This window comes from Ascaphus truei, chromosome 11 (assembly GCF_040206685.1).
Source record: "Ascaphus truei isolate aAscTru1 chromosome 11, aAscTru1.hap1, whole genome shotgun sequence".
NCBI classification, from domain to species: domain Eukaryota; kingdom Metazoa; phylum Chordata; class Amphibia; order Anura; family Ascaphidae; genus Ascaphus; species Ascaphus truei.
In genome coordinates, this window is record NC_134493.1 from 15,083,251 (window position 1) to 15,227,429 (window position 144,179).

The following is a 144,179-nucleotide window of genomic DNA, read 5'->3' on the forward strand; positions in this document are numbered from 1 at the left end:
ACCGCATCACTACCGATAAATAATGCAATGTCAAAACCTAAATAAATCAGAAAAATATATCTGAAAAAGTTGTAGCAGAAAAAATGTAAGCTGTAGGTGGTGCTAGAGGAAAGAAATGAATATGAAAACACAGAAAAAGAAAACCTCTAAAGTAGCACTCAGACAAATGTTTGCAAAAATAGAAAAGGTACTTTAATTAAATCCAGAAAATAACAGACATACAAACAACTGACTGAAGAGCCTGCCTGACTAAAAATAAGGAAAATAAGTGGACAGAAAAAAAACAAAAAAATAAAGTAAAACACAATATAATAGACCCAAAAATATGGAAGATGATGCCCTTAAAAAACTCGCTCACTGAGGGAACAAAAATTCCCGCAATGAAGCAATACAGACCGGCCGGTCACCATATGTATTGAAGACTGAAAGACATCATAGGTCTAAAGAAATAAACATAGAAAAATACACATAAATAACATGAGTGCTGTACTAATAGCAGTAAGAATGTCAATAGCACAATATGAACCTATTGCAACTCAGGTAATGCTAGAGCAAGGGAGACCTATAAATGAGTTCATTTAGTGACCCAAATACATAAATAAAAGCAAATGGGAAAAAAAAGGGGAGGGATGAGATAAACAAAGATACTCAGCTCCTTGATATTGAGGTACTGCAATCATAAATCAGCACAGCACAGTCCACTAATAAAGTCCAGGCATGTAGGACATTATGATGGTCCAAAATAAGGCAAAGGCAGGCAGGGTCAGCAGCAGCAAAGATTAAAATTAGCCCACTAACGCGTTTCGCCCACAAAGGCTTCCTCACGAGTGGTGCTAAGGCTGTGTAGCAGGAGCACTTAAATAGGTTGCAGACAATTACAAAATTCGTGCCAAAACGCCACATTTAACAGATGCAATCAATTACTTTGGTGATTAATGCTGGCGATTAGTGTCACAGGGGTCTGACAGCTGTGTGTAGATGTTTTTGGATCGGGAGTTTAATTCACGTTCTCAGTATCTACTTCCTTAAACAATGTGTCTTCACAAATTTCCGCGAGAGTTGTGCATGATGCCCCGCACATGCGCATTGCAATGTGACTGTTGCGCCCGCCATCTTTGTTATGGTTTTTTCATTTGCCCTTAGTGACGTCATATTCTTGTAGCGAACAGATGGAGGATCACACGAGAGTTGTCCCTGGCTTCCCGCACATGCGCAATATATATTGCTTATTGCGGCGGCCATCTTTGAGAAGGTAAATAGCCCTCAGAAGGATTCTGATCGTTTCCGGACAAGATTGTAGAGACAAGTCCTCGCACATGGGCAGTAAATGTTTAAATGCCCAGACACCTCATACAGGGATTCACAGCAGAACAATAGACCCACTTTCGATAATAGAAGCAGCATCCTTAATTTCTTCGTAAGACCATTTGATCCCAACGTAATAACCACTCATTAAAGCAGATTTGGGTGCATCTGTAATGGGAACTTCCTCCTTAAAGATATCCTTTTTAATCGATTGGTATCCTGGTCTTTTGTAGGTAGATACCCATACATATAGGGAGAATAGTGCCATATCAAGACAATAGTGTGGCATCCCAAGCAGGTACAGAGCTAACCTGCATATATATAAGATAGAGGCTGATCTATGATGATGAAAGAAGAGAAGATACAGGGATTAAAGCAAATCTTCCAAAACATCTCATATCCTATATGGAACAAATCATTAATACTGCAGTTTGGAAACAATAAAGTAATAAAAATAATTAAATGAAAATATCTGCACACATAAATAAAATGAGGACGGTATGTGGGGAAAACTGTCTAGACTGTTAATAAATTAATCATAAAAAACAATCAAAACCTAATTCCTGTAAACCAGAGACCCCCATAAATTTTTTTATTATATATATATATAAAAGTCAGATATAAACTGTTACTTAGTTGTTTCCATGAGGACTCTGCAGTATCACCTGTAGTTGGAAAACAAGATAGTGTTTTAATATGCAGTAAAACAAAAACAGTAGATGATGGAATAAACAGGTCATATTATAGGAACATAGAGAAACCCAAATAGTCGTTAAGACAATTTGGGAGCATTGAACCTAACGTGACAATCCACCTGCATTCATGTTGTAAGAGTGTTCTCTCAAAATCTCCCCCGCGTATCCCCAGGGAGACACGCTCTATAGCAAATGCAGAAAGGAGCGAATTGTCCGCTTTATGTTCCTTCAAGAAGTGTTTGGCTACCATTGTGATTTTCTTAAATGATTCTAGGTCCCTTTTAGCTGTTTTGATATTCCTACTATGCTCCATTATCCTAAAGCGTACTTCCCTAGTTGTCATACCTACGTATATCTTATTGCAGGGACACATTAGGCAGTAGATAACTCCTTTTGATCTACAATTCAGAAATTGCTTAATCTTAAACTCATTTGTGCCCTTACTATCCTTAAAAGTGGATGTTGGTTTAGCAAATTTGCAAGCAGGACAGCCACCACATTTAAAAAAAACCTTCTTGTCAAAAGTAGACAAAAATGTTGTAGTACTTGGTATAGTGTAGTGGCTGTGGACCAATTTATCCCTTAAATTTGGTGATCTTCTGCTTGTAAGTTCCACTTTGGGGCCGAGTTTATGTTTAAGATCTGAATCAATCATAAGAACGGGCCAATGTTTTTGAAGGATTTCCCGCACCTGATTCCATTGTTGATTGTAGGTGCCTATAAATCTTATTTTATTGGAATCTAGTTGTTTTAATTTGGGTTTCAAAAGGGATACCCGGCTCATACATTTGCTACGTTCGTATCCTTTCTTGATAATTGATTGGCTATATCCTCGATTGCTGAATCTGTGTTTCATTTCTACTGCTCTTGATTCATAGATAAGGGGATCAGAGCAATTACGCTTTAGGCGAATAAATTCACCAGTCGGGACTCCAGCAATTTGGTGGGAAGGGTGGGAGCTTGAGGCGTGCAGGATAGCGTTGGTGGCAGTCTCCTTCCTGAAAATGTCAGTACTAAGATGCCCATTACTCTCAATCTTAATACAGAGATCTAAAAAATCGATTGAGGTGGGACTAAATTTAGATGTTAACTTGATGTTGAGACTGTTGTGGTTGAGTACAGCGACAAATCGTTCAAAATCCTCTGCACTACCCTGCCAGAGGATCAAGACATCATCGATGTATCTCAACCACAACAGTACCCGATCGGTCATAGCACTGTTTGCCTCTGAGAAAACCACTTCTCGTTCCCACCAGCCTAAAAAGAGATTTGCATATGAGGGGGCACATGCCGCCCCCATTGCTGTTCCCCTTAGCTGCAAGTAAAACTTGTTCTTGAATAGAAAATAGTTATGCGTCAGGGTGAATGACAACAGCTGCAACAAAAATTCTATCAGCGGTTTTGTCAAAGTTGTCATAGTAAGGAATTTATGAGATGCTTCCATTCCATCTTTGTGATGAATAGAGGTATACAATGCCTCAACATCACAAGTTGCTAAAATCACACCGTCATCTACAACAATCTCGTCCAATCTGGATAACACATCCATAGTGTCACGCAGGAATGTAGGCAAAGTCTCAACTATAGGATACAGGAAGGTGTCAATAAAGCGGCTAATTGGTTCACTCATACCACCAATCCCTGCTACAATGGGCCTGCCAGGTGGATTTTGGGGATGTTTATGAACCTTCGGTAGCATATAGAAGGTGAGTGATACTGGAAATTTGGTCTTCAGACCTTGACAGATGGATGCTGTGATTGTACCCTGTGAGCAAGCACTCTCCAGAATACAATCCAACTCCAACTTAAATTTATCTGTTGGGTCACAGTCAAGTAAAGAATAACACTTGATATCCCTCAACTGTCTGAAGACCTCCATTACACTGGCGACACACTTTATTCAAGCTCTGCTAGTCCCACGAATTCGGGTATACCCGGGTGTATTGAGGTTTGTGACTGTTTTCTGCCCGAGTGCATTGGGTTATTTTCCAGGCAGGGATTGAAGCATTTTATTCCCGCTGGCTGCAATACTGCACAGTATATATATATATATATACTGCATTACAATTCATGAATTTATGCCATCTGGTAGACACGCAAAGCATTGCAGCCTATTAAATCCTAATCATTATCATTTAACAGATCAGCCGCCCGTCAGCCAGGCATGAACCCAGGCTGGGAAGGCAAACACAACGGGGCTTGTCAGAGGTGAGGAGCGGCACATTCCAGGTATCTGCCAGGTACATACTGGGTATTTGCTCGAATAAAGTGTGTCAGTGCAGTACATATTGTAATTTTGGCCAGATCACCACATTGCCACCTTTGTCTGCAGGTTTAATTTCCACATTTGACATGCCACATAGATCTTGGAGGGCTCTCCATTGTGTACCAGATAGATTATTTGACCCTGTCTTTTTAGGTAGGTTAAGTATATCCTCTGTGACAAGATTCGCAAAAATCTCTATACACGAATTTGTTTGAATAGGAGGACAGAAGGTAGATTTTGGTTTAAAGTTAGACACCAAACTTACAGTAACTCATTACCTGTCCCAATATTGGGCAATGATGGAGAAACCAAATCCTGTATTAATTCACGCTCTTGTGTGTTGAGAACCTCTTCACTATCATGACTACTTGTCTCGTTGCCCGAAACTTTATTGAAATGCTTTGTAAGAAGCAACTTTCGGCAGAAAAGATTCAAATCTTTAATCCAATCGAATTTATTGATGTGATATGTGGGAGAAAAGATAGTCCTTTCCTAAGAACAAATGATTGTTCTTCGGTAAGGACCACATCAGAAAGATTAATAATAGTAAGTTCATCATTCACCACTTGGCATGATTGCCCCTTCTCTTTTTGCCTCTGTATCCATATCGAATTCTGTCTCTTAATTGACGATTTCCCACGTCTCGTCCTCCTTGCGCTTGATCTTGTCCGTGGCTTTGTCATAAAAAAGAGGATGAAGGACCGGCATCGCCTTCCACTGACTGCCTTGATTCATAATCCGACGAGTCGATATCTGTTGATGTTGCACCAGATACAACAGACGGATTGATTACATTCCGGGGTCTTGATTTCTTTGTTGTTCTCTTACCGTGTTGCCAGTTGTATACTTTGTCTGTTTGATAATCAACAGAGTCACGGTTAAATTTAACTTTCTTAATATCTGTAATTTCAATCTCGTATTTAACAATATCCTCCTCAATAGTTTTGACAAGTTGCAAGTCATTTGGGTCAAGACTCTTATAAATCTCCTCTATTTCTAGAGAGACCTCTTTGAAGGTGTTGGAGTCATGTTCAATTAGAATGGACATCAATTCAAATGAACATTGGTTGAGTACTCCCTCCCATCTGACTTTATGATTTGGATCACTAAATTGAAATGCAGGGAAAGTCTTAATTCTTAGACCCCTAGGTATGAGTTTATGGTCTAAATATCTCTCTAGGGCAGTCTTATTCCACCAGACTCTTGACCGTTTGCGCATTAAAGCATTAAGGAGCTTGATATTATCCTTCCCCACAGCTGTTACCAATTGTGAAGCCTGAATATGGCTGACATCGGCCATAAAGAATATTTCATCTGCGTTTTTTAAACGCTCCTGCTCTCTTGCATTAAAATCCATTATTTAAATTCAACAAAAGAAAACCCCTCTTCAAATAAAAATGTATTGGTGGAGCAGGTATTCTGGGAACACTGTTAGACAGTAACTAAATATAACATACACAGAAAAGCGAATACCGCATCACTACCGATAAATAATGCAATGTCAAAACCTAAATAAATCAGAAAAATATATCTGAAAAAGTTGTAGCAGAAAAAATGTAAGCTGTAGGTGGTGCTAGAGGAAAGAAATGAATATGAAAACACAGAAAAAGAAAACCTCTAAAGTAGCACTCAGACAAATGTTTGCAAAAATAGAAAAGGTACTTTAATTAAATCCAGAAAATAACAGACATACAAACAACTGACTGAAGAGCCTGCCTGACTAAAAATAAGGAAAATAAGTGGACAGAAAAAAAACAAAAAAATAAAGTAAAACACAATATAATAGACCCAAAAATATGGAAGATGATGCCCTTAAAAAACTCGCTCACTGAGGGAACAAAAATTCCCGCAATGAAGCAATACAGACCGGCCGGTCACCATATGTATTGAAGACTGAAAGACATCATAGGTCTAAAGAAATAAACATAGAAAAATACACATAAATAACATGAGTGCTGTACTAATAGCAGTAAGAATGTCAATAGCACAATATGAACCTATTGCAACTCAGGTAATGCTAGAGCAAGGGAGACCTATAAATGAGTTCATTTAGTGACCCAAATACATAAATAAAAGCAAATGGGAAAAAAAAGGGGAGGGATGAGATAAACAAAGATACTCAGCTCCTTGATATTGAGGTACTGCAATCATAAATCAGCACAGCACAGTCCACTAATAAAGTCCAGGCATGTAGGACATTATGATGGTCCAAAATAAGGCAAAGGCAGGCAGGGTCAGCAGCAGCAAAGATTAAAATTAGCCCACTAACGCGTTTCGCCCACAAAGGCTTCCTCACGAGTGGTGCTAAGGCTGTGTAGCAGGAGCACTTAAATAGGTTGCAGACAATTACAAAATTCGTGCCAAAACGCCACATTTAACAGATGCAATCAATTACTTTGGTGATTAATGCTGGCGATTAGTGTCACAGGGGTCTGACAGCTGTGTGTAGATGTTTTTGGATCGGGAGTTTAATTCACGTTCTCAGTATCTACTTCCTTAAACAATGTGTCTTCACAAATTTCCGCGAGAGTTGTGCATGATGCCCCGCACATGCGCATTGCAATGTGACTGTTGCGCCCGCCATCTTTGTTATGGTTTTTTCATTTGCCCTTAGTGACGTCATATTCTTGTAGCGAACAGATGGAGGATCACACGAGAGTTGTCCCTGGCTTCCCGCACATGCGCAATATATATTGCTTATTGCGGCGGCCATCATTGAGAAGGTAAATAGCCCTCAGAAGGATTCTGATCGTTTCCGGACAAAATTGTAGAGACAAGTCCTCGCGCATGGGCAGTAAATGTTTAAATGCCCAGACACCTCATTCAGGGATTCACAGCAGAACAATAGACCCACTTTCGATAATAGAAGCAGCATCCTTAATTTCTTCGTAAGACCATTTGATCCCAACGTAATAACCACTCATTAAAGCAGATTTGGGTGCATCTGTAATGGGAACTTCATCCTTAAAGATATCCTTTTTAATCGATTGGTATCCTGGTCTTTTGTAGGTAGATACCCATACATATAGGGAGAATAGTGCCATATCAAGACAATAGTGTGGCATCCCAAGCAGGTACAGAGCTAACCTGCATATATATAAGATAGAGGCTGATCTATGATGATGAAAGCAGAGAAGAGACAGGAATTAAAGCAAATCTTCCAAAACATCTCATATCCTATATGGAACAAATCATTAATACTGCAGTTTGGAAACAATAAAGTAATAAAAATAATTAAACGAAAATATCTGCACACATAAATAAAATGAGGACGGTATGTGAGGAAAACTGTCTAGACTGTTAATAAATTAATCATAAAAAACAATCAAAACCTAATTCCTGTAAACCAGAGACCCCCATAAAAATTTTTTTATTATATATATATAAAAAAGTCAGATATAAACTGTTACTTAGTTGTTTCCATGAGGACTCTGCAGTATCACCTGTAGTTGGAAAACAAGATAGTGTTTTAACATGCAGTAAAACAAAAACAGTAGATGATAGAATAAACAGGTCACATTATAGGAACATAGAAAAAATCAAATAGTCGTTAAGACCATTTGGGAGCATTGAACCTAACGTGACAATCCACCTGCATTCGTGTTGTAAGAGTGTTCTCTCAAAATCTCCCCCGCGTATCCCCAGGGAGACACGCTCTATAGCAAATGCAGAAAGGAGCGAATTGTCCGCTTTATGTTCCTGCAAGAAGTGTTTGGCTACCATTGTGATTTTCTTAAATGATTCTAGGTCCCTCTTAGCTGTTTTGATATTCCTACTATGCTCCATTATCCTAAAGCGTACTTCCCTAGTTGTCATACCTACGTATATCTTATTGCAGGGACACATTAGGCAGTAGATAACTCCTTTTGATCTACAATTCAGAAATTGCTTAATCTTAAACTCATTTGTGCCCTTACTATCCTTAAAAGTGGATGTTGGTTTAGCAAATTTGTAAGCAGGACAGCCACCACATTTAAAAAAAACCCTTCTTGTCAAAAGTAGACAAAAATGTTGTAGTACTTGGTATAGTGTAGTGGCTGTGGACCAATTTATCCCTTAAATTTGGTGATCTTCTGCTTGTAAGTTCCACTTTGGGGCCGAGTTTATATTTAATATCTGAATCAATCATATGAATGGGCTAATGTTTGAAGGATTTCCCGCACCTGATTCCATTGTTGATTGTACGTGCCTATAAATCTTATTTTATTGGAATCTAGTTGTTTTAATTTGGGTTTCAAAAGGGATACCCGGCTCATACATTTGCTACGTTCGTATCCTTTCTTGATAATTGATTGGCTATATCCTCGATTGCTGAATCTGTGTTTCATTTCTACTGCTCTTGATTCATAGATAAGGGGATCAGAGCAATTACACTTTAGGCGAATAAATTCACCAGTCGGGACTCCAGCAATTTGGTGGGAAGGGTGGGAGCTTGAGGCGTGCAGGATAGCGTTGGTGGCAGTCTCCTTCCTGAAAATGTCAGTACTAAGATGCCCATTACTCTCAATCTTAATACAGAGATCTAAAAAATCGATTGAGGTGGGACTAAATTTAGATGTTAACTTGATGTTGAGACTGTTGTGGTTGAGTACAGAGACAAATCGTTCAAAATCCTCTGCACTACCCTGCCAGAGGATCAAGACATCATCGATGTATCTCAACCACAACAGTATATATATATATATATATATATGTATATATATATATATATATATATATATATATATATATATATATATATATATATATATATATATATATATATATAATCAAAAAATAAATAGATGATACCGTTCTGTGGTTAACGAAATGCTTTTATTTGTGCGAGCTTTCGAGATACACTGATCTCTTCTTCCGGCGATGTTACAATGAATGAAGCAAGCAAAAGCTATACTGTAAACAGTGTCTATTGCTATATATATAACGATCAATTGTGAGCACATTCAAATGTCTTAGGCAGGTCTGCAACCCTGCCTTTCACCATTATCCCCAGCATACAGTGCTTCCACTACAGCAAGGGATTCTGGGAAATTACATTTAAATAAGCACACAATGTGTCACCTTTTGTCTGAAAAACCATTGTTACATGGAGCCCATATAAGCTAATTCTCACTGTTAACACAGCTTTAAAAGCACAGCGTGGGAATCAGATGCAAAGCCAGAGAAACCATTCATAGACATGTTTCAGCATTAATGGGGATCATCAGTGTGAAGTTGGTTGTACTGCTGGCTTTGCATTTTCAAGACTGTAGGGTTTACCATCACATTTTAAGTTATGGTGTGTGAAAAAGGCAACAAGAATACGGTGGAGGTTTCCGGTGGAGGATATATATATAGGTTTCCTTCCTTAACTGCATTTTCCCTATTAAATGATAAACATTGATTTCTTAAATCACATACTGTATAGAACTTTAAAAATAGCACAGAATGGTCCAGTGCTGTATGAATCAAATAGCAGTGCATTATCGATCTAACTGGTGTAACCCCTAAATCTAAATAATAATGCAGTCTCTGAGAAACTAGGTGAACCTTTTTCTTTCTCTCAAAGTTAACCCTCAATGATCTGAAAGCTTTTATGATCAGAGTAAGTCTAACTCACAGCAAGTGGCCGCCCGCACGGCGTTGCGGCCTGGTTAATGGTGTGCTTGAGTTCTTGGTTCTTCTTGCAGTGGGCTGGTGAAGGCCCGAGCAGAATTATAATGTGTGATCTCTGAACTAGGAGGTTGGCAACGCTCTGACAATAACTGTCGCATGTCTTGTCTATTTCAGCTGGTATCTCCGTTATCCCCTCTTTGTTTTTTTTGCAGCTGGGGTGGCCTGCTTAATACTCAGGCGTATTAACACAACCTTAGTGCTGCCTTTAGACCAGTCTTTGCTCCTGCAAGCGCACATCGCAGCATAGTTATATAAATACACGCACAGTTCAGAGAGCTTCTTCCCAGACCAGTGATGGCGCTAGCGTCGATAGTCGAGCAGTTTAGTCTGCTTATAGTTGAGGCGGTGAACAATGACGAGGAGCGGTTAGACCGGCGGCTGAGTGCAGTGTTTATGAACAGTATGGTACATGGTAGCGGACAAGGCCATTGCATCTCTGCACTGTCGCGTGCTAGACAGGTGTCAGGCGTTAAGGCCACCCGCTTCCGGGGCGGTGGAGGAGGTCCGGCCGCAAAAGTTGCGGCAGCACAATGCACCAGGTGCTAGTCAGGGGCTGCACGCAGGGCGGCAGCCTACAGCCATGGTGCCGTAAGGCAGGGTGTCACGGTACGCAGGTCAGCCCCCCATTGCGAAGTGGCAGCCTCTGGCCACTGTGATGCAGGGCTGATCGGTACACAGGTCAGCCCTTGTGGTGGGACGCTGGCCTCCGGCCACTGTGACACATGGCTGGGCATCACAGTACGTAGGTGTAGTGGTAGGATTACCACCTGCCATATCGCTGGGTGCAAGGAAACCAGGACAGCTGCGCACACCGTGGCAGCCTACTGCCACGGTGCCGCAAGGCAGGGCGACATGGTATGCAGGTTGGCCCCCTGTTTTAGGGCTGCAGCCTCTGGCCACTGTGACGCAGGGCAGGGCAGATCGGTACACAGGTCGGCCCCCTGTGGTGTGGTGCCAGCCTCTGACCACTGTGATCCAAGGCATGGCGTCACAGTATGCAGGTGTAGCAGTAGGATTACCACCCGCCAAATCGGTGGGTGCAAGGAAACCAGGACAGCCACACACATCTACCAGCGGCTGCAACGCTTTTTGGCCGCTTGCTGCGGTCGCAGGCGGTGAGAAAACACGACGGCTGCCTGCAATAGCTGTGGGCGGTGGACAGAAGGCCGCATGCAGCAATTGCAAGCATGTACATCCCAGAAAGCGGGCGAAGTCTCCGGTGTGGTTCGACGATGTGGAGCTAGCAATAGATGAGGCAAGGCCCAATTCGCCACCCAGGTTACATACCTCTGCGTTGCTAAGGATGGGTGAGAAACCTGCAGTAGTGAAAAGGGGTCAGTTGCGAGACAGGATAAGCGCATTTAAAAGTTGGATAGTGTCTCAGGAGGACCGTGCAGCTCGCAATGCCCAGCGCGCAGATGAGTAGGCAGGGAAAGAAAGGGGGTGGCGCAGCCTGCTTATGGCCTGCAGTTCCAGAGTCGATGCAGGCCCTTGAGCCAGCGACATATAGCACAGTGAGGAAAGCGAATTTCACTGCAGTGTTGATAGGCATGCTGAAGGCTTTAGAGCCTCAAGCGTCGGTCTCTTTCAGGACAATGTCGGGAATAGGGGCTACTGAAGTTGCGGCTGCTTGGGGGGCGCACAGCATAGCCACAGGGATCCCCTCCCAAATCGGGGCAGGGTCAGTCATACAAAGCGCCCCTAGAGGTTTTGAGGCAGCAGCACCAGAGAAAACCGTAGCCCAGGCAGTCATCAGCCCTCCCCCGAAGATCCCATCCCCGCCCTGGCAGCCACCGGCCCAACCCTGGTGATTCTCAACCAAGCTTCAACAATGGCCGGGGTCGTTGGCCCTGCAGGTGCTTCGTCATCGGCAGCAGGGGGAGGTCTCAGATGAGGCTTTTGCAGAGGTGAACTTATGAATTGTCAGCGTGTTAGGCGCGCATTTGACTAAGGAAGAGAGGGAAAAATTTTGAGCAGGACAGCTGCTGCAGATAAGTAAACCTGGGAGAAATCTTTATCTAGGAACTTAGGGGTGCAAATTTTACTAAAATGTGTCCCTTGTAATAGTAAGACGTCCGCATGTTTTCTCTTGTAATCAGTGAAAGCTAATTTTCATTTGCTTGGGCTGTTAAAGCCCGTTACATTGTGAGATATTAGCGTTAACGCCATCTTTTAGTATGTGTATAAAGCTGCAGCTTGATATTTATCAGCTTACCAGAGTCGCCCTCTTTCGGTCTCGTCAGATCCGCTGCCACGAAATGTTCTTGCTCAACAGCTCTCATGCCCTGCCAGCCAGGGTGGATGATTCTCCCCAGGAGGGGAGGAGGGGAGGGAGGGGTGACGGCTAGGGGGAATTGGCAAGCAAAAAGAACACAGGTAAAAACGAGAGGGATAAAACTAAAAACAGAAAATAAATGAAACACAGACACAAAATTGGAAAAAAATAACGAAGACAAGAGCCCATCTCTGGAGCCCCCGAGTATGGCTCTTGCGCCCATGGGGTTTGTCCCTTGGCCCAGTCTTATGAAGGGATCTCTCCTTCCTGCTGGTACCCGACTCCCTTGTGATTTGTCTGCGATCCCTTCTTTTCAGGGACCGAAACTGAGAACGCATGCACGCCGCCATGGGTAATCCCAACGGCGCGTTTCCGTTAATCATCTTGCATATTCACCTCTGCAGAAATTTAGAACTTCTTATCACTGGAAACTGTAACAAAAACTACATGACTTAATCTTAGCAACAATCTCAACACTGCAGAAAACTACATCTAACTACCCTAACTCTAAACTGCATCTTGATAACAATTTACCAATACCCTAATAATTAACCCTATCTTTAACGCTAGCTGTGATCTATAAGGCCTTATATATGGCCGTAGTATAATACCTATACTATATGCTATATATATATATATATATAAATTTACACATATTACCCCCTCCCATGTATCCCAAAACCCTTATACAACTGCAACTATCAATTATCAAACTATTATCTAGCTATTAATCAATTCTATGGTTACTCCTGGTTCATTATTTGTTAGTGATTGATTGCCCATCGACCAGGTTGTCTAATCTAAACTATTGATTGAACTAGTCACCTGCATAATACTTAACGCTTTTTAACTCTTGACTTATTCAACTTATTAATCCCTCTATTCATTTAACTGTTTATAGTACTGTGACTAACTGTGCCTAACTGTATTATTTAGCCATGTCTCGTTGTTTACTTTTGCTATCGTGTGTTTATTAGTTGTCATTATCGTTGGCTAATACTCATTAAACCTGTGGATATATTAGCAACCGAGTATTGCAAGAATAGATAGATACAAGGCCTCTGAGCTAGTGTATAGTATAGTGTATAGTGAGGTATAGTATAGTGTATAGTGAGGTATAGTGAGGCTTAGTGTATACGCTAACATAAAGATCAAAAACGGCTAATATCTGCTTATTGAGCAGTTTGTGGCAGGCCAGCTCCTCCTATTCTAGGTATATTGCAGCACTCATCACCTGAGATCAGACTCCAAAAGACTATTCATGGTCCCAAGGCTCAACAATGTATCCGGACATTCCTCCTTCTCCTTCCGTGACCCCAAAACTGGAACAACCTACCAGAGACTCTCACATCCACCACCAGTTTAAGTTCTTTCAAATCTAAGGCTGTCTCACATTTTAACCTGGTCTGTAACTGTTTCATATGCTCATAATATATATTTTCTTTAACTGTGCACGCAATGTCTTGTACATAATGTATACCCTGTTCATTTATGTAACTGTACTTGTAACCATGTATTATTTGTTTTAATCTGTGCCCAGGACATACTTGAAAACGAGAGGTAACTCTCAATGTATTACTTCCTGGTAAAATATTTTATAAATAAAATAATATAATCCCAAAGCAAGGTCCCATTATTTCACTTCACTTGCAGACATGTGAGTATCTGTACTGGTATATACCAGTTTTTAACTGCACTAGGTTACATAAGCATATGCTTTGATATTTTAATCCCTTCTGGGCTTATTTCACATAACACTAGTATGTATTTAGCGTAGGGACCTGCTATTGAGACTTACCTTGACGTGGATAGCAGGCTTGGCATTATTTGATCAAAGGATGTATACCAAAAGTCTCCTTTTTTCTTATAGGCATTTACACCATACATATATATATTTGCTCCCGTGAAGTCTTCTCTTTATGGTAGACTTGGATAATGATATATATATATATATATATATATATATATATATATATATATATATATACACATTCCCTATTGATTGCTATCCCAAAGGGAGAAGTGCACGGATTCTCTTTCTGTTTTGCACAAGAATAGATTATGGTATATATTATACCAAGGCCTCTGAGCTAGTGTATAGTGAGGTACTGTATAGTGAGGCTTAGTGTATACGCTAACATAAACATCAACAGCTGCTAATATCTACTATATACCTACACTCCCTATTCAATACACAATTCACGTTATATACACAGCATATATATACTACCCAACACATATTATAAATACCTTATTCAGTACATAATATATACACATTACCGCTTACACAATATATATCCAAGGCTTAATACGTACACTGTAGGTATTACATCTACTTAACTTGCCATTTACCTATCTTTATATATACAGTTAGGTCCGGAAATAATTGGACACTGATACAAGTTTTGTTATTTCGGCTGTATACCAAACTAAATTAAAGTTACAGTTAAATAATGAGAATAAAACAGACAATGCGCTCATTAGTGGTAAATATAGGTTAAGTGATATTGTGAACAGATTAATATACAACCTTAATAGGGAGGTTTTATGCTGCAGTTTCTGGGGGATGGCTCAGCTGTCCAACTAATACAGAAAAAAGAGAAAAACAGCGCAAAAAAACCTCATGGTGTAGTATTTAAAGAATATTTATAGAATAAAAAAAGGTGATTATTGCACGTACATCAGGATAAAGCATATAACAACAGGACATGTTTTGGACATGTTACCACTCTAGGAAACTGCTCCGTGTAGGCTCACTGTCTCTCTGGATGGTCCTCTTATCTTCAATAACCGTCCCAGCAAGGGGTGCGCACCTCATTAGGAATTCACCCCACAGTGTGAGTCTCTGGTCTCCAGCGGGTCACTCGGCGGGAAGTTCAAACCTCTGTGAGGGATCTCCCGTCAGCTGTGATTGCAACAAGCGCTGTGTTCACACAGGCCGTTCCGGGTTGAGCCGCAGTCGTCCTGACGTCATCAGACGGCGTCCTGGTATCACTCCCGCCTGCTCGCGGATGGTGTAAGCGATGTAAGCGGTGAAAGTCCAAAAACATGTGCAGGAAATATGCTCAGTTAAATAATGAATATGGGCTTAAAGTGCAGTCTATCAGCTTTAATTTGAGGGTATTCACATCCAAATTGGAGAAAGGGTTTAGGAATTACATCTCTTTAATATGTAGCCCCCTCTTTTTCAAGGGACCAAAAGTAATTGGACAATTGACTCAAAAGCTGTTTCATGGACAGGCTGTGAGCTATTCCTTCGTTATTTAATCATCAATTAAGCAGGTAAAAGGTCTGGAGTTGATTCCAGGTGTGGCATTCGGATTTGGAAGATGTTGCTCTGAACCCACAACATGCGGTCAAAGGAGCTCTCAATGCAAGGGAAACAGGGCATCCTTAGGCTGCAAATAAAAAGATAATCCATCAGAGAGATAGCAGGAACATTAGAAGTGGCCAAATCAACAGTTTAGTACATTCCGAGAAAAAAAGGACACACTGGTGAGCTCTGCAATACAAAAAGGCCTCGACATCCACGGAAGACAACAGTGGTGGATGATCGTAGGATCCTTTCCATGGTAAAGAAAAACCCCTTCACAACATCCAGGACATACTTGAAAACGAGAGGTAACTCTCAATGTATTACTTCCTGGTAAAATATTTTATAAATAAATAAATAAATCCAGCCAAGTGAAGAACACTCTCCAGGAGGTAGGCATATCATTATCCAAGTCTACCATAAAGAGAAGACTTCACGGGAGCAAATACAGAGGGTTCACCACAAGGTGCAAACCATTCATAAGCCTCAAGAATAGAAAGGCCAGATTAGACTTTGCCAAACAATATCTAAAATAGCCAGACCAGTTCTGGAACAGCATTTTTGAAAAGATGAAACTAAGATCAACCTGTACCAGAATGATGGGAAGAAAAAAGTATGGAGAAGGCTTGGAACGGCTCATGATTTGAAGCATACCATATCATCTGTAAAACACGGTGGAGGTAGTGTGATGGAATGGGCATGCATGGCTTACAATGGCACTGGGTCACTTGTGTTTATTGATAATGTGACAGAAGACAGAAGCAGCCGGATGAAATCTGACATGTATAGAGATATATTGTCTGCTCAGATTCAGCCAAATTCAGCGAAGTTGATTGGACGGCGCTTCACTTTACAGATGGACAATGACCCAAAACATACTGCAGAAGCAACCCAGGAGTTTTTTAAGGCAAAGAAGTGGAATATTCTGCAATGGCCGAGTCAATCACCTGATCTCCACCGGATCGAGCATGCATTTCACTTGCTGAAGACAAAACTTAAGGCAGAAAGACCCACGAACGAACAACAACTGAAGACAGCTGCAGTAAAGGCCTGGCAAAACATCACAAAGGAGGAAACCCAGCATTTGGTGATGTCATGCGTTCCAGACTTCAAGCAGTCATTGCCTGCAAAGGATTCTTGACAAAGTATTAAAATGAATATTTGATTTATGATTGTGTTAATTTGTTCAATTACATTTGAGCCCCTGAAATAAGGGGACTGTGTATGAAAATGGTTGCAATTCCTAAACGTTTCATACTATATTTTTGTTCACCCCCTTGAATTAATGCAGAAAGTCTGCACTTCTATTGAAGCCCGGTTATTTCATTTCAAATCTATTGTGGTGGCGTACAGAGCCAAAATTATGAAAATTGTGTTAGTGTCCAATAATTTCCGGACCTAACTGTACATTACATAATATTATATATTATAACTATATAATATAACTGGGTAGCTCACCCTTTTCTCACTTCGTTATATCTATTGATACTTCCTTATAGTGCATAAGCATACTTTTGTTTATGTACAGTATATGGGATTATTTACTGTATCATGAATTTGTTTGCGTCAGCTTTCTTTATCTATCCGACCCACTTATCCTACCATTCCCCTCCCCCTCCCTCACCCGGCTTCTTCCAATTATTTAATAATTATTGTGAACTAAAAATTATTAGGGGAATTTCGTTCGAGCCTAGCCCACATGTAATCAATCCTCTTTTGGGGTGGTCCGGCCGACATAGCTGCCGGTCTCCGTCTGCTGGCTTTCTGAGAGTCTCTGGCCTCCCCTGCTTCTCTGGGGTCAATGTTTGTGGAAACCCTTGGACCGGACCCCCTCTGTGGCCATTTTACACTGTGGTTGCATCATCTCCCAGTGCCGCTGCCTCTCGTCCGCCATGCGGAGGCATCAGAGTCCAAATCTCGCGATGGGCTGACTCTGCTCAGTGACGTCACAGAGTAAGGCCGCGAAAGCCATAGATGTTCCCGTTCGCCCCAGGGAAGGAGCAAGGTAAGATGGCCGCTGCTCGAAAATTGTAAGTGGGTCTGCTCACGGTGTGGAACTTGGATGCCATATCCTGGGGTCGGGAGAGGTTCCAAGAGAAGTCTATTGCGGCCGAATTTTCTGGTGATCTTTTTGATCTAATCTAGGAGAGGAGTCACATGTATCCGGGAACGGTTGTAGCGGAAGGCAGCCTAGATGGAGCTTGTCGTTTCCTCCACAGATCTTTCCTCTGGTCGGTTGGCCCCCACTTTACTCCATGAAGGCGCGGGAGCTCCATCTTTAGCCGCCACCGGGCAAGGGGGACTATGCGGAGATCCCGAGACTCGCTTGAGGAAACCCTCGCCATCCTCCGCATTCTTTAGAGTATGTGTCACACCGTTTTTTAGCACTAAGAGCACACACGGGAACAGCCAGCGGTATCGTATACTTTGATCCCTTGGTGCTCTTGTAATGGGGGCCAAAGCTCTTCTCTTTGCAAGCGTAGCTGGGGACAGGTCTTGGTACACCTGAAATTTGATTTGTTCATATTCCATGACCTTTGTTTCTCTGGAAATTCTACACACTTCCTCCTTGGTGTGGTAACAGTGAAATCGGAGCACTATGTCTCTGGAGGGTCTCCTTGCTTAGGTCTCCCCCTTAGTGCATGGTGGCACCTGTCTAAAAGGAGATCTCTGTCCGCCATATCTGGGAAGAGGTGCTCTAGCCATTTTGTGGAGAACTCCTCTAGGTCAGTAATAGATTTTGGTACTCCTCTTAGCCTGATGTTACACCACCGGTCCCTGTTTTTGGCATCTTCTATTGTGTCCTCCAGGGATCTGACCTGATCTTTTAGGGTGGCCATTTGGTTTTGCGTTTGGGTTAGGGCAACCACAGTGTCGTCCGATTTGGATTCTAGTGTGTCTGTTCGCTACCCCTATGCGTCCACATTCTTTCTGAGAGCCCATAATTCCGATTTGAAGATTTTTTTCATTTGTGCGCAAAATTCCTTCATATCTTTGCGCCGCACCTCTTCTAAGTCATCTGATTCCTCGGTTGGGGTATCCATTTCTGGGTCTGAAATGGACAGTTGTGCTGGGGTCTCCGATTTGTCTGCCCTTGGTGCGTCTTTACTTTTGAAATAATTGGACACCGGTTTAGTTTTTCTACGCAGTGTTTTACTCGATGCCATCTCTGTATGTTTATACACACTCTGCAGGTTTGAATTGCTGCTTTGTTCGCGCGTCTGCTGTAGATAAATCAATTATAAGCGCCGGAGGGAATGCAGCCTAATCTCTAAGCATCCATTCACCTTCCCGTCGCTCATGCGCCTCCACAATTATGTATTTTAATTAATCTAGGCTTGTACCAAATTTTTTAATTCAGTGACAAAGGTCATATGTTTTAATACATTTCTTTTATTTACTGTTGTTCTTTATATCTCGATATAAGTCAAGGCCAAGAGAAACAGCGCTTGTGGGGCTCTGTAAGAAATCGGGGAACACGTCCTTTGTGACTTGTTCCCTCCTTACTTGCCGCACAGACCTCCGCTCTAACAAGAGCCCGTGCGTGCACCCCAACTCTGCTTACAGAGCACGCACACATGCGCAGCTCTTCTAGGCTGCCACAGAGTTTAGCTCCACCCCCTCGGACGCACCGCACTTCTCTCACACGCGGCGAACTCGTGTGACACTGTGCACCGCTCCCCAGCTGCGTGGCAAGAATTCCTAATGCCCACTTGTCTCCTGCAGCCTATCCTAGCCTCCGCAGAGGCCGGGTATCTGCTCCGCATTCCTTACAATTGTTTCCTGTCTCCTACTTATACCCTGCTCTCACTCCAAGTCATTGCTGTGCATAACTGGTTCTAGCCTTCAGCTCCTGCGTTTGTTGTGCCTTGCTCCTGTCTTGTCTCTATTGCAGTTTGGATTCTACGTGTACTGACCCGGCTTGACTTCTTTTCTTTCTTTGAGGAGGTAAGTAGGAATTTAGACCAGGGTAAAGCAGTTGATGTGGTCTACTTAGATTTTGCTAAGGCTTTTGATACGGTTTCACACAATAGGTTGGTGTACAATATAAAGAAACTTGGACTCAGTAATAATATATGCACCTGGATAGAAAACTGGTTAAAGGACAGACAACAGAGGGTTCTCATAAATTGAACTTTTTAAGGTTGGGCTAAAGTCATGAGTAGAGTACCTCAGGGATCGGTACTTGGACCCCTGCTTTTTAACTTGTTTATTAATGACCTTGAGGTTGGCATTGAGAGCAAAGTCTCCATCTTGGCTGATGATACTAAATTGTCTAAGGTAGTAGAATCAGAGCAGGATGTAATTTCTCTTCAGAAGGACTTGGAGAGACTGGAAACGTGGGCAGGTAAATGGCAGATGAGGTTTAATACAGATAATTGTAAGATTATGCATTTGGGATGCAAGAACAAAAAGGCGACACAAACTAAATGGGGATAAATTGGGGGAATCCTTGATGGAGAAGAATTTGCATGACTTTGGGCACTATTGCTAAGCCTGCTTGTAGACAGCAGGCTTAGCAATAGTGCCCAAAGTCATGCAGTAGCTGCAAAGGCAAACAAGATCTTATCTTGCATTGAACGGGCAATGGATGGAAGGGAAGTAAACATAATTATGCCCTTTTACAAAGCATTAGTAAGAACCCACCTTGAATATGGAGTACAATTTTGGGCACCAATCCTAAGAAAAGACATTATGGAACTAGAGATTGCAGAGAAGAGCCTCCAAATTAATAAAGGGGATGGACAATCTAATTTAAGAGGAGAGGCTAGCTAAATTAGATTTATTTACATTAGAAAAGAGGCATCTAAGAGGGGATATGATAACTATATACAAATATATTCAAGGACAATACAAGGAGCTTTCAAAAGAACTATTCATCCCACAGGCAGTACAAAGGACTCGGGGCCATCCCTTAAGGTTGGAGGAAAGGAAATTTCACCAGCAACAAAGGAATGGGTTCTTTACAGTAAGGGCAGTTAAAATGTGGACTTCATTACCCATAGAGACTGTGATGGCAGATACAATAGATTTGTTCACAAAATGGTTGGACATCTTTTTAGAAAGGAAAGGTATAAAGGGATATACCAAATAAGTATACATGGGAAGGATGTTGATCCAGGGATTAATCCGATTGCCAAGTCTTGGAGTCAGGAAGCAATTTAATTTTCCCCTTATGAGATATAATTGGATGATAGGACCTCAGGGTTTTTTTGTTTGCCTTCCTCTTGATCAATAAGTAAGTATAGCTATAGGATAAAGTATCTGTTGTCTAAATTTTGCATAGGTTGAACTTGATGGACATACGCCTTTTTTCAACCTCATCTACTATGTAACTATGACTTCTGAACTCCTCTGGACATCGATTCCGGCTTACCCTCGACTCTGCGTACCATTCCAACCCAGACCACGGCTATACAGACATTTACGATTCTGACCTCTCCAACCCCAGACTACGGCTTAACGGACTTTGAAAATTCTGACCTCTCCATCCCAAGACCTTGGCAAGCATCAGGACTAACCCTCTCTCTCCAACCAAGACCTGGCTATGTTGACAATCCACCTACCAGGCATGCTTCTGCTGATGTGGGTGCATGGTTCTATACTTCCCCACCTCAGTACCCGGTCCTGTACTAGGATTTAAGCAGCCATTTTGTTTGTCAGCCACCATTTTGTCTGTTTTTGTCCCTGTCTGTGTCATCCATTTTGTGTTCTGTCTGCATGAAAGTATAGCAGCTCAGGTTAAAAGATGTTTTGCTCTCAGTAATTATTGTTGATATCAGCTTTGGTCAGCTACAAAGGAAAGACGCATGCAACAATTAGTTGAGATTACAGTAGAAACAATTTCTCACATTTGAGTGAGATCTGAATACAAACCATTTTTAACATATACCCCCATTGAATAATGCACAAACATAGCAGGCCCCAGCGTATGTAGGGGACAAGGTTACTGAGCTTGCATACATTTTTTAGCTGATTTTCATAATAATTTATTTCTCATATAATGTTTTGTTATTTTAAATGACGTACAAGTCACCCCATAAAAGAGGCGTGATCTTTAGTATAAGGGTATAAATATGTTGTGTACTGTATTTTTTGTCAGCCAGCTTATGCCTAAGCCGTCTCCATCCAAGTGTGCACCTGAATGCTTAATTAACTAATTTTGAATACAGAATCTCTGTTGTAATATTTTTACAGCTTTAGATCCTTAACTATTAAACAGCTTCTTCTTCGATTGTTGTAATTAGTTCTTCTTATTAGGAATTTAAGCCATTTAAAAAAAAAACATTGGTGGGTGGGGCTGGGTGGGGCTGGGTGAGGGTCAGGATTGCGGGGCCAGGGGCAAGTAGCTTTTTTGGTCGGGCAAGTAGTTTTTTTTATAATTCCTCAAGCCCTGATGATAATACAAATGACAAACCGTATGGCAGGAACATGCCAAACCCTCCTAGATAGCAGAAAACGCATCGAAGCTACAAAAATAGGACCCTAAACGTGAAAATAAAGTTTTTTTATTCAGTTGTAAAATGGTCATCGGGATGATTGATTAAAAGGGGTGGGTTGAGAATATGCCCCAAAAAGAGGGACATAAGTTGTTTTCAATTAAATTAAATGGTTTTAGTATATAAGTCATGCATTTCAATTATGAATAAGAATTCAACAGAGGTGTATTTTGGGATCAGACATGTGAGTTGTCATATTTCATTCTCCAATGACCTCTGGGTAGAATACATATTCTGTGATAACATATAGGAATTCTTTGTTTATCCTTTTTATTTGAAGAAACTGTCTGCTTTTTATACTGTATGAATAAATGTATTCTTGTAATAAGTTTTTCTGTAACCTAAGAACTGTACCTTTTGTATATTATACAATACCCTGAACTGTTGATGCTTCGAAGATTAATTTACATTTTGCAGACATATTTTGCTATAACAGAGTTTTGTGTGTTAAATACATAGTTTTCTTCATAAACATGGACCCAAGTTTCTGCAAATTAATAATTTTGATATTAATTTGGTGGTGGTGGCAGTGGCGGATTAAAGATAGATATTGTGACAGAGTGAGAATAGACATTATTCATTTGAGGGAACCCTGCAGGGGTGAAGGTGTTGGCTAGTTTAACTGTGTGTATTAACCCTTGTCACATAAATGTCACATGCTACAGTAACAAGTGTTATAATGGGACAAATTGAGGAGAGATATTATTCATTTTAGGTACCTGTACACAGGTGAAAAGTGGGTCAGGTAGAGGGCTGTGTGTATTAACCATTTTCCCATATACAAGTTATGTGTTCACAGGTGAGCCGTACATGACACAGCCCTCCCTACAGTTGGTCAAACCCCCCATCCTGTAGCTCTCCAACAATGCTAAGACAACAAACACACCAAGAGCAGGACCATACTATGGGTTTCCCTTCCCTGGCGTACAATTCAGGCTCAGAATAGAATTACCCAGTGATTATTACCACTTCAACCGAGACAATCCCTATTAACTCCTGAATGTCCACTGTCATGGGAGACTTTAACACTTTAACACTTTTTACCATTCAGGACCAATTCACTAGGCAGAACAAGGTAGTGGATTAAAATGAGGTTTATTCGGGTAAACCTGCAGACATACAAATGATACACAAAATACTGGTAAACCACACTTAACTGGGGCTCTAGGGTGAATATCTAGCCTCAACTAGGTGCAGGCCGCCAGCATTGGGAAGGCTTTCCCTGTCCGCCTCACGTCCAGGAATACGCAGTACTCTATTAGGGAGAGCCGCATTGCTTTCTCCACTTCGTTCTCCGCTCAGAACTTGGCCGCGACTTTAAAACTTGGTCTCAGCTAGGCAGGGTTCTCCGGCTAAAAACGAGGGCGGTTGCTCTGCTATTCACAACAGAGCAACTTTGAAAAGCCCGCCAGTGCCTCACCGACTAAAGCTCAAGATAGTCTGGTTCTCTGATTGGCCAGTCCACTTACATAGACCTCGATGTTCTATGTTTAACATTGAGCAGGGGCTGGTGACCAATCAGAGAATAGATTGTAACTCTGCCAGCCAATCAGAATAGGGGCTCGTCTGGCTGCTTACATCAGAGGGGGGGGGGTGTTGAGCAAGCTCGAAAAGCCGGGCGAGCGGAAAATTAATTGGCCAATGGGAATCATGCCTATGAGCACCGGCTTCCCCCAACCGGCCCATTGACTCCCGCTGGGCAGGCTCCACCATGTCTCACAGACCAAGTGTATCACCCAAGGATAGCCCTTATTCTCCAGACCTAGTACTCTGCCCTTCCCGCTCACCAAACGGTTCAACATCTCTTGACTTCCCTTCTCCTCTTTGATCTCATATACATATGGGAACATAATACATGTGGGGGAAGGGGACTGGGATACTTGGGACAGAAAACCAGGGTTTCAGGAGAAACTGTGTAGCTGCGGTATAATTCACTTTGCGTACCCACCGCAGAGCCTACCTGCTCGTAGAGTAGAATTAGGGAACTACTGATAACTTTTTTCCCCGACCCCTGCACAAGTTCTGAATGCATTCTCACCGAAATAGCCCCCTTGAAACTCCCACTTCCGAAATCCCACATTTATTACATAATAGGAAATATTTTATTTCACATACAGAGTGTCCCTGGTTAATGGTGCTTCTAAGCTACTAGGGAATGTGACAGGGTGAATGAACGTCACCAGCCATATACCTGGTAAACCTATGTTTAGGTTTGCAGTGCAGCAGTGAGGAGGTTAAGTTTCAGTTGAGAAGGGCTGCTTAATTAGTCTGACCCCAGCTGCATAATCAAGGTGTTTTAAAAACCCCAGGCTGTACACACATGCAGGCTAGCTGGTCAGGAGACAGGAGTGAAATACTGAAGAGATTACTGCTATATGGTCTGTTTTTCAAAGTACATATGTGATGAACTGTCTGTGTCCTGCATGCTGAAGAGAAGCTGCCTTGTTTTCTATGCTGAAGAGAAGCTATTTTGTTTTTGTCTGCTGAAGAGAAGCTATTTAGTTTTTGTGTGCTGTATGTTTTTAAGGCTCAATAAATAAGCCTTATCAAGAGAACCCGCGTGTGTGGTTGCATGTACCCTGCAACATATGGTGTCAGAAGTGCTGGGAATTTCAGAGGCCCCTGCAGTTGAAGGGCCACACACACACACACAAATGAGAAAAATTGAAGAATTTTTAAAAGAGTTTCTGTGCGAGCAGACCAGACATCAGGGACTGTTAATGCAGGAGCAGACCAAACAGCAGGGACTGTTAATGCAGGAGCAGGCCCAACTACTATTGCAGCAGCAAACCCAGCTCCTAACCCAGCAGCAGGCAGCACAGGATGAGCGGATGGCCAAGCTGCTGACCCAATTCCAGGGTTCTGCCAGTCCAGAACTTGCGAACAAACCCCCGGTCCTCCTTAAGAAAATGGCTCCAATTGAGGATCCAGAGGCTTTTCTACTGACATTTGAAAGGGTTGCCGAAGCTCAGGGCTGGGCTGCAGATCGTTGGGCAATTGCTTTGGCCTCGCTTCTCATAGGAGAAGCCCAGGCCTTATATCAGGGCCTCCCAGCAGATCAGGCAATGTGCAAGAAAAAAATAAAAACCGGGCGCTTCTCAAAGTGAATAATTAAATAACTATATAATATACGTGACAGTGATGTATAATTAATAATCAGTGCACAAAATTGTGTTTAGTGACCTTCACCAGTGTATGAAAAATTATATAAATATTAAAGTGCAATACAATGAATAAAAAAGCAGCTCTACACCCTTAGGATGGACTGTTCAGGTCCAGATGGTTCTTGTGTAGATTTTCAAATTGGAGCGGAGCGCTGGGTGACTCAGGATTATGAAAAAAAATAAATAAATACAATAGTGCAGATGGTAATGATATAAAAATATAATAAAATGTTCTCTGTAGTAGTGGTACTCACAGATTGCACTATCAAATATAAGCGTATCAGAGACCCTTCTCTCTCTGATGGGAGCCCTTTAATGGAAATCCCTCAGAGTGGTATGCTGATACTGGAAGCTTGTATTATGGTGGTTCAGTTATCCTCCCAGGGGTATGTAAAAGTGAAAGAGAGAACACACAATAGAGTAGTATAGTCTAAAATTGTATTGGCAGCAATCAATAATCATATGTATAATACACTCACATTTTGTAATAAAATTTGGTTCGTGGGAGAGGACAGCTGTGAATGGAGAACGCCGGTTGTTCCTGGAGCGGAGGAGCCCTTCCGCATACGTCACTGGTACCTTCGTCACGTCCTGTGGTGTCGTAAGTCAGGGCGGAAGAGGCTGCCTGGTGTGTCCGTCTCCTACTGGTTTGCCAGCAGTTGTCTCCCGGTTTCCTCAGCACAATCACCTCCCACAGCGGATCGATTCAACGCGTTTCGCTGTGGCTTCTTCAGGAATCGAATAGGTTAACCCCATAGGTCCTCCCTTATATATATAGTCCATCATAGAGCTAATTGGGGGGTCCTATCAGCTGATTACAATATTACATATAATTGGTAATGACGGTGTGTGTCAGTTATTTTAAACAGTGCAAGCAATATAAAAAGTTCATATCCTCCAATACAATTAATACAATTTCTATTACAACAGATAAAACAATAAGATTTTAATTCATAATATTTAAAACAAAAGATGATGTAAAAAGAAGTATATAAAAAGATATATGAAAAATATATGGAAAACGACGCAATGAGTGACGGAGTTCTAAAATGGATGAGGAAGATAAACAAAATTAGAAGCAAATACTTTCTATAATATTATTAAAATACAAACATCACATTCTCTTAATGAAATTATATTAAGAACTTTGATATTAAAATTACCATAATAAAAACACCATAATGTAGTTAAAAACACATATTATATAAGAACAATATTATAAAAGACAATATTTTAAGAATGATGATGTTAATTAAGAACGTGTGTGCAAACTATTATATTAAGAAGGCACCAATGTCTATGTCAACATTCAGACCCTTTGGACTGAGGGTCTGTAACTTATGAATCCAAAAGGTTTCCCTTTTTGCTAAAGTGTTTAATCTATTGCCCCCCCTCCAATGTACTGGGACATGTTCAATACCTTTAAAAGTTGCAAAATTGGGATTTGATTGATGACACATATAAAAATGTTTGGAGACATTGTGTGTTAAAATACCCTTCTTAATATTTAAAATATGCTCTAAAATCCGTACTTTTAGAGGCCTTGAGGTACGTCCTATGTATTGGAGACCACAAGGACACTCTAAAAGGTAGATGACAAAGTCAGTTTTACAATTGATGTACCCCTCAATTTTAAAAATTTCACTAGTAGTGTGAGATTTAAAATTGAATTTGTCCTTGTGTTTATGCGTGCATGCTTTGCATGCATAACAACCATAGAAACCTTTTGGTTTATCTAGCCATGTACTGGGTTCTTCATTTTTTTTCCCCTTCAGGAAGGTGGTTGGTGCTAATTTGCTCTTAAGATTTGGAGCTTTTTTAAAAATGACAACAGGTTTGTCAGGTATATGATCTTTTAAAATCACATCATTTTGAAGGATATGCCAATGTTTACGTATTATATTTTTGATCTGTGATGCTTCTCTATTGTACTGAGTAAGAAAAGCCATATTAAAATTGACATTTTTGCTTGTATTCTTATCTTTTTTACTTAATATTTCTTTGCGGTCTACAGTGTCTGCTCTAGTGACAGCTTTATCGATAGTATTTGAGTTATATCTCCTTTCCTTGAATTTATTCAACAGGACCTTAGATTGATCGTGATATATCTGTTCATCAGTACAGTTTCTTTTGATTCGTCTTAACTGACCATACGGGATATTACGAATCCACTCTGGATTATGGCAGCTGCTTTCTAATATGAAGTTGTTGCTATCCACTTTTTTAAAAAATGTTTTCGTTTTTATCAAATTATTTTCAACATAAATGGTTAAGTCCAAGAATTCTACCTCTTTTTTACTCCAATTGGTAGTAAATTTTAGATTCAAATTGTTCTCTCCCATATGTGTGAAAAAAGCTTCAAGTTCTTCTACACTGCCTCTCCATATGAACAGGATATCATCTATAAAACGACTCCATGAGACGAGGTTCGCACCAAATTCCTGGTTGGACCATATATAATCGTCCTCCCAGATTCCCATAAATAGATTCGCGTAACTTGGTGCGAACCTCGTCCCCATTGCGGTACCTTTTAAATGAAGGAGAATTTAAATATCTCTGGAGAGAAAATGCAAAGCTCCCGCTCTTTTACCTTCTCCCAAAAATTCATAAAGATCCAGTAAACCCACCAGGTAGACCTATTATATCAGGTATTGAGTCTTTAACAAGTAATTTATCACATTATATCGATTGCCATTTACAAAAACATGTCAGTTTACTCAAATCTTATATTAAAGACACTACTGATGTAATTAATATTCTAGAAAACATTTCATGGAGAGAAGAATACATTTTAGTAACAGCAGATGTTACTTCTCTATATACTTCTATTGTACACAATGACGGACTTAGGGCCATTGACAGAATATTGAGAGCTGACATCGAAATGGAAGATGAACAGATTAATTTCCTTCTTGAATCTATTGCATTTATTCTGGAAAAAAACTATTTTTGGTTTAATGACACATATTATTTGCAACAACAAGGTACCGCAATGGGGACGATGTTCGCACCAAGTTACGCGAATCTATTTATGGGAATCTGGGAGGACGATTATATATGGTCCAACCAGGAATTTGGTGCGAACCTCGTCTCATGGAGTCGTTTTATAGATGATATCCTGTTCATATGGAGAGGCAGTGTAGAAGAACTTGAAGCTTTTTTCACACATATGGGAGAGAACAATTTGAATCTAAAATTTACTACCAATTGGAGTAAAAAAGAGGTAGAATTCTTGGACTTAACCATTTATGTTGAAAATAATTTGATAAAAACGAAAACATTTTTTAAAAAAGTGGATAGCAACAACTTCATATTAGAAAGCAGCTGCCATAATCCAGAGTGGATTCGTAATATCCCGTATGGTCAGTTAAGACGAATCAAAAGAAACTGTACTGATGAACAGATATATCACGATCAATCTAAGGTCCTGTTGAATAAATTCAAGGAAAGGAGATATAACTCAAATACTATCGATAAAGCTGTCACTAGAGCAGACACTGTAGACCGCAAAGAAATATTAAGTAAAAAAGATAAGAATACAAGCAAAAATGTCAATTTTAATATGGCTTTTCTTACTCAGTACAATAGAGAAGCATCACAGATCAAAAATATAATACGTAAACATTGGCATATCCTTCAAAATGATGTGATTTTAAAAGATCATATACCTGACAAACCTGTTGTCATTTTTAAAAAAGCTCCAAATCTTAAGAGCAAATTAGCACCAACCACCTTCCTGAAGGGGAAAAAAAATGAAGAACCCAGTACATGGCTAGATAAACCAAAAGGTTTCTATGGTTGTTATGCATGCAAAGCATGCACGCATAAACACAAGGACAAATTCAATTTTAAATCTCACACTACTAGTGAAATTTTTAAAATTGAGGGGTACATCAATTGTAAAACTGACTTTGTCATCTACCTTTTAGAGTGTCCTTGTGGTCTCCAATACATAGGACGTACCTCAAGGCCTCTAAAAGTACGGATTTTAGAGCATATTTTAAATATTAAGAAGGGTATTTTAACACACAATGTCTCCAAACATTTTTATATGTGTCATCAATCAAATCCCAATTTTGCAACTTTTAAAGGTATTGAACATGTCCCAGTACATTGGAGGGGGGGCAATAGATTAAACACTTTAGCAAAAAGGGAAACCTTTTGGATTCATAAGTTACAGACCCTCAGTCCAAAGGGTCTGAATGTTGACATAGACATTGGTGCCTTCTTAATATAATAGTTTGCACACACGTTCTTAATTAACATCATCATTCTTAAAATATTGTCTTTTATAATATTGTTCTTATATAATATGTGTTTTTAACTACATTATGGTGTTTTTATTATGGTAATTTTAATATCAAAGTTCTTAATATAATTTCATTAAGAGAATGTGATGTTTGTATTTTAATAATATTATAGAAAGTATTTGCTTCTAATTTTGTTTATCTTCCTCATCCATTTTAGAACTCCGTCACTCATTGCGTCGTTTTCCATATATTTTTCATATATCTTTTTATATACTTCTTTTTACATCATCTTTTGTTTTAAATATTATGAATTAAAATCTTATTGTTTTATCTGTTGTAATAGAAATTGTATTAATTGTATTGGAGGATATGAACTTTTTATATTGCTTGCACTGTTTAAAATAACTGACACACACCGTCATTACCAATTATATGTAATATTGTAATCAGCTGATAGGACCCCCCAATTAGCTCTATGATGGACTATATATATAAGGGAGGACCTATGGGGTTAACCTATTCGATTCCTGAAGAAGCCACAGCGAAACGCGTTGAATCGATCCGCTGTGGGAGGTGATTGTGCTGAGGAAACCGGGAGACAACTGCTGGCAAACCAGTAGGAGACGGACACACCAGGCAGCCTCTTCCGCCCTGACTTACGACACCACAGGACGTGACGAAGGTACCAGTGACGTATGCGGAAGGGCTCCTCCGCTCCAGGAACAACCGGCGTTCTCCATTCATAGCTGTCCTCTCCCACGAACCAAATTTTATTACAAAATGTGAGTGTATTATACATATGATTATCGATTGCTGCCAATACAATTTTAGACTATACTACTCTATTGTGTGTTCTCTCTTTCACTTTTACATACCCCTGGGAGGATAACTGAACCACCATAATACAAGCTTCCAGTATCAGCATACCACTCTGAGGGATTTCCATTAAAGGGCTCCCATCAGAGAGAGAAGGGTCTCTGATACGCTTATATTTGATAGTGCAATCTGTGAGTACCACTACTACAGAGAACATTTTATTATATTTTTATATCATTACCATCTGCACTATTGTATTTTTTTTTTTTTTTTTTCATAATCCTGAGTCACCCAGCGCTCCGCTCCAATTTGAAAATCTACACAAGATCAGGCAATGGTCTACCAACAAGTAAAAGCCTCCATACTGGATCGCTTTGGGCTGACCCCAGAGACCTACCGGCAGCAGTTCCGGAACCTGAAGTACACCGCTAGGATGAGACCCCGGGTCTTCGCTCAGCGGTTATTGGACTTGTGTACTCGCTGGATACAACCCGAGGAGCGCACTAAGGAGGCAAATCTTGAGCAAGTGGTTTTGGAACAATTCCTACAGATAATACCCCCTTCCGCATGCTCATGGGTAAAACGCCATGCTGCTGAAACCCTACCTTTGGCGGTCCGACTCGTTGAGAACTTCCATGGGGCCGAGGATCAGGAGAGTGCCTTGGACCCGATGGATCCAACTTCACCAGCACTTGCGAATACCCAAAGAGGGAGATTGGAACAACAGGGAAACAACGGCCCCTCCATACGCAACCGCCAGGTGCCACGAAAGGAGCAGTCCTTCCAACAAGGAAGAAGTCAAAACGCCGGGCACCACCGAGACGCTCATCCCCTTCCTGATGTCGGCTTGTCACCAAATGAGAGGAACTTCCGAGGACGTCGCCCACAGGACCCACCAGATGCCTGGTCTCCAGTATCCAGTCCAGCAGAGCGCTATCCGCGGCACTCTCCTGCGAGGGAACCCTCCCCATGTTCCGCTTGCAGAGAACAAGGCCACCGGCATGTGGACTGTCCACATATGGATTGTTCCTTCAGCAGGACCATCGCCTCGGCCTTCACTGGAGAAAGTTACAAGCCCTGGCTACTTCCAGCCCAGGTTGGGGGAAAAACCGTCCAGGCCCTTGTAGATTAAGGCTCAGGGAAAGCTCTGTTCTTTGAGGAACTGTTACCGCCTAACGTGTGTTCTTTTGACTCCCCATGGAGTATACAATGTATACACGCTGATGTAAAACAGTATCCGACGGCCAAAATCCGGCTACAGGTAAAAGGTCAGGAGGCCTACCTCGAAGTAGGAGTCGCTCCTTGGCTCCCTGCGCCACGTTGTGCTCTGCCGGGACTGGCATTTCTTTTCGGACTTAATTACTCCAGTCTCTCCCGAGGAGCCTTTTTCTATGGCTCATGAGAACCCTGGCAAACTGTTCCCCTTCTCGGCAGCCCTTTTTCCCATTAGACACCGGGTTCAAAAGACTTGGAAGCAAAGACGCTCTGACAAACAGGACTGGTTGCAGAAATCTGGGTCTTAAGGTGACCATTCTAGTAGCTTGAAGTCACAAGTGATGACTGGGGATGGCCAGAGGGAGGGGGATATGGGCCCTGGAGATTTACCAGACCTATACCTCCCTGATTTTCGCCAGAGGCAAAGAGAAGACCTAGTCCTTGCTAGACAGTATGATAAAGTAGTAAAAGTTGATGAGCAGATATTGAATGCACAGGGGGTGATAGTATTCCCCCATTTTGAATTATCGAATGATATCCTGTATAGGGTGAATAAGCAGACACAAACAGGGGAGGTCACCAGACAGATATTGGTTCCCAAGGCATTTGTTAAATCTGTGTTCACTCTAGCCCATACTGTCCCTTGGGATGATCACCTGGGTAGGGATACAACATTGGACCGTATTTCTTCCCGATTCTACTGGCCAGGGATGCATAGTGATATTGCTAAGTTATGTGCGGCATGTCCAGAGTGCCAGCTAACTAGTCCGAAGGGACAAAAAACAGCCCCTTTGGTTCCTCTACCCTTGGTGTCAGTTCCCTTTGAGAGGATTGGGGTAGACTTGGTAGGACCTCTAGAACCTTCTGCGAAAGGACACAGGTTTATTCTTATAAAAGTTGACTATGCAACAAGATATCTTGAGGCATTCCCCCTGAGAACAGCAACGGCGAAGCAAGTAGCCAACAAGTTGTTGGAGTTGTTCTCACGGGTTGGACTTCCCCAGGCTATGTTGACAGACCAAGGTACAAATTTTATGGCTAAACTGATGCAGGATGTCTTAAAATTACTAGAGGTCAAGTCGGTTTGGACATCAGTCTACCATCCACAGACTGACGGATTGGTGGAAAGATTTAACCGAACTCTAAAAGGGATGCTGAGAAAATTTGTAGATTCAGAGAAGAGAGCCTGGGATGAACTTCTCCCTTTTCTGCTGTTTGCAGTGCGGGAAGTTCCCCAGGCTGCCACAGGATTCTCTCCATTTGAACTGCTGTATGGCCGCCAACCCCGGGGTATCCTAGACCTCCTAAAGGAGTCCTGGGAGGAACAGCGGTCCCCTTCTAAGAATACCCTGCAAAATGTATTGGACCTTAGGAAGCGCGTAGATGTGGTCGGGCATTTTGCTAGGGAGAATCTTAGATCAGCCCAGGACAGTCAGGAGAGACATTACAATCAAAATGCTCGTATGAGAGTGTTTCACCCAGGAGATCAGGTGATGTTGTTGTTACCCAGTTGTGAGAGCAAACTCCTAGCCAAATGGCAGGGCCCATTCGAAGTACTCCACCGCACGGGTGATGTGGATTACGAGATCGCTCAACCAGGGTCCAGAAAGGGTAAACAAATTTACCATGTGAACTTGCTGAAACCCTGGAAGATGCAGCGGCCTCTATTCATCCACCCGTTGGAGGAGGAAACGGACTTGGGTCCTCAGCCCCCATGGGGGAACATCGTGGGTGATGATAAAATCCCAATGGGTAGACAGTTGTCCTCTGAACAAAAAGGGGACTTGTTAGAAATAATTACACAATTCAATGATGTTTTTTCTGATTTGCCAGGGAAAGCTAATTTAATTTCACATGTGATCGAGACAGCACCTGAGGTAAAAGTACAGTACGTTCCTGTCCTTATAGGTTGCCTGAAAGTCGTAGGGCCCTGGTAGAGATGGAGGTACAAGAAATGTTACACTTAGGAGTGATTGAGGAATCATGCAGTGAGTGGTGTAGTCCACTAGTTATGGTCCCTAAATCCGATGGGAAGGTAAGATTTTTTGTGGACCTCCGAAAGGTCAATGCGGTATCCAAGTTAGACGCATATCTGATGCCAAGGGTGGACGAGTTAATTGACGCCCTTGGTAACGCGGAATATATATCCACGCTGGACTTAACAAAAGGATACTGGCAAATACCTTTAGAGGAATAGTCCAAGTGCAAAACAGCCTTTGCCACTCCCATGGGTTTATACCAGTTTGTGACAATGCCATTTGGACTGCATGGAGCCCCAGCCACATTTCAGAGACTCATGGATAAAGTGCTGAGACCCCATAGGGCTTATGCCGCAGCCTACCTAGATGACATTGTCATTTATAGTAAACACTGGCGGGCCCATCTAAATAGGCTGAACGGTGTCCTGAAATCTCTGAGAGGCAGGGCGCACAGCCAACCCTAAGAAATGTGCCTTAGGTACTGTAAGGTGGAAACCAAATACTTAAGGTATGCAGTGGGAGGTGCAAAAGTAAGGCCACTAGCTGACAAGGTAGCTGCCCTGAAAGAAGTTCCCGAACCCCCAAACAAAAACACAGGTACGCTCTCTGCTGGGTTTAGAAGGGTACTATCGGCGGTTCATCCCCAACTACTCGGAAGTTGCAGCCCCATTAACGGACCTCACAAAAAAGTGTGACCCTACACAAGTGGTATGGTCAAGGGAGTGTCAGAGAGCCTTTGAGGACATAAAAAGGTGTCTATCAGAGGGTCCCGTCCTTAGAAGCCCAGACTTCAACAGGTCTTTTGTAATGCAAACCGATGCATCAGAGATAGGGCTAGAGCAGTGTTGTCACAACAGTTTGAGGGAGTGGAACATCCGATTCTTTTTCTGAGTAGGACATTGTTCCCGAGGGAAAAAAACTACTCAGTGATTGAGAAGGAGTGCCTCGCAGTAAAGTGGGCAATTGAGGCTTTGAGGCATTACCTGGCAGGATTCCATTTTACTCTGATGACGGACCATGTTCCATTGAAGTGGTTAAATAGTATGAAGGGCTCCAATGCTAGATTGACCAGGTGGTATATGGCCCTCCAACCCTTCTCATTTGAGATTCAGCACAGGCCTGGAAAAGAAAATGCAAATGCTGACTTCTTTTCTAGAGAAGGGGTGGATGGTCGGGCTTCAGCCGTGCGTGGCCCCAGCCACACACTAACAGGGGAGGAATGTGACAGGGTGAATGAATGTCACCAGCCATATACCTGGCAAACCTACGTTTAGGCTTGCAGTGCAGCAGTGAGGAGGTTAAGTTTCAGTTGGGAAGGGCTGCTTAATTAGTCTGACCCCAGCTGCATAATCAAGGTGTTTCAAAACCCCCAGGCTGTACACACATGAAGCCTAGCTGGTCAGGAGACAGGAGTGAAATACTGAAGAGATTACTGCAATATGGTCTGTTTTTCAAAGTACATATGTGATGAACTGTCTGTGTCCTGCATGCTGAAGAGAAGCTGCCTTGTTTTCTATGCTGAAGATAAGCTATTTTGTTTTTGTCTGCTGAAGAGAAGCTATTTTGTTTTTGAATGCTGAAGAGAAGCTATTTTGTTTTTGTGTGTTGTATGTTTTTAAGGCTCAATAAATAAGCCTTATCAAGAGAACCCGCGTGTGTGGTTGCAAGTACCCTGCAACAGGGACCCACGGTTTTCAGGGGTAATCAGTCAGGCTTCACCTTTATTATGAAGACTAGCTACCCCTACTGTCACATCCACAGTATCCCAAAAAGGGCTAAACGTCCCTGTGCCCAACATTAACCCATAGTTGCCTACGATACATATGGTACATACAGTAGAAACTGTTAGAATGAGCAGCAGTTCAGGGCTTCATTCTATATTTTTTAAAGAATGGTGTCGCTCTTGCAGAAAGCGTTCAACTAAGGATTAAAAAGCAATTCTCTGGGAAATATGACCATCTTTACTGTTAAGTGCATATTATTACAACATAACATGCAAACAATAAATTGGGAATAACATAGCTATTTATCTTTTTATTTTCTTTACATTTTCTTTACATATAAGTCTAGCATACCATTTAGTTATATGCACCAAAACAATTGTGGATATCTTTGATAGTCTGCTTCAAATTACAAGGCTGGCAAGCATTTACCATGTAATTTATCTCTATTTATTAGTAATAGTCAACACCAGTCCTCCTTGGAGCTTTTGTCCATTAGTACGTGTCTTGTAATTTGAATATTCATGTTAAACAACTCAATATTCCAGTACACTAGAATATTCACATACACTGCTATCAAGATGGTTCTGTAAGACTTCTCCTCTTACAACAACCCACAATAGTTCATATGTGAAATAAGCTGCTGTGATTAGTTCCCCTTTTAGCCTCTTCAGTTGGGTTTTCAAGAGCCTGGGGATTCCCCAGGTTATAAGTATGTAGCAATTCACTAGTCAACTTAAATAGTAAAACATATTACCGCAGGCCTTTTTATAAGATTGCTTGTGAATTCAGCATTATGAAGACACTGATTTTGTGCAAATGTCTTTGCTGTACTGTCTATTAAACTTGGGAATATAGAAAAAATAGCACCCATGATATACAGTAGTTACCCTTTTTGCGATATAGTTCAATTAGGCCTATATTTTTACTAACGTATACTACCCCGAACAAATGACAATATATTGCACAAATATTTGCTGTGACCTTTTTTTTGGATTCAAATTGTTATATAATGAGATATTGTCTATAATATTATGCCTCTAATTATAGAAGGTAGAAAATGTGAATCAGACGCACTCTAGGACACTCCATTTATTAATTGCTACGCGTATACGCTGTATTCACTTCTGAAAAAAAGTCAACATAATAATGATTAACCCTTCATTGTATTGTATTGTATTGTATGTCTTTATTTATATAGCGCCATTAATGTACATAGCGCTTCACAGTAGTAATATATGTGGTAATCAAATAAATAACAGATAATATAAATAACAGATCATGGTAATAAGTGCTTTAGACATAAAAGTAACATTTCGAGAACAGGAGTCCCTGCCCCGAGGAGCTTACAGTCTAATTGGTAGGTAGGTAGAATGTACAGAGACAGTAGGAGGGAGTTCTGGTAAGTGCGTCTGCAAGGGGCCAAGCTTTATGTATCGTGTTCAGAATATCCACAGTGCTATTCATATGCTTCTTTAAGTAAGTGTGTCTTAAGGTGGGTCTTAAAGGTGGATAGAGAGGGTGCTAGTCGGGTACTGAGGGGAAGGGCATTCCAGAGGTGTGGGGCAGTCAGTGAAAAAGGTTTAAGGCGGGAGAGGGCTTTAGATACAAAGGGGGTAGAAAGAAGACATCCTTGAGAAGAACGCAAGAGTCTGGATGGTGCATAACGGGAAATTAGGGATGAGATGTAAGGAGGGACAGAAGAATGTAAAGCTTTAAAAGTGAGGAGAAGAATGGAGTGTGAGATGTGGGATTTGATTGGAAGCCAGGAGAGGGATTTCAGGAGGGGAGATGCTGAGACAGATCTAGGAAAGAGTAGAATGATTCTGGCAGCAGCATTTAGAATAGATTGTAGGGGATATAAAGAAAGAAAGAATCCCTTTAGTGTGGCACTAGAGAGGTTCACCCTAATTAAAACTTACATTTTATTATACCTGATTAAAATAAATTGTTTGGAATAACCACATACAAAAAACAAACATACAACAAACATACAATGATATTAAAAGACGGGGAGGTGTGATAGGGTGTTTAGTGGAGGTATAATTATATATAAATACCTCTCTAATTAATACTTAGTGGACCCTATAGTAAGGGTGATCGCTATACTGGATATGTATAGGTATATATCAGACCCCTAGCCCAAAGCAATGGAAGGAGGTAAAGGCAGATGAATATGCTTAACTGTTGGATGTGAGACTGAGTATATTGCTGGCTGAGTTAAAGCAGCCACTACTCACTGCACATAGTGTCATTAAATATACTGTTGTAAGCTTTATTGTGACAGGTCTAGTGTGAGGCCAGCCACATTCACTGCAGATATATAGTAGATCAACCCTAGGGTCTGAGTGCTCTTGCTGCCCACGAACGCAGTCTACGAAGCACTCAGACAGTATATCACACACACCTCACCGATGAGCCGACGTCACGTGACGGTGACGTCAGACGTACCCTACTTACGTTTCACCGTAACTGGCTTCATCGGGTTTTAATTAGGGTGAACCTCTCTAGTGCCACACTAAAGGGATTCTTTCTTTCTTTATATTCACTATGTATACACTCCCTGTGAGCACCACCCTCCCCTAGCAATTGTTTGGATTAGATTCCCTCCTCAGCTTGAGCAGAGTTTACAATCTGCAGCTTCCAACTGCATGCAGATTTCTTTTCTGTTAGATTGTAGGGGAGACAGGTGAGAGGCAGGAAGGCCGGACAGCAGGAGGTTACAGTAATCAAGACGGGAGTGAATGAGGGCCTGAGTCAGAGTTTTAGCAGTTAAGCAACAGAGGAAAGGGCGTATCTTTGTTATATTGCGGAAGAAAAAGCGACAAGTTTTAGAAATGTTTTGAATGTGAGGGGCGAATATGAGAGAGGAGTCGAGTGTGACCCCTAGGCAGCGTGCTTGGGCTACTGGGTGAATGATTGTAGTTCCAACAGTAATGTGGAAGGAGGTAGTAGGGCCAGGTTTGGGAGGAAGTATGAGGAGCTCTGTTTTAGCCATGTTGAGTTTAAGGCGTCGGAGGGCCATCCAGGATGATATAGCAGAGAGACATTCAGAAACTTTGGTTTGTACAGCAAGTGTAGTGTCAGGTGTTGAAAAGTATATTTGTGTGTCGTCGGCATAGAGATGATAATTAAACCCCAAAAATGTTATTAGGTCACCTAGAGAGAGTGTGTACAGAGAAAATATTACTCCCTGGCAACCTGAAACTGAATGTGTTTTTTTTAGGACAAGACCAAAAATGTTTTAACTAATTGCATTCACAAAAAAGTTACATTGAGGAAATATCTTGAAGATATATTAGTTATACATTTTACATCTTTTAAAAGACCATAGCCTGACCATATTAAAAGTACTGACATGAAGATGAGAATTATAGGCCTAAAACTACTTCGGGACTGAATGAGTGAGCCAGTGAGAAAAGACACTGACTCTGTAAACATTGAAACTGAGTTTGAAGCCAGGGAGCCTGGTTAAAATCCCAGTGTCAGCACCTTGGACAAGTCACTTTTTCTCCCTGTGCTCCATGCACCAAATTCATAGTTTGTAAGCTTATCTCGCAAGGGCCTGCACCTGTAAAAATTCCTATGTACAGTGCTACATATGGTGCACTCTATTGTAATTGTGAAGCACTTTGAGTCCCATTGGGAGAAAAGTGCTAGATGAAATAAAGTTATTACATTATTTCCCCTTCTATAAATGTTGAGGGTTTTCTTGATTCAAAGGGAAATCAATTTTTTCATTAATGAAAATGTTAAATATTAAGATCTGGGGATGTCTGTGATCTTATTTTTAAATCTGCTGTGGATGAATCCAAATTTTTTAGCTTGTTCAGTAAGTCTGGAATGGTGTACCAATGTGCCAATAAATTGGTTTATTGGCATTTTTTTGTATTGCAATGTAATTTATTTTATTAAGTTCTTGTTTTTTTTCTTGGTAGATTGACCATTCATTACTATAGTGACAAAATGGCCATATTATGGCTATGGTTTAACACTGTGCCAATCAATGGGTAGTGGTGGGTGGGGTAGTTGCCCTGAGGAGGGTGGTTAGTCGTACCAGGTGGGAAGCGGGGGAGGGGGGTTAACCCCTTAATTACTATAGTGATTAATAACCACTAAAGTGATTAAGGGGTTAGTGGCCATTAGTTTGTGTTTGGAATGTAATGTTGCTGCCCACGGAAGACGGGGAGAAAGACGAGGAGAAAGACGAGGAGGAAGACAAGGACAGCCCTCATCCTGGCAGGGGTAAAAATAACTTTTATTTACTTTAAGCTGGCTGGATAATATTTTATTTTTAATGGGCAAATGAGCTATTAGCCAAATCTGGTTAATAGTAATTTTGCCCATGATAGTACTGTATGTGTTGTGGTGGGAGTTGTTGGGGGTAGAAGAGTTATGTAGTAGGGTTGTTGTATTTTAATGTTTCTTGGGGGTGACGGGATTGGGTGAAGGGGGTAGATTCCCCAGGGTGGGTGGTTAGGCCTCTCAGGTGGGTAGCGGGAGTGGTTAATCCCTTTATTACCATAACGGTTGCCACTGCTATTGTAGTGAAGGGGTTAACTTCCTCTCTCAACCTTCCTGGCAGACCTAACCTCTCACCCTAGGGCAATTACCCCCTTCATCCACCCCTGTAACTCCAAGAAACCAGGTACTCAAGTTTAACCCCTTCATTGCTTTAGCGGCTAGCCGTTAAGGCAATCAAGCTGTTTTTATTTACATTTTAATAACAATGTACTGTAGCAAGGGTTTCCGGAGCTGGACCACATTCATTTCAGGTCTGGGGACCCCCTGCTTCCCAAGTAACAGGCCCCGGCATGAGGTGCCGGTATCACCATAATGTTTAAATCTCCCTTTTCACATGACTGGGACATTTAAACGCACAGGAGATACCGGCACCCGAAACCGGGTTCTATATCTCAGGAAGCAGGAGTTCCCGGGACCTGAAATTAATGCGGTTTTGCTCTGGAGACCCCTTGCTGCAGCACACTGTTATTAACATTTTTAAAAAAACACTGTGATCGCCTGTAAGAGCTCTATCGGGAGATGCAACTCTCGCTGTGCAGCTCTCTCTATGCATCTCTTATAGACTGCGACCAGATAGCACAGGGAAAACTTACAAAAAGGCTGAGATACCATCGTTGCTGTCCCATACGCTTTTGGTATTTTCCTACCTCCCGGTTTGAGACTTGAGGTATTGCTTTCGGATTCTTTCTGAATACCATGATAACACAAATTACAAACCATTCAATGGGGTCATACCAAATCGATCGAGATGGCAGCAAAGTTAAGGAAGCTGGTAGAATAGGCCCCATAGAGAGAAGGGGGCACAACAATACTATAATTAGCAGCATGGGATGCGTGACATGTATGCATTGTCTAAAGGGTTAAATTAAGGAGCAGTAAATGTGATATGTAAAAGCTATAGTGCAGTTAAAACAGGTTAGACACCAGATTCACCCTAATATTAAGTAAAGAAAACTTCTTAAAAGTGCAAGAAAAAAAACGAGTTATACTTCCCACTTCAAATCTAAGGCTGTCTCACATTTTAATCTGGTCTGTAACTGTTCCATACGCCCATAATATGTATTCTCTTTAACTGTGCATGCAATGTCTTGTATATAATGTATACCCTGTTCATTTATGTAACTGTATTTGTAACCATGTATTATTTGTCTTAACTCTGTGCCCAGGACATACTTGAAAACGAGAGGTAACTCTCAATGTATTACTTCCTGGTAAAATATTTTATAAATAAATAAATGCTTGCTGCCCCAGCAAAGATCATCCCACCTCTCTCCTGGGGGAAGAGATCTCTAAATAGACGTAATTCATATGTGTATACTGTACCAGGAATTATTGATTAAATAAAGATGGGATGGGTGAGCTTAAGCTAAGGAGGAGGAGTCACAGACCTGCCAGCAATTGTTTCCAATTGAATTTAGACATACAGGGGCCGATTCATAAAGCAGTGATAAAATGAGTGGTTTTGCGTCTGACAATGCTTTTTTTTAATATCGTGCTACTGTATAAGACACGAAGGCAAAAGCGGGATTTACTAAGAAGTAAAGGCAATTTTTTAAAGTCGAATAAAAAATTGCACTATCGTGTGACCTGTTTTTTGTAGCAGTGCTATTGTGCTTTAAATTCTATAGCGCGATAGCTGATAGAAAAAAATGCAGCATGTAAGAGCTGCATGGAGACGCTGCGTCTCCATGCACAGCTCTTACAGGCGATCATGCAGTAAATATATTGGTTTTAATAATAGTGTACATGAGCAGGGGGTATCCTGAACTGAACCGCATTGGTTTCAGCCTTGGGGACCCCCTACTTCCCAAGATAGAGGCCCCGGTATGGGGTGCCGGTATCCCCTGTGCTTTAAAATCTCCCATGTCACGTGACTGTGGGATTTAAATCCTGCACTAGGATACCGGCACCCCAAAACGGGGCCTGTATCTCATGAAGTAAGGGGTAACGAGGCTGAAACCAATGCGGGTCACCTCAGGAGACACCCTGCTCCTGCACATTATTAATAAAATTTACATTAAAGCAGCTTCATTACCTTAGCAGATAGCTAAGGAAAGGAATGGGTTACGGCACAATAGGAAGTTTATTGGGGGCAATTGCCCCCAATAAACATTGCAATATTTACTACCCACCAATTCACAACACACCCACCCCCTGTGCCCCCAACAACCCCTATAACCTCCTATCACACATAAAAGCAATTTTTGTTTTTATACACAGGAATGATACCAGAGGCCGGCGGGACCCTCTGGTGGTCCCAACGGGTTTATGGGGTTCCCCGTTGGCCTGTGGTACCAATATGTGTCTAAAAAAAATATGCATGCATTCAAATAAATACATCCCCCCCCCCCCCCCCAATACATACAGTACAGTAATGTGCAAATGGGCAAAATTACTATTATCCAGATATGGATAATATCTAATTTTCCCATTATAAAATAAAACATTAGCCAACCAGCAAAAAGAAAACTTTCTACTTACCCCTGCCATCATGAAGGGCATCCTCGTCAGCATACTCCAGGTCCATGTCCTCCGATGCCAACAAGAATACATGAAAAAATACAATATAATGGCCCCAAACCCTTAATCACCTTAGCGGTTAATAACCGCTATAGTAATTAAGGGGTTAAACCACCCTCCCCTGCTACCCACTCTGGAGGCCTAACCACCCCATCCCCCTGGGACCACTATTACCACCCTGTACCCATTCATTGGCATAGTGGTACATTATACCCATATAATAAAGGCATGATAAGCCACTATAGCAGCCAATGGTCACCCTACGGTAATTAAAAGGATGAAGGCCAAAAGTACCCAATAATAAAAGATGTACACAAGCACCTAAACACCCCAATTCAATAAATAAAAGCACTAGCCAACCAATTAAATAAATAAAAGCACTAGCCAACCAATTAAATAAATAAAAGCACTAGCCAACCAATTAAATACATAAATAGAAGCACTAACCAACTAACCAACCAATTAATTTAATAAATAAAAGCACTAACCAACAAAACATTTAATTAATTTAAAACAATTTAAGCAAAACAATAAACATAAAACTAAAAAACAACAATCAATTTTAAAAAAAGCATTTGCCATCCCACTGCTTTGTGAATTGGCCCCACAGTCTGAGCAATTTTTTGTATCAATTGGAGAGCTACTGGGATAGTGACCAAATGCAGGGGTGTGCAAAGTTTTTCCCCAGTGCCCCCCTGCCTGCTCTCCTCCACTACTCGCGCTCTACCCCCCCCCTCCCGCTTGGCTCTGGCGTCAAATGACGCCGTTGGGTCATGTGACATCACATTGCCATGGCAACACACCATCACGTGACCCCGTGACGTCATTTGATAACAACGCACATTGTATGAATGTTTGTAATACTTTTTAGCAGAAAAATGTTGACACACAATAAAAATTCAAATATGTACTTACATGTAGTACATAGACCCCTTTATGGTATGTAAAGGGCATAAATACAGTATGTTTTCTAACACTTTGGACATAGAGACATTTAAAGTAGTAGAAGTACAGTATACTACCAAGAGCTCGCCTTACCAAACTACATCTTAAATTGATACTGTATGCATATGTTTTGTAATTATGCAAAGGACAACAAAGCCTGAAGCTCTTTCTGTGTTTAAGGCTAGCTGTGACAGACAAACTGTGCTTCACCCATCTAGCACATTATCACTTGGATTCCGATAGAAGACTCTAAAGAGTATTCCAAACAGAAGCAAATAACAACACAGCATAATCTATTTTTATTTCCCTCGTTTAGAATAAAACACAAAGTAATGGACTGAGACAGGAAAAGCATCATTTAAACTTCGTATTATCTAACATAAAATAGATTAAAGCTAATTCTAGGTTGGAAAAAAGCTAACATTTTCAGTACTGATACATCTGTCTATTTAATGCTCTATAATTATATAACGTAACAGATCTGTAGATGCACATGTATGCATGTAGCAACAGTGTGTTAAAATACAACGAGCATCTACATTATACAGTAGTTACCTTTATTCTTCCAAACAAAATAATATTTATTTATAAAAAATATTCTGTGTTAATTTTACAGAATTTTCAATTAACATTTTGATTGCTTTTAAAAACATATGTTCCTCTGGGATTGTTTGGATGAACGGATTATTGGCATAGGGAGATGGAGCATTTAACCTCCAGGTCACTAGTATCCACTGAGTACTCCTAATAGTGACTGAAAGTCATTATCATCTGTCATTTGTGCACAGCTCTTTGTGAAACCAGTCAGTGGTGTTCAAGGTTTGCCCTCAGTGATCTCATCGCTAAAATTGGCACCAAAATTGAATGTAATTAGCATTGCATAGTTCAAATGCTTAGTACTTAGAACTTACAGTAGTGGTATTGCAATATGTATCCTATTCAGGGAAGTGCTAAGCTAAATCAGTGCTGCATTTGCCCAAGATTCAGGAATCTAAAAAGAAATCTAATTTATGTTGCTCTGATTCAATTACAGGAGATTTTCAGTCAACATTGTAAATAATAAATAAAAATTCAAACTTGCTTTATATTATAACACTTCTGTGTTTATTAATGATGCAATATGAAGAAAAGATCCCAATCAACAAATGCAAAAACACATTTGATTAAGTAATTAGACCATTCAATTGAAACTCCCTTAAACCTGAAGAAGTTCCATGCTTGATACAACACTATTGTAGAGGACAATATGGACTTAATCTTACTGTTCGTCCAGTCCAATTGTTGAGGAAAGTAGAGATGGGCGAGATAGGCTAGGCCACATCTGAGTTTCCCTGAACTCCCATCGTTCAGAAGGATTGGAATCACAGCTTGTCCGGATGTGTCTCAGCCCAAGACAGAAACAATGTAAAACCTTTTTCCATTTCCAGCTTTTAGCTAGAGGAATACAATTGAGAATTTATTTGAATACTGTCTTTGTGACAAAAGAAAGAGAAATGGTTTCATAACTCATAATCCTAAAGTGTTGGCTTATTAAACTGGAGTAATGACATTAATATGTTTAAACAACTTAAACTTGAGGATTGGTGCTTAAAAAAACCAGATAAGCATAAATATTACCAGTGCTTGACAAAACACCCAAATATCTACTCGCCGAACCAAAAAATCTGTTCGCCACCTTTGCCTCAATGTGCAAAAATGTTTGCTCCATCTGTATGCATCTGCTTGTGATCTAGAGAGTGCCAATAGGAGTTACCTGTAGGAAGGAGTTACACAGTGCACAGATTATAATGAGATGTTTCCAATTCTGCATTTGTGTGCATCAATGTGTTATATTTTATTTGTGTCTAAAAAAAATCTGGCAAATCTAAAGTTGCATAAACCTTTCTGGCTAAGAATGTGCATACATGTATAAAACTTACATTTGACACAAATAATATATATCATATACAATACATCACCTCCTTAATATGTCAGAAACATTACTGACATGGAAGTTAACTACTGTAGAATAGTGACAGGTTTATTTCTTATCTACGTAGAAAAAGAATTAAAAAATCACCAGAGCTGCTCCATAGTGATGTTAAACATTCATAGCATATTATAATGCTGGCAATTGATTTTTTTACTGTACGTGATAAATTAGATTTATAGTCTTATATGTATTGTGCCCACGTGCATTCAAACACCTAAATATAATGAGTTTTAAAAAACCTTATACCCCCCAGAGTGTCTACCTCTATAAACTGATATGTGAAATGGTTGTAAGGAGATAAAATATTTTAGTATTTTATAATTTTATTATACCAGTTATTGGTAAATGTTCCTTTTATCTCGTAATTTTATTAAATATTTGAATTAATGTTCAGGTGCTGCACATTACAGATTTTGTTTTATTTTCCATGGTGTATAATGCAAGAAGCAACAGGACTAGAGACTTAAATACGTGTCTAAGGAGTAAGACAAATGTGGTAACCAAAGCATGATGCTTACCACTGTTATAAGAAAAGCCAGGAAAGAATCCTGAAAACCCCAGTCCCTAACAAAAGGCTCTTAAAAGTTAAATCCCAAGTGTAGATGTAGCTAGACTTACCATTCGTGTGACCGAACGTTTAGCACTGCGGGAGGTCCCATTGAAAGGAATCGACCCCCCACAGCACTGTCGTGGCAGCCACATACCCCAGCCCTTTGGATTTTCAGTATTTCATCCACGACACCTGGGACAGTAAGGCTGGCTAGTAATGTAGTTTACCTGAAAGCAACCACTTGTAAAGAATGTAAGAGTCTAATTGGCGTCCATAAACAAATATATTCTAGCAAAAATGTCTGTTTTTATTTTGTGAAATGTACTATATTACACGTTGAATTTCTTAGGGTCCTCTGATTGGGGAAGCATTTGTCAATTAAGTGGTTTCTGGACCCTAATCCCACCCTATCCTTATTCGAGAATCAATAAAGTTAGAGAGAGGTGGGGAGGGTGGACTCTGGCTGTATAAGCATTTGCTGAAAACACAGGGACATTACAGAAAAGAGAGGAGCAAGAGGAAATCAGTCCCTTCCCAAGTCAAACTTTACAAAATAAATAAAAAATACTGATAGGTGTCTTTAACAAGGTTTTAATTCCTGTCTAAAAGGGCTTCAATAGAAATCCTGTATTTGTCTGAGGAATAAAGCAGGGAGCTGGTTAATTGCAGATAGAGACCATTAACCAGTCTCCACCTGGCTCATCAGACAGGTAGAAAAGCCTCCTGCTTGAACTGCAGGGGAGATCTCTTGAGCGCACAGGACGACTGTGTGCTGCAAGTAAGGAACCAGGGACCAGACCCCTATTCCAGGGCCCAGCAGACCCTAGAACCTGCCAGAGGGTGGCCCCTCAACAGACACCAACCCAGACTCAAAGACTGACACAAAGGGCACCTACTTACACGTGCCTCTTTGTACTTTGGGGAAATAGGTTGTACAGAGCCTTATCCTCCCATCCCTGCAGAGAGGGACTGGGAAAGTGAATTAGCCCTTACAAAGGGATAGGCTGTTTATTTAGGTTTGTGTTTGTTTCCTTAAACTGCATTGTTTAAAGTGACGTGCTGAATAAAAGCCATGATTTAATTTCCCCAAATCTTTCTCCCTGATTGTACCTCTGCACATCTCTCTTACAGTGTCAAACTTGGGTAAAAATATATACCAATTACCATATGAGAGTCCTTGAACATGTTACTGGAATTAGTTCTTTGGTCCTAGGAGTAATTGCCCTTTATGTTGATCAGTAAATCGCTTCTTCCTAATAACCTGGAGAATCCCCATGCTCTTTAGAACACAACTGAATCGGCTAAAGGGTAAATTGTATATATGCTTAAGTGGCCATTTGGGCCGTTTTCAGATGGAAATCCGTATGTATATTTATGGGGATTTCTGTCTAGAAACAGTCTGCACAACTCCATTGGAATACATACTGTAGAATATGGCCCTAAGAGGGGAACAAAGAACAGCACATTAGTCCACATATAAACATTTGCAGGTTTTTGTAATAGGGCCATCGTGATAAGTCTCAGTAAACTCATGATAACATTCTATGCAAATATTGCAGTGTACGGGAATGAGTTGCTTGATATGACAATTTACAAGAATAGTAGAAACACACAAAGGTTCTGTTGACTATCACAGATAAATAGAGATAAATGACATGGTAAGTGCCTGCTAGCCTTGTAATTTGAAACAGACAATCAAACACATTTTCAATTGGTGCATAAACCTAAATCGTTTTCTCTACTTAAATGTAAAGACAAATAACAAATAATGTGATATTGCCATGATAAAATGCAAATTGCCTGTTTCATAGCAATCTAGGACTATCTATGAAAAAGAGAAAAATAATAGTGCTGTGGAACTAAGGGACATGGAAGTAATTGACAAACAGAACTTCGGATGAACTCAAAGAACAATATTATACGGAACCAATGCTAAGTGAAGACATTGAACCATTTGCCTTGTGGTTTACATCACTCTAGTTTTTTTTGAGCTTTTGAGTTGTATGTACCTGCATACAGCTTAACCCCATTATAGCGCGGTCCTCGGGGGCCACCCGTGACCACTGCGTTATAAACGGGGTCACGGAAACAAAATGGCCGCTTAAAAAAGAAAAGTCAAGTTTTTTTTTTGGTGGTGGTACTGTGTCCGCTGGAGGGGGAAAGCTGAGAACTCTCCCAGTGTTCCCAGACCCGCTGGGGCAGCGGCAACAGCACACAGCACGTACCCGGCATCTGGCAGCTCTTCTCCCTGTCTCTGCTTCCTGCTTCTGCTTCCGTCTTGCGAGAGCAAGCTCCCTTAAAGAGACAGTGTGTCTCTGTGTGTGTGTGTGTATTTGACTGTGCGAGACTGTGTGTGTGTCAGTGTGTGCAGTGTGCTGTGAGTGTATGCAGTGTGCTGTGAGTGTATGCAGTGTGCTGTGAGTGATTGCTGAGTGTGTGCAGTGTGTGTGCAAAAACAAAAAAGAAAAAAAACTGAATTTTTTTTTTAATTCGGGGTCCACGCTTAAACCGCGTTATAAGCGGATCCGCGTTATAAGCGGATTGCGCTATAACGGGGTTGAGCTGTATTTGGAACATACAATACTACAGATTTAGCAAGACTTATTGTTCCCGGGACCGGGACAAGGTGTGAGATTACAGCCACATATAAACTTAGTTCACTGCGGCTATGGTCAGCCGGAATAATTATTTGTGGGGTGATTTATGTAACTGCAATTAAATATGTGTGTCTGGCAGATGGTGCACTGAATATCTTCATTGATGCCCACACAACAACAAAAGAAGTACTATACACTATAAATTCGAATACTCAGTTGTGGTCTTGGTGCCATTACAGTGCTGCAAAGTGCAGCTAAAAGCCAGGGATTTACACTTGGTTTTGTGCTGCACTGAAAAAAACAATAATTCTTGCTACATCTGTACAGTAAGATTAATTTATTGCATAAATGGCGGAGTGAACACAATGTATCTTTGTCCAAGCATGCTGTAAAAATAAGTTTTTTTTTTATCATACATTTTTTATTTAACTTTTCTCGTTTGGGGTACAGAATAAAGAGACAGGGGAAAATCATATTAACATAATGTATTTGAATAATATAACGTACAAAACTACACAAACCTTGGGAAGGGATTAGATATGCAGTCCATTCATAGAAATCTGGACAAATGGGCGCAAAGGGCTTGTGGGCAAGTGAACAAATATGGAAGAAGATAACACTATTGAAACATAGGAAATGATACTTAGCTCCAAGTAGGAGTCCTTCAGAGATGATATGTTGCCCCCTCTTGTAGTTCTTAGATGATTTGGGCAACTGTACCTTAGAAAAGGAATATAAAGAACATAATAGTGCAATAACGTTTTTAATAAATAATAAAAAAAGAAGAAATGCGATTGTACACTCACAAACAAATGTTGTTAACAGCACAGTTCAATATTAAGCTTTCCAGCTTTGCATCACAGGTACACTTCTGTCCAGACGCTTCTTACTGCAGTTTTAGATGATCGCTTTTTTGGGGTGTAAGGGTTCCTCCTATGGGGGGTTGTCCACTCCCCACGTAGATGAATTACTTCCTTCCCTCTCTGTGGTCTGCTGCAGTCAAGGCTCCTGCTCTGGTGAGTGCTGGTGTGATGGGTACTTGTTTTGCCGAGATACACGAGTTCCGTTGTAGCCGGTTCCTACTTCCTGGTATGGGAAATTCAATCACGTCACTCGTCTGCTACGGTGGCTCATGTAGGTCACCCTACGCGTTTTGAGAAGGTCGTTCTCTTCCTCAGGTTTAGTCCAATGGGCTCAGTGTTGTGTCTTTTATACACATTAGCCCCACAGCATTGCTTAACATAATTGGTAATTGACAATTTGGATAATTGCACAGCGCTGGTCCCTGCACTTGCTTACTAAGTAATAGTCAACTTTGCATTCTTAACTGGATTGTAGAATCCATATTAAAACAGACACCAGCATAAATAGAGTAAAACAGAAAAATGAATATATAAATTGGTTAAAAGAGATTTATTGTGATATAAATGTCAATATACTAAAAAACAATTAAAATTAAGGAAACATATATAAGACAGGTCACTAGTGGGAGAGGGAAGCCAAGTGTGACCTGAAAGTTGGGCTGAATAGTTCTAATTAAGTGATAATCCTCGATGAACAGGGCATTACTGGCCAATAATGCCCTGGATCAAAAATTTGAAGGCCCGAGGCGAAGCCGAGGAACCCAGCCAGGGCATTATTGCCAGTAATGCCCTGTTCTGAGGGGATTATTACTATTATAGGCTAAATGTCATTTTTATCCCATAAATAATAGACACTTTTGTATAGATATATAGATTTTTTTAAATTAAAATAAAATGGTAAATACATTAAAGCACCTCCATATATGCTTACACTGCAGCTATCTATATCCACACACTCTGTCCACACACACACACACACACACACACACACACACACACACACACACACACACACACACACACACACACACACACACACACACACACACACACACACACACACACACACACACACACACTGCAGCTACACATACACACACACACATACACACAAACTGCAGCTGCAGATATGCAGACATACACACACTGCAGCTCTACACACATTCACTGCAGCTACACACACCACCCCCCCCCCCCACACACACACAACTACACTGCAGCTACACACACGCATACACACACACTGCAGCTACACACACACACCTACACTGCAGCTACACACACACACACCTACACTGCAGCTACACACACACACACACAAACAATGCAGACACACACACACACACACACACACACACACACACACACACACACACTGCAGCTACACATACACACACACACAAACTGCAGCTGCAGCTGCAGACATACACACACTGCAGCTCTACACACATACACTGCAGCTACACACACCACACCACCCCCCACACACACACAACTACACTGCAGCTACACACACGCACACACACACACACTGCAGCTTCACACACACACCTACACTGCAGCTACACACACACACACAAACAATGCAGCCACACACTTCATCTACACACACACTGCAGCTCCATATATACACACACACTGCAGCTGCAGCTATATACATATATACACACACAAACTGCAGCTGCAGCTATATAATTATATACACACACAAACTGCAGCTGCAACTACACACACACACACACACACACACACACACACACACACACACACACACACACACACACACACACACACACACACACACACACAAACACACAGAAACTGCAGCCACACACACACTGCAGACAGCTACACACACGCTCTCTCTCTCCCTCTTTAACTCAACTCAGTCTGTCAGCTCTGTTCATGGAGGAATGGGGGAGGAGTCACTGCCTGCTGCTGCTATCTGGCCAATCCCCTGCCCTGTCTCAGAGCTGTTCTGAAAGCTGATTGGCTGGAAATAAACACATTGCAAGCTCCAAAATTCCGGGTATTACTGAATGAATAATGCCCGGAATTTTAACAAATCAGAGAGCAGGGATTTCAGTAATGCTCGTAATTTTACAGCTTTAGCCTAAAATGTTAGGTAAAACCATGGTGATGGCTTTAATATATAAAAATCTAATTTTTATTGGATACATATTAATTAGAATGTAAGCTCCTCGGGGCAGGGCCTCCTCTTCCTTAATGTTACTTTTATGTCTAAAGCACTTATTCCCATGATCTGTTATTTATATTATCTGTTATTTATTTGATTATCACATGTATTACTACTGTGAAGCGCTATGTACATTAATGACGCTATATAAATAAAGACATACAATACAATTATCATTGTGAGCCAAAGATGCATCCTCAAATGAGAATTTCTTTCAAATATCTATTAACTCTTTTTTTGTTGTCTTTCCTAAGACAAAATTCATATATATATATATATGAGAAAGGGGAGTTCGGAAGTAATAGGATGGGATGTAATATAAATTAGTCAATGATTGATGTCTATTGATATTCAAAACTTCTAATGGTGTAACATTTCTAAAACAGCATTGTTTTTTAACATTTCATAAAGAGTTGATAAAAAAATATTATTTTAGGAAAGACAACAAAAAAAGGGTTAATAGATATTTGAAAGAAATTCTCATTTGAGGATGCATCTTTGGCTCACAATGATAATTGTATTGTATGTCTTTATTTATATAGCGCCATTAATGTACATAGCGCTTCACAGTAGTAATACATGTGATAATCAAATAAATAACAGATAATATAAATAACAGATCATGGGAATAAGTGCTTTAGACATAAAAGTAACATTAAGGAAGAGGAGGCCCTGCCCCGAGGAGCTTACAGTCTAATTGGTATGTATGGAGAACGTACAGAGTCAGTAGGAGGGAGTTGTGGTAAGTGCATCTGCAGGGGCCAAGCTTTATGTATCATGTGTGCAGAATATCCACAGTGCTATTCATATGCTTCTTTAAGCAAGTGTGTCTTAAGGTGGGTCTTAAAGGTGGATAGAGAGGGTGCTAGTCAGGTACTGAGGGGAGGGGCATTCCAGAGGTGTGGGGCAGTCAGTGAAAAAGTTTTAAGGCGGGAGAGGGCTTTAGATACAAAGGGGGTAGAAAGAAGACATCCTTGAGAAGAACGCAAGAGTCTGGATGGTGCATAACGAGAAATTAGGGCTGAGATGTAAGGAGGGGCAGAAGAGTGTAAAGCTTTAAAAGTGAGGAGAAGAATGGAGTGTCAGATGCGGGATTTGATCAGAAGCCAGGAGAGGGATTTCATGAGGGGGATACTGAGACAGATCTAGGAAAGAGTAGAGTGATTCTGGCAGCAGCATTTAGAATAGATTGTAGGGGAGACAGGTGAGAGGCAGGAAGGCCGGACAGCAGGAGGTTACAGTAATCAAGACGGGAGAGAATGAGGGCCTGAGTCAGAGTTTTAGCAGTCGAGCAACAGAGGAAAGCACGTATCTTTGTTATATTGCGGAGGAAAAAGCGACAGATTTTAGAAATGTTTTGAATGTGAGGGCAAATGTGAGAGAGGAGTCGAGTGTGACCCCTAGGCAGCGTGCTTGGGCTACTGGGGGAATGGTTGTAGTTCCAACAGTAATGTGGAAGGAGGTAGTAGGGCCAGGTTTGGGAGGAAGTATGAGGAGCTCTGTTTTAGCCATGTTGAGTTTAAGGCGTCGGAGGGCCATCCAGGATGATATAGCAGAGAGACATTCAGAAACTTTGGTTTGTACAGCAGGTGTAAGGTCAGGTGTTGAAAAGTATATTTGTGTGTCGTCGGCATAGAGGTGATAATTAAACCCAAAAGATGTTATTAGGTCACCTAGAGAGAGTGTGTACAGAGAAAAGAGAAGAGGTCCCAGGACAGAGCCCTGGGGTACCCCCACAGAGAGATCAATAGAGGAGGAGGAGGTGTTAGCAGAAGAGACACTAAAAGTACGATGGGAGAGGTAGGATGAGATCCAGGATAGAGCTTTGTTCCGAATACCAAGAGTATGGAGAATGTGGAGGAGAAGAGGGTGGTCCACGGTGTCAAATGCTGCAGAGAGGTCGAGTAATATGAGCAGAGTGTAATGACCTCTGTCTTTGGCAGCATGGAGGTCGTCAGTTATTTTAGTGAGGGCTGTTTCCGTAGAGTGAGCAGTGCGGAAGCCAGATTGTAGAGGGTCTAGGAGAGAATAGGTGTTGAGAAAATGGAGCAATCGAGAGAATACAAGACGTTCAAGGAGTTTAGAGGCAAAAGGCAGGAGGGAGACAGGTCGATAGTTAGAAAGACAGGTAGGGTCAAGCTTGCTGTTTTTGAGTAATGATATGACTGTTGCATGTTTGAAAGAGGATGGAAAGGTTCCAGATCAGAGGGAGGAGTTAAAAATGTGTGTGAGCGTAGGGATTATAGTAGGAGCAAGAGGTTTTAGGAGATGGGAGGGAATGGGGTCAAGAGGGCAAGTGGTAGAGGGAGAAGAGGCGATCAACAGAGACACATCCTCCTCTGAGACAGTAGAAAAAGAGTCAAGGAAGGCAGGAGGAGAGTTAGGAAGAGGTGTAGGATGGGAGGAATGTACTTATCTTCTCCTTCTCTAAAGGACTCCTACTTGGAGCTAACTATAATTTTCTATGTTTCAATAGGGTTATCTTCTTCCTTATTTATTCACTTGCCCACAAGCCCTTTGCGCTGATTTGTCCAGATTTCTATGAAGACTGCATGAGGAGACTAGAAAATCCCCTGATTTGGACTGTGGCAGCAGGACTGAGGCATTGGATTTCTTATAATTTGTTACAAATTAAATTTTTATTTTATTTTGCTTTATTGGTGGTATTAGGTTCCTTTTATCGCTGTGAATTTGTATTTAGTTTTATACAATCTGTTTTATTGGCTTGCATTTGTACCTCTTGTAATATTTTACTGTTTTATATAGTGTTTTGCGCTTCCCCCACCTGTTCCAGATATGCAGTCCACCTATTCACTCTTCCCCGCATTCCCCCTTTGCGGCTGGGGGTAGCCCCATAATGGGGGAAGAGGGAGGAGGCGCAACCATTCTGCCAACAACTAATTTTAATATATATGGGGGTATATATGGGGGAGGACATAAAATGGGGGGGGGGACGATCATCTCGCTACCTTCTGTCTACTCAGCCACCTATAAAGGGGCCGGAATCCTCACTTTGAGGTTAGAAGTCAGGAAGTCGCCCAGCTCTAGGACCTATCCTCATTGACCTGGGTTGGAATCTATCCTATCTATATGTAATCCATGTCTCATATCTTGTTATGTGTCTTTGTTGTATGTCTTAGGCATGCTGTAAGTTTATCCATTGTCATGACCTTGTTTATCATTTTTTTATCGCATTCATGGAAGAAATTTCTGCATTTTTCCAAATCGCAGCTATTACGCATCTGGCGGCTGTGAGAATTTGGGAGCTAAGCTTACGTTGTGGTAGATCAGAGCTTCGATTGGTCTTGCCAAGAGAAGGCCTCCAACATCTCCTCAAGCCAATCTTTTATCCTCGACCACAGCTTTGCTACTTTTGCACACATGCACCAAATATGGCTCATATCTCCCACACCTCCACAGCCCCTCCAACATAGATTTGGATAACCAGGAAAAATCTTGGTTAGATTTTGTGGGGTCATGTACCATCTAAACAAGATTTTATATGCATTTTCATTGTTCTAGTGCAAATCGATGTCTTGGCCACTCCTTCCCAAATATCCACCCATTCCTCTTTCAAGATTTCTGTTTGCAAGTCATGTTCCCTTCCCTCCATTTATTTAAATTGTATTATTAAGTATTTTAATCAAGCCTGCATACGAGGAGTTAACGTTGGTTACAAATTGTCTTAAAAATATAGAATTGTTTTTATGGCCTCTCGGACCACACTAGACCTACTTTTATGGGTTTTATAGTACTGATGTTATCTAGAGATCAGCACATCTGGTTTTGCCAGTGGGAGAATTGAAATATGGCTTCCCTGACACTAGACTAAATGGGACTCCTTTAAATATACCTTGAAAGTCATCTGAAAGGGATCTGCAAATACCCATGGGCGTGGCTAAGAAGGTATTCCAAAAAGAGTACATTTAAATAAATACTAAAATACCATGAACCTGACAGCAATTTGCAAGAATAACCAAGAGATATTTGTAGCTGTTGCGATTATGCAAATCAAATGATATAAAAAAACAGGGTTTTCTATGACTAATCTCTGATATCTTTTTCTCCTGCAAAAAATAGACATTATGTGGGCATTTTTAATATGCAGACGTGAATATTAAGTACACAGACGCAACAGTGAAGATGGAGTTTATCTAAGTATTATAGAAACCAATTTATTATTTTTTTATATATTGAGGCAAAGTTTAGAAAGGGTTTTTTCTTTTAAGTCGTATAACTGATAAGAGCACATGAAATGAGAACCCGCTCTACCTACGATGACCAGAGGTCATAAAACAAACTGGTGCACTAGGGCAGGCAATAATGGACAAAAGAAGGAGAATCCAGACGGAGCACAGACAATCCGAACGCAAAAAGTCCCTACAGCATGCACTCAATGTCTGTATGGGAATGTGGCTTTACATATAGCTATCAAATACACAGTTAGCAGGTAATGGTCCGAAATGCTGGTCCAGAATGTATTGCATTAATGATTATTTTACAATCAAAATGTAATTGATATGCATTAAAATAGTGAGGACCAGAGTGTGAGAACTATAAAATCGTATTGCACAATATCAGTACAGTGTGCTCTTGTTCTTTAAAGGCGTTAAAGAGAAGCACAAGTGGCTTATGGGTCAATGCCCCTCTTCAGCACTAAAATGGTATAATGGGTTAAAAGTGAAAGAATTAAAGCGCAATAGAGTGCAGCCTACTCAAACAAATAAACCAATAGTACCCAGTTAAACTGATAATTGTGCTCAGGTGATAAGTGAACAAATCATATATTTCTGCAGAAGAGTATCTGGTCATGTTTAACTTTCTCTTAAAGAATACATTAAGAGAACATAGCGTGATACAGTTTATTGCACATGCATATAGATAAGATGGGAAAAAGTCACACTCAAATTTTCCCAATCTCAAAAACGCAAAGAGTGCTATAAGGGCCCACTCACGCCTCTTTGGGTCAAGCGAAATCCAACAGAGTGGAGAGTCCTTTCGATGTACAGCCCAATCCTCGTGGTCAATGGCGCCGTCGTTAGCACTTCTATGTCTGCGCGCGCTGCAGGTACGGTGGCTAGCGGGGGACAGGGCTCTTCCTCACCAGCTACAGGATCCTCAGAGGGTCAAAAAACCCTACGTGTTTAGCCTTCTATGTCTTAACGCTTCCTCAGGAGTTGTGAATGCCTTTACATACCCTCAAAGGCACACAAATCAACGTTTGTCCAATTAAAAAGGCGCCAAAATGTTGTTCTGGTCGCCTCTGATTGGATCTTATTCCTTTGCAATGCAAAACAGTAAAACTTTAAAGGGACTAGATAATAATATGATCTTGTAGACGCAATTTACATTTTAATACAACAATTTAATACAAATGATACTTAAAAATCTTTCAGATTGAAATGTAATTGGATATAAATGAAAAATAAAATAAATATACAAGAATACATCATATATTTAAACTACAGTATCTACATAACATTAATCATTAGCGAAGAGACAAGAGTTAGAAACAGACATATGCATAAATTGATAATACCAGAAAATGTAAAAACGAATGGATAAAAACATATTAAAATATTTGATGGGGGGCAAAAAGTGCCTCTCACCAAACTCCAATATAGTTCATATTTTAAAATGGTAAAAATGAATTAAAAATCTAAATACTAAAAATCGGAATTAACTTGAAAAAATGAATTAAATTTAAACTATAGCTAATTAAGGATCAGTAATACCAAGAAAAATTTAACTTACGGACTGAAATGGGCTGAGTTCAAAATCTATGTTGAGACCCAATGGCTTTAAAATTTTAAGCCTATAAATCCATAGGGTTTCTCTTCTGGACAGATCTTTTTCTCTATCGCCTTTCTTCTCATATTTGTGGATACAGAGTCTATGCCTTTGAAGAGTAAACCCCCTGGATTGGACTGATGGTGAAGTTTAAAATGTAAGGAGACGTTATATATGTTTCAAGACCTATTCTAATATTTTGCAGATGCGCTAACATCCTGTTCTTTAATGGTCTAGTGGTTCGGCCTACATATTGTAGGCCGCACAGACATCCCAATAGATATATGATAAAATTGGAATTACAATTTATCAAATGTCTAATTGGAAAAGTCTCCTTTGTTACATTTGAATTGAACTCCTTGGCCCTATGTATCCTATTGGGACACGCTTTACAATGTAGACATGTAAAGAAGCCTTTCGGATTTGTATCCAGCCACATATCTTTGGCCCCTTTGTTGTCAAAATTATCCTGTAATTATCCTTGTTTTTCCTTTAAATTGGAGGCCCGTGAAAATATTAACTGAGGTCTTGGAGGTAGAAACTCTCCTAACAATGGATCCCGCTGTAAAATATTCCAATGTTTATTGAGAATATTTTTTATTTTCCCATATTGTGTACTATACTGTGTTACAAATGGGATCCAATTGTCCTTAAACTTCTCTTGTATTTTCATTTTAGGTTCTGTATTAGTGGAGAGAGTCTTTCTCTTTTTAAATTGCAATTTATCCGATCTCGAACCAGAGGCGTGGGGCTGTACATCAAAAGAACTCTCCACTCTGGTGAATTTCGGATGACCCAGAGAGACGTGAGTGTGCCCTTATAGCACTCATTGCATTTTTGAGATTGGGAACATGTGAGTGTGCCTTTTTCCCATCTTATCAATAGGCATGTGCAATTAACTGTATCATGCTACAGTACAGTAGAGGCAACGTTTATTCTAACATTTGCCGTAAACTAGCCGGGTTACATTCTGGGTATGTGCTGGGTATGTGCTGGGTATGTGCTGGGTATGTGCTGGGTATGTTCTGGGCTAGTTTGAGGCACGTTTAAGGCATTTCTGCATTGACTAACGACCCATAGGATTAACACAGCAGGGATCCCTGGCAGTCCAATTCAGTTTGAATGGGACTGCCAGGGACCCCCGCTGTTAATCTGATAAGCCATTAATCAATGCAGAAATGCTGGGGCTAGTTTAAGGAAAGTTTAAGGCATGTATTCAGAATGTACCTGGGTGTACCTGGGTCTTTTGAGGAATTGCCACTGGTTTTTGTTAGAATAAACGTTGCCTCTACTGTATATTCTCTTAATGTATTCTTTAAGAGAAAGTTAAACATGACCAGATACTCTTCTGCAGAAATATATGTGAGGGATTTGTTCACTTATCACCTGAGTACAATTATCAGTTTTACTGGATACTATTGGTTTACTGTACATAAACAGCAGGCTTAAGTTTGCATACTATACAAACACCGTGTCCTATAGCAATTTGGTAGGCACATAAGACTAAAGGATGCACAATGAACCTCCCGCATACGCTCTCCCTCAATAACATATCCCTACAAACAGGGTGGGGGGATAGAGGTAAGGGTAGGAGCAGGATAGAGGTAATTATAGACTTATCTGTGCTGTCCCTGCAGAGGTGAGTGATTAAAGAGAGAAGCTTACTGTGTACAGTTTAATCTCCCACATGCTCTAGCTCTTGATAATATATCCATACGCACATGGGGAGGGGAAGAGGGGGGGGAAGAGTTGGAGTAAGGTCCTTTTAGACTTATCTGTACTGTCCCTGCAGGAGAGATAAAAACCTGTAATCATCTTGGATGCTAGCCTACAGGTCCGTCAAAAGTTCCATCAGTCTAGCTCTGCATGCTGTCACCAAATGCGTGACATTGTGACATCATGATGCTTCCCTCTGATGCATGTTTCATTTTGGCTTCTTCCAGAGAGGGTAAGATGTTAAATTCAATCTGTAACACCTAGGTAGGACAATTGTCTGATTAGAAATACCTTTTGTTTTTATGTGCCTCACATGTGCTAATTGAGCTGCATGGGTAGAACTTAATTCAGTCAGGTGACTTGCTAGACATATATAACTAGAGACAGACGAGGGAGCAGTTGCCTTTTTAAGTGACATACAGTGTTGAGTTTAACAGGGAGCTCAACAGGAGTGAACAAGTGGACAACACAACACCAACTGGCTTGAATCCTGGATTTGAACTACGCTGGAAAGGAGGATATTATCTATCCCAGACTGCACATGTCAGCACTAAACTGTTGCTGCGCTGTACCACAGAGCTTGGCTCCACCCTCGGTTGCGTCGCGCACTTCTCACGCGCACATGTGACGACGTGCACCGCTCACCAGCTGCGTGTCAAGTGCCAGTATTGCCTCCTTGTCTCTGGCAGCCTATCCTGGTCTCCGCAGAGGCCACGCCTCTGCTCCGCCCCCCTTGCTACTGGTTCCTGTTTCCTATTTAAACCCTGCCTGCTCATTCTCTAATTACTGAGCATAATCCTGTGTAGCCTTGCGTTCCTGTGATTGCTGTGCCTTGCACCTTGTTCCTGTGTTTCTCTGCTGCTTCCCTTGTGTACCGACCCGGCTTGACTTTAGGACCCTCTCTGGATAAAGACAGCCAGCTTGACAATTGGACCCTCTCGACCCCGGCTTGCATCTGACTACCCGCACCTCTCCATCCCTGACCATGGCTATCGGATATACTACCACTCTCCAGCTCCAATCCCTGATCACGGCTCAAAGGACATAGACCATCCCTCTGGCTCCACCCCTGGACTTCGGCAAGTATCACAACTAACTAGATCCCTCCTACCCAGACCCGGCTACACTGACTATCCACTCTCCAGGTGTGCCTCCACTGCTGTTGGTGCACAGTCTTGTACTTTCCCACCTCAGTACTGGGGTTCTGCCTTGTTCGTGGTGAGTGCAAGCTATACATAGCACTATTAAAGCCATTAGAGTGTGATATTGCCTTTGTTGCAATTAACAAAGCTCCGATAACCGGGCAATATCACACTGAAATGGCTTTTATAGTACTATTGCTCTTTGGCAAAAAAGCCTGTGATAGGCCCCCAAAAATTACAGTGCAATACATAAATACAACCCTCCCCCCCACATCAACTCCAATACATACAGTACAGTAATGGGCAAAATTACTATTATCCAGATATGGGTATTAAAAATAAAACAAGCCAGCAGAAAGAAAATAAAAGTTGCACTTACCCTTGCAAGGAGGAAGGCCATCCTCATTACCGTCCTCCTCGTCTTTGGCCTCTATTGGCAGGAATATTATAATAGTAAACAAACTAATGGCCACAAACCCCTTAATAACCTTAGCGGTTAGTAACAGGTATAGTATTAAAAAAGGTTAATCTCCCTCCCCTGTTACCCACCCAGGAGGCCTAATCACCCTCTCCGGGTCAACTACCCCCATCCCCCATCCCTGATACCAATTGATTGGCACAGTGTTAAACCATGGCCATAATATGGCAATGGTTTGCCACTATGGCAATAAATGGGCAAGGATGAATGGAGACCTTGCTCAAACCCCAGATAAGGCTAACTGCGTGCAGCCTGAGAATGGATAGGTAGATAAAGGATAAGTGTACTTTGTTGTTGAGGCAAAATACACTCAAAAAGGTCCCTCTTTTGAGGCGCACTGCAGACCATTATTATAGTATAATAGGTCAGAGGTACATCTAAATACAACAGTTAAAATAAATGTTATTAATCAACGTAATGTAATGTTAAAAATAGATATAAATCCTAATAGACAGAGAAGGATATATCTATAAAATGGATCCCTCAAGACTGGAGATCCAGTCTCTACTTAAGGTCTCTAGAAAATTCAAAAAGACCTGTATCTTGTATCTAAGTACCAAATAGCTAGATGGTGTCTCCTTTTGATACTAATCGTATCTTTACTGCCTATATATACATATATATATATATATATATATATATATAGGAGGGTGAGTATTTCCTGAGATATGTTAAATCAGATTTGGTCTCCTAGTGTATGCAAATGGCTCAATATAGGTAAATTCTGAAGTCATATAGTGCTCAAGATAAAGGGCTTAGTAGTCTATTCTTGGAATTAATATCTGCTTGACTTATATCCTCCTAGGTATCCTTTTGCCCGATTGTAGTCGTCTGTTTTTAATGGTTTTTAAATAGTGTAGTTAGTCATAAGGAGATGCAGATGTCTATATACAGTAGGCATTTTGAGTGTCAATTTGTAGTACATAATGCAGTGAAACCGTGTTTTAATACATTTAGTACAGAGTTCCGTGCTCTGCACATGTGCAGTGGGTTCCGTATCGGATGACCAGTGCAATAATGTTGTTGCGTCTGGTTATGCTGCTCCTTGAAGGAAAAAAGGGTGGAGATCCCTATCTCCGAATAGTAAGTTAATTACACGTAGAATGCCCAGAAGGAGAGAGCATTCAGAATGGTGCAGCCACATTCGTTAAAACTCTTTGTGCAGAGTTCAGTTATCTGCGCATGCGCTGTACTTTCCGTATCGGATATCCAGCGCAATAATGTAATTGTGCTCACTGGTATACATGGGGTAAGATTACATCAAAAATATAGCATAATGGCGCTTATCCCTATGAATTTATACCTTTAAGGCAGTCTATAATACTGTTAGTATGTTATGCATTATTTCATCAACAGTGGGGGGTTAGCCCACAACGGAGGTACTACCGATGTAATGCTGTACTGCCAGGGCACAAAATGAGAAAGTCTCCTATATTAGCAAACAGGCTTCATCGTGTAGCGATATGTAATTGCATAATATTGTACTGCTGACACATAAGGAGTGATGGTATGTGCTGGCTGAACTGCCAAAATAGTATACTATCTAGCTTATTTAGATACAGGGTGTCCAGATGGAGGGAACAATCAAAGTAGTGCAACCATGTCGGCTAAGACCCGACGTACGTTTCGGCCCCTTTATACGTTGCGGTTGCTATAGCAACCCATAGACGCTAGTTAGTGCTGTGTATTAGTGGTGGTGCATAGGTATTGCACTCAGGTTGCATAATGATAACTGATGCAGTGATGTAACTTGACCTTATTTTACAGATATTTGTCACTTATTGTGACCCTGACTGAGGGAAGAGCCCAATGTTATTTATTTGAGTGAAATAACTCCTTGTTCATAAAAAAGGATACACAAAGTATACAAAAATACACAAAGCCTTCATTTAAACCAGATGGATATTGAGTGTGTAATGTATAAATCCATCTGGCTTCACACTGCAAGAGTTTTTTGTCCCAATTACCTTTACGTATATGGGGGGCAATGTGGTCAATTCCTTGAAATGTTAGGGTGCCCAAGTCTCCTGCGTGTTTCTCCCGTACATGTCTAGAGACAGGGGTGTCAATGGAATTTCTGATAGAGCCTAGATGCTCTAGGACTCGTCTCCTTAATTGTCGTTTGTTTTTTCCCACATATTTCATACCGGTGATAAGATAAATAAATAACTCCTATACTTTTGCAGTTAATGAAATCTTTAATTGTGAAGGTTTTTGTGTTTTTTGTGTTCATGAAGGTTTTGCTTTCCCTCATGAATTCGCACGCTTTGCAGTTATGGCATTTGTAAAAGCCTTTCAAAGTAAGCCATGTTTTGCTTTTTTTATGTCTAGTGAAGTGACTGTGTACAAGATGATCCCTAATGTTATCGGATTGCCTCCAGACTACTGATGGCCTGTATTTGAGGACCAATTTCAGATCCTCATCGCTGGTGAGTATATGCCAGTGTTTGTTTAGTATATAATTGATGTCCTTCCACTGGCAATTATATGTACTAATACATCTTATGTTTTTTTTCTCATCAGTCTTTAATTTGTCTGTAAGGAGGAGGTCCTCTCTGGGTGTAGTCACAGCTCGTGATAGGCTAACTTCAATTGTGCCTTCGAGTAGCCACAAGATAAGAAATTCTCTCTCATTTCTTTTGCTTGTTCTTTAAAGGTTGACAGGTCAGAACAGTTCCGTCTAATGCGGAGATATTGGCCTGTGGCAATCCCTCTACTAAGAGGTTTAGGGTGGATGTTATCCGCCATCAGGTAGCTGTTAGTCGCCGTTTTTTTCTTATAGTTACAGGTGGAAAGATATCCATCATGAGTTTTAGTTATTCTCAGATCGAGAAAGGTTATGCTGTCTTTGCTAATTTCCGATGTCAGTTTGAGGTTGTGTTCATTGCCATTAAGCAGACCTAGGAAAATGTCCAGTTCCTGTCTGCTCCCCTGCCACAGTAACATGATGTCGTCAATATATCTGATCCACATATCAATGTGCACAGTATATTGAGACATTGCTTCGGAAAACACGCTAACCTCCTCCCACCATCCTAGGTAAAGGTTAGCGTAAGTAGGGGCACACGTGGTGCCCATTGCCATACCTTGTACCTGCAGGTAGTATTTCGATTTGAAGAGAAAATAATTATGTTGGAGAATGGACTACAAAAGCTCAAGGATAAATGAAATGTGCTCAATGAATAGACGGCTTCGTGTGGATAGGAAGTACTTTATTGCCCAGAGGCCCACATCATGCTGGATACTGGTGTACAGTGATAACAAAATTAACTAAGCATATACTAAGCGCTCAACCTATTAACCTAACTTACAAATACACTTTAGTGATAAATAAGTGCTCTAAAAAAAGTGTTGGAACCTCCTATTCAAGAAACACCAATATGGGAATTCCCACAGGCTAACTTAGCAGACTGGGAAATGGCTGCCTAGGATTGGGAAAACAAACCTATCCACAAGGTAAGTACAACAGTTGCAAAAAATACACAAAATACAATTGACAAACAATAAACAAAACAGATTAATCCTTGGCGCACTATCAGGTATATAACCTGACAATATTATGAAGTCCCAGAATCTTGGTAGTGGGGAAGGTTGAATGAGTCCAAAATCCGATCACAATTAAGTCCTTTGGAATGGCAGAACCAGATTTGGAATCATAAAAGACAGAACAACCATTGCGCAGTATCCTCTGGTCAATCGTAGTCTCCCCCACTGTTGTCAGCTACTTACGTAAAAATAGATATTAAAGGGCCTCAAAAGGTATCTTTCACTTCCTTACCGGCTGGCTGTACGTGCTGTCAGGCGATGTGACCTCTCTTCAGATACGCGCTCGCAACACCATGCACTGAAAAGCAAGGAAAGATAAGGCACCAATGGTATAATATCGTAAAATTTAATAAAAAACTACAGGGTATAACAACAGTACACTCACATGCCGTTAATCCCTACACACAGGATACAACGTGCCGTCCGCTTTCATGAGAGGATGCCGGGGTGATGCAGATGGAGGCTGGAGTGAGCGTGAATCCCCGCTTCGTGGCCGCGACTCGGAGCGCCTCGTCCTCCTCCGATGACGTCACTGCTGATGCGCCCCTTCTCCTCTCCAAGCGTAAGCACGCTGCATCACGTCTAACAAACTCCACCCCACCCCATGGGCATGCTTTGCCAAAACGGCAGTCAATGGGCAACCTAAAAAAAAACAAGCACCAATAATACAATACATAACATTTAAAAAAGAATAAGCATTTGCAAAAAAATACATTACATGTCACTTTGCATGTCTAAACCCCTAAAGGGGAAGCAATGCAGGCACTCAGTAATAGGTTAGTAAGGGGTACTTAGCTGCCGGTGCTCTGTGTCCAGTTAGTTCCATGGGCCCCAGAAATAGCCAATATGCAAAAAGGAGGAAGGCACACAAACTTAAGCAAAAGTTAATTTAATGTGCAATAAAACCGACGTTTTGGCAGAGGGATGCTCCCTTTTTCAAGCCTTTTTTTTGCACAAACCCTTAAAGGGGCATAGATAAAGACATTGGCAGTCAATGGACAACCTAAAAAAAAATACGATAAAAATACCAAAAATACAATTAAATTAAAGTAAATTCTTTTCTTTTTTCTTCAGTCTTCTCTTCTTTACTTTTAATCCAATCAAATGGGGCGGTATGAGGTTTGGCAAAATCCGTGCCGGGTTTTCAGAGTCTGGTTCGAGATTTTGTTCTTGCTGGCCCTCTGTGGCAGAATTGTCAATTTTTGCTCCTGGCAACATCCTTTAAAAGGACAGCCCTATAAGCACGAAGTTGCTGAGTAAGGTTCCAGTTCATGCTGATTACATGCAACGCGCTTACCTATTGTCTTCCTCATTTCCAGACCCGGCTCACATACCTCGACTATCCTTGTCTTCAGCCTGAAGGGGTTGACACAGTCACTGGGAGAAAGTGCAGCAGGTTACACCGAGATGTGTCCTTAACATTTCTGGCTTTGATCGAGTGATTTCGGCATTGATCATAAAGATGCCAAAGTCCAAATGCCCTTGGTTAGACTGTCACTTTAGTTTAAGTGGCAGTGATTAGTGTGGTGATTTCACCCCCTCTCCCCAATTAGTGGGGCTTGAAAGGCCTGTTGCAAAGTCCCCATAAATCACCCACGATCGCCGCAGAGGTGAGGGGGGTGCTGACAGGCAGGGGGGACCTGGCTTCATAAGTAAATCTAATCGGGTGTAAGAAACCCCATATAAGTAGTAGGTGTGTGTGTGTGTGTGTGTGTGTGTGTGTGTGTGTGTGTGTGTGCGTGCGTGCGTGTGTGTGTGTGTGTGTGTGTGTGTGTGTGTGAAAAACGGGGGCTGCTGACATGTGAAAAACGGGGGCTGCTGACATGTGAAAAACGGGCTGGTGGGCTGCTGACATGTGAGGGGGTGGGCTGCGGACATGTGAGTGTATTGTGAGAGCTGTGTGCAGTGAGTGTGTGTGCAGTGTATCAGTGTGAGCAGTGTGAGCAATGAGAAGTGTGTGTGCAGTGTGCAGTGTGTGCAGTGTGAGCAGTGTGAGCAATGAGCAGTGTGTGTGCAGTGTGCAGTGTGTGTGCAGTGTGCAGTGTGAGCAATGAGCAGTGTGTGTGCAGTGTGTGCCATGTGTGCTGTGTGAGCAATGAGCTGTGTGTGTGCAGTGTGTGCCATGTGTGCAGTGTGAGCAAAGAGCAGTGTGTGTGCAGTGTGCAGTGTGTGCAGTGTGAGCAATGAGCAGTGTGTGTGCAGTGTGCAGTGTGTGGCAGTGTGTGTCAGTGTGTGCAGTGTGAGCAATGAGCAGTGTGTGTGCAGTGTGCAGTGTGTGTCAGTGTGAGCAGTGTGTGTGCAGTGAGCAGTGTGTGTGCAGTGTGTGCAGTGTGCAAAAAAAACAAAACCGAATCGCGGTATAACGAGGCGTGTTATAACGGGGTTTACCTGTATATACAGTATATACACACACACATGATGAACCAATATACAAATAAATGTAGAAGGGTTATCAAAACCATACTGTCCTACAAATAACACTTCTCCATACAGACACACTACATTACAATGAATTTCCTTTAATAATCCTAACTGATCTTACAATCTAAATCATGAAATGTCAATTATTTGCTCTGATTGGCTCTAGTATACCATGTGACAGAGGCTTGGGGGGGAAAAGGATGTGACGTACTACAGCCAATCAGAGTAGGGATGGAGTTCCCACGCTCTGATTGGCTCTAGTAGCATGTGACAAGCTTTTAATGACGTCACATCCTTTTTCCCCCCAAGCCTCTGTCACATGGTATACTAGAGCCAATCAGAGTAGGGATTGAGTTCCCACGCTCTGATTGGCTACCATACCATGTGAGGGCGGCCATGTGTCTTTTCTTGATGTCATCTTAAAGGCAATTGAAGCAAAGCCATTCTGATTGGCTGTGCTGTCATTGCCTTTAAGTGACGTCATCATTTTTATTTTATCGGCCAAAACACATGGTTTTCACGGCTCAATCAGGGCCGTGGGAACCATATGACGAAAATGTGACGTCATAGGCCTTTAAAAGCCTATGTCGTCTCATTTTGAAGCCAGATGCCGCGGAGGAAGGACCTCCGGTGAAGAAAGAAGACCAGGGCGTGGCCAAAGATGGAAAGAAGACCCCGCCCCGCCTGGAAGAAGATAGAAGAAAGAAGAATACAGATGAAGATAAAGATGGATTACAAATAGAAGACCCGTGGATTGATTTGGATTTTTAGTTTAATGTTTATTTTTTTGTATGGTTTATTATTTTATGGGTTCCTGTTCGTGGATTGGTTCGTGAGTAAGCTGCGCAACGGGAGTCGGTGGGGGCAAGTAATGGTAAGTGAACTAAAGAAATGTATTTTATTTAACTTGTTAATTTTTTTAAAAGCTTTTTTAATATGTGTATTTTTTTTTGTGGTATATCATTTCTTGCCACTGTATGTATGTATGTATATATGTCTAGAGAGATATATACATACAGGGTAAGAAATGATGTTGTTTTAAAAGCTTGATTTGATGTGTTTTAAATTAATTTGTCTATGCTGCTATGCTTTATTGTGAGTTTAAAGTTTTTTAAAATTAGATAGATGTAATTGTTGATATTGTATTGTGTGTTTGAGGGAGGTCAGGGCTAGCCTTGGTTTTAAAGTTTGAATTCCGGTTGGTACTTTGTATATTTTTTCACATGCTGAATTGTTCTGCTCGAGGCGTGAATTAGTTAATTGTTTCATTGTTCGGGATGGACTGTCAATTGTTTAGGGATGTAAATAATGATTGCTAATTGATTTTTGTTTACTTGATTTGTTAAAATAGTTGACTTGTTTGGAAGTGTTTGTATTTTGCTTGCAATGATATTGTTCACATTCATTTGCAGAATGTATATGGTGCATAGATTTTATGCATCATTTATACAATGTAAATGCAATGTATTGATTGGAATGTGAGGTTTTTCTTTGTCATTTGATGATTTAGATTGTAAGATCAGTTAGGATTATTAAAGGAAATTCATTGTAATGTAGTGTGTCTGTATGGAGGTGTGTTATTTGTAGTACAGTATGATTTTGATAAACCTTCTACATTTATTTATATATTGGTTCATCATGTGTGTGTATATACTGTATGTATATATATATATATATATTTGTTTATATTCATGTATTTATTTATTTATTTAGATTTATTTATTTATTGTGGGGCTGCTGTGCGTGAATTTTTTTTATTGTGGGTAGCGGGGGTGGGTGAAGGGGGTATTAGGCCCTTGGTGTGAGTTTAGGACTTGCGGGGGGTAGCGGGTGCACTTAACTCCTTCACGACCGTAGCAGTAAATACCGCTATGGTCGTGAAGGGGTTAAGTGCACCCGCTACCTCCCCGCAAGCCCTAAACAACCACCGATGGGGCTAATACCCCCTTCACCAACCCCCACTACCCACAATAAAAAAAATTCACACACAGCAGCAGCACAATTAATAAATAAATCTAAATAAATAAATAAATACATGAATATAAATAAATACATTTAAAATACATTTTTATTCATAGTGTAGATGTGCAGGGGGTCTCCGGAGCTGAACCGCTTTGGTTTTAGGTCCGGGGACCCCCTGCTTCCCGAGATACAGGCAACTTTAGGGGGTGCCGGTATCCCTCTGCTTGGTTTACAGGCCGCGGTCACGTGATCGGGATCTTTAAATGCAGAGGGATACCGGCACCTCATAAAGGGGGCTGTATCTCGGGGAGCAGGGGGTCCCCGGACCTGAAACCAACGAGGTTCAGCTCCGGAGACCCCCTGCACATCTACACTATGAATAAAAATGTATTTTAAATCATTTTTAATGTGCCGATGTTTGCGCAGAGAGAGCAGCGGTTCTTTCTCTGCTGCAAACACATCTCGCCAGGGGACGGCCTATAGTATCATTGATGTGCATATACAGTACTGTATGTGTATGTTAGGGGTTATAGGGGTTGTTGTTATACAGTATATACTGTATATATACAGTATATACTGCATTACAATTCATGAATTTCTCAGCTTCAAAGACAACAGCCCGCAAACGCCCCCATGCGTTTTTACACGGCATTGCAGTATTGCAGCCAGCGGGAATAAAATGCTTAAATCACGGGCGCGATATAACGCAATACACCCTGGGAGAAAACGACACAAAACCGCAGATAACCGGGATACTCCGAAATTCGCGGAGCTAGCCAAGTAAGAATAAAGTTGGTTGGTACTGTAAATGTGTACGATCTGTGAACATTGGTATTATACCCCTGACCACAAGTCCGATCTCTCAATTCCAGTCTGAATTACTAGACAAAGGACTCACGAGTTAAGCCATCACAAAAGAGGAGTATGATTATTTGCACATCCCAATTCCACGAATTCACATTTTCTATCTATACCAAAAAATCATAAACATTTACAACAACCACCAGGCAGATCTATTATTAAAGGTCTCTCACATCAAATATCTCACAATTTATTGATTATCATTTACCTGTACAACCATTTGTCACCAAGCTAGGGTCACATTTACGTGATACCACTCACGTTCTGCTAATCATCCGTGATGTGGAGTGGCAGCCTGTCTATGTGTGGGTCACGGGAGATGTTACTTCCCATTACACCATCATGGACCTCAGGCTGGGGTGCCAAGCCATACACAAGACATTAGAATCAGATACTAATATGTCACCGGCCCTTACGGCCTTTTTAATGGATAGCATACAATATATACTTACTGTACACATAATAATTTTTGTTTTAATTTACAGTATTATCTTCAGGTGTGTTCTACAGCCATTGGTAGCAGGTTAGCACCAAGTTATAGTAGCAGATAGAGGAATGAACCTCAATGTTCAGCGCTACTAGCCTAATAGACAGTCGTGCATCACGCAGAGGCAACGATATTAACCCTATCCATACCGGAGTCCAGAACTTTAAACACCAAGCAAGCTGCAGCTGTAATGAGTAATGCCCCTAAGGCAATCACATAGAACAGGGATAGGCTAACCACAGCGATCATGTGGTCCCCCGACGGGAACCAGCAGACCCCCGAAATGCCAGACAAATCCCCTAGTGATGAACAATGTAGCAGCAAACAGTTCAATGAATGGGGTACTCACAAATAAATTCTCAGGTGAGTTAAAGACATCCGGTATACAGCAGCGTGCATCTACAGGTAATCAAGCAGGATAGAAGAAAAAAAACTGAGAGCACAGCAAAAAGGCGGGGAACTGGAGGCCAATGAAAAAATAACAAAAAACTTTATTGAAACATAACCTAATTAAAAAGAGAAACCTCTAACGCATTTTTCACCAGGGGCACTTTATCATAGAGTTGTTTCAATGGTCTAAATCAAACTCTTTATCGCCTGGATATTTTTTACAGCTGCAGAAAGAGCTGCACAGAGAGAACCGCCTCTCCCTGCACATATCTTGCCAGCGATCGCAAGATTTTAATATAAATTTTAATACTAGAGTACATGAGCAGGGTGTCTCCTTAGAAGAAGCGCATTGATTTCAGATCCGGGGACCCCCCTGATTTCTGAGATACAGGCCCTGTTATGGGGTGCCAGTATCTCCTATGCATTTAAATGTCTCGTGTCACGTGACTGTGGGAATAAAATGCATTGGAGATACCGGCACCTCATAATGGGGCCTGTATCCCAGGAAGCAGGGGGTCCCGGGACCTCAAATCAACATTTTTCTGCTCCGGAGACCCCCTTCTCATCTACACTAGTATTAAAATGTATATTAAAACAGCTTCATTACCTTATCGGCTAGCCACTAAGGCAATGAAAGGGTAAAACCTCAATAGCCTGTTTCTTCGTGCAGAGGTGGGGGATGAAGGGGGGTGCTTAGGCCTGCATGGAAGGTAGTGGGAGGAGTTAACCCCTTCACTGCCAGAGCAGTGAGAACCACTGTGGTAATGTAGGGATTAAACAGTTCCGCTACTCCCACCCTTGTGGCTACTACCCCCTTCACCTAATACCTCTACCCCCAAGAAACAAAAATAAACACAACAACACTACTACCCACCTCCTCTATCCCCAACAGCCCCCCACAACACATACAGTACATTAATGGGCAAAATAACTATTATCCCGATATGGCTAATTACTCATTTGCCCATTATAAAATCAAACATTAGCCAGCCAGCATAAAAAAGTAAATAAAATGTACTACTTGCCACTGCCATCATAAAGTGTGTCCTCGTCAGCATACTCCAGGTCCATGTCCTCCGTTGCCAGCAAGAGTACATGGAAAAATACAATTTAATGGCCCATAACCCCTTAATCACTTTAACGATTAATCGCAACTATAGTAATTAAGGGGTTAACCCACCCTCCCCTGCAACCCACCAGAGAGCCCTAACCACCCACCCAAGGGCCACTATCACCAAAACAGCAAAATAATTAAAATGATGTTATTCCAAAACATAACAATACAATTAAATAAACACATATTGAAGCAAACTATTCAAGAAATAAAACTACTATACTGCTGCGGCCGAGTTTATTCGAGCATTTGCCCGTTCTCGGCCGCAGCAGTTACCTGGCGCACGCCGGAGGGTGCCGGACGCGCGCCGAAGCAGCGGAGGAGAGGCCCGCCGATCGCGGCTTCCCCCTCTCCTCTCCGGGTCCGCCGGGTCCCCCGGAACCCCCTGCCGCCGTCCCCCACATCGCGGGACACCAGGGCTCCCTCGGGGAGCCCTGGACGCGCGTGCAGGGGGCGCAGGCACCCGATGACGCGTGACCGCGCATCGGTGACGCGCGGCACGCCGAGGGGATGCCACTTGCAAGCCGGGAAATCTCCCGGCTTGCGGAACTGGCCACACTTCAATAAAGTGTGTCGCCAGTGTACAACCAATCAATTAACTAAATAAAAGCACTAGCCAACAAAACAAAGGTGTAAGTATTATGCTATGTTGAGATTTGTGTTAGTCTTTCCCTATTGGTTATTGCCAAACAAATCAAAATCATTTGACTGGTTACAATGGGCATAAATCTAGAGACATCATCTAACACTCCATAAACCACTGAGGAAGTAACGCAATCATGAAATTCATAGAGTTAGAGGTGGTCACATCCAAACCAGCTGATCATGAGATATGCATGCACAACTTTACAGGCACTGGGTAAACAGCTGAGAAGCTCTGGCAAGGTTACCTCCAACACTAACTCCAACATTGCAAGTTGCCAAGCAAAGTTCCAGTTCATGCTGAGTAAATGCGACGCACTTATTCCTATTGTCTTCCACGTTACCAGACCCAGCTCACGTACCTCGACTACCCTTGTCTTCAGCCCACCCCGACCACTACACGTACCTCGACAATACTTGTCTTCAGCCTGCCTCAACCTCTGCATCCACACCGACTACGCAACTCTGTTATCAGCCCTGACCTTTTGCCTTTGACACACTACTCTATAAGGACTCTGTCCCTCAGCTCAGGTCGGTTCTTTCACCTTCCTACCTCAGCCCTGCGGGTCACTTCCTGCTTGAGACGAGCATCATTACAGGCTTATGTTGTCCTGTCGGCTTCTTAAAGCTGCAGTTCAAGCTCCCGTTTTTTTTTTTTAGTTTTTCTTTTACTTCAATAGTTTCATGAGGGCAATCTCTACTTACCTAAAGACCTGCATAGCTGCCGGTCAATTCGTTCTCCGTCTATTGATCGGCAAAGTTTGGCGATGGCTTTAGATCTGGGGAATGTAAATGGTTGCTATAGGAACAAACATGCTTGTTAAAATAGAATACAAGAAAATTGGTCTTTCAAAGTTGTTTTTTGTAAAACAGAAAATGTTAAAAGTATTTTTTCTTACCACAGAACTGATTTATTAAAAAAAACACACATGCAGGATAGTGCTTGAACTGCAGCTTTACGCTCAATTGAGACGAGACAGGCCTTTTATAAGGCCTGTGACGTCACATTTTAGCGTAAAAAGGTACACACTTAATCTGATTGTCTGGTGTATAATTTTTTCTAAAGGGGTCTGTGACACGGGAAGTAGGTTGTCCCCAGGGCTGGAATTATTGCGGTTCAGGTCAGGAGACCGTCTGCTACCGCACACTATTAGTAAAAAGAAGATTTTTTTTAATACTAGGGTGCAGGAGCAGTGGGTCTCCTGAGCTGAACCGCATTGATTTCAGCCTCGGGGACCCCCTGCTTCATGAGATACAGGGGTTGCCGGAATCTCCTGCAGTATTTAAATCACCCGGTCACGTGGGCCGTGATGCAGAGGATTTAAAAATGGCAGGGATACCGACACCACATACCGGGGCCGTATCTCAGTAAGCAGTTGGTCCCTAATGCTGAAATCAATGCGGTTCAGGTCAGGAGACCACCTGCTCTTGTATACTATTAGTAAAATTAATATTTAAACTGCATGATTACCTGTAAGAGCTGTACATGGAGACGTAGCATATCCATGCATTTCTTCCAGACTGAAGTTTAAACAATCACTTTCAGTGCGATATGACTTAAAAAATTAAATAAACAAGTAGTACGATCTTGCATTTTTTGACCGCACTTTAAAAAAATTGTGTTTTATCTTAGTGAATACCGTTTTGACCCACATGTTTTAGTGTGCGATAAAACAATGCAATGATTTTAATCGCACGGCAATGCACTGATTTTATTGAGGTTTAGTGAATAAGTCCCTTAGTGTCATTAGCAAAGAAGGAGACTTTGCTCTCTATGCCAACCTCAAAGTAATTAATAAACAAGTTAAAAAGCAGGGGTCCCAGTACCGATCCCTGAGGTACTCCACTCACAACTTTAGCCCAACCTGAAAAAGTTCCATTTATGACAACCCTCTGTTGTCTATCCTTCAACCAGTTTTCAATCCAGGTGCATATTTATTTTTTTTTCAAATAGTTTTATTAGGCATTAGTACAGAATATATTCACATACATAATTCAAAGCCTAATACAGAACATTTTGTTTTTTCCATTGAGTGGGGAAAAGAGCGACAGGTTTAGCTGTCTCTGAAGGTGGAGTCCTCGAAGAGAGAGTACAGAGAGGGGAATGGGGGGGGGGGAGAAGGGGGTAGGGGGGGGGATGGAAGGGGGGGTGGTGTACCCTTCCCGGGAGGCTCAGTTTTCGATTCACCATTTAGAGGGCCATCTCCTCTTGTGTGGAGAATCCATGGCTCCCATATGTTGTAGAATGTGAAAAGTTTCTGTTTTAGCATGGCCGTCAATTTCTCCATGAGCATCCCTTCACTGATCCTCTTTTTTATTGACCTCGTAGAGGGGGTGGTTTGCCTCTTCCAAGCAGCCGCTACTTCACATCTCGCCGCGGTGAAAATAAAGGAGATTAATTTCCCGGTTGGACGGTCAATTCCCGTGATTGGCCGTGCAAGCAGGTAGGTCAGTGGGTCTATAGGCAGCTCTAGGTCAGTGACCTTTTTAACTAGATTCTGGACCCTAGCCCAGATGTGGGCCATGTCCACTCTATGACCACAGCCTCTCCAGCATAAGTCTGACGCCAGGGGGTAGATTTGATTTAATCTCTCAGGAGTTAGATACCAGTGATAGAGAATTTTATAGATGTTCTCCTTGGTTGTTGTGCAGATAGATGTTCCCGAGGCTGCCTCCCAGATTTCTTCCCAAATCTCTCTCTCTATTGATATGTTCAAAGCTGCTGCCCACTTGAGCATGTAATTGTGATCTTGGGGAGTAGTTGAATTTTCTAATTCGGTATATATTTCAGAGATGGGTCCCTTTTGGTAATTGTTAGCTTTGCACAATCTCTCGAATTTAGTGAGAGGGGGGAATTCTGGGTCTGGACATATCTTTTGGACAAAGTGTCTGATTTGTAGGTATTTAAATGGGTCCAGTTCTCTTATTTTATATTTAGTACGGAGTTCTTGAAAACTTAGGAGCTTTCCGAAGCTGAGAAGATCCTTGATTGTCCCGATCCCTCCCCTTCTTAGTTGCTCGTAAAGTTTAGATCTGCAGCTTGGGGGGAATTTGGGGTTATTGGATATGGGTGTGAGCTGTGTATTGGGCGAGCAAAGCCCGAATTGGGTCTTGTATTTCGTCCAGACCTTCCATGTAAGTATTGACGCTTTTAGTTATAAGTTATGGACTTGTCTGTCTCCTCTGTCTAGGCTCCAGAGGCAGGCTGCAGAGAAGGCATTCTAGCGTACTGGGCTTCTATCTCAATCCAGCAGCAACGGGCCGGATCAGTGTTCCACATAACTGCCTGTTTCAATTGCGCAGCTATATAGTATTTGAGGATGTCTGGAACAGCCATACCTTCTCTTCCCCTTGATGCCAACAGGACCGATCTGGCCACCCTGGGTCTTTTACCCTGTCAAATGAAGTGAAACAGTCTATTTTGTATGTTTTTCAGGTCAGTGTTGGGTACATGGACTGGGAGTGTCTGAAAATAATATAAAAGTCTGGGGAGTATGTTCATCTTGATGGATGTCATTCTCCCTATCCATGAAACCCGGTAACCTTCCCACTGATCTAGGTCTTTTTTGATTGTTTCCCAGAGGGCTGGGTAGTTATCATGATATTGAGCTCGATAGTGCCTTGATATATTCACTCCCAGATATTTAATATAAGAAGAGCACCATCTGTAGCTAAAATTCAATTTAAGAAGCTTCACTTCGTGTTCTGGTAAGCTTCGGATTTTCCGCTGTTTATTTTATAGTTAGATATCTTGCCAAAGTCCGTCAGTTCCTTTTGAAGGTTCGGAAGGGAAGTTTGAGGTTTGGACAGAATTAGAATAATATCATCAGCGAAAAGAGATATTTTATAATTTGTATCTCCTATCCCTATGCCCTGTATATTCGCATTATTACGTATTTTGGCCGCCAGTGGTTCGATCGTGAGAGCAAAGAGGAGAGGTGATAGGGGACATCCCTGTCTTGTTCCGTTTCTAATTTGAAAGCTCTCGGATGTTCCTCCTGAGAGTCTGACTGCGGCGGATGGGTTCTGGTAGAGAGCTCTAACCCCTGTCAGGTAAGTATCCTTAAATCCGAATTTTTTCAAGGTGTTGTCCAGAAATAGCCAGTCTATTCTATCGAATGAGTTCTCTGCATCCAAGCTCAGCAGCATCGCTTTTGTATTGGTCATATGGGTGTGGTCGATTATGTCTATTATTTTGCGCGTGTTCTCCGCCGCTTGGCGACCAGAGACAAATCCGACTTGGTCCGGGTGGATAAGTCTGGGTAATATGGGGTTTAATCTATTTGCCAATATCTTGCTGTACAACTTGAGGTCGTTGTTCAGCAAAGATATAGGCCTGTAGCTACCACATTGTGTCGGGTCTTTCCCTTTTTTATGAATGATCGCCAGGTTGGCTGTGGACATTGACGCTGGGATAGGATTCCCTTCCATGAAGGAGTTGAAAAGGTCTAGTAGGTAGGATGATAGTATGGGGAGGAACCTTTTGTAGTAGGTATTTGTAAAGCCGTCCAGGCCCGGCGCTTTGGATGCTTTAGAAGCCTTCACTGCCGCTGTTACAGTAGTTCTTCTATTGTAATTTTCCCATTTAAAATGGTATTTTCCACTTCTGTCAGGGAGGGCAAGTCGCAGTCAGCTAGATAATTTACAATTGGCTCTTGGTCGGCCATTTGTGAATTAGCAGAGTGATTTCTCAGGTTATATAATTTAGTATAAAATTTAGTGAATTCGTCTGCTATTTTTTTTTCACTGTATATTATCTCACCAGACCTATTCTTGATCGCTGTAATTTGCGATCTTTTTTGTATGTCTCTTAACTTACTAGCAAGAAGTCTGTCGGCTTTATTCCCTTTGTCATAATACCTCTGACCTGTCCATTTGAGAGCTTTTTCAACGTTTTCCAATTGAATATCTCTTAGTTCGTTTCTGGCTGCTGATAATATTTTGTAAATTTTCCTCGAGGGATTTGATTTATGCAGCTGCTCAAGCTTTATAATTTTGTCTGTAAGCTCTTTGATTAGTTTTTATTTGACTTTTTTCCAGTGGGATGCTATTGATATGAGATTGCCTCTAATTGTCGCCTTATGGGCCTCCCACAGGATAGCTGGAGACTTGACCCTGTCGAAGTTTAATCTAAAGTAATCCTTGAGAGCTATTTTAATCTCTTTTTCTACTTCTTTATGGTTAAGTAGGGAGTCATTCAGTTTCCAGCTATAAGATAATGTTTTTACAACTGGGGTCGAGAGGTCCACAGAGATGGGTGCGTGATCGGACCATGTAATCGGCCCGATGTAAGAGTTGGCTGCTGCTTCCAGGATATTCTTGGTAGCAAGAAAGTAGTCAATACGCGAATAGGTCTGGTGAGGGGCCGAATAAAAGATATAATCCCTTTGTCCCTGATGTTGTGCTCTCCAGATATCCAGTAAGGAGAATTCTTTCATAATTTCATTAAATTTTCTCCCTAGTCTTAGGACCTGCGTTGGGTGCGAGCGTCCAAAAGTGGACGACTTGTCTTCAGACGGGTTAAGCGCCATATTTAGATCTCCTGCTATTATTAGTGATGACATGTATGCAGGGTCTATTTTCTCTAGTACTTGTTTTAGGAAGCTTGTCTGGTTTTCGTTGGGGGCATAAAGGTTGATCAGGGCGACCGCGGATCCCGCTAGTGAGCAATACACAACAATGAATCTACCCTCTGGGTCAGTTGTTATTTTTGTTAGGTTGAATGGAGTGCCCTGACGAATCAGAATAGCAACTCCCCTTTTTTTACTACTAAATGATGAGTAGTAACTCATAGGGTATACATTTTGGAAAGTTTTGGGCGGGTCCTGAGATGTGAAGTGCGTTTACTGGAGGAATACAATGTCCCCATTTGATTTTTTCAATTCTTGGAGGGCGAGCTTCCTTTTCTTATTGGTCTGTAGCCCCTTTACATTTAGGGATACTATTTTGATTGTGTTTTGTTTAGCCATATTTTCTCTTTATTTCTCCTTTTTCCCTCTTTGAGTCTTGTGACCTTACCCTTCCCACTAGGGATGGTCCAATGTCTGTTTATAGAGGGTGCTACTTCCCTGTTGCTAGGGTCAGTGAACTTTTGGTTGTCCTGACACTTCTGGGTGGCCTCCCAGAGGGGGTGGGAAGGTGGAGGAGGGGAGGACAGGGGGGGAGAGGGGGGACCTGCTGGGACAGTATCAGCAGGATTGAGAAAGAAAAGAAAGCAGACCTTGTCAAGGTCTCAAAGGTATAGAACCGGTCTGGTCTAAGGGCCGGTAGTTAGAGTTTAAGACCCTAAGGGGAGTACGTCCAGTTTCATTCGCCAACAGGTCCGAGAGAGGTGGGGACCTTTGGTTAAACAGGAACCCTTTTGCTCCTCCTGGGCTCGTCCTTGTTGGTTCGGGCGGGGGGGGGGGTGTTTGGGGGGCGGGGGGGGGGGGGTGCTAGTCTGTTTGGCCCCTTTTGTGAATGGCCTCTCAGAGTTTATGGCTTAGCCGCTTTCCGGCCTGGGTCTTGGTGCTAGGCTGGGTGTAGTTATTCCCTCAAGTTATGCTTGGGGTTAGTTATTTTGCCTAGGGTTGGTGGTATTTCTTCTGGGGGAGGGGTTATCGTGTACGTGCATCTGGGGGGATAGCGTATATGGGAGAGGAGGGGAAAGAAGGGGGAGGGGAAGGAAGGGAGAGGGGGCGGAAGGGAGTAGCCTGTAGAATAGTGGCCCAGTTGGTCACAAACATTGGTCTACATATAATACAGTTATATCACAGTTTTATCATATAATGCATTTATAGCGTAGTTTTATCAGTAGAACGTTTACATTTATAAATCCTCGGTATTTTCTCGACCACTCGTTTGGGATAATAGGGGGGGAGAAGGAGGCGTGCGAGTGGAGGGTGGGGAGGGTGTGGAGGGTGGGGAGGGTGTGGAGGGTGGGGAGGGGTGAGAAGGAGGGGGGGAGGGGGGGAGAGGGGGAGAGAGGGGGGAGGGGGGAGGGGGAGAGGGGAGGGTGGTTGCTTATGTGAAAGAGATCTAGTTGATCACCAACATTGGCCTTCATCTATTACAGTTTTACCACAGTTTTATCAGTAATACATTTGGGGGGGGGGGAGACGTGTGGGGCGCCTGAGTTCATGGGGGAAAATATTACAGTTACTTTTGCCATAGGTTCGCCTTTCTAGGCAGTAAACACATCTTACAGCCTGTATTCGCCCTAGTTAGCATTTTCACTGTCAGTCTAGATCTTAGCCTGGTTATCATCAGGCTGGGCAGTAGAGGGGGTGGGAGGGAAAGAGGTGGGGGGGACGGGGGGAAGAGGGGGCGAGGGGGGAAGGGGGGGAGAGGGGGGAAAGGGGGAGGGGAGAGGAGTGGAGGGGGGAGAGGGGGGGGAGAGGGGGGGAAAGGAGGGGAGGGGGGAGAGGAGGGGAGGGGGGAGGGAAGGGGGGGAAGAAGGGAGGGTGGGAAGAGGGGGAGGGAAGTAGCCCGTAGAATAGTGGTCCAGTTGGGCACACACATTGGTCTACCTATAATATAGTTATATCACAGTTTTATCATATAATGCAGTTGTAACACAGTTTTATCAGTAAAACGTTTACATTTATAAATCCTCAGTATTTGCACGACAGCTCGTTTGAGATAGAAAGGGGGGGGAAGGAGGAGTGCGAGCAGGGGGTGGGGAGGGTTGGAAGGGGGGGAAGGGAGGGTGGGAAGGGGGTTAGTACGTGTAATTCAGAGGTCCCTCTGAGCACATATCTTAATGAACATTTCACATTGTTGATGGATACACCTTGATAAGTTTGATTCCACAGAATTTGGAGTGTTGGGGGTGTCGTTGGCCCCATAACTAAGACAGTATCTGTGTATTTTCCTTAGCCCTTCAGCTGTATGGGGTTCAGGTTACGAGTTGCGTGTGGGGGGGGGGTTGCCCACTTGGCAGAGGGGGAAGGTGAGCTGCGAGAGGGGGTGTGGGGTGGGGGGGGGGGGAACGAGGGTGGGGAGGGGGGTGGGGGGGAAGGGTACCGGTTGAGCACTTTATGTAGGGAACAATCACTTACGTTAGCAGCTTTTACTTATGTAAAAAGGGGTATGCAAGGGTGTAGTAACTAAGGCAAAAGTACATAACTAACATACCGTTGAGAACTCGGGACCGACAACCTTAAACATATATAGTTAACATTACTGAAAGGTGTGGGTCATGCAGCCGCTCCCGAATCACTGTCATTGTGGGGTGGGTTTGGGTTCCCTCCCTAGGGTGACTCTTCAAAGCAGGAGTCATTTTAGCAAGTCCGCATGACAGCTCAGGCCATGGGCTTCTCCCCCTCCATTTCCCATGGGACCCCATACAGACCGCAAGATGAGGCAGGGCTGCCCTCTCCATCTCCGCCAGAGTTTCTTTGTGCCGTTCGTGGCCGTGCTCGGTTCTTGGACTTCTTCAGTATGGTATGGACTGGGAGGAGTGGAGAGTTGGGAGACGTCCCGTCACCTCGGCATCTGCTGGGGATCGGTGCTCTGGAGGTAAGTAGGTCTTCATGCGGAGGTCCTTCTGTTCTGATCTGCATGCGGTATGGTGGAGGTTAGACCCGACGATGCAGGGAGTCTCTCTGGAGGTTCCCGAATGTCTCTCATGAAGGGGGTTTCGAGCTGCGGAGTGGTTCCAGAGCGGAGCAACGGCCAATTGGAGGTAACATCTGCCGGCCGGCAGTATTCGGTTCGGGCGTCTCACTTGTTCTTATTTTGGGTCTGCGCCGCTATTCTCCGCGAGGAGCGTATAGATCTGTCTTCCTCCTTGGTGCCTCTCGCTGGGCGCTCCGTCTCCGACCACGAGGGTGGGGGGGAGAGGTCCAGTGCTCTGGTGAATCCGGGCATCTCCTCCGGTCTCCTCAGGGCCAGAAATTTTCCATTTTTGGAGACTATTAGTTTAAATGGAATCCCCAGCGATATTTGATCCCATTCTCCCGCAGCAGCATGGTAAGCGGTTTGATTTTTTTTCTTTTGGTGACGGTAGTTTTTGAGAGGTCACTGAAGACTTGTAAAACCTCATCTTGGAAAACAACAGAACCCAGTGCTCGGCAGGCATTTAGTATTTTCTTTTTCATAAAGTAACTATGAAATCGGACGATGATTTCGCGCCGTCTATTAGGATCTGCTGATCTAGGCCCGAGGGCCCTGTGCGCCCGATCAATTTCCATATTGCTTTTGTTCGTTTCCCGCAAACTTCGGTGATTAATTTGATGAGGTAGGGCCTCAGGAGGTCCAGGAGTATTGTCACGGTTTTCGTGATCTTCCATTTCCTCCTTGAGACCCGCCACCTCCTCTCCCAGCCGGAAGATTTCGTCCTCTGTCTCCATCAGCCTCTGGCGGTCTTCCCCCTGCTTGAGCTCAATCTCGGCCGTCCGATCTGCTAGGCCCGAGATTTCTCGTTTCAGCTCTGAGACGACCGCCTTCAGGTCGTCCTGCAGTGAGGTGTGCAGCTTGGCATGCATATTGGTCATCAGCTCCTCCATATAGGAACGGGAGAGCGGGTCTTCTGGATTTGTGTCTCCCCCTGGTTGCTGGGGCCTGTTCGCTTCAGCAGGTGGGCCGCGTGGTCCAGCGCCATCTTGCATCCTCGTCTCGGGACTTTTGTGTGCAGGGGGAATGTATTTTGCTACGCCTTGAGTTTTGACTCTTGCCTGCATGCTTCCCTTGTTCCTCTGACTGTTGGTGGTCGGGTGAGCCAGGAAAGTTCGGGGTAAAGTGATCAGCGATTGCTGTTATTAATAAAGGTCCCCGGAGCTCTCTCAGCAAGCAGCCATGCCGGAGGGCGTCACCGGAAGTCTCCCCAGGTGCATATATTTTTGCTGAGTCCAATTTGCTTTATTTTGTACACTAACCTCTTTTGTGGAACTGTATCAAACGCCTTTGCAAAATCTAAGTAGACCACATCAACTGCATTACCCTGGTCTAAATTCCTACTTACCTCTTCAAAGAAACTAATATGATTAGTTTGGCATGATCTATCGTTAATAAATCCATGCTGACTATTACTAAGAATTTTGTTTCCATTAGGTATTCCTAAATATATTTTACCATACTAAGTCTTAAGGAGCTTCCCAACTATTGGGAATTTACAGGTCGGTTATTCCCTGGTTTTTATCTGGCTCCCTTTTTACTATAAATATAGGCACCACATCTGCTTTACGCCAATCTTTTGGTACTCAGCCTGTGAAAATGGAGTCATTGAATATTAAATATAATGGTTTGGCTATTACTGAGCTTAACTTCTTAAGAACTCTTGAATGTACAGCTGCAGCGTCCATTATTCAAACAAATCATGCGTTGTGTACAGTACATCGGAATACCGATGTCATGACGCGGGATGTCTTCCAACATTACTGCCTTAAGATGCGAGTGTGGCGATTGCAGAAAATTGCATTTTAGAGTTCCGTTTTTTAAACACCTTAAATTGACACAGTAGCATGGTACTGTACACATTGCAATTCATTCATTTCATTGCACCCAAAGAAACAGAATCCATGAAATTCAACAAAGCAATCACGATACTCGCGGAGCCTGGGGCGAATGGCCACGTTCATGCTGTGTGGAGTACAACAGAGCACATGAAATTGGCGCCGTGATTTGTTTGAATAACGACCTCTGCAGCTGTATGCCATTGGGGCCAGGTACCTTATTTATTTTAATTTTATCAAGCCGCTTTTGAACTTCTTCATTAGATTACCAATTGTTCATTAATATAGAGGTTGTGGCTTCCTCCTGCTGCACTATTATTGCAATTGATTCTTCCCTGGTAAACACAGAGGCAGATTAGTCCTCAATTTATTAAAATCTGACTTTCTAAAGTTTAAAGTCTTGAACCCAAGTAATCTGTTTTTTGATCATTTATTTCAAATAAGACCATGTTATTGTCACGCTGTGCTCACCATAAACTAGATGAGACCCCTGTGCTGAGATGGGAATAGGCAGACACCAGCCACAGACACGGGAACCCCGTCCTGAATGTAGGATGGTCTTGCTTGCCGAGTCTAGGGTAGTAGAGATCAGAGTAAACGTTATACTTGCCGGGTCCAATGCGGGAGAGGGCCGGAGCGTAGAAGGTACTATTGCAAGGTCAGGGTTGGAGAGAGGAGGATCCTCGAAGTTCAAAGCCGGGGTCAGGGTTGGAGAGGAGCTGAGATGTGGCTTCCGTAGGGTCTGTTGATAGGCTGGATGGGGAGAGACAGCTGTAAGAGATGGAGCTAATGAGCTCTCTTGACACGTCACTCGGGTGCTTCTCACGCGTGTCAGGCACGCGCATCGCATACTGATGATGCGCAACGCGACCAGTTTTCATTCCCGCATCGCGTTAGTGGAGGGCGCCGCTTCAGCAGGGGAAGCCCTGCGCGTGCATAAGGAGGCGCGTGAGGGGGCACGATGGCGCGGGAGAGTGTGAGTGCGTGGGTCCGCGCGGCTCGTAATTCATCACAGTTATGTCACTGTTACCCAAATGTTCCCGGACTTGAATATTTGTTATTTCTTCTGCATTGTTTGATATGACCATTCTCCATCTATTCTCCATTTACAAAATTATTTTTGCTTCCGAAAAAAGGGAATTACCCTCTAAATTAACTGCCCAGTCCTGAGTTTCATCCTACCATGTTTCAGTACTGCCTATGATATCATACTGCTCCCTTGTAGCTATTAAGTCAAGCTCCCCATTTTATCTGTCAGGTTTCTGTACTAGCATTTCAAGTCTGTACTATTGTTATCTTATCTACTCCTTCCTTTCTACTCCAATTTGATCTAGTCTTTAGAAATTTTCTAATATTATCTGTATTTAACCTCCATGACCCCTAGCTATTTCTCCATTCCTATCAATTCTGTCTAGTTTATTATAGGTTTCTTGCCCCTCCCCCCTCATTCCTAGTTTAAAATCTCCAACAACTTTTTTTTTTTTTTCAACTTAAATTTTATTAGTTGCGTACATATTTTACATACATATTATACTTTTGTAATACAGGATCATCATGCAAAAAATGTAACTCAGTTGTGTGAAGGAACATTCAGTTACGGACAAACCGGGCGAACAAACAGACATACACACAGGCCCCAGGAGAGGGAAGGGGGCATGGGTGGGGGTGGGGAAGGGAATGTGGGGGGTGGGGGGTGGTTGTCTCCTACTGTGGCTCCGCTTCTTTTACGCTCCGGCAGGCTCTCTGCTTCTGAGGAGGCAGGGTGTTCCCCTTGCTTCGGCCTTGACCTACACTCTTTTCCCTGTCTGCCGCTGTCTCAGTGTTCAAGGGTGTACCACGTGGACCGTTTTGCTCCCGTTGGCCATCTTCCAAGGGAGAACGCACCTGTCTCAATTAATGCCAAATTGTGGCCCTTTCCACCCCCGGTATGTCCGTCTGGGCTAGCCATGGTAGCCAGACTTTTAGAAAATTTGTACCAGTGTCGTTGACCAGACTTGTCAACTTCTCCATCTGGCAAACCGACCAAATCCGATTCCGAATCTTAGCAATTGATGGGATTTCATTTAGTTTCAAGCGTGCTGCGATCTCCCCTCGAACCGCCATAGCAAACTGAGCTATTAATTTATTTTCGCCTTTGGAGAACCCTTCCTCCGGCCTGTTCAGCAGGAACAGCCAGGGTTCCATTGGTATGGGTTTGCCTGTGATCTTATTCAGCCAATCTTTAATGAAATCCCAGACTGGGACGATCTTGGGGCAAGACCGCAGCATGTGTAAAAGGTCTGCCTGCTGTCCACATTGCCTAGGGCACAATGGGGAGTAACTGGGCAGACATGTAGCTAATTTTGTGGGGGTATGGTACCATCTCATCATAACCTTATATGCGTTCTCCCTTAGGATTGTGCACATGGAGCTTTTAGATGACGCCATCACAATCTTTGTCCACTCCTCTAGCTCCAATACCTCCCCTAAGTCTTTCTCCCATCTAGTCATGTATCCTGTCTTGTCCGTCACTGTCGTGCTAGACCCGGTTACTTCTTTGTACATCTGCGATGTAAGTCCCTTGGTGGATGTCCCTGGTCGACCGAGCTTTTCGAAATTCGTCATTGGGGTATGTGGCTGGGCAGTCTGGTAAAATGCTCTGATCTGGAGGTATCTGAAAAACTCGGCATTGGGGATATTTTTGCTAGATTTAAGTAGATCAAATGTTTGTATGCCTCGTCTACCTTCCAGGTCAACCACTCTAGTAATATTTTTTTGTGTCCAGATAGTGATTTCTGCACTGGACTGGCCCAGAGCAAATAGAGGATTGTCCCACAGTGGGGTCATGCCAGATGACTTATGGGTCAGTGTACATTTGAGCCTGGTAGCCTCCCAAACAGAAAGTGAGTTGGTCATTGAGGATAGCGGCAGTTTGTCGCCTAATCGCACCTTTTTGGAATACCAAATCAAGTGTTCCAGCCCCACAAGGGAGCAGAGCTCCTTTTCTAGAGCTACCCATCTTTTGGAGTCTGGGTTAGAATGCCATTGCACAATTTGGCATAATTGCGCCGGCTTGTAGTAAGACAACAAACAAGGTACCGCGAGCCCCCCTGCCCCTGTTTGTTTACGCATGATTTGCTTGCCCACTCTCGCCTTCTTCCCTCCCCAGATAAATGTATCTATTTCAGATTGGAGCGAGAGGGTATCCTTCAATCCTAATGGCACCGGAAGGGTTTGGTAGAGATATAGAAGGCATGGCAGCAAGTTCATTTTAACACAGTGGATTTTACCAATCCACGAAATTTTGTGGGTGGCCCATCTCTTAATGTCCCCTCTCAGGGTTCGCATCAGGTTGGGATAATTTGCTTGGTATAGTGTATTATATGACTTGGTGATGTTGATGTCTAGGTATTTAATGTGGTGCTGTTGCCATTTGAAGTTAAAGTTTATGGTAATCAGTTTCTCTAAGTGTTTGGGGAGATTTATGTTTAGGGCGTCCGATTTAGACTGATTGATTTTGAATCCGGAGACCCTGTTGAATCTTCCCAATAAATCGAACAAGTTTGGTAGAGAGGTAAGGGGTTTAGATATTGTCAGGAAAACATCATCCGCATACAGTGCCACCTTATGCAGCTGGCTTCCGATGTCAATACCCGTGATGTCTTTGCTATCCCGTATCTGGGAAGCCAATGGCTCCATACACAATGCAAAGAGGAGGGGGGAGAGTGGGCATCCCTGTCTCGTTACGCTCTTAATTTGCAAGGGGTCTGAAGCAAATCCCTGGTGGGTGACCCTAGCCAACGGGGCTGAATAGAGAGCAAATATAGCTTTTATCAATTTATCTCCCATCCCAAATGCTCCAAGTGTGGCCTCTAGGTATGGCCAGTCTATCCTATCAAACGCTTTTTCTGCATCCAGACTGAGCGCCATAATTGGTATTGATTTTGAATGAGCTATTTCTATCAGATCAATAATTCGTCGGGTGTTATCTGATGCTTGTCGACCCGGGATAAACCCGACTTGATCTGGCTGCACCAGTCTGGGTAGGATCAGACTCAATATGTTGGCCAGTAGTTTAGCATAGATTTTTATGTCCGAATTTATCAGGTATATTGGTCTGTAATTCTTACAGTCCTGGGGGTCTTTCCCTTGTTTGTGTATTATCGAGATGGACGCTTGGAGCATATGTTGGGGAAAGGGGGTACCTCCGAGCACTTGGTTAAACATACGGAGGAGGTATGGGGTTAATTGTTTTTTACATTTTTTATAGTAAAGATTCGAGTATCCGTCGGGACCCGGGGCTTTAGAGGGTTTTAGGTTTTTGATAACCTCCGTTATTTCCTCCATTGTGAAATCACTACCCATTATCTCACTATCTGACTCACTCAGACCCGGCAGATTGGAGCCCTTTAAGAATTCTTGCAGGGCCCTGGTCGTTCCGGCCGATCGGGACACTTTTCCCCCATCGTACAATTTTTCATAAAAGGATTTGAATTCCCCTACAATATTTTTGGGATTGGCCGTAACCCCTCCTGATTCCAAACGCAGGGATTGTATGTTATAGTTATTTGTTTTAGAATTGATCATGTTGGCCAGCAAGGTATCTGGCTTGTTTGCTTTCTCAAAAAATCTTCTCTTTGACCAACTTAACGATTTCTCAGCTTGGGAGGTAAGGAGTAGATTCAGTTTAATCTGGGTGTCCCTGATTCGTTAGAGGGTGACCACATTCGGGGAACTCTTGTATTGCTCCCATAGAGTCTTTAGTTCGGCTTGTTCTTTAAAAAAAATTGCGTTGCTCTCCCGTTTTTTTTTGGCCGCTAAGCTAATCAAAACCCCCCTCAGTGTTGCTTTGTGTGCCTCCCAGAGGGTTATGTAAGAGCGAACGCTGCCTTCATTTTCTTTAAAAAATATATTTGATCGCCTCTCCAATCTTCCCCTGCAGTTCAGGGATCTTTAAGAGGGATTCGTTTAGTTTCCAATTTGCTCCCGGTCTGTCCAGCCCTAACCGTGTGCACCTTAGCTCTATGGGTGCGTTATCTGACCATGAAATATCATGGATAAAGGAATGGGCGATCACGGGGACCAGTCTACTAGAGACAAAGAAGTAGTCGATTCTGCTGAATGAGTCATGTGGGTGGGAGTAAAAGGTGTAATTTTTGTCTAGTGGGTGCATCTCTCTCCAGACATCAACTAACTGCAGATCCCTTAGACCTTGTTCCAGCGCCGTGGACCATGGCATTGTTTTATGTCTGAGATAACCTGATCTGTCTAGGGATGCGTTTAGCGCAGTGTTAAAATCACCACCTACTATCAGGGCGCCTTTACTGTATTTCTTTATGTTATCGAATGTTGTTTTAAAGAAGGCTGGGTCATGGCCATTTTAGCATATACTGTGGCAACCGTTTTTGGTTGTTGGTTGATGGACCCCATAAGCAGAAGGACCTGCCCTCCTTATCTGATTTTACCTTATCCACCACCAGCCCCACTCTATTGTGGATAAGCTCCTCGGGGCTGGGACTCCTCTTCCGAAATGTTACTTTTATGTCTAAAGCACTTATTCCCATGATCTGTTATTTATATTATCTGTTATTTATTTGATTACCACATGTATTACTACTGTGAAGCGCTATGTACACTAATGGCGCTATATAAATAAAGACATACAATACAATACAATATTGCCACTCTGCATTTCTTTTCCGTTGCAGAAGATAAGTATACTTGTTTAAACTGTTTATCGAAATTTTTAGGGAAGCTGGTGGTGCTAAAGTGCGTTTCTTGGATAAACACGAAATCCGCCCTCTTTCTCTTATAGTCAGTGAGTGCTATCTTTCTTTTGTGGGGACAGTTCAGCCCTTTGGCATTATGTGAAATAAAAGTTAGAGGCATGATGTCTGTGTGATCTTACCTCTCGTCCGTTGTATATCGACTTGGATTGTCGACATGCTTTGGGGATCCCCTGTTCCTCTGCAGTGCGCAGCGTTTTGCCCAACCTCGGCGGGGTACCACCTATGTAGGAGACAGGGTGGGGTGGGGAGCCTACAGAAGAAACATGGGACACATAAGGGGAAAAAACACAAAACACAAAGAAAACAGGGTGGGAGAGTCATCCGTGGTCTGAGATCACTGCCCCCCCTTGCCTTTGGGTTGGTGGAAATCAACAGAGCCCCCTCCAGTCCTTCTCCCTTTTCCGGGGCCGCTCCGTTCCACCATTTCCCAAGGACTTTCTCGGGCTCTAGGGCAGCCGCCCTAGCCCGAGAACGCAGGCACATGACGACGACGGGATCTTGGTCCCAGCCGACAACCCATTATCCTTGTCAAAGATTTTTATATTACTAACCATGATTTTGAACTTTTAAAGCACTAAAATACTCCCCTCTTTGCTTACCCCTAGGACCCCCTTGTAACTCCTGGTGACCCTATCCTGTGCATCCTACCTCCTATTCCCTCTCAATTAAGCGGTTTGCAGCATCTGGCCCTTTTGCCTCCTAGTGCTTCCCTATACCACAGTGTTTCCCTTCATTATCCTTACTGGAAGCTTCTCTAGCTAGGAGTCCTCCTGCCTCTATATCCCATGTCTCTTCATACGTCAGTGTTTTAAAGTCAAAATATAGGTTTATGCATCCAGCCCGTCACAGGGATAATACCTTTGTGCCTTATATTACACACCAAAAGAACGTATTTGGGCATTTATAAACACCAGTAGCTCACATATAGCTGTGCGGCAACAAGAAACTGTGTGACGTGGTTTCTGTAAAGCAAATCCGCTGGTTACCCCACTTGCAGAGCCCAGCCACTCTTTGATAAGCCACTAAAGGATTTGGGAAACGAAGTCCCAAGAGAATCGGAGCTATTTGTTTGTTATATTACAAAGGAAGGTTATAAAAAACACTGTACCTCTGAGATTTGTAGCCATATTTGTCATTTAGATGAGTCCTTCTGCCCCCTTCCCTTGCCCTTATAACTCCTTCCCTCGTAACCTACTTCACCTTCACTCTCCCCTCCTTACCGCTTCCCTCCTATGTCCATGGACCCCCCTTAAGTCTACCTCACCTATTTCTATATTCCCACCATTCCCCCTTGTCCCCCCCTATCGCTTTTGCTCTCATTCCCCCATCCTCCCCCTCTGTCCCCTGCAGTGTGTAGGAGTGCCGATGCCCTCGCTGGCCTGCGGCACTTCCGCTGTGTTCGGCTGTCTCTGCCCCTTCCGGTTCATCTCGCCGCCATCTTGGAGGGGTCCAGATCCCTTCCACCCAGACTTCTCGCGTGAAGTAGCAGCTCCTCCCCTCCTACGTCATCCGACTCCGTCTCGATTCCAGTCTATCGCCGGAGCCGCTCCAAGATGGCCGGCAGTCTCTGAGATGCACCGCTGGGCTAACAAGGCTGTATGGGGTATTTTTCAAACTGGGCGCATCGGGACTCTCCCTCAAGGCTCCCAACTGTGGGTCTTCAACGTCGTTAACAGGAACAGTTAGATCAAAAAAGGTAAGTGTAAATTTAAAATTTTAGTAGTGTCCAATCGATCTCTCCTCATCTGGGACTATGGGATTGCCTGTTCTTGTCAGCTTTACCCGCCTCCCTCCAGGTTGGGTCTGGGGCTGTTCTTCCTCCGCTTATGTCCTCCGGGATTTTTTCTTGCAGTCCCAGCTTTGTGAGGAAGCTTCCCCCCTCCTCCAGGCGCCTCAGTGTGTGTGATGCTCCGTTTCTGGTGACCAGGAGGCCGAATGGATCTAGCCATCTATACCTGATCCCTTCATTGTGGAGCACCTTTGTGATGGGGGTAAGCTGCCTTCTTTTGAGGAGGGTGGTGGGAGAAATGTCCTGAAAAACTTGGATTTTATGACCCTCGAACGTGGCATAATTTCGGGTCATTTGGCAGAAGGATTCTTTAATTTTAAAGTAGTGAAAGCACGCAATTATGTCGCGGGGGGGATCTCCTTTTTGCAGCCGCGACCGTAGGGCCCTGTGACATCAGTCCAGGTGGGTATCGTGCTCGGCTTTATCAGGCATTAATTGCGTCAGCCATCTTCCTAGGAAATCCTCCGGGTCCATTTCTTCCTCCGGCACCCCCCTGATCCTCACATTGTTGCGGCGATCATGGTTTTCGGAGTCCTCCTGTCTGTCCGTGAGGTCTCTCACTGTTTTTTTACCTGGGCCAGCTGTTTATCCGTTTTATGGAGGGCTTTAATAGTGGAGTCCAACTTTTTCTCGAGGGGTCCGTGCGTACCCCTATGCTGCCAATATCAGCCCTTAGGGTAGCTAATTCTGTTTGGAGGCATTTTTTAATACCCTTAACCCCCACAAAAGAACCTCCCCACATAAAGTAGTAATGGGCAATAGCCCTATTAGCCAAAAGTTGCTGATAGGGATAATATAAGTCAAAAAGAAAAGAATCCCTATAGTTAGAACTCTACCTCTACTAATTAAATAATAATGTGTTCAATTTTATTATCAACAAACGAGAGAAGTTCTACATATAGTAATGTTAAAATCTAAAAAATGACAATAGTACAACTTTAATATGGAGCCCCTATATGTCCTAATGGAGCCTAATTTTAAGCGATATATGTATATTGACTTATATCATTCCTATTAGCTACTGAGAAATATTGTTCAGCTTTGTTAAAATCTATATGATGTCATTGCTATTCCATTGATAGGTCTCTATCTGATACAGAACACACCCCACTGCTGTATAGTATGGTGTTGGAAGGCCTAGGTAATTATGTACACAAGTGATGAACGTGAATAATAATATGTACAAGTAAAGAAAATAAACATTCCTAATTGTGATATAACCCAAATAGCAATGGTGTGCAATCTAAAAGTGCTCCTATAAAGGTAGGCTACCCAGAACTGCCAAACAATATAATGCCAATGTTGGTATTAGGTAAGTGGAGATGTGTCGGATATTCCCCCACAGCAGTGTTAGTGTTGAGGTAAATAGGTAGTATCTGTACCCATCTGCTCTCTATAAATACACAAATCTCAACTGAAGTATAGGGACTACTTGAGTGGGAAAATAACCAAACCAGTATGGCTAATTGCTTCACTCAAACAGCTGAATGATACTAATGGTTGCCTCCAGGGGCCCACACCATAGTTTATCTTGCTGATGCGGTATAAATGTGACTGGTCATAGATATTACCTAATATTATTACCAAAAATATAGCTGAATTTCTATCAAGTGGATCACACAGATCAAATTGCCCCTGATACTACTGGGATTGGGATAGATAATAACATTAACCCCCACGGCTCTGAGTGACTCACTCCTATGGAAATATGAGTTGATCAGTATGTAAACCATTAGCCTATATAATCAAAGGCTAAATATCAACTTGTTAACTAATTAATCTTAGCAGTTGACTGTGAGGACCAACATTAGGGTTGAATAAACGGAATACAAAATTTATAGATGGAGTCACGCTCATGTAGCTACTGATGTGACTTTGATCTGCTCCGTGCATGACCTATTTTCCAATACAATGAAAGGTTAAAGTGTCAACTTTACCGGCTGGCTAATGCTTCTGGCTGCCTTCAGTGGTCCACATCATAGTTTAGCTAGCTTGATAATACTACTGTAGGTGCTGTGAATATTGCTTCTCTTTCTGCCTGTTGAGACCAAAGCCTAGCATTTTGGTCGTGTCAATGATGTCACGATGCCTGAGTCATCTCTCTTTCGCTATTTAATAATGATATTGTCAATATAAAACATTAAAAAAATAAATACAACACACAAAATAGATGCCGCAGTCAAATCAGCTCAAAATTGTCAAATAATACACAAAACCAGACGTCAGGTTAATAGTACCCTCTGGCTGTGCTGCCGACCCAAAGACAATGAAAGCACAGGAAGAGAAAAGAGGGTCAAAAAGGAGCACTCAAAAAATATAAGGTGAAAGTAGAAAAATGGATTTTATTAGTAATGCAAAAATAAAATAACTAAAACGTACCAAAACACATACCACATATTAAATGACTGCTGTAAATGATGAGACTTCTAATATCTAAACAGGAAAACCCCAAACATAGGAAAACAATTTTTCTACTTTCACCTTATATTTTTTGAGTGCTCCTATTTGACCCTCTTTTCTATTCCTGTGCTTTCATTACAAAATATATATTTAACAAAATATACATTACAATAAAATAAGAACATAAGCAAACTCTTGCTCTTAAATCCATTGATTAGCACTATGCCTACCTAAGCCTTCAAATGGGGACTATATCGGCACGTTGCTAATCAATGAAGACCCTAAATAAATTAAATATTACTTACCTTAACCAGGATGAAGACATCCTCATCATCCTCTGGGGCCACAAAATATACATCCAATAAAGGGCCGATGCCAAACCATAAAAATAAATGCAAAAACAACCCATGTCGATGGCACAAACAGACCCCTAATTTATGGAGTGTACTGTATTGTGATATTCCTTTAAATGGGCAAATACCCTATTAGCCACATTTGGACTATTGACTATTGCCCATTATTGTGGGTGGGGGGGATCTTATTGTGTGTTAGCAATGTGGGTATATAAGTCCCTTTTAATGGCTTAGGTAGGCACAGTGCCTTATTGGGATTAGGGTGTTGGGTGATGAGGTTGTGGCCAAGGTTGTTAGGACTCCCATGGATGTGGTTAACCCTTCATTATTTATTAGTGATTAGCCACTAAATTAATGAAGCTTTTTCTTAAATTATATTTTTGAACAATGGTTTTGAGCAGTGGGCTGAAATGAATGGAGTTCAGCTTAGTGGGGAGCTGCTTGCAGAGATGCAGTGTATGATATCTTGTGGGGTGTGGTATCTTGACACTGTTTAAATGTCTCGATCATGTGGGCCGTGACCGGAACATGTAAATGTTGTCGAGATTCCAGCACCCCATTCGGAGGTCTGTATCTCAGGAAGCAGGAGGTCCCCAGTGTTGAAATTAATGGGGTTCAGCAGCAGAAACCCCCTGCTTCAACCATACAACATGACACAAAAATAATAAAAAGCACGAGACTGCGCAGCTCATCTGTAAGGGGAGTATCAGTGTTTTATGTACGCAGGATGACCAATCAAGCGAAGAATTAACATTATGGGTCCCATTCAGAAGAATGGATCCCCGCAGTGTTAATCTTTCCTGTCCACTGAACTTGCTGTCATTGTGGCCACAGAGGAACTGCATTCAGGCCGCAGGTGTCCACAGTTTTCTCTGTGGCGACAATGACAGTAAGTTTGGCTACATCTGTAACTCTTGCTACATCTGCATATATTTTAAAAAAAAATCATCAAGCAAAAGAGGGAAATCAGGACACAGCAAATTGGGATGCCCCTAGGTAGTGGGGACTGGGGGAAGAGAGTGCAACAAAGTGGGTGATACAGGCAGAAAACCTAGTCAAGGAAACAGCATAATAAGCAAGGGGGGGGGGGCGATCACACCAACAAAAAAGGCAAAAAAGGGGTTACTAAAAAAAACTATTTAATCACTGGGATAGTCAAATGAATCAAACATTTTGGTGCAAAGCACCTTCATCAGGGAGTTAATGTTTTGAGCATTTACAGTACTTTTTGGTTTTCATTTCAAGCAGTGAAGTATATATAATTTCAAGCTTTAGAATATTACATTAATTTGAATGACATTTGATTAATTCGTAAATTAATGGATGGAAGAAATGCAGTGTAATTAAATTTGGCTGTGAGTCCCATCTTAAAGTGTCTGGCAGAGTTAATTTTGGAGTTATCATCTCCGGATGTTTTCTTTCTATATCTATAATCATGGATGCATTCTGAATATCTGGACTAAAATTCTACTTTATTTCTTCAAACAGGCATGTTCCTGAGCTGAATTTCTACCATCAATTGTTACAGAATTCAAAATGTATTAATTGGTATGTTCCTGAGCTGAATTTTTTCCATCAATTGCAACAGAATTTAAAATGTATTAATTGGTATGTTTCTGATTTGAATTTCTTCCATCAATTGCTACAGAATTTTAAATTTAATCAGTATGTCTGTTGGAGTTGATTAGGCAACCCACTCCCTGAATTGTTAGTCAAGTGGATGTGTTTTAGAGTACTTAAGACCATCCAGCTAGGCTGTGAAGCCATTTGGCTGTGAGTCCCATCTTAAAGTGTCACATTTAAAGTGTCTGGCAGAGTTAACTTTGGAGTTGAAATTGAAGGGGAAGATATGAGGAAGATCTGGACTCTGCACAACAACAACTTTGCAACTGTGAGAAATTAACTTTGCAAAAGCTGTAATTATTTTTACTCTTTCTATCCCCCAGTACCTGGGAAGTCTCTCTTCCTGCATCTCACTATGCTCTCGCTACTGCTTTTTCTGTTTACTGTTTACTGTTTCCTTGCTCCTTTGTGAACATCTCTGTTCTCTCCAACTTCCCCACTCCCTACGTCACCATTATTTATACACCTCTCTCCCAACAACTTCTTTAAAAAACACCCACACAAATCCTCTATTCACACCCTTTATCTACTCCTTACTGCTGCTGGGGATCTCCCCTAATCCTGAACCCAGACATAAACACCTGATTTCACCCATGCCTCCCTGCCATCTCTTCCATGTAAATGGTGTTAACCCTCTCATTTTAATACTGACTAACCTTAAAACTTGCCCCACAAATCAAGCATCCAAATAGCCTGCACTCATGGCTATTCACCCAAACACAGTCATTCCTACCACCCATTGTGGCCAAGCACTGCCATCTACAGCACTTATTCCCTCACCTGCTGTCTTTGTAAGTTCCCCATCAAACCTCTTAGATTGTAAGCTTTTCAGGGCAGGGATTTCCTTTCCTATTGTCTGATTTTGCTGCACTTATTGTATTATTATAATTTCCTGTACTGTATTATTTGTGAAGCGCTGAGTACACTTTTGGTGCTATGTAAAGACATACAATTCAATAAAGCCACTCAACAAAACTCACCTCTATCTAACATTATTTGCAATACCTTTTGCTACCAAATCCATTCTATATTCCTCCAGCATAGGTTTTTGATAAATGCATGCAATTAGGATAAAGTCCACCATATGTTGTTATCATAATTAACAATTTGCATATGTTTTTGAAGTTCTCTCTGCTATCTGATTGCTTGAAATTGAATTTGAAATCCTAAATGTACAATTAAAATTCTAACAATGTCCAATGGCATATAGACTGGGAACACCAACTTATTTCACATATGCCACTGAATGCCTGTCAGGTCATGATAAATGTGTGCCATTACCAGCATATGCATCTTAAAATCCATGACCTTGCAGCAAGGATCTAATAGTATGTACAACCCACACAAATCCACTGACGCATTCACTCATGTATTGAAAATGCTATTTCTCCAATGACCTGTTATTTTAAAGCAAAACTCAGTACATGATTGTACCATTACAATGGGTTAAGCAGTAAAAACTGTTATTGTGCCAAATGTGTACTTTCCAGAAGTATTAAAGCAATGTACAGGGTTTATGATTATGGTTTCCTCAACAGAAAATCTAATGACTCTCTGCTTCTTGTGTTCAAGAAGACTAACTAACATAGTAACAATATTTTTGAACCAATAAATGGAAGAAATATAATGAAGACGACATGTTAAACTCACTTTACTGAACCATATAATTGCACATTTAGTAAACCTTGTTATAATTGTGGCACATACAGTAAACATAGAAAACCGGAATATGGTGAATTATACTGTATGAAGGCTTGTGGAATATAAAAGGTTAATGTTAAAAAGTGAAGTCAGGAATAGTTCTGACTATGTTATTTGAGAATTAATTCAGTGGTAATATTCAAAATGAAACTGGATAAATTCCAGAATTAATATTAAAAAATTGTTAAAATTCTATCCGAAAACTCTTTGTAGTTTTTTTTTTAACAACATTCGATTCATAGATGGAAATTCGCACCGATCTGGATAGTAAAACATTTGGGTGAAGGCTCTAAAATCTCCAACATTTTCCCTCTGCCCACCCTTTCTGAAATGTGTAGACTTTAGATTTTCAATGTTTATACATTCGATTTGCCCAGAAGTTCTAGACCATAAATATTGTTTTTTCTGTGGAGGTAGGGGGAGGGAAAAAAATCCTATTTTACTTGAATCACTAGTGCTATATATCCCCACAAATCATCCTTCAAACAACACACAGAGAGGCACCTAATTGGACTAATTAATACATACTTTCAATCTCTCTCTTCCATTTGATTGAGGATTCACATAGAAGTAGGATTTTAATGGTAGCAAATGGAACTTAAAATACATACTTTTTATTTCTTGTAATCTTTTAATGCCTGACTGAGTTATGCAGGTAGAGTATCCTAAACTGATTATCCCTGATGTGCATTGTGGAATTGAGCCACTTCCTGAGGTGGTTGTTATTGATGTTCAATTTAGGATAACTGTATGAGCCAGTTGATAGAGGATAATAGAATGCAAGAAATATAATGTACATTTTATACAGTATGTCTTTGTATTTGCTGCAGTTAACAGCTGACCAATTGTATGATGGCAGTACTTGCATAGGTATTTTATTATAAATGTTAGCTAAAAGTGCTTAAAAGGTAGAAAGAAAGTATGCCTAGTTTGACCCAAATTCTGGACAGACAATAACTTTACACAGCTGACTAATATAGGGCAGTCATACTGGTAAAAAAAAAAAAAATAGAGCACAACACACAAATATTTCTAGTCTCATGTATGTGTACCTTTGATTTTTTTACATTGATTTATGAAATGTTTTACCAGGAAGTAATACATTAAGAGTTACCTCTCGTTTTCACGTACTGTATAACTTGAGCACAGAGATATGATAAAAATACATGGTTATATTATGTGAATGGAGGTTATACTATACATTCAATTTCAAACATTTCACAGAGAGTTCAAGATAATATGTTTATGAGCATATGTAACAGTTGCAGACCATATTCAAATTGTGTTAGAGGAGGCAGAATAGGCCTGCAATGTATTGTGTTAGAAATGGGCCTGCCCCAAGGAGTTTACAATCTTTAAAGAAGATTAAGGGGAAATATAGAGTACAGGGGATGAAAAGGTGGTGTGTTTCAGATTGCAACAGAGCAGCTGAAACATTAACAAACATTAGCAAATGGCATCAAATGGCTGACACCCTATGGCTGCCCTTCAGCTAACCGCCTTTTGGGCAATACTGATGTAGCCTGATAAGGTTCTGAAGTAATTCATCTGTGCAATGCAAGTCCTATAGCCCAGAACAATATCAATTGCAGAGGATGGGGTTGATGAAACAAATCAAACAATTCCAGATGTTAACCCTTAGCACTCAGTTTCTGTGCAAAGGGCAGTAGCTCTTGGGTAACCCTTTCAGACATCTGCCTTTGGAGTGAAGCAGATGTAGGCTGATGTTCTGAATACTGTACATTCAGCTGTGCTATGATAGACTTTTGTCCATGGCAGTAGACATTGCTGAGGGTGGGGCTGAAAAAACAAATAGTAAGCGATCCCAGATGTTAACCTTTAGTACTCTGGTTCTGTGCAGAGGTGAGAAGCTCTAGGGGAACCATATCAGATATAGCTGCGTCCGCCTTTATCCTAATGCGGCCGTATCGGCGCAACTCTGATAACCGCGGGCAGATGCAGTATTTTTTTTTCCGGAATATGTTCTGGTATTTTAGCGCTCGTAATATTAGCATTTTATTAGCGCTGTCTACAATACTGCAATATCATCTAAAAACTCAGGGGGGCGTTCGCGAGCTGTTGTCTTCAAAGTCTAATACTTTAGCAGTTCAACCTACAGTATGTCAGTACACAGTCTGCGTGTGCGCGCGCAGTAATTGTAAATTTGCATATTTATACATGCATGTGCAGTGCTGTACAGTATGTCTCATTTGAACATTGTTGAAACGCATAGGCATGTTCTGTAACAGTATAACATTTCGGCATATACAGCGCTCTCCCCTCGCTCACCCCCGCACACACACAGGCTAATTTACTGCACTGCAGTATTTCAACTTCTTATCTTATCTACAGTACAGTACACCTCTCCCACACCTTTCCTTTGAATGTTTGTCTTTCTGGTTTCAATCACATTCCTGCTTTGTGGCTGATGATTTCTACGCATGCGTCTATAACTTCACCACTGCTTGCTTGCGAAGTTCAAGAGTGAGTGACCAAAAAAAAAATATATATATTTTTTTTTTCTCGTCATTTTTTATTTTTTCCACAAGCCTGCCTAAACCATCTTGATATTACGATATTCAATCTGTGCTGTAGCTTTTGACTGCGACACTGTGCGTTTGACTGTACATGGTTGATTTGTGTGGTTTTTATGTATTTGGGGGTGTGGGGATCAAATTATTATGATGACCTGTCTGTTGAAAATATGTCATGTCTTTGAACTACAATACAGCTAATCCTTCATGCAGCTTTAGCCCCCTCACCCCCGCAGACACACACAGGGCTCGCTCAAGGATTACAACCTCTTATCGCCACATCTCCAGAACCATTCCGTTTCTAAAGCTTGTCATTGTGCTTCTAATCGTCCCTAGCTGAGCATCACCTCTCTGCACCTGCGTGTAATCCTCTTTGGGAAGGGAGCTACATAGCTGATGATTACTGCGCATGCGTCTATAACTTCACCACTGCTTGCTTGCGAAGTTCAAGAGTGAGTGACCAAAAAAAAAATGTCTCGTTATTTATTTATTTATTTTTTCTCCACAAGCCTGCCTAAACCATCTTGGTATTACGATATTCAATATGTGCTGTAGCTTTTGACTGCGACACTGCGTTTGACTGCACATGATTGATTTATGTGGTTTTTATGTATTTGGGGGTGTGGGGATCAATTTATTATGATAACCTGCCTGTTGAAAATATGTCATGTGTATGAACTACAATACAGCTAATCCTTCATGCAGCTTTAGCCCCATTCCCCCCGTAGAAACACACAGGGCTCGCTCAAGGATTACAACTTCTTATTGACACCTCTCCAGAACCATTCCGTTTCTAAAGCTTGTCATTGTGTTTTTCAACCTCTCTCACACCATTCGTTAATTTTCCTATTGTTGGCTTTTCCTTATGTTAATCTGATTATGTAACCAATTATTAAAAAGGTAACCAATTTTTAAAACTCTATGTCTTCTTGAACAATCCCCCCCACACACATTCAAAGTGAATTTAAAGTTCAAAGAAATAAAAGCTTAATGATATTAAATATGTATTTTATTTTTTCAGGAAAGAAAAATACAAATAATCATTGAGAGAGGGGGGGGGGGTGAAAATTGAGGGCCGGTGGATAATCATGAATATTGCACATTGATAATAATAAAAACAGTAATACAAATTTTCCGTCTTTATCTTCTTCCTCATTCTGTGTAGTTCATTGAGAGAGGGGAGGTTTTGTGTAAATCATGACTGCAGTTTAAATACACTTAACTGTACACACAGTTCACATACTTTACACATGATACCCCCCCTCTCTCCCAGTCCATCCTTTTTTTTCTTAAAAGACAAGAAAAGAAAAAATTAGTGCAGTTATGTGCATACTGTATTGTGGCATTGTGTACTGTATAGCTACTCCATATTGGACTACAGTATGCAGATAGTACTGTCAAACTAGTCTATACTGGAACTACTGTATACTTGTAATGCCGGTGCTGCCCGCAGACCAGACCCGTCCCCTGTGCTGAGGTGGGACGTAGGGATACACGCACCCGCAGCAAAGGGAGCGCGTCCGGAGTGTGGTGTTAGTGTTGCCAGGCCAGGTATAATAATGAAGACAATACTTGCCGGTACCGGTAGTAGAGGAGGAGTAGTTATTGCCGTTGCCAGGATTAGGGATAGGAGAGTTGCGGGCAGGCCAATGGGAAAAGGAGGCAGGCCTGGAGGACTGCAAGGAGTCTTCCCTGATAGGAGGGAGGTGTTACAGCCCAGCTGAGTGTAATCCTTGATTTGCATGGAACTGTGTGATGCTTGGGGGCGACGCCTCACTACAGGAGCAGTGGTTAAAAGTGCTCTGTTAGGCATGTGCTCTGTAAGCTGGGAATGCATGCACATAACGTCTGGGGCTGGCATGCATGTAGGTGTGCGTGCAGGAGGGCGTGGGCGCGCCCGGCGCTGAGCAGAGGAATCGCCGAGGGGAGTGATCCCGCGACGGCGGCAGGGGCGAGGAGCCGTGGAGGCCGGTAAGGCAGGATTGTTTTGTGTGTCCAGGGGCTCCCTGTGGAGAGGGAGTGCTTCGTGTGGGAAGCGAGGAGAACGCCGATTCCTGACAGTACCCCCCTCTTCAGGAACGGCCTCAGGACGGTCCAAGAACGGTTTCTCTGGAAACTTTTTCCTGAAGGACTTAAGAAGGTCCGGGGCATGAATGTCCTTTGAAGGTACCCAGGATCTCTCTTCAGGGCCAAAGCCCTTCCACTGCACCAAGAACTGGAGCTGACCCCTGGATAGGCGAGAATCCAAAAGAGAGTGAACTTCGTATTCCTCGTTATTTTGTACAGTAATGGGATCCGGTTTACGAGTCTGATCCGGAAAGAAGTGACTGGAGATGAATGGTTTTAAGAGGGACACATGAAAGACATTGGGAATCTTAATACTGGGTGGTAGTTTGAGCCGGAGTGCCACAGGATTGATTTGTTCACAAATAGGGAAGGGTCTCAGGAACTTAGGTGCCAGTTTAGGAGATGGTACCTTGAGGTGGATATTCCTAGAGGAGAGCCATACCAAATCCCTTGGTTTGTAACTGGGCGCTGTACGACGACGACGATCGGCCTGTAGTTTCGATCTGCAGGAGGAGTTGAGAAGGGTAGACTGAATCCTGGACCATGCGGTTTGGAGGGAAGAAATGCGTTCATCTACGGCTGGTACTCCAGAAGGAATGTTGGGAATGGGAAGACAGGGAGGGTGGAAACCATAATTTATAAAGAAGGGTGACTCCCGGGTGGACTCGTTTTTTGCAGAATTGACGGCATACTCTGCCCAAGAGAGGAGTTGAGCCAAATCATCCTGGAAATCGGATATAAAACATCTCAGGTACTTCTCCAGGGATTAATTGATTCTCTCCGTTTGTCCATTGGACTGAGGATGATAGGCGGAAGAGAAGGAAGAAGAGATGCCCAATCTCTTCTTTGAAAGCTCTCCAAAATTTGGATACGAACTGAGAACCTCTGTCAGAAACAATGGACGAAGGTTTCCCATGAATCCGAAAAATCTGCTCCGTAAAGATATCAGCAAGGGCGGGGGAGGTGGGTAATCCTTTAAGTGGAATGAAATGGGACATCTTCGAGAACCTGTCCACGACCACCAAGATAGTGTTCATTCCTCTGGACCTGGGCAACTCCACGATGAAGTCCATAGAAATGTGGGACCAGGGGTGGTCGGGAAATGGAAGGGGTAACAGAAAACCCTGAGGCTTTTGATGGAGAGTCTTGCTTTGAGCGCACATGGGGCATGCGCGGGCAAACTCCAGAATATCTTGAGACATCCTTGGCCACCAGAAATTCCGACGAATGAGATCAGTAGTCTTCTTAAAACCTGGATGACCTGCAGATTTAGAGGAATGACCCCAAGGACCTCTGGAACAAATTTGGATGGTACAAAGAGTTTGTTGTCGGGAACGACCAAGTCCTTGGGAATGCGTCTCTGGGAGTGCAAAATCTTGTCAAGATTCTTGAAAGTAGTCGTGGCGAGAATCCTCTCATGTGGAAGGATAGTCTCCAACGATTCCTCTGGCCTCTCTTCAGAAGAATGTATACGGGAGAGTGCGTCTGCCTTTACGTTCTTGGTCCCAGGAATATAGGACAGGTGAAAATAGAATCGAGAAAAAAAAATAGCCAAACGAGCCTGTCGTGGACCAAGGCGTCGAGCGTTCTCTATGTAAAGAAGGTTCTTGTGGTCCGTGAGAATAGTAAACGGCTCTTTTGACCCCTCCAGCAGGTGTCTCCACTCTTGAAGAGCCATCTTCACGGCCAGAAGTTCCCTGTTACCCACGTCATAGTTCCTCTCGGCAGACGAGAATTTCTTGGAAAAATATGCACAGGGATGTAACTTATCTTGGGGCGTGGGTCTCTGGGAAAGAACGGCACCAGCGCCGCAATCAGAAGCATCGACCTCCAGGACGAAGGGAAGTTCGATGTTGGGATGACAGAGAATAGGTGCGGATATAAAGGCTTCCTTGAGTGTCTCGAAGGCGGAGATGGCCTCGGGTGACCAAGCAGAAGGATCAGCTCCTTTTTTGGTGAGCGCAGTGAGGGGTGCCACAATGGTGGAAAAACTCCGTATAAACTTACGATAGTAATTAGCGAACCCTAAAAAACGTTGTATGGCCTTGAGAGAGTTGGGTCTTGGCCATTCAGTGACTGCTTGAAGTTTACCAGAGTCCATCATAAACCCCTCATCAGAAATGATATACCCCAGGAACGAAGTAGAGGTCTGATGAAAGGTTCACTTCTCCAGTTTGGCGTACAAATGGTGTTCACGGAGACGGGAAAGGACGTAGGAGGTGTGGCGTATATGGTCCTGGAGATCTTTGGAAAAAATCAGGATATCACCGATCCCTCTTCAAATACATTATGGAAATGGAGACAACAGAAATGACCATTAATGTATTTGAAAAAAGATTGCTGAGAGGGAAAGACATGGAAATAAGGATGCAAAATACAGAGAAGAAAGGGGACAAGGATATTATTAATGAAGAATTCGAAAAACTAGACAAACTACTTAAAAAAGAAACCAGGAAAATAATAGATATGGCCTACTTAGAGGAGTATCTGAAAGTTAAAAGAATTCCGAGGGGCCTAAGAACCAATAAAAAACCGTCTTTCGACCTAGAGGAGATTGAATTTACCGTCATGTGGGAAACCATACTTGACACATGCGGTAAAGATCTAATGGAACTATTAATAAAACACCACAAACACTCCCTAGAAAAAATAGATGAAGAGGTGAATAGCATTAAACACAAACTTGAGTCCTTAATGGAACACCCAACATTTCTAGATAGAAACAAAAAACTTTCAGATGAGTTAGACTCTTGAAAAAAGTCTAGAGATAAGCAAAAATATAAAATTTCAGAGAGACAGAGAGGACTACGAGGAAGGTCTTAGTAAGAGGTGGGATAAAAGTGGCCTTAATAAACCTCAGGACCGGGGCAGGGATGATAGTGCCCACACACCAAAACGTTTCAAAACCTCTTCTAATGACAGAAAGGCCAAACAAGAAACACACAAGAGGGACCCCGCTCCCCCCACCCCCTCTTTACCTCCACCAATTAGAAAGGAGACAGAAAATAGAATAGAAGGAAATAGAGGAGATAGAGAAAATAGACACTATGAACGAGAGTATACTCAACACTATAAACCATACCACTCATACAAACCTTATCACCCTAGGGGAGATAGAGGTTATGATTATAATGACAGGGGATTCCATCATAGAAGGGATCATAGGAGTAGGGAGAGATCCAGAGGCTGGGAGACACGACAGAATTACGATAGGGACCATAGGAGAGAAAGAGAGGATAGAGGTCAAAAACCTTATCGGAGAGAGGAGAGGGAAGATCACCACGCCGGGAGCAGGAGAGAGACATCTAGGGATAGAGAGGGCGACAGGGGAAGAAAGAGATATGTGAGCCATTCTCCCATTAAAAGCCTGGTATGGGATAGACCCAAGCAAAATACAGCGGTAACTTTTTTAGAGCAAAGTCTCCCGCATCCACTACCGACACAGAACCGCTTCGAACCACTATTAAAGAAAGACAAAGAAGGGAAACACCACCCAAAAAAACGAGAAAGAGAGGAAAATGAGGAGGAAGGAGGCCTCCCAAGGAAACAAATAAAATAAAGGGAGTGTTTAATATAAGTAAAACCGTGCTCACAGATACACAATTAGGGTTAATAGAGAGAGGCTTAAACTTCGCCCCAACTACGAAGTCTAGTGGCTTCAACATGTTCCTCGACGCCAATAAATTTTTAAGGCAACTTACTGTGAAACGTTTCTTTTTAAACAAAGATGCCCAATCTAGAGAATCAAGGGGAGGGAGCCAAGTTGCATTACACAGCACACCGGGAGCCCCAACGTCGGAGGACAACTTCATCCACTCAGGGTTACGTGACAGATCAAAATTTTACCCAAGCAATAGCAAGGGACATCATTTAGAGGTCTACACACAGTTGGTACTAGAGGACTTAGAAAAGATTGTAGGACAGAAAAAAGGAAAACAGGACAATTTAAGTAAAGAAGAAAAGGAAGCCCTGAAAGCACTAGCAGATGACAGGTCCATCACCATCAAACCAGCGGATAAGGGAGGAGGTGTGGTGGTGATGTGTGGTGGTGATGGACACGGAATACTACCTAAAAGAGGCAGGCCGTATACTAGGAGATGCAGGGACTTATAAAAAATTGAATGGAGATCCCACTACCAAAGATAAAAAAATTCTAGATGCAATCCTGGAGAGGGGGAAGTCCCTGGGCATTTTGAATCAAAAGGAATGGAGTTATTTGAAACGTGATAAACCCATTTTACCTGTCTTTTATTTTTTACCTAAAATTCATAAGTGCCTAGAGACTCCCCCTGGAAGACCGATTATATCGGGTATAGGCTCCCTTACTCAGAATCTTTCAGAGTACGTTGATACCTTTCTTCAAAAATACGCCACCACAAGCAGATCCTACCTTAAAGATACCACACAGGTTCTCAACATTCTAAAAGACATCAAATGGCAGGAGGACTATATCTTGGTCACCTGCGATGTTAAATCTCTCTACACCTGCATAAAACATACAGATGGGGAAGGAGCAATAGAGCGAGCAATACTAAAAGACCAATCCATTCCAGATGAACAACGCAAGTTCATTCTGGACAGCATAGGCTTCATTTTGCGCCACAACTCATTCTGGTTCAACGGTGACATTTTTCTCCAGCTGTGCGGCACTGCGATGGGGACAAGATTTGCGCCCAGCTTTGCTTACATCTTCATGGCGGATTGGGAGGATAGTCACATCTGGTCCGACCATCCGTTTGGCGCGAATCTTGTCTCCTGGCATCGCTATATCGATGATGTGCTGCTCATATGGAGGGGAAACTAAATAGATCTAGACCTTTTTATTACATATATAAACACGAACCAACTTAATTTGGAGTTCACTTCCGAACACAGTAAAACCTCCTTACATTTTTTAGATCTCACAATTTTTGTGGAAAGCAGTACACTAAAAACAAAAACGTTTTTTAAACCCACTGATGCCAACAACTATTTATTAAACTCAAGTTGCCACCACCCTAAGTAGCTTAAAAACATTCCGTATAGACAACTACGTAGGATTAAAAGAAACTGTACATCCAGAGATTTACAAGGAACAGGCCTTAATTTTAAAAGATACATTTTTAGAAAGAGGGTATGAACCTGGAATAATAGAAACAGCACTTAAGAGAACAGAACTAGTTCCCAGAGAACAACTTTTGCAAACTAAAAATAAAACTAAAGACACAAGTTTTACATCAGCCTTTATTACAAACTACAGCACGGATGCCGGTAAAATAACCGAATTTATAAAAAAACATTGGCATATAGTCCAGATGGATCCCATTTTAAAGGAACACATTCCTTCCGTACCAAGGGTGATTTTCAAAAGGGCACCTACAATTAAAGCCAAATTAGCACCTAGTGTATTCAGGATGGAAACAGAGCAAAGGACCCAACATTGGTTACCCCCTCCAGTAGGCTTTTTCGGCTGCTTTAGTTGCAAAGCCTGCAAACAGGCAGTAAAAGGAGATAGGACAGAGTTTACCTCACATACCACAAAAGAAAATGTTAAAATCAAACATCTCATCACATGTCGGACGGAGTATGTGGTATACCTGCTTGCGTGCCCGTGTGGTCTCCAATACGTGGGCCGAACATCGAGACCCTTGAGGGTCCGCGTGTTGGAACACGTAGGCAATATACACAAGCAGGTTATGACCCATAGTGTCTCCAGACATTTCAGCATGTCCCACGGAGGGAATCCAGAAGGGCTTTCCTATAAGGGTATAGAAAAGGTAGAGGCACATTGGAGGGGTGGAGATCAGCTCACCAAACTTGGACAACGCGAGACTTATTGGATCTACAGATTACAGACTTTAGCCCCCAATGGTCTAAACATAGACATAGACTTGGGAGCTTTTTACTGAGTATCCAATATGTCCCATCACCCCCACAACGATTTCAGTGACCCACATCTTCCCTTCAACATCACTCCCTTGACCTTTCCCTTCCTTCCCCCACTTCCCCAGCCCCCCACCTCCCGCCCCCTTCCCTTGCCCCCCCTATCCCCCCCCCATTCCCCCTAGGCAAGGAGGTCCTTGTTCTTGATCCTTTCCACTATACCATTTTAAGGTATTTTATTGTACCATTTAGGGTACTGATTGCATGTTTGCTTTCCTTTATAGATCTGATTCATCCTAGACACCATCTTCAAGGAGTAGGGTTCATATACATACCAGAAAGCAATGCTCAATTTACATTTATGAATGGCATCTTTTATTAGAAACCTTTTTATTAGAAAGTTTAAATAGATTTTAAGAACCCTATGTATAAAATTGACATATATATGATTTTAAAAGAAATCTTTCATTAGAAAGTTTAAACTGATTTTAAAAATTCCATGTATAAAGTTGACATATGTGTTTTTGTTTAACTAGGAGATTTTACACCATTCTCTGTGTAAGAGTGGATTGTAGATTCTCACTATATATCAATCATCAATTGATTACTGTATATGATTATATTGTTTATTCAACAGTTTTATTGTCTACCCTTAGCCTATGATGTCTGAAATGGGCAGGGTCAAAGAGATGTAGGGGGCACTCCCTATATCTATTATATCTATAAGTTTTTAATGTTCAGTTTAAGTATTCATAGCCAACAAAGATAGTATTTAGAATTATATATTCCAGAATGAAGAAAACCATCATTATGTTCACAAAGTCCCCTCACTTAACACAAAGTTAGGGTCCACGCTATGTGGGTTGCATGTAGATTGAAGGACCACGGAACGTCGCAATACTGCTTAAACGATTAATTCAGAACAGCTGTTTCTGATTTCCCAGTTTAGAAGTAGCTTAACAAGGGGGTGTAGTATAATGGCCGGCCGCAGTATATAAAGCAGGAGCCGCGAGCCTAATCCATTCTAACTACGGAGCCTGAGGAAGCCCATAGGGCGAAACGCGTAGCTCAAAATCCCCCAGAAATTTTGATCCTTTTCAGCCACCGTCGGGAGCGGGACACGGGAAGTGCAGCGCTACATCCGGACGCGGAGGGAGTTCAGCTGCAGTACCACGAGTCCTGTATTATTCCCCAAAGACTGGCTTTTTTACCCTGCCACAGAGTAACTCACTGTTTGAGTTAGCTGTGTTTTGTTGTTTTATACTTTTCACTTGAATTAAGACCTTGGCCTTGACTTTACGGGCTCAGAACCTTTTTTACCCATTGGGGGGGGTGAGAAATCACCTTCAGAACCAGTGGACGTTTCCCAGCTGCGGACTCCAGGAGGAGCAACAAAAGATACCATTTCCAAGTGTGTTTTGAATAGCAGATAGAACGTTGTTTGCTACAATTATAATGCTATGACACAAGTACTGCAATATTCCCTGCTAAAATTATACAGCAGTAAACACAAGATGTTTTGTCTTTAAAGGGATATTGAATAGTTAGTATATATTGTTAACGCCATAGCTAATATGAATAATAACTTTCCTCAGGTACCCCACAGAATGAAATGCACAATATGATTGTCTGAATTAACTATACCTCACTATCATCACAAGGATGCTCATTTGTTTTTACACGAGTATATTGCATACTTCCAAAAAATTTTTTTAGATGTTTTGTTATATTTTTAATCAATAAATGTGTATGTTTTGATATTGTTGTAATTGGCTGCCCAGTGTTGCTATGTATTTTTGGTTTATACAACCCAACCACGACTGAGTCGATTTATCAGCCCTTATTAGCTCATAGAAGTTTCAGTAGACTAATATATTTGTCTATCATTGTTTGTCACATTATCCATATATTTTGTTTTATTTTTCAACATACATGTATACCGCATGAATGAGGGATATACACCATGTCTCGGTTTTCAATTCTCTCCTGTGGGGTATCCATTAAGGATGATGAGTGAGCTGACATATGGATGGTTAACCCCCCATATCATGCGGGTGAAACATGCGCTGTGGTAGGGTTAATGAGTAAAAATTTCCTTGTCCTTATGTATCTGAGATATCATGCTCTAATTTTTCTGCCGTTTACTATCTGTAGCATGCGCGTAGAGGCAGGATGGGGGCGGATGTAGCCTTCGTTATGTCCATCCCTCCCCTTGTGGCACTCCCCTATGGGCGTTCCCCAACAGTGATGTGAGGACTGCGTCATGGCTGGTCACTCCCCTATGCTAGGTCTCAGGGCGCATGCGCCAGATGGTTAAATCTTATTGGCTACGGTGGAGCTGTGACGTCACAGATATCGCGAGATTTGGCAGCCATTACTATTTAAATGTTCTTTATACCGTGTGGAAGCACTTCTTGACAAAGTGCTAGACACGAAACGCGTAGAAGGGCTGCATCCCTTGCTTTTATGATTCTTCATTAAAGATACATTTTTTTGGCCAGACCTGTTCTTCTTTTGGATCGCGGTGCGCTGCATTCTTCTCTACATTGCTGGACCCCATTTCTCTTCAGTAGCACGCAGTGGAGGGGAAACTCTGGTGGCTAGTGAATACCGTGAGTACTTAGGCCTAACCCAATGAGGTAGGGGAGGCTGTCTCTGGACTACCTACCCCAACCTTCAGGGTATCTGGTGCCCCATTGCTTAATGCTCAGTGTATACATCTATCAATGCTTCAATACCCAGAGTGTGTTCCCCTCCTTCCTATGTATAGCACACTTTGAGCACCTTACCTCACCAAACTTCGTTTACTCTCCTTAAGGTAGCTCGTGTCTATTCACAGGTGGAACTAAATATTGAGGACTTATTTCCTGTGTTATAAGAAGAGATTTACTCAACTCAGGATATAAGAACAGGTCTGTGCCACTTGTTTGTTTTTATGGACATTTATTACAATTAAGCTGAAGGAATTCATAATGGATGACAGTGAGGTTGTACAAGATATTTCTGTACCTGTTATATATACCTTCAACTGTGGGGATGATTCCTCCAGGAAAAAGAAGGCTCTTCGTGTCTTTGAAAGCGTGGTGGATACTGATTCCAATGATGTTGCAGATTTAAGGATATATTTCCAAAGATTAGAAAAATTGCTGATTTATAAAACACGCATCTGGTGGGACATTGTTGCCACAGAAAACTACCTTAAAATGAAGAGAATCCCCAGAGGCTTGAGGGTTAAAAAGGCCCCAACATTTGGCTTCCCTGACAAAGCCTTTGAGGAACAGTGGACAGAAACACTAAACACCTGTTCATTCAATTTAATAGACCAGATTTTACAACATAAGATTAATGAGAAAGCAACACTTGATAACCAGATCAAGGAATTACAGGATAAACTACGCAGATTTAAGGACATTGAAGGGCTCTCAAAATTTGATAAAATTCTGGCTAAAACTACAGAGGATGCTGAGAGAGAAATCATGATCAGGAAACAAGGCAAATACGATCGTGATCGTATTGATTACGAAAAAAAATCAAATACACAGCTGGCAAAGAATTGTACCTGTTTTTGACCGGTCTTTACAGGATTCAATGAGGAAGGGGTCTAGGAGGTCTACACCAAGCAAGTCTATTTTAAAACCAAGTAATTTTGATTACCAAAGTGGTGACTCTGAACTGTCTGATGTAGAACCAACCTCACACTCAGTGTCTTTTCTTGATATGGAGAATAGATCTAGTGGATCTCAGCGTGGTGACAACAACCAGACCCGAGATGAACGACGCTCATCAGATGGGAGCTCATCTAGAGGGGATATCGCCTCAGCACAAGTATTAGATACCTACCACACAGATCAGCAGTCAAAAAACTACATGATGTTCAGAAAAGACCAAAGAGGACAAGGAGGGGGGGGGGAAGAGACGCAGGGGGGAAAAGGGCAAACAAAAGAAAAAAGAACTATTAAGTGATGTTAATAATGTAATCAATATTTCAGGGATTGATTTGTCGCTGTCGGAGATATCATTACTCAATAAGGGACTCAAATATGCGCCAACTATGGACATTGACCTCTTTGGCACAGTGGTCGATGTCCATAAGTTTGTGCGCAAGATGGCTTTAAAGAAATTTTATCACCAACCTCATGGAGGTGAGTCCCCGACAGCGACAAATTCAGGTGATGATCCCCTGGAACTAACACACAAAACTTTAAGCCCACCCCCACCCATAGACACCTTGAGCTCTTTTAGGGATCAATGTGCACTTAGGGATATGGAAGACCTTCTTTTGCAGAGTAATGTAATTGATGAATCACAGTCATACACACTTGGGGATAGGAAATCCACACTAAAAGAAAAATCAATTTTTTACCCAACCTTTATCAAAGGTCCATATCTCACAATGTTTGAGAACCTAGTCATTAGGGATCTTAGAGTATTAGCACAGGGCTTCTCTTTTTCCCAATTTAGAGGCGACAATTTAAATAAAGGAGAACGCGCTGCAATTAAATCTTTGCGAGAAAATGACATGTTGGTAATTAAATATGCAGACAAAGGGGGCGCTGTGGTGGTTCAGAGTAGGACAGACTATTTCAGGGAGGCATTTCGCCAACTTGGTGATGTGTCGTCCTACTCTGAGCTACCACGAGATCCCACAGAACACTTTTTAAAGGAACTCCTAGAATTGGTTGACCTAGGAACAGCTACATATGTTTTGAATAAAGATGAATCAGGGTTTATAACCAATTTGAAACCAGTCATTCCCATTTACCACCATCTCCCAAAGATCCACAAGACTTTGGTCGACCCTCCTGGTCGGCCAATAGTCTCCAGTATTGGATCTTTGGGAGATGGCTTGTCACGATATGTCAATGCCTATTTGCAGCCTTTTGTGAGGCAACTACCATCCTTCATTTTGGACTCAGGTGATTTGCTCACTAAAATGAGAGAAGTTGAATGGAATCAGGAATTTTTGTGGGTGACTATGGATGTGGTCTCCCTGTACTCAATTATACGACATGACCTGGGCATGACAGCTGTCCGTCATTTCATAGAATGTCCAGGTAGCTCATTACCTATGACCACATTTATTATGGAAGCTATACTTTTTCTCTTAACACACAATTATTTTCTTTTTGAGCACAAATTTTACTTGCAACTTTGGGGTACGGCAATGGGGACAAGTTTTGCCCCCTCCTATGCCAATCTTTTCATGGGGTGGTGGGAAAATAAATGTATCTTTAATAGCACTAATACTTATAGACACAATATTATTTTCTATAAACGTTTCATAGACGATCTTATTTTTATTTGGCACGGGAGCACAGATAGTCTATTAGCCTTTTTTGATTATATAAATAACAACACTCTGGATATTCACTTTACTATGAATTATCATGCACATCACATCAGCTACCTGGACATTCTATTTTATATTGATATTGCTAAGAATATACAAACAGATGTATACAAAAAAACAAACTCAAGGAATTCATTTTTGAGGGCGGACAGCTGTCACCCCGGGTCTGTGATTAAGGGTATACCCAAGGGTCAGTACCTCAGGCTGAGGAGGAATTGCTCCACAATGAGTGATTTCATGACTCAGTCTGAGGCACTGACTAACAGATTTGTGGAAAGAGGTTATGACAGGGAGACCCTCCAATCAACTCTCCAAGAAGTAGTGGAGATTGAGAGAGAAACATTGCTACCCCAAAAGTCCAGGGTGAGGGATGCCAGAAAAAAGAAGATACACAGGAACGATAAAGTGTGTCCCATGTTCATATCACAATACAGCAAATCAAGCGGTCAGGTCCAAAAAATCATAAACAAACATTGGGACCTACTACAAATGGATCCCATCTTATGTGAATACACTAAGCAAGGCCCAAAGTATGTATATAGGCGCGCCAAAACGCTGGCTGCATTTATCTCCCCAAGCGTTATCTCCACCCCATTGGGTAATCCAGACCATTTCCTGACTAGAGGGTCTTTTAGGTGCAATCAGTGCAACATGTGCGAATTCATGAGACCATCCAGACATATCTTTTCCCACAATCCACACAAGCAGTATAACATCAATAGTTTCATCAATTGTAATACAACTATGGTGGTCTATGTGATTAGCTGTGGTTGTGGGAAGAGATATGTCGGTAGGACTACAAGAGCTTTGAAAACAAGGATGCAGGAACACTGCAGATTAATTCGCAAAAAAGACCTAGAGCACCCTGTATCAAAGCACTTTTCAGAATGTAATAAGAGGGGCATAAGAAACTTCTCTTTCTTGGGTATTGAAAAAATTACAAAGAAGGAGAGAGGGGGAGACATTGTGAACATCCTGAATTGCAAAGAGTCCTTTTGGATATTTACGTTGAGAACGAGATTTCCTGAAGGGATCAATATGGAGTGGACCATTAACCACTTTTTGAGATGAATAGCAAAATGTCCTAACAAATATATAGACATCACCAAATATTAATAACACTATATACTCTAATCTCTCCCTGATAAAATTCTACCTGTGTTGGTGAAGACCAGATTGCTCCTTTTGATCTATTTTTCTATTTCTGTATAAGATCCATTTTTTGAATAAGTTGTATATGAACGCAAGATAATTATTTGTTGCCAAATGTTTTGAATAGCAGATAGAACGTTGTTTGCTACAATTATAATGCTATGACACAAGTACTGCAATATTCCCTGCTAAAATTATACAGCAGTAAACACAAGATGTTTTGTCTTTAAACGGGATATTGAATAGTTAGTATATATTGTTAACGCCATAGCTAATATGAATAATAACTTTCCTCAGGTACCCCACAGAATGAAATGCACAATATGATTGTCTGAATTAACTATACCTCACTATCATCACAAGGATGCTCATTTGTTTTTACACGAGTATATTGCATACTTCCAAAAAATTTTTTTAGATGTTTTGTTATATTTTTAATCAATAAATGTGTATGTTTTGATATTGTTGTAATTGGCTGCCCAGTGTTGCTATGTATTTTTGGTTTATACAACCCAACCACGACTGAGTCGATTTATCAGCCCTTATTAGCTCATAGAAGTTTCAGTAGACTAATATATTTGTCTATCATTGTTTGTCACATTATCCATATATTTTGTTTTATTTTTCAACATACATGTATACCGCATGAATGAGGGATATACACCATGTCTCGGTTTTCAATTCTCTCCTGTGGGGTATCCATTAAGGATGATGAGTGAGCTGACATATGGATGGTTAACCCCCCATATCATGCGGGTGAAACATGCGCTGTGGTAGGGTTAATGAGTAAAAATTTCCTTGTCCTTATGTATCTGAGATATCATGCTCTAATTTTTCTGCCGTTTACTATCCGTAGCATGCGCGTAGAGGCAGGATGGGGGCAGATGTAGCCTTCGTTATGTCCATCCCTCCCCTTGTGGCACTCCCCTATGGGCGTTCCCCAACAGTGATGTGAGGACTGCGTCATGGCTGGTCACTCCCCTATGCTAGGTCTCAGGGCGCATGCGCCAGATGGTTAAATCTTATTGGCTACGGTGGAGCTGTGACGTCACAGATATCGCGAGATTTGGCAGCCATTACTATTTAAATGTTCTGTATACCGTGTGGAAGCACTTCTTGACAAAGTGCTAGACACGAAACGCGTAGAAGGGCTGCATCCCTTGCTTTTATGATTCTTCATTAAAGATACATTTTTTTTGGCCAGACCTCCTATGCCAATCTTTTCATGGGGTGGTGGGAAAATAAATGTATCTTTAATAGCACTAATACTTATAGACACAATATTATTTTCTATAAACGTTTCATAGACGATCTTATTTTTATTTGGCACGGGAGCACAGATAGTCTATTAGCCTTTTTTGATTATATAAATAACAACACTCTGGATATTCACTTTACTATGAATTATCATGCACATCACATCAGCTACCTGGACATTCTATTTTATATTGATATTGCTAAGAATATACAAACAGATGTATACAAAAAAACAAACTCAAGGAATTCATTTTTGAGGGCGGACAGCTGTCACCCCGGGTCTGTGATTAAGGGTATACCCAAGGGTCAGTACCTCAGGCTGAGGAGGAATTGCTCCACAATGAGTGATTTCATGACTCAGTCTGAGGCACTGACTAACAGATTTGTGGAAAGAGGTTATGACAGGGAGACCCTCCAATCAACTCTCCAAGAAGTAGTGGAGATTGAGAGAGAAACATTGCTACCCCAAAAGTCCAGGGTGAGGGATGCCAGAAAAAAGAAGATACACAGGAACGATAAAGTGTGTCCCATGTTCATATCACAATACAGCAAATCAAGCGGTCAGGTCCAAAAAATCATAAACAAACATTGGGACCTACTACAAATGGATCCCATCTTATGTGAATACACTAAGCAAGGCCCAAAGTATGTATATAGGCGCGCCAAAACGCTGGCTGCATTTATCTCCCCAAGCGTTATCTCCACCCCATTGGGTAATCCAGACCATTTCCTGACTAGAGGGTCTTTTAGGTGCAATCAGTGCAACATGTGCGAATTCATGAGACCATCCAGACATATCTTTTCCCACAATCCACACAAGCAGTATAACATCAATAGTTTCATCAATTGTAATACAACTATGGTGGTCTATGTGATTAGCTGTGGTTGTGGGAAGAGATATGTCGGTAGGACTACAAGAGCTTTGAAAACAAGGATGCAGGAACACTGCAGATTAATTTGGAAAAAAGACCTAGAGCACCCTGTATCAAAGCACTTTTCAGAATGTAATAAGGGGGGCATAAGAAACTTCTCTTTCTTGGGTATTGAAAAAATTACAAAGAAGGAGAGAGGGGGAGACATTGTGAACATCCTGAATTGCAAAGAGTCCTTTTGGATATTTACGTTGAGAACGAGATTTCCTGAAGGGATCAATATGGAGTGGACCATTAACCACTTTTTGAGATGAATAGCAAAATGTCCTAACAAATATATAGACATCACCAAATATTAATAACACTATATACTCTAATCTCTCCCTGATAAAATTCTCCCTGTGTTGGTGAAGACCAGATTGCTCCTTTTGATCTATTTTTCTATTTCTGTATAAGATCCATTTTTTGAATAAGTTGTATATGAACGCAAGAAAATTATTTGTTGCCAAATGTTTTGAATAGCAGATAGAACGTTGTTTGCTACAATTATAATGCTATGACACAAGTACTGCAATATTCCCTGCTAAAATTATACAGCAGTAAACACAAGATGTTTTGTCTTTAAAGGGATATTGAATAGTTAGTATATATTGTTAACGCTATAGCTAATATGAATAATAACTTTCCTCAGGTACCCCACAGAATGAAATGCACAATATGATTGTCTGAATTAACTATACCTCACTATCATCACAAGGATGCTCATTTGTTTTTACACGAGTATATTGCATACTTCCAAAAATTTTTTTTAGATGTTTTGTTATATTTTTAATCAATAAATGTGTATGTTTTGATATTGTTGTAATTGGCTGCCCAGTGTTGCTATGTATTTTTGGTTTATACAACCCAACCACGACTGAGTCGATTTATCAGCCCTTATTAGCTCATAGAAGTTTCAGTAGACTAATATATTTGTCTATCATTGTTTGTCACATTATCCATATATTTTGTTTTATTTTTCAACATACATGTATACCGCATGAATGAGGGATATACACCATGTCTCGGTTTTCAATTCTCTCCTGTGGGGTATCCATTAAGGATGATGAGTGAGCTGACATATGGATGGTTAACCCCCCATATCATGCGGGTGAAACATGCGCTGTGGTAGGGTTAATGAGTAAAAATTTCCTTGTCCTTATGTATCTGAGATATCATGCTCTAATTTTTCTGCCGTTTACTATCCGTAGCATGCGCGTAGAGGCAGGATGGGGGCGGATGTAGCCTTCGTTATGTCCATCCCTCCCCTTGTGGCACTCCCCTATGGGCGTTCCCCAACAGTGATGTGAGGACTGCGTCATGGCTGGTCACTCCCCTATGCTAGGTCTCAGGGCGCATGCGCCAGATGGTTAAATCTTTTTGGCTACGGTGGAGCTGTGACGTCACAGATATCGCGAGATTTGGCAGCCATTACTATTTAAATGTTCTGTATACCGTGTGGAAGCACTTCTTGACAAAGTGCTAGACACGAAACGCGTAGAAGGGCTGCATCCCTTGCTTTTATGATTCTTCATTAAAGATACATTTTTTTTGGCCAGACCTCCTATGCCAATCTTTTCATGGGGTGGTGGGAAAATAAATGTATCTTTAATAGCACTAATACTTATAGACACAATATTATTTTCTATAAACGTTTCATAGACGATCTTATTTTTATTTGGCACGGGAGCACAGATAGTCTATTAGCCTTTTTTGATTATATAAATAACAACACTCTGGATATTCACTTTACTATGAATTATCATGCACATCACATCAGCTACCTGGACATTCTATTTTATATTGATATTGCTAAGAATATACAAACAGATGTATACAAAAAAACAAACTCAAGGAATTCATTTTTGAGGGCGGACAGCTGTCACCCCGGGTCTGTGATTAAGGGTATACCCAAGGGTCAGTACCTCAGGCTGAGGAGGAATTGCTCCACAATGAGTGATTTCATGACTCAGTCTGAGGCACTGACTAACAGATTTGTGGAAAGAGGTTATGACAGGGAGACCCTCCAATCAACTCTCCAAGAAGTAGTGGAGATTGAGAGAGAAACATTGCTACCCCAAAAGTCCAGGGTGAGGGATGCCAGAAAAAAGAAGATACACAGGAACGATAAAGTGTGTCCCATGTTCATATCACAATACAGCAAATCAAGCGGTCAGGTCCAAAAAATCATAAACAAACATTGGGACCTACTACAAATGGATCCCATCTTATGTGAATACACTAAGCAAGGCCCAAAGTATGTATATAGGCGCGCCAAAACGCTGGCTGCATTTATCTCCCCAAGCGTTATCTCCACCCCATTGGGTAATCCAGACCATTTCCTGACTAGAGGGTCTTTTAGGTGCAATCAGTGCAACATGTGCGAATTCATGAGACCATCCAGACATATCTTTTCCCACAATCCACACAAGCAGTATAACATCAATAGTTTCATCAATTGTAATACAACTATGGTGGTCTATGTGATTAGCTGTGGTTGTGGGAAGAGATATGTCTGTAGGACTACAAGAGCTTTGAAAACAAGGATGCAGGAACACTGCAGATTAATTTGGAAAAAAGACCTAGAGCACCCTGTATCAAAGCACTTTTCAGAATGTAATAAGGGGGGCATAAGAAACTTCTCTTTCTTGGGTATTGAAAAAATTACAAAGAAGGAGAGAGGGGGAGACATTGTGAACATCCTGAATTGCAAAGAGTTCTTTTGGATATTTACGTTGAGAACGAGATTTCCTGAAGGGATCAATATGGAGTGGACCATTAACCACTTTTTGAGATGAATAGCAAAATGTCTTAACAAATATATAGACATCACCAAATATTGATAACACTATATACTCTAATCTCTCCCTGATAAAATTCTCCCTGTGTTGGTGAAGACCAGATTGCTCCTTTTGATCTATTTTTCTATTTCTGTATAAGATCCATTTTTTGAATAAGTTGTATATGAACGCAAGAAAATTATTTGTTGCCAAATGTTTTGAATAGCAGATAGAACGTTGTTTGCTACAATTATAATGCTATGACACAAGTACTGCAATATTCCCTGCTAAAATTATACAGCAGTAAACACAAGATGTTTTGTCTTTAAAGGGATATTGAATAGTTAGTATATATTGTTAACGCTATAGCTAATATGAATAATAACTTTCCTCAGGTACCCCACAGAATGAAATGCACAATATGATTGTCTGAATTAACTATACCTCACTATCATCACAAGGATGCTCATTTGTTTTTACACGAGTATATTGCATACTTCCAAAATTTTTTTTTAGATGTTTTGTTATATTTTTAATCAATAAATGTGTATGTTTTGATATTGTTGTAATTGGCTGCCCAGTGTTGCTATGTATTTTTGGTTTATACAACCCAACCACGACTGAGTCGATTTATCAGCCCTTATTAGCTCATAGAAGTTTCAGTAGACTAATATATTTGTCTATCATTGTTTGTCACATTATCCATATATTTTGTTTTATTTTTCAACATACATGTATACCGCATGAATGAGGGATATACACCATGTCTCGGTTTTCAATTCTCTCCTGTGGGGTATCCATTAAGGATGATGAGTGAGCTGACATATGGATGGTTAACCCCCCATATCATGCGGGTGAAACATGCGCTGTGGTAGGGTTAATGAGTAAAAATTTCCTTGTCCTTATGTATCTGAGATATCATGCTCTAATTTTTCTGCCGTTTACTATCCGTAGCATGCGCGTAGAGGCAGGATGGGGGCGGATGTAGCCTTCGTTATGTCCATCCCTCCCCTTGTGGCACTCCCCTATGGGCGTTCCCCAACAGTGATGTGAGGACTGCGTCATGGCTGGTCACTCCCCAATGCTAGGTCTCAGGGCGCATGCGCCAGATGGTTAAATCTTATTGGCTACGGTGGAGCTGTGACGTCACAGATATCGCGAGATTTGGCAGCCATTACTATTTAAATGTTCTGTATACCGTGTGGAAGCACTTCTTGACAAAGTGCTAGACACGAAACGCGTAGAAGGGCTGCATCCCTTGCTTTTATGATTCTTCATTAAAGATACATTTTTTTTGGCCAGACCTCCTATGCCAATCTTTTCATGGGGTGGTGGGAAAATAAATGTATCTTTAATAGCACTAATACTTATAGACACAATATTATTTTCTATAAACGTTTCATAGACGATCTTATTTTTATTTGGCACGGGAGCACAGATAGTCTATTAGCCTTTTTTGATTATATAAATAACAACACTCTGGATATTCACTTTACTATGAATTATCATGCACATCACATCAGCTACCTGGACATTCTATTTTATATTGATATTGCTAAGAATATACAAACAGATGTATACAAAAAAACAAACTCAAGGAATTCATTTTTGAGGGCGGACAGCTGTCACCCCGGGTCTGTGATTAAGGGTATACCCAAGGGTCAGTACCTCAGGCTGAGGAGTAATTGCTCCACAATGAGTGATTTCATGACTCAGTCTGAGGCACTGACTAACAGATTTGTGGAAAGAGGTTATGACAGGGAGACCCTCCAATCAACTCTCCAAGAAGTAGTGGAGATTGAGAGAGAAACATTGCTACCCCAAAAGTCCAGGGTGAGGGATGCCAGAAAAAAGAAGATACACAGGAACGATAAAGTGTGTCCCATGTTCATATCACAATACAGCAAATCAAGCGGTCAGGTCCAAAAAATCATAAACAAACATTGGGACCTACTACAAATGGATCCCATCTTATGTGAATACACTAAGCAAGGCCCAAAGTATGTATATAGGCGCGCCAAAACGCTGGCTGCATTTATCTCCCCAAGCGTTATCTCCACCCCATTGGGTAATCCAGACCATTTCCTGACTAGAGGGTCTTTTAGGTGCAATCAGTGCAACATGTGCGAATTCATGAGACCATCCAGACATATCTTTTCCCACAATCCACACAAGCAGTATAACATCAATAGTTTCATCAATTGTAATACAACTATGGTGGTCTATGTGATTAGCTGTGGTTGTGGGAAGAGATATGTCGGTAGGACTACAAGAGCTTTGAAAACAAGGATGCAGGAACACTGCAGATTAATTTGGAAAAAAGACCTAGAGCACCCTGTATCAAAGCACTTTTCAGAATGTAATAAGGGGGGCATAAGAAACTTCTCTTTCTTGGGTATTGAAAAAATTACAAAGAAGGAGAGAGGGGGAGACATTGTGAACATCCTGAATTGCAAAGAGTCCTTTTGGATATTTACGTTGAGAACGAGATTTCCTGAAGGGATCAATATGGAGTGGACCATTAACCACTTTTTGAGATGAATAGCAAAATGTCTTAACAAATATATAGACATCACCAAATATTAATAACACTATATACTCTAATCTCTCCCTGATAAAATTCTCCCTGTGTTGGTGAAGACCAGATTGCTCCTTTTGATCTATTTTTCTATTTCTGTATAAGATCCATTTTTTGAATAAGTTGTATATGAACGCAAGAAAATTATTTGTTGCCAAATGTTTTGAATAGCAGATAGAACGTTGTTTGCTACAATTATAATGCTATGACACAAGTACTGCAATATTCCCTGCTAAAATTATACAGCAGTAAACACAAGATGTTTTGTCTTTAAAGGGATATTGAATAGTTAGTATATATTGTTAACGCCATAGCTAATATGAATAATAACTTTCCTCAGGTACCCCACAGAATGAAATGCACAATATGATTGTCTGAATTAACTATACCTCACTATCATCACAAGGATGCTCATTTGTTTTTACACGAGTATATTGTATACTTCCAAAAAAATTTTTTAGATGTTTTATTATATTTTTAATCAATAAATGTGTATGTTTTGATATTGTTGTAATTGGCTGCCCAGTGTTGCTATGTATTTTTGGTTTATACAACCCAACCACGACTGAGTCGATTTATCAGCCCTTATTAGCTCATAGAAGTTTCAGTAGACTAATATATTTGTCTATCATTGTTTGTCACATTATCCATATATTTTGTTTTATTTTTCAACATACATGTATACCGCATGAATGAGGGATATACACCATGTCTCGGTTTTCAATTCTCTCCTGTGGGGTATCCATTAAGGATGATGAGTGAGCTGACATATGGATGGTTAATCCCCCATATCATGCGGGTGAAACATGCGCTGTGGTAGGGTTAATGAGTAAAAATTTCCTTGTCCTTATGTATCTGAGATATCATGCTCTAATTTTTCTGCCGTTTACTATCCGTAGCATGCGCGTAGAGGCAGGATGGGGGCGGATGTAGCCTTCGTTATGTCCATCCCTCCCCTTGTGGCACTCCCCTATGGGCGTTCCCCAACAGTGATGTGAGGACTGCGTCATGGCTGGTCACTCCCCTATGCTAGGTCTCAGGGCGCATGCGCCAGATGGTTAAATCTTATTGGCTACGGTGGAGCTGTGACGTCACAGATATCGCGAGATTTGGCAGCCATTACTATTTAAATGTTCTGTATACCGTGTGGAATCACTTCTTGACAAAGTGCTAGACACGAAACGCGTAGAAGGGCTGCATCCCTTGCTTTTATGATTCTTCATTAAAGATACATTTTTTTTGGCCAGACCTCCTATGCCAATCTTTTCATGGGGTGGTGGGAAAATAAATGTATCTTTAATAGCACTAATACTTATAGACACAATATTATTTTCTATAAACGTTTCATAGACGATCTTATTTTTATTTGGCACGGGAGCACAGATAGTCTATTAGCCTTTTTTGATTATATAAATAACAACACTCTGGATATTCACTTTACTATGAATTATCATGCACATCACATCAGCTACCTGGACATTCTATTTTATATTGATATTGCTAAGAATATACAAACAGATGTATACAAAAAAACAAACTCAAGGAATTCATTTTTGAGGGCGGACAGCTGTCACCCCGGGTCTGTGATTAAGGGTATACCCAAGGGTCAGTACCTCAGGCTGAGGAGGAATTGCTCCACAATGAGTGATTTCATGACTCAGTCTGAGGCACTGACTAACAGATTTGTGGAAAGAGGTTATGACAGGGAGACCCTCCAATCAACTCTCCAAGAAGTAGTGGAGATTGAGAGAGAAACATTGCTACCCCAAAAGTCCAGGGTGAGGGATGCCAGAAAAAAGAAGATACACAGGAACGATAAAGTGTGTCCCATGTTCATATCACAATACAGCAAATCAAGCGGTCAGGTCCAAAAAATCATAAACAAACATTGGGACCTACTACAAATGGATCCCATCTTATGTGAATACACTAAGCAAGGCCCAAAGTATGTATATAGGCGCGCCAAAACGCTGGCTGCATTTATCTCCCCAAGCGTTATCTCCACCCCATTGGGTAATCCAGACCATTTCCTGACTAGAGGGTCTTTTAGGTGCAATCAGTGCAACATGTGCGAATTCATGAGACCATCCAAGAGCTTTGAAAACAAGGATGCAGGAACACTGCAGATTAATTTGGAAAAAAGACCTAGAGCACCCTGTATCAAAGCACTTTTCAGAATGTAATAAGGGGGGCATAAGAAACTTCTCTTTCTTGGGTATTGAAAAAATTACAAAGAAGGAGAGAGGGGGAGACATTGTGAACATCCTGAATTGCAAAGAGTCCTTTTGGATATTTACGTTGAGAACGAGATTTCCTGAAGGGATCAATATGGAGTGGATCATTAACCACTTTTTGAGATGAATAGCAAAATGTCTTAACAAATATATAGACATCACCAAATATTAATAACACTATATACTCTAATCTCTCCCTGATAAAATTCTCCCTGTGTTGGTGAAGACCAGATTGCTCCTTTTGATCTATTTTTCTATTTCTGTATAAGATCCATTTTTTGAATAAGTTGTATATGAACGCAAGAAAATTATTTGTTGCCAAATGTTTTGAATAGCAGATAGAACGTTGTTTGCTACAATTATAATGCTATGACACAAGTACTGCAATATTCCCTGCTAAAATTATACAGCAGTAAACACAAGATGTTTTGTCTTTAAAGGGATATTGAATAGTTAGTATATATTGTTAACGCTATAGCTAATATGAATAATAACTTTCCTCAGGTACCCCACAGAATGAAATGCACAATATGATTGTCTGAATTAACTATACCTCACTATCAACACAAGGATGCTCATTTGTTTTTACACGAGTATATTGCATACTTCCAAAAAATTTTTTTAGATGTTTTGTTATATTTTTAATCAATAAATGTGTATGTTTTGATATTGTTGTAATTGGCTGCCCAGTGTTGCTATGTATTTTTGGTTTATACAACCCAACCACGACTGAGTCGATTTATCAGCCCTTATTAGCTCATAGAAGTTTCAGTAGACTAATATATTTGTCTATCATTGTTTGTCACATTATCCATATATTTTGTTTTATTTTTCAACATACATGTATACCGCATGAATGAGGGATATACACCATGTCTCGGTTTTCAATTCTCTCCTGTGGGGTATCCATTAAGGATGATGAGTGAGCTGACATATGGATGGTTAACCCCCCATATCATGCGGGTGAAACATGCGCTGTGGTAGGGTTAATGAGTAAAAATTTCCTTGTCCTTATGTATCTGAGATATCATGCTCTAATTTTTCTGCCGTTTACTATCCGTAGCATGCGCGTAGAGGCAGGATGGGGGCGGATGTAGCCTTCGTTATGTCCATCCCTCCCCTTGTGGCACTCCCCTATGGGCGTTCCCCAACAGTGATGTGAGGACTGCGTCATGGCTGGTCACTCCCCTATGCTAGGTCTCAGGGCGCATGCGCCAGATGGTTAAATCTTATTGGCTACGGTGGAGCTGTGACGTCACAGATATCGCGAGATTTGGCAGCCATTACTATTTAAATGTTCTGTATACCGTGTGGAAGCACTTCTTGACAAAGTGCTAGACACGAAACGCGTAGAAGGGCTGCATCCCTTGCTTTTATGATTCTACATTAAAGATACATTTTTTTTGGCCAGACCTCCTATGCCAATCTTTTCATGGGGTGGTGGGAAAATAAATGTATCTTTAATAGCACTAATACTTATAGACACAATATTATTTTCTATAAACGTTTCATAGACGATCTTATTTTTATTTGGCACGGGAGCACATATAGTCTATTAGCCTTTTTTGATTATATAAATAACAACACTCTGGATATTCACTTTACTATGAATTATCATGCACATCACATCAGCTACCTGGACATTCTATTTTATATTGATATTGCTAAGAATATACAAACAGATGTATACAAAAAAACAAACTCAAGGAATTCATTTTTGAGGGCGGACAGCTGTCACCCCGGGTCTGTGATTAAGGGTATACCCAAGGGTCAGTACCTCAGGCTGAGGAGGAATTGCTCCACAATGAGTGATTTCATGACTCAGTCTGAGGCACTGACTAACAGATTTGTGGAAAGAGGTTATGACAGGGAGACCCTCCAATCAACTCTCCAAGAAGTAGTGGAGATTGAGAGAGAAACATTGCTACCCCAAAAGTCCAAGGTGAGGGATGCCAGAAAAAAGAAGATACACAGGAACGATAAAGTGTGTCCCATGTTCATATCACAATACAGCAAATCAAGCGGTCAGGTCCAAAAAATCATAAACAAACATTGGGACCTACTACAAATGGATCCCATCTTATGTGAATACACTAAGCAAGGCCCAAAGTATGTATATAGGCGCGCCAAAACGCTGGCTGCATTTATCTCCCCAAGCGTTATCTCCACCCCATTGGGTAATCCAGACCATTTCCTGACTAGAGGGTCTTTTAGGTGCAATCAGTGCAACATGTGCGAATTCATGAGACCATCCAGACATATCTTTTCCCACAATCCACACAAGCAGTATAACATCAATAGTTTCATCAATTGTAATACAACTGTGGTGGTCTATGTGATTAGCTGTGGTTGTGGGAAGAGATATGTCGGTAGGACTACAAGAGCTTTGAAAACAAGGATGCAGGAACACTGCAGATTAATTCGGAAAAAAGACCTAGAGCACCCTGTATCAAAGCACTTTTCAGAATGTAATAAGGGGGGCATAAGAAACTTCTCTTTCTTGGGTATTGAAAAAATTACAAAGAAGGAGAGAGGGGGAGACATTGTGAACATCCTGAATTGCAAAGAGTCCTTTTGGATATTTACGTTGAGAACGAGATTTCCTGAAGGGATCAATATGGAGTGGACCATTAACCACTTTTTGAGATGAATAGCAAAATGTCTTAACAAATATATAGACATCACCAAATATTAATAACACTATATACTCTAATCTCTCCCTGATAAAATTCTCCCTGTGTTGGTGAAGACCAGATTGCTCCTTTTGATCTATTTTACTATTTCTGTATAAGATCCATTTTTTGAATAAGTTGTATATGAACGCAAGAAAATTATTTGTTGCCAAATGTTTTGAATAGCAGATAGAACGTTGTTTGCTACAATTATAATGCTATGACACAAGTACTGCAATATTCCCTGCTAAAATTATACAGCAGTAAACACAAGATGTTTTGTCTTTAAAGGGATATTGAATAGTTAGTATATATTGTTAACGCCATAGCTAATATGAATAATAACTTTCCTCAGGTACCCCACAGAATGAAATGCACAATATGATTGTCTGAATTAACTATACCTCACTATCATCACAAGGATGCTCATTTGTTTTTACACGAGTATATTGTATACTTCCAAAAAATTTTTTTAGATGTTTTATTATATTTTTAATCAATAAATGTGTATGTTTTGATATTGTTGTAATTGGCTGCCCAGTGTTGCTATGTATTTTTGGTTTATACAACCCAACCACGACTGAGTCGATTTATCAGCCCTTATTAGCTCATAGAAGTTTCAGTAGACTAATATATTTGTCTATCATTGTTTGTCACATTATCCATATATTTTGTTTTATTTTTCAACATACATGTATACCGCATGAATGAGGGATATACACCATGTCTCGGTTTTCAATTCTCTCCTGTGGGGTATCCATTAAGGATGATGAGTGAGCTGACATATGGATGGTTAACCCCCCATATCATGCGGGTGAAACATGCGCTGTGGTAGGGTTAATGAGTAAAAATTTCCTTGTCCTTATGTATCTGAGATATCATGCTCTAATTTTTCTGCCGTTTACTATCCGTAGCATGCGCGTAGAGGCAGGATGGGGGCGGATGTAGCCTTCGTTATGTCCATCCCTCCCCTTGTGGCACTCCCCTATGGGCGTTCCCCAACAGTGATGTGAGGACTGCGTCATGGCTGGTCACTCCCCTATGCTAGGTCTCAGGGCGCATGCGCCAGATGGTTAAATCTTATTGGCTACGGTGGAGCTGTGACGTCACAGATATCGCGAGATTTGGCAGCCATTACTATTTAAATGTTCTGTATACCGTGTGGAAGCACTTCTTGACAAAGTGCTAGACACGAAACGCGTAGAAGGGCTGCATCCCTTGCTTTTATGATTCTTCATTAAAGATACATTTTTTTTGGCCAGACCTGTTCTTCTTTTGGATCGCGGTGCGCTGCATTCTTCTCTACATTGCTGGACCCCATTTCTCTTCAGCAGCACGCGGTGGAGGGGAAACTCTGGTGGCTAGTGAATACCGTGAGTACTTAGGGCTAACCCAATGAGGTAGGGGAGGCTGTCTCTGGACTACCTACCCCAACCTTCAGGGTATCTGGTACCCCATTGCTTAATGCTCAGTGTATACATCTATCAATGCTTCAATACCCAGAGTGTGTTCCCCTCCTTACTATGTATAGCACACTTTGAGCACCTTACCTCACCAAACTTCGGACGCAGAGGGAGTTCAGCTGCAGTACCACGAGTCCTGTATTATTCCCCAAAGACTGGCTTTTTTACCCTGCCACAGAGTAATTCACTGTTTGAGTTAGCTGTGTTTTGTTGTTTTATACTTTTCACTTGAATAAAGACCTTGGCCTTGACTTTACGGGCTCAGAACCTTTTTTACCCATTGGGGGGGGGGGGTGAGAAATCACCTTCAGAACCAGTGGACGTTTCCCAGCTGGGGACTCCAGGAGGAGCAACAAAAGATACCATTTCCAAGTGTGCACTCACACTTGGCCGTGTGAGTAGTAATACTTTATTTTGTCTTCACCTGATACTGAGCTATGGCCTTTTGATTTTTGATTTTAGATCTTCAACCTAATATTAAGAAGTGGAACTGCCCCCTAGAGACCAAGATACCATCTCTTAGAGCGCACGCACACATGCACGTGTGAGTGTTATTTTCAAACCATATTTATCCCTACCCTGATTCTATTCCTGACAGTATTATAAGATTGCTTACATATTCTGTATGTATTTATTCCGAGGGTGAGACCTTACCAAAGAAGAAGGAGAAGAAGAACGCAGACGCAAAGCGGCGAAAGAATCTAGAAGACAGAAAAAAGAAGAAAAAAGAAAGAAGAAAAAAGAAAAAGAAGTCCGAAAGATACCTTGATGCGACAGCATTTGCCCAAGGCCGTGTGAGTGTTAAAAATTATTTTACACCTATCAATCCCTTCACATTGCCTTAGAGTATTGCACACCTAATTCAGGTTATACTCCATCCTTCCACCAGTGCTCCCCCATCCCCCTTTTTTTCTTTTTTTTCTTCTTATCATCCAAGTATACAATAACAAAAATATTGAGTACGTTACGAAAGACGTCGTTGATGAAATCCTGGAAGACAGCGGGAGCATTACATAACCCGAAAGGCATTACTAGATATTCGTAGTGTCCACTACGCGTGTTGAAGGCCGTCTTCCATTCATCCCCCTTCCTGATGCGCACCAGGTTATAGGCACCACGTAGATCCAACTTGGAAAAAATCTTGGCCCCCTGTAATTTATTGAACAGTTCGGTAATAAGGGGAAGGGGGTAACGAATCTTAATAGTGATGTGGTTTAAACCCCTGTAGTCGATGCAAGGCCTCAACGACCCGTCGTTTTTCTTGACGAAGAAAAACCCAGCCCCTGCTGGGGAATTGGAGTGACGAATAAAGCCTTTCTTGAGATTCTCCTGGATATATTCATCCATAGCGTGAGATTCTGGTAACGACAAGGGGTAGGTCTTGGACTTGGGTAGGGTGTAACCTGGAACTAGATCGATCAGACAATCGTAAGTCCTGTGTGGCGGCAAGAGGTCTGACTGTACCTTATTGAAAACGTCCCGGAATTGATGGTAAACGGAAGGTAGAATAACTTCGGGAACAGAGGTATTGGCCAGCAGTTGATGAGTCTCGCCTGACCTCGGCCTCCAGGAAATGGGGGCAGAGGAAGTCCAGTCAATGAGAGGATTGTTAAGCTGTAGCCAAGGAAGACCAAGGGTGATGGGTATCCCAGGAGCGTGAATGGCATCGAGAACTAAGATCTCCTTGTGCAGATGTGAGGACAGAAGCAAGGGAGCCGTCTCTAAGGAGATGTGGGCCGGGGTAAGAGGACGTCCATTGATACCGACGAGTGCGATGGGAACCTTCTTTCTCACGAGTGGTATGTGGTTTAACCTGGCGAATTCAAGATCCACAAAGTTTCCTCCAGCTCCTGAGTCAATGAAAGCGGCGGTAGTAGTCTTGAACTTATCGCCTGAAAGGAGACTGGAAATGTAAGTTTCTTAGGGAGTTCACCTTTAGAAAGGGGACGTGGAGACATTACACCCAGAGAGAGTCCCTCTGTACTCACTGGGTGTTTCCGTCCCGGACGCAGTGGACACTCCCGAACCAGATGTTCCATAGATCCGCAGTAGAAACACAATCCCCCGGCGTGGCGGAACTGCCGTATCGGTGTGCGGATGCGTTGTACCCCCAATTGCATTGGCTCTGGCAACTCCAGTGCAGGAGTGTTGCTGGGAGTACTGGAGAACGGAACTTGAAAGTTATGGACGCGAGTGCGCTGACGCTCTGAGCGGCGTACCTGGATACGTTGATCCACTCGGACAGCCAAATCAATGAGGACCTCCAATTGATCCGGCCTGGATTGGCGAGAGAGTTCATCCTTGATGAGATCTGCCAGGCCTTGCCAGAACACGGAGACGAGAGCCTCTTGTCCCCAGTTAGTCTCGGCTGCTAGAGTCCGGAATTCCACAGCATACTGCGTCACCATTCGCCGTCCCTGAGTGATCTGGAGGAGAGAAACAGATGCCATCTCCCGACGAGTGGAAGAATCAAATACTTGTTGAAACTCGGCTTTAAATGCTGGATAATCTTGGGTAAGGTCAGAACGTCGCTCCCAAACCAGGGAAGCCCAAGCCAGGGCGCTGCCAGTGAGGAGGTTATAAATGTAGGCTACCTTCTTGCGATCAGTTTTGTAGAGATGGGGAGCCATTTCAAACTGCACCTCACACTGGTTTAGGAAACCCCTACAATCTTGCGGTTCACCTGCATAAGGCTTGGGGGGAGGAATCCTTACATCTGAGCTGCTAACTGCGCTTGCGGAGTGGGGGCTTACATCTGGCGGGGTCGCGGTCGGTACCCTGTCTGAGAGTACTGCGACCTGGCGTGTAAGTGTCACAATTTGATCCGCCATGGCCTGGTTATGCTGAAGCAGATTAGAGAGTAACTGTTGAAGTTCGGTCTGGTCTGCGTCTTGCGGGCTCGACATAATGTTACGCCGGTGCTGCCCGCAGACCAGACCCATCCCCTGTGCTGAGGTGGGACATAGGGATACACGCACCCGCAGCAAAGGGAGCGCGTCCGGAGTGTGGTGTTAGTGTTGCCAGGCCAGGTATAATAATGAAGACAATACTTGCCGGTACCGGTAGTAGAGGAGGAGTAGTTATTGCCGTTGCCAGGATTAGGGATAGGAGAGTTGCGGATGATCGAAGGTATAAGCTGTGTTACAGGGATGCCAGAAGTTACGAAGTCCAAGTAGAGCCGAAGTCGAGAGCCAGAGGGGGTATTCGTCCAATCCGCGTCTATACCTGAACAGTCACTGAGAGAGTAGTCAAATGCTTCCATACAGAAACTATGTCGAGCGACGAGTGATGGGAGGCACAGGCATAATAAAGCTGGGCAGGCCAATGGGAAAAGGGGGCAGGCCTGGAGGACTGCAAGGAGTCTTCCCTGATAGGAGGGAGGTGTTACAGCCCAGCTGAGTGTAATCCTTGATTTGCATGGTACTGTGTGATGCTTGGGGGCGACGCCTCACTGCAGGAGCAGTGGTTAAAAGTGCTCTGTTAGGCGTGTGCTCTGTAAGCTGGGAATGGATGCACATAACGTCTGGGGCTGGCGTGCGTGTAGGTGTGCGTGCAGGAGGGCGTGGGCGCGCCCGGCGCTGAGCAGAGGAATCGCCGAGGGGAGTGATCCCGCGACGGCGGCAGGGGCGAGGAGCCGTGGAGGCCGGTAAGGCAGGATTGTTTTGTGTGTCCAGGGGCTCCCTGCGGAGAGGGAGTGCTTCGTGTGGGAAGCGAGGAGAACGCAGATTCCTGACAATACTGTAGCTACTGTTAAATACTTTGTAACCCGGTGGCTAGTGCTGCTCCCTCAGGAAATAAAAAATCTGTGCCATTCTTACCTGTATCATACTGTACTTACAGTACCATACGACAGTACAGTACTATACCATGCTACCTTCCTGATGCTTGCTCATTACGCGTGATCACAATGGGCAACACAGTCGCAATATTGTCAATATATTTATTGCATCGTTCCACGGTGAGTACATCGTTCCAAAAACTCGTTATGCCTTGCGCCAACTCATCCTTTTTGGAGGGTTTCACGACTTTTCGGATATGGTCCTTCAGCTGAAGCCAGACCATTTCGATAGGATTGAAGTCTGGCGATCTGTCATTGGAGGGAGGGGGGGAAAAAAGGACAATTAGCTAAAGAGATACAATACTATGTTGTTTCTTAAACAACACTTTAACCTCCTGTACTGTCCAGTACTAACCTCACACATCCACATTTCCATCCAATTCTGCGTCTCATCTTCTTTATGCTGGTCTCGGATACAGTGAGATTGTGATTTTGCAGCAAAGTGTATTTGACCCTTAAGGCACTCTTCTCATCATTCGCTTCACTTATTTTGTCGACCAGAAGAGTTGTCTCCCTACAGTGTACAGAAAAACAACAATCCGGTAAGTTACAGAGCAGTAGGCCACAAGTACAGCACATCATTTACTGTAAACAATTATAGATGCAGCAATATAAACAATAATAGATATACTGTATTATATACTGCAGTTATATAAATATACCGAAATAACTATACAATTAGATAAATCTATACTATATAGTTATATTAATATGCAGCAATATAAACAATAATAGATATATGTATTATATACTGTAGTTATATAAATATACCGAAATAACTATAAAATGAGATAGATCTATACTATATAGTTATATTAATATGCAGCAATATAAACAGGCTAGGCTAATTAGCTCATTAACTCACAGCTGAACAGACCTTTCCAGAATGATTAACTCTATGAGAGCTGTAAAATCCCACAACTGCCCCATTCTAGCCCTTAGAGAGCAGTGACGGCATCACAATATATATATAGTTTACCTCTGCATCCCAATCCACAGTGTTACTCTCCATCCGTTGTAACTAGTCCCCTTTACCTGTGTATGTCACTTCCAGACGTATGGCGTCTTCTTTTAAATTTGAGCTGTGGAGCTTCCGAGTGCCGGAGCTATTTGAAGGATGATGTTCAGCTCCGGTCAGTCCGGGAACGCTCCGTTAATCACTCTGGTTAGTAATCCCACGTGGAGACATCCGCAATCAGCAATCCCTTGGCATTCTCCCGTGGTTCTTTGCGGCGATCTGGTGGCACGCCTCCAATGCAGCTGTGAGTCAATCCAATCAGCGTGAAGATATGAACAGGCAAAAGATTGATTCTGACAGCTACATCCAGTTAAAGCACCATCAACTCACCAGAAAAATGAAAAAATAAAAACTTTTTTGAACTACATAAAAAACAAAAAACAGACTACAAACAGGACAAGAAAAAATCCTTCATCACAGCTTGGTGATAAGCCACTTTTCAGCACTGCACCAGCTTTTCAAACTCGCTGTTTTCTAGTAGCCCCGATCAGTTTCTCACAGCTGATCGCTGCTCTACAATGGAGATTTGGCGAGACGGGACTTAGAAAAATCAGGCATTTTTTTTTAGATGTTTAAAGCATGGAGTCTATGGCGCTGAGCCATATTACTTTAGATTTGTGATTCTGTGGCCTTAAAAAGAACGTTGTAATCAATATAAGCATGTAACTTAGTGACCTCATAGGGGGTCATGCAGTAAGCGGCGGAAAGGCACTTCTCGCCCGTTTCATGCCAAAAATGCCTACACCTATTCAGTAAGGGGCGAAAACGTGGCGAGAAGCAAAAAAAACACCAATGTGTTTGGCGGGTTTTTTTTTCCGGCATAGGCGAGGCGAAAAGGCACTTTTCGCCTCAACTAGGCATTTTTTCCGCCACGCTCAATTCTAGTAGTGGCGAGTAGCTTTGCGCCGCTATTCGCCACTCTAGAATGGCGTTTTTGTGCCGAATCCAGCACGCCACAGAAAGTAGGCAAGTTGATGGTGAGAGGCTGCTGATGAGCGCCGGATCAGCACTTAGAAAAAATTCAGGCATTTTTCCTGGCTGTGATTGATGCTGGGGGTCTCCGGAGCTGATACCATTAATACCAGCACCGGAGCCCCCCGGCATGCATCCAAGGCAGGAAAAATGCATTTAAAGCCCACTTCATTACCTTAGCGGCTAACTGCAAAGGCAATGAAGGGGTTAAGCCACCGTGCCAGGTTTATTGTGGGTAGCGGGGGTGGGTGTAGGGGGTATTTGGCCCTTGTTGTTTGTTTAGGGCTTGCGGGGGGGTTGCGGGTGCACTTAACCCCTTCACGAACGTAGCGGTTAATACCGCTACGGTCATGAAGGGGTTAAGCCCTCCCGCTACCCACCCGCAAGCCCTAAACAAACCACCGTTGGGGCCAAATACTACACACAACAGCCCCACACTAAATAAATAAATAAATATATATAAATAAATATATTACTATATATATATACTGCACCGACACACTTTATTCGAGCAAATACCCGGTATGTACCTGGCAGATACCTGGAATGCGCCGCTCCTCACCTCTGACAAGCCCCGTTGCGTTTGCCTTCCCAGCCTGGGTTCATGCCTGGCTGACGGGCGGCTGATCTGTTAAATGATAATGATTAGGATTTAATAGGCTGCAATGCTTCGCGTGTCTACCAGATGGCATAAATTCATGAATTGTAATGCAGTATATATATATGTACTGTGCAGTATTGCAGCCAGCGGGAATAAAATGCTTCAATCCCTGCTTGGAAAATACCTCAATGCACTCGGGCAGAAAACAGTCACAAACCTCAATACACCCGGGTATACCCGAATTCGTGGGACTAGCCGAGCTCGAATAAAGTGTGTCGCCAGTGTATATATAACTATATACTGTATATATCTCTCTCTCTCTCTATATATATATATATAGCAAATGTATAGGTTTGTCGAACACTGTATATATATATATATATATATATATATATATATATATATATATATATACAGTGTTCGACAAACCTATACATTTGCTCGCCCCGGGCGAGTGGATTTAACCCCTGGGCGAGTAAATATTGGCCCAAGCAGCACACGTTTGGAACTAGGTGGCGAGTAGATTTTTTTGTGTGGCGAGTAGATTTTTTGGTGATTTGTCAACCACTCTATATATATATATATATATATATATATATATATATATATATATATATATATATTACCCCAACAACCCCTATACCCCTCTAACATACACATATATGCACATACAGTATAGTAATGTGCACAATTACAATTATCCACAAATGGATAATAGTGAATGTGCCCATTTTAAATACATTAAGAACAATAAATACATTAAATACATAAAGCCAGTGGTTGAAAAATCACCAAAAAATCTACTCGCCGAACAAAAAAATCTTGTACCACACATGTGCTGCTTGGGCCAATAGGAGCTCGCCACGATGTTAAATCCACTCGCCCGGGGCGTGCAAATGTATAGGTTTGTCGAACACTGCATATAGCACTCACCCTTGTCTGGCTGCCACGATGAAGGTCATCCTCATCTTCATCCTGCCCATGCCCCATCCGCTGCTGCAAAACAGAAACAAGAATAAAAACATCCAGTGTAATGTCCCCTAACCCCTTAATCACCATAGCGGTTATTAACCGCTACAGTCATTAAGGGGTTAACCCACCCTCACCCACCACTCGGGAGGCCTACATACCCTCCCCCACTAACCCCCCACCCCGTGAGGCCTAACCACCCTCACCCACTACCCACAAGGGAGGCCTACCCACATACCCTTGGGGCCAATACCTCCTCCCCCCACCCCAGTACCCACAATTAAAACAATACACAGCCCCACAATAAACATAATTCTATTTATTAAATACATTACCCACCCCCTGTGCCCCCCCCCATAAATACATGATTTATTCTTTTACATACAGGGTTCATACCCTAGCCCCACACAAGTCCCCGGCAGGCCCGGCGGGTCACCTGACAGACCTACAGGGTACCAGCAACTTGTTTCATACAGGTTCTGGAGGCCTGTTGGTGGGTCCCCCCAAGCGCCATGGCCCCCAGATGGTCTCCGCAGGTCACTGTGGGCCACAATTGGGTCCCCACGGTAGGCCAGCGGATGTCTGGGAGCCCCGGGTCAGACCCACAGGTGTCTGAGGGGCCTCGGGTTGTTCTCACGGGGGTCTGGGGACCCACGTGTGCTCACTATGGTTCCACGGTGCCCCCACAGATGTGGGACCACCGGTTCGTCCCCACACACTATGGGTCCACGGTGCCCCCACAGATGTGGGGCCACCGGTTCTTCCCCGCAGGTGTCACCCGTGGACCCACGCAGCCTGATACCCGTGATATACCCGAGGATACAGCAGGTGGTCTCCAGAGGTCTCACGCAGAACCAAGGAACCAACCCTAAATGTAAAATAAATAAACTTGACCTATACATTTAATACATACATCCCCCGCCCCCAACAAATACAGTACAATAATGTGCCAAATAACTATTATCCAGATATGGATAATATATTATTTGCCCATTATTAAACACATAAAACATGATTAAATCAAAACATGAATTTTTAATCTTAAAATCACCACATTGCTTGTTAAAATAAATCCTGCAGCAATTGTAAATATAAACCAACAGAAATGCAGCTACACAAATGTATATTAAATGTCACACAATTGCATTGAGTGTGTACATGATGCAATTAATCTGTGCATCATGTAACACTATGCAAAATATATGTAACAATAAAATACAATATGAACAATGTCCCCTAACCAGCAATGCCATCATGAAAATCAAATAGAAACTAAGCAACATCAATACAATTAGCATCAATCAATTAATCCATTTCCGCAAACAATTACAATGCAATACAAATCAATTATACAATTCCCTATTCAATTCCTAAAGCCAAACCATTGACAAAACAATTCTAATTTAAAGTAACCACCATCATTGTAATCGAAGTACCATAAAGAAGCCATTACAAATAACCTTTAACTAAATACAAATTGCATTATTCACAACAATGACAAAATAAAGCTGATAAATAAATTAGCCATACATGAAAAGAACATAAACATTAGCAAACCAATCAATTATTATCCCTGTATGTCTACCCATATAGATAGATATACATAAAATACAGGGGCAATAATACAGCATAAAAAACAATGCATTTGCATACAAAATTCACATAGAATACACCCATTCACTGTCTGTGAATGTATGTATATACATAGATACATTCACTGGCATTTAATGGGACTGAAAAAATAAAAGACATGAATGAAAAATCAGTAAAACCTGTAAAAGTCAAAATAATAAACTTTTCTTGTGTTTACTCACCATTAGATGCCCACTCACCGAAATCCAGGCGACCCGGAAGCACAGGAACCAATCCACAGGTAAACCATAAAATAAAAAACCATTACAAATCCACATCTGTGTCTTTTTCTTCTATTTGTAATCCTTCCCGTCTGTCTTGGGGTCTTCTTTTCTTCTTTGGGGTCTTCTCCGTCTTCTTCTGTCTTCTTCCGTCTTCTCTCGCCATGCCCTTCTTCTCTTCTTAGGAGGGGAGATGTTCCCTCCTCGGCGACAAGCTTCAAAATGAGGCGACATAGGCTTTTATAGGTCTATGACGTCACATTTTCCTCAAATATTTTCCACGGTCCTGATTGGGCCGTGAGAAACATGTGATTTGGCCGAACAAAGAAAAAATGATGACATCATTTAAAGCCAATGAAAGCACAGCCAATCAGAATGGCTGTGCTTCAATTGCCTTTAAGATGACGTCATGAAAAGAAAGATGGCCGGCCTCACATGGTACGGTAGCCAAACAGAGCGTGGGAAATATATCCCAACTCTGATTGTCTCTAGTATCATGTGACAGGCTTTCAATGACGTCATATCCGTTCTCCCCCAAGCCTCTGTCACATGGTCTACTAGAGCCAATCAGAGTAGGGATGTAGTTCCAACGGTCTGATTGGCTACCGTACCATGAGAGGCTGTAACCTTTATATTTGGTGTGCATGCGGTATAACTTTGTGTCTTATTATATACTGCACCGACACACTTTATTCGAGCAAATACCCAGTATGTACCTGGCAGATACCTGGAATGCGCCGCTCCTCACCTCTGACAAGCCCCGTTGCGTTTGCCTTCCCAGCCTGGGTTCATGCCTGGCTGACGGGCGGCTGATCTGTTAAATGATAATGATTAGGATTTAATTGGCTGCAATGCTTCGCGTGTCTACCAGATGGCATAAATTCATGAATTTTAATGCAGTATATATATATATACTGTGCAGTATTGCAGCCAGCGGGAATAAAATGCTTCAATCCCTGCCTGGAAAATACCTCAATGCACTCGGGCAGAAAACAGTCACAAACCTCAATACACCCGGGTATACCCGAATTCGTGGGACTAGCCGAGCTCGAATAAAGTGTGTCGCCAGTGTATATATATATATATATATATATATATATATATACAAATACAACTGTATGCTCATCTGCATGTCTTAGGCAGGTCTGCAACCCCGCCTTTCCCCATTATCACCCAGCATACAGCACTTCCACTGCAGCAAGGGATTCTGGGAAATGACATGCAAATGAGAACACAGTGTCACTTTTTGCCTCAAAAACCATTTTTAACATGGTTCCCTATAGGCTTAAGCTTGCTGCATGGTCACAGCTTTGAGCACAGCCAGGGTTAAGGTGCATACCCAGAAAACCACCCACAGACAGCTGTTTCGACCTTGATGGGTCTCATCAGTGTGGGGTTGATTTTAACTGGATATGCATAAGAGGCTATGGGATAGGCTATACCATAATACTGAGTTAAGTTATGGTGAGTAAAAAAAGTGACATAAACCCTCCACAGGAAAGCAAATAGGCAAATACAACTGTATGCTCATCTGCATGTCTTAGGCAGGTCTGCAACCTGCAGAATATATATATACTGTGACAACCGGCTTACTCCGGGGCTCCGCCGTCTGTCCGGGACTTTTAGAACACGGTCTTTTAGGGTAGGTTAAATGACGAGGCGTAACGTGCTGTTCCTTTAAACAGGCTAGGTTGATTCAGTCCCAGGCACTGAGACTGCCACAGAATTCAAAATAACACATAAGCAAACAAAAACCCTGCTCGTCTGAGCACTAACTTTACTAAGGTTTTCCCTGACTCAGGGTTGGACTGGCTTTTCCAGTTCCAACAACAACAATAAGGAACTTTTCAGTTTTAGACAAAAAGGAACAGAATGGTTTAACCTGTTTGGTGAGAGGTGTTTCCCCTCTCTGCTTCCAGCAGCCTTCTTGCCTCCAGGCTCTTGGGGAGAGGGGAGAGGGAAGAGGAACCAGGAAATCAGTCATAAATATCTGATTTCTAACTAGCAGGACAGGTGACCGAAATCAGGCAGCAGACAAACTCTGGTCTGGATCCCTCATCCCTCAGTTCCAGCACTTGCCAAACTGTGGGGTGGAGTGCATGTATTATGAGGCTGCACTTTCCAGCCTAAACAGGAAATAAACTGTTCAGTATCCTGGGAGCCCTATATATGGAATTTATTACCATCCCCTGGTTTCTGTCACAATACCTACTCACAGACAGACTGTTTCAACCTTGTGGGTCTCCTCATTGTGAGGTTGGATGTACTGGCTTTGCAATTTGAGACATGAGACATGAGTAGGTCTTCACCACACATTATATATATATATATATATATATATATATATATATATATATATATATATATATATATATATATATAATATATTGTGACAAACGGCTTACTCCGGGCTCCGCCGTCTGTCCGGGACTGTTAGAACACGGTCTTTTAGGGCAGGTTAAATGATGAGGCGTAACGTGCTGTTCCTTTAAACAGGCTACTGCCTGGTTTATTCAGTCCCAGGCACTGAGACTTCCACACGGAATACAAAATAAAACATAAGCAAACAAAACCCTGCTCACCTGAGCAATAACTGAACTAAGGTTTACCCTGACTGTGGTTGGAGCGGCTTATCCACTTCCAACAACAAAATAAGGAACTTTACAATTTTAGAAAAATGGAACAGAATGATTTAACCTGTTTGGGGAGAGGCTTTTTCCCTCTCTCTGCTTCCAGCAGCCTTCCTGCCTCCAGTCTCTTGGGGAGAGGAACCAGGAAATCAGCCTTAAATACCTGATCTCTATCTAGCAGGACAGGTGACAGAAATCAGGCAGCAGACAAACTCTGGTCTGGATCCCTCATCCCTCAGTTCCAGCACTTGCCAAACTGTGGGATGGAGTGCATGCATTCTGAGGCTGCACTTTCCAGCCTAAACAGGATAGAAACTGTTCAGTATCCTGGGAGCCCTATATATGGAATTTATTACCATCTCCTGGTTTCTGTCACAATATAGATAGATAGATAGATAGATAGATAGATAGATAGATAGATAGATAGATAGATAGATAGATAGATATAAAACCTGTTTGTTCCTAATTCACCTAAGTTAATTGTTATTCACTCCTAATTCCGTGGTAGCAATGTGAGTGACATTTTGGGGAAAGGAATGGAGAGGCAAATTGCATTTGTGTGCTGCAGCCTCACCAGAGATGACTTCCCCTCTCTCTGGGCCCCTCAAAAGTGACGTGACTGCAGCCTTATCAGGGGTACCCCAGGGGCACCAAGAACTGCAGACAGGTTTGGTGAGTATCAAGGAATCTTTATTGTGAGTGCACAAGGAGATGACACGCTAGCAAGTGGCTTCAGCATGATCTGGGGTGGGGTTATACCACCCCCAGTATTCATAGCCATGGTTACAGAAAATAAGGCCGCTCTGCCCTATTACAATCTAAAACCACTACATATGCTTTATTTGAGCTCGGTTAGCATAAAATACCTTCCTCCCATATATTTGTTTTTGCCAGTTAAGTTTTAATTTCTCTAGAAAGCACCTGATATTATGAAATAGTCTCATAGCAAACGTTGCCCACTCATACATTCTTTTGTACAGAAATGGTTTAATAACAAAGTGTGTAATTTTGCGCGTTGAGTCAAAGGCAAAGCCTTAGAACTTCTATTGTCAGCAAAATCTCATATTTACCCACAAACATTTATCACACATCCACATAAATTAGAAGAGACATAATGGATGACCAGTTACCCCAGACCCTCTTCCTTCTGTATAGCCCTCCTGTCCATAACTCTTTCACAGTTTCCCCTTTTAATACTTGAAACAAGATTTCTCAGGTATAACCCAAAATTAGTTAGTAACATTGCTTAGTCTCTGAAATTCTAGTTCAGCCATGGTGGACCTTAGTGCTTCTTCTTTCCGTATACACTTCTCCAGATCCCCGGCCAGGGATATATTATCATATTCATCCCGATATTCATCATTATTCCAGGTGATTTTGTGATAGTTTGCATGGAATATACCATCCAAGGATTCGTACAGGGGGGATGCTTCTGTTCCTTATTCTTGGAGGGCTATATCATCACAGGATTTTTACAAGGGGGATTCTTCTGTTCCTTTTCTTGGAGGGCCATTACTTGTGGAGAGGGTCCGAGGCACTTGGCAAGTAGCAGTTTACAAGACACAAAGATGACATACACTGTGAAGAGACAAACAACAATTAGAATCAGTCCTTGGGCAATTTTTGCTCAGAGAGATCCCAGCTATGTACTTAGACCAAAGAAATCACCACTCAACTTAGCATCACCATCCCATCCTATATTTGTTATACTGTAGTCATCTGGAGAGTTTTCACCTTATCAAGGTGCTTCCTTATAGCCATTCTCCTATCACCAGTAAGGGGCTGTTATCTCATGAAGCAGGGGGCCCCTTACCTGAAATCAACACGTTTCTGCTCCAGAGACCCCCTGCTCATGTACACTAGTATTACATTTTATATTAAAAATGGTTGATCTCTGGCAAGATTTGCGCCGGGACTCATCCCTGCTGCAGAAAAAAATCGCCAGGTGAGCCCTTTTCAGAGAGCCAATCACCACATCACTGGCTACTCGCCAGTTTAGCAAATGTTGCTATCACAGGTATTCTGGGATTTCTGCATACCGTTATAGCAACGATGTAAAAAATTGCAATTTAAACAGGATGGCGATTTTTTTATTGGCGCTTAGTGCATGGGTCCCTTAGTCTCACATTGTCTGATTCCCTGCACTGGCTGGTCTCCTTACATAGCCCTTGCTGCCTATCTTTAACATGAAGAGGTTTAGCGGCAAATCAGAGCACGGATTGTGATGGTGCACCAATCAGAGAAAGAGCCAAGACATGGACTCTGAACTGCCCACTGGGTCATGAGCTATGGGCGAGTGGAAAATTTGAACTGGCCAATGGGAATCATGCCTATGGGTCTGAAACCCAGCAACAGTTCCCCTGGCCAGTCCCATACCCCCTGCAGGGTAAGCACCTCAATGTCTAGGTGAAACAAATGCTTTCTACTGCAGAGAACCAGTTTCCAGCCCTTACTCACAGCCCTTCCCCCCTCATCATTGTTCAGACACTTAGCTGCTCCTAGCCATTTGTCACAAAACCGTTTTTTCCTGTATGTAGTCCAGCACACAATGCATTTCTGTCTGGCTAACTGTATGGGGAAATTCTAAACTTCAACATGGGGAAAACATTTAACTTTGAATGGGGAATACATTTAACGGAAGGATATTTTCTTCTGCTCAACTAGCAATTTTTTAGCTTAATGAAAATGGAATGGCTGCGAAGTATTTGGAGAACTAATTTAACCTGTTTCTGATGTTTGGATAAGGATTTAGAAAAAATTAGAATATCATCCAGATTAACAACAAGAAATTGCTGGGGTAGATCCTGGAAAATCTTGTTAATTAAGTTCTGAAACATGGCCGAAGCATTGCGCAACTTGAATGGTATGACCAGGTATTCATAATGGCTGTCATGAGTATTAAAGTCTGTTTTCTACTTGTCACCCTGCTTGATCCGAACCAAATTGTATGCCCCTCGAAGATCCAGTTTGGTGAAGATAGAGGCTCCATGTAACCAGTTGAAGAGTTCAGAGATGAGGGGTAGAGGGTAACCTTTCTTTAACAGGACTTTACTGAGACCTCTGTAATCATTACAAGACCTGAGGCAACCATTCTTTTTTGAAATGAAGAAGACAGCTCCAGTGGAAGAAATAGATCTGCATTTAACCTACGCTGAAGGTTCTCCATAATGTATTCCTGCATAGTCTTGTTTATTGGTCTGAAAGGCAGTACGTGCACCCTTGAAGAGGGATGACCCCTGAGAGAAGGTTGATGGCACAATTGCGCCATGTACCAGGGGTCTTAAATCGATCCATAGTCAATGAAAACTCTTGTCTGGAGAGGGATTGAATGTGTTCTGCAAAGGTGCAGTCGATGAAATTCCCTTTGGCTCCAGAATCCACAAAAGCCTTAGTGGTGATTGAAGTTGGTTCCAAGGAAAGTGAATATATCTGGAGGTTCTGATGGTGGTGGAATAGTAGAAATGTCCAGAGAATATTCCTCTAATTTCCCTGGGTGCTGTTATTTCCCTGATTTGTTAGGGCAGTTTCAGTCAAAGTGACTTTTGAGCCCACAGTACAGGCAGAGACCTGTATATTGTCTCCTAGTTTTCTCTTGCTCAGGTAATTTCATATTATCCAACTGCATTAATTCCTCACCAGGGACAGTAGCAGTTTGAGGAGGTTTAAAATGGGGAGCTAGTCGAATAATACAGGTTCTGGGAGTACGGTCCCACTCGATTTTCCTTTCTCGTATCCGGAGATCCATCCTGATACATACTGTAAGGTGATAAGTTCCTCCAGGTCCTTGGGGGTGTCCTGACAGGTCAGTTTAATCTTTAAATGGTTGGAAAGCCCCTGCAAGAATTCTGCCACCATAGCTTCCTTGTTCCACTCTGTTTTAACAGCGAGTGTACGGAATTGAATAGCAAACTGGTCCACTGTATATGTTCAAATGTGAAGAAGCGATGAGGAAACAAAAGACACTTGACCTGATGCATCAAATACTCATTTGAGTGCCAGTAAGAGGGCTAGAGAGTCATTACTAAGTGGAAACTCCCGTTCCCACAGAGGAGAAGTCCATTCCAATTCTTCATCCATAAGATAAGAGATTACGTATGCTACCATGTCATGGGGGTGCAAAATGTGGAGGGCTGAAGTTCAAACTGAATTGACAATTGATTCAGAAATCCTTGGCACATATTTGGATCTCCTCCATAATAAAGAGGCACTTGAATCTGTGTTTCTCTGGCTTCTGGAGTGATGGAAATGGTGCCGGATGTGCTGCCCGTGTGGGCGTCACAGGGGTAGAACCCACCCGACGGGAATTAAACCAAGTAGCAATGGCCTGAAGAGAGCTGGCTGTGGGTCAATTGTTGGTCTTGTTTGCTAAGATGCTTCTAGTGATCTCCAATGAAATATACTTTGAGAAAAACAACTCTCTCTCTCCCTTAGTAGGGTCCATTTTTATATAAGTCCAAAATATATACAGTCCAAAATATAACTGGGCTCATATCAGATCACGAAGCAGATCCACATGGCCAGGGTAAGGGTATACATTCACTGACCAGAGCCAGGGGGTGGAGTTTAGAGTAAAGGTTGCTGGCAGAGGATCAATGCAGGTGGAATTGATGCAGAATCTGTGTCATAGGCGGAGAGGCCAAGGCAGGCAGGCAGCAAAGGTGTAATTAAAATGAAAAGAATAACCCAGCGCTTAATAAAAGTGTTAAAGTGATATCCAAGCGTTGAATAAATGGCTGCTCTAAAACCCAGTAAATGGAATTAACATCTAAATTCCAAGTTTGAAATGGTGTGGAAAAAAACGTGGGGAGCGCTCAAAAATAAAGTGCAAAATCTGTGCACAAAACAATAATGTGCATATATAAAATGGTGATATGTAGATAACTTGTATTACCATATAATTTAGAATACTTGTGCAAATTGCAATGCAAACGTGCATAAATAAAAGTGCTATGTGAATAAATCAATATAAATATTATAACCACGTGCTGCTTTGAAGATCTGCTCTTACAATATGCAGCTTCAGAAAACTTCAATCTTCCTCCCAGGATCATTGGAATCAGAAAAAAAGGGGTGTGTGCCGAGCACACGTGTACAAAGTGAAACTTCTTTGCATTTTGGGTGCGCAGTCATTTACTTTCCCACCTCAGTACCGGGGTCCTGCCTTGTTCGTGGTGAGCGCAAGCGTTACAACACTATCTCGCTGATTGCACAAACAAGTCCAGGTCTTCTTTCCCCTAGGAAGAAATCAGCTGCACGCTATTTCAAAGACTGTTTTCTCTGCTTCTCAAAGTAAAAATAACCCTCCTTCTCTACACCCACACCCCTGGTTACTATTATAATTGAGGAAGGAACATATCATTTTTCAACCACAGTAATGGCGGCAGGGAATTTTATGGACATAGAATTCGCCAAGAACAATTCGGTATCATTTATAGCCAAGAAATCGCCAGTAAGGATGGAAGTCATTGACGGTTCTCCCTTGAGCTCTGGACATGTTACC